The following is a 144,179-nucleotide window of genomic DNA, read 5'->3' on the forward strand; positions in this document are numbered from 1 at the left end:
AGGGGGGAGGAGAGAGACAGCACCGGGAGACCGAGCACGGGGACAGATCCCGTACTCCAGATTCCACAGGATGTCACCCCCACCACCCATGCACACATATGTCATCCATCATAACAGAAAGTACACCCCATCTAGATACCGATATATCAATTTGTATGTTCCCCACCCCGAGAACATCCTATAGGGGATCTATCATGTGGATATTTATACTGGCAAAATCATCAAAATAAATGCAATAAAAATAATAATAATAAAAGTAAAGAAAAGAAGTAATTAAATAAAAATAAAAAATACAAAAATATAATAAATATAAAGGAATCAATATAAATATTGAACAAATCAGACATAGTAGATGAGAAATAATAAATAATAATAAAATAAATAATAACAAACTATAAAGTATAATGAAGTAGTATATAAATATATAGACATATATAGGTACACATACAAACTGTGAAAAAATAATAAATAAATAATACATAATAAATCTTTGCCATATCAGATGTTCAGCTTTCCTAGATCCCCATATATAATACCATGAGCAGAAAATTCCTGGATCACACCATGAAGGATATTCTCAAATATAGTCCCATACAACCTAATGGTGGCACATCCATGTACGCATAATCCTCTTAACTCCAATGTTTAAAAGTCCATCATAGAGTTTGTAGTCCAACATCCCTCGCCGTCTTGTCTGGGTCCAGCAAAATACCACCTCCGGAAGACAACACTCACTAAACCAAATCACCCAGTGACAGAAAGAGAGGCGACCAGCAATAAGGTGAAAAAAACCTAATCAATACAAGGAAAGAGGTAAAAATCATTATATACATACTTAAAAAAGCCATTGTTGCATAAGGCCGCAAATACTAGAATATTCATATTGTGGTAGATGACTTGGGATTTAAAGGAAGGGGGAATAGCTAATATTCTCATTCAGACCCTTCGGCTGCAGTGTACCCAAGGTCCAAATCCAGCGAGACTCCATTTGAGCCAATCTTTGGCCCACCTTGCCTCCCCGTATGTTAGGCATCAAACAGTCAATACCCCTTACACGGACTACATATGCATCACAATTGTGTTGGATCTTAAAATGGCGAGGCAGAGTTTTCAGAGTAGATGTGTCCGTGTGGCCGGCCGCCGCAAGAATGCCCAACACGTGCTCACGGACACGCACCTTAAACTGACGTGTAGTCATCCCCACATAAATAAGTCCACATGGACATGTGGCAAAGTATATAACATATTTTGTAGTGCACGTAATGAATTTATTGATCTTGTACACTCTAGACCCGTCAGCTTTAAAGAACGTGTCACAGCGATCCACGTTCGGGCACGCGACACAACGTCCACAAGGGACACATCCACTCCTCTTCCTCTGGGTATCCAAAAATGAGACCACCTCCGACCCCTCATAGTGTGAGTGGACCAGGTGATCTCGTAGATTCCTTGACCGTCTGATGGTGATCGATGGTCTCTCTGGAATAAACCTAGAGATGATTTTATCAGCTCTCAGAATATGCCAAGATCTAGACAATATCTGTCTCATCCGAGAAAATTGGGAGTGATAATTAGTAATGAACCTCACTTTTTCTTTCTCTCTCCCTCCATTTTTATTATCTCTATTACCATAGATGAGATCATGCCTAGACGAGAATCTCGCTCTATTATAAGCCCTCTTAATTGTACGACGGCTGTATCCTCGCACAAGGAATCTCTCCTTAAGTTCAGAGGCCTGCCTTTCGAATTCAGTGTCTGTGGAGCAAATCCTACGGATACGGAGGAACTGTCCCACCGGCACCGATCTTATCATATGTACTGGGTGTGATGATGCAGCATGTAGCAACACATTGGTGGACGTGGGTTTCCGGAACAATGTGGTTTGTACACAATTTCTGTCATCTCTTCTTAATGACACATCCAAAAACTCCACCCGTTGTTCATTAGACTGATAGGTAAGATGTATATTAAATGTGTTACCATTTAATTGTTCCATAAATTTTTTAAGCCAAATAGAAGAACCCTGCCAGATCATGAAGATGTCGTCAATGTACCGCGTCCAAAAGAGGACACGACCCATCGACTCCTCACGATCTGACAGGCAGAGGTCCCTTTCCCACAGGCCCAGGAACAGGTTAGCATAGGCCGGCGCAAAGGCCGCGCCCATAGCTGTCCCCTGGGTCTGCAGAAAAAAGGACCCCTTAAATGTGAAGAAGTTATGATTAAGAGAAAACTCCAACAGCTCCAAGATCAAAAATCTTAGTGCATGGGGTATATCTGAGGTATCCAAGAAAAATTTAACCGCAGATAGACCATCTGCATGTCTAATATTGGTGTAGAGTGACTCCACATCCGCAGTCACTAAGGTAGTGTCATCCTCGATATATAATCCATCTACCTTTTTGAGAAGTTCCCCTGTGTCTTTAAGGAACGAGGGTAGACATTCCACCAGTGGCTGCAGATGGGAGTCAATCCACCTATTGACATGTTCCAAAAAATTCCCCCTACCCGAAACAATGGGACGTCCGGGGGGGACTTCAGCATTTTTGTGAATCTTGGGTAGGAGGTAGAAGGTGGGAACAGTTGGTTCTGCTACCAACAGAGCGGAAGCCAATTCTTTCGAGATGATTTCCTCAGCAACAGCTCTGCTGATAACAGTTTTCAATTCTGCCATGTATGAACTGAGAGGATTATATGTCAATTTTTTATAATGGGTTTTATTATTTAATTGACGATATGCTTCTCTCTCATATATTGGCTTAGGCCATATAACAATATTTCCACCTTTATCTGCAGGTTTAATAAGAACATCAGATAAGTTCTGCAATGCACTTAGCCTATCCCGTTCTTCCTTGGAAAGATTGTCGCGTGAGACATGGCGCGGGACCGCCATCAACTCATCCGCGACAATCCTTACAAAGAGATCCACATTGGGACATGCTGCAAGTGGTGGAAACTTCTTAGATTTAGGTCTAATGCACTCAGGAATCTTACCTCCTAGCGGGGTGTTATGCTCCGTGGCCAAATCTTCCAGTGTTCTCACCGCAGCCTGTTCCTCCTCTGTAGGGAAGAGATCATGGAGACCACCTTCAAAAAAGTGCCTTTTGAAGATCAGGGCCCGTGCAAATAAATGTAAGTCCTTAATCGCTGTAAATGCATCAAATTGAGCACTCGGAGCAAAGGATAAACCCCTGCTTAGAAGAGCCACATCTGACTTAGTTAGAATATGTTTACTCAGATTTATTACCTTAAAGTCATTCCTCTTATGGTCCGGTGATACATATTCCTGCCTTTTATATGGGTGGAAATTCGTTTCCCTCATTCTTTTGTTAGAAGTACCAGATCTTGTGACCATTGATGAAGAGGATGCCTCCGAGTGATCACTCAGTGATGTAGCTGATGTATTAGACAATTTGCGTATGTGACTAGGGCCCTGACCTCCTGGTCTACGCCACACATATACCCTCTTCTGATGGTAGTCTCTCATGTCTCTGTTGAACTTGGATACCTGTACATCCTGAATCTTTTTAACTGTGGAGTCCAAAGTTTTGTCAATTTGTATATTGTAATTAGAAAGTTTCTCTGCTGGGCAGTTGGATCTCAACTCCGTCTGTGCCGCATCTATTTGATTGTCCAGATCCACAATAAATTGTGAATTCAAGTCCACCAATAGTTGCATCAGCGTTAGCGAGCAATTAGTGCACGATTCTTCCAATCTAGACATAAATATATCATCTTCTACTGGAAATGTAGGGGTAATGCGTATTCGTAATCCTCGTGGAATCATTTGCCGAGTAATGTATTTTCCCAGAAAGGCCTTATTCCACCACAGTTTCGTTCTTTTAATAAGTAGTCTCTGTATGTATATAGATTTCTCATCCCATCCCTGCTCAGCTACCACTGGGCCATCAGTCACTGAACCCCCAAATGTCTGATCAATTTGTGAAAGCCATGACTTTTCTTTGGCCTTGTAGTCCATATTATCAGAAAGGAACAAACCTGTGCAAAACACAGTAACAAGACTATAATATACACCATTCATGAATAGATAGTAAGTATCACCATATATGTGTATAAATCCACAATTTCGGCATATATTCAATTTATTACTACCCTATTATGGACAACGTACGACTCCATCGCCAAGCATATACATAAGCAACCAGAAAAAAAGAAGACGACATAAGGAGTCCACATTACTATAGAAAAGTATATCACTATTTATTGGTAATAAAAGATCAGACATATAGAAAAATTCAGTGCAGCAACACTAATAGGCATTAAAATCCACAAACCCTCTCCGCATGTAAAGCCAATACATGACCCAAAGTATAGATATCCTACTATATCATGTCCATACCGTCGCCACACATAAAAAATATGTAGTTTCGAAATGGAATATGTATATCTATGGAAATGTGAAATGCCCTCACCGTCCCGTTAGACATATATATGTGTTTCACATCACCTGCATCACATCAAATAACCCAATGACTATCCAGAGTATCCGATCAATATTTGCAGAGTATAGCCTGTGTATAGCCCCGTATGGATATATATATAATATCACCTCATCATCCAACTCATATTGGGCATATATATCCCATCACCTATATCTTATAGGGGATATACAGAGCAATTTGATGTCATCATCAGATACATACCAGTATCTCAGTTTATGCACACCGTATGCCGAGGGCAGACAAATTTGTCCGGGTCCTTGTAGCAGCAGCACACGCAGAGTAGGGGCGCCCCGATGCGCGTTTCGGTGGTTCCCTTCGTCAGCCAATTAATGGCTGTACGATGTCAACAATCAGATAAAATACAAACATATAAGTAGCCCGGAAATCAAAGTAAAAAGAGAGACATGGAGGAGTTATAGTGGGAATGCACAGGCATGTTACCAAAGAGTTGAATTGTAATTCTAAGTAAACCACAAATGCGTAAGTATTAGTGATAAGCGAGCATGCTCATCACTGCTCGGTACTAGCCCGAGCATCACCCTGCTCGACATGCTCGGCGAGTATTTCCGGGTTGCTCGGGCGGGAGCTCGGGTCCCCTCCCTGCATGTTTGATGCTCTTTAGAGAGCCAATTAACATGCAGGGATTGCCTGCCACTCACTGTAATGCCATAGCCATGTTGGTTGTGACATTACAGTGATTGGCTGGCTGTATAGTGTCATCAGGTCTATATAAGACCTAGTGACCCTATAATCGTCACAGTCTAACCCGAAAACAGGCAGAGTAGGGAGAGTTGCTGCTTAGTGAGGGATAGAAATGGTGGTTGTTTTAGTGAGGTAGTCCACAGCTATATATACATCTAAACTAACAGTCCTTCTGAGGACTAATCCAGCAGTATATATTACTAGTGATAGCAGGAGTTAGGCAGGCAGGGTTTGTGGACAGTGTATACAGCACAATAGGGTCCATTGCATGTTCTGTCTGCTGCTGTTACAGATATTCATAACCTTACATATATATATTTTTTGCTCTTAATCCTGATTATTTGCTTAAAAAGCAATACAGTACTCAATTTTTCTGCTCCATTTGCTGGTTAGCAGAATACAGGCAGATTTTTTTGATTTTATTCACCGCTGCACCTACAGCCAGGCATGGTCGTGTGTGACAATGGCCGGAACCTGGTGGTGACTCTGAAGTTAGGCAACCTCACACACGTACCATGCCTGGCTCATGTGTTCAATCTAGTGGTTCAGCGGTTTCTTAAAACCTACCCGGATCTGCCTGAGCTGCTTGTCAAAGTAGGCCGCGTGTGTGCCCATTTTCAAAACCCACCTACAGCTTCTGCCGCCCTCGCCGTGTTTCAACAGCGTTTGCAGCTTCCAGTTCACCGACTGGTGTGCGATGTCACCACACGTTGGAACTCAACGTTGCAGATGTTGGAAAGGATTTGTGAGCAGCAGATGGAAGTTGTTGAGTACCAGCTTCAACACGCCCGTCGGCATTCAGGTCAGCCTCCACACGTAAGAACTGAGGAGTGGGCATGGATGTCAGACATCTGTGTCATCCTCGAAAACTTTGAGGGCTCCACCAAGATTTTGAGCAGCGTAGATGTCATAATTAGCGTCACCATTCCACTTCTCTGTCTTCTGAAATGTTCGCTGCTCACAAAGAGGAGGCATTGCATGCGCAGCCCAATGCGATGGAGCATGGAACCTTACAGGGTGATGCCACACAGCCTAACCTCGTCTCATCCCAACACGGATTGGATGCTAATGAGTAGGAACAGGAGCTGGTTTCCTGCGCTACAGACGGTAATACCCACACCACATTCATACGGTCTGTTCAGCGTGGATGGCGTAAGGAAAGGGAGAATGAGGATTAGGAGAAGAGCATGGACAGTTATTCTCTTGGTCAGTACAGGGAAGACTTGGCTGTTGGCAGTCTGGCACACATGGCTGACTTTATGTTCCTCTGTCTTTCCCGTGACCCTCGCGTTGTACGCATTTTGAACGACAATAATTACTTGTTGGTCACACTTCTAGACCCATGCTACAAGTGAACTTTCTATCTCTCCTTCCCGTGGCGGAGAGGTCTAGTAAAATGTTGCAGCACCAGCAGGCCCTTGTTGCGGAATTATTAAAAAAATTCCCTTCTGAAAATGCTGCGGCAGAGGTCACAGTTCCTTGGACAACCAAGGAGCACAGGCAAGGGAGACACAAATACGATGCAGCAGAGGCAGGGGAACACTGTCAAAGGTGTGGGACAGTTTTCTCAGACACTCTCAGCGCCCAGGCCATGATGCGTGTGGTATTCTGACAAGGGAGGAAAAGTTTTGGAAGATGCTGAAGGAGTACCTTGCCGACCGTACCAACATCCTCCGTGATTCCTCTGTGCCTTATAATTTATAATTTTTGGGTATCCGTGGCAAGAACTGTCTCTCTTCGCCTGCCTGCCATGCCGCTAGCGTTTTGTCAGAACAGGTTTTTAGTGCCACCGGGGGCATTATAACTGATAGGCGCATCTGCCTGTTAACTGAAAATGCTGACAGGTTGACTCTTATAAAAATGAACAAGGGCTGGATTGGGCCAGACTTCTCAACACCACCGGATGATAGCAGTGGAATATAAAGTCAAATCAAGTGGCTTTTTTGGGGGGGTCTATTTCCATGCACCTCTTCACACTCAGACATGGGTATATGCCTCCTTATTTTTTCTGTTTTCTGTTGTCCTCCTCCTTCTCCTCATCCTCCACTACCATATCACCAAGGTGACCGTGATGCAACATACACATAATTTTTTTTAAGGGTGTTTATGATGCCCGTAGGAAATTTTTTAGAGGCCTACTGTAGCGCTGGCGTCCCTGCCCTCTGCTAGGCAGGGACGCTGCTCCCCTCACCGCTCTGTTCCGTGCCCGGCGTCCTCTCCCCGCTCTGCTGTCAGCGCGCGCTCCTTCCCGGCGTCCTCCTCCCGCTCTGCTCTCAGCGCGCGCTCCTTCCCGGCCCCTGTGCTTAGGGCGCGCGCGCGCTCCCCTCCTCTTAAAGGGGCCGCGCGCGCCGTCCTAAGGAGTCCCCGGCCAATGGCCGGAGGACTTCATCATATATAAGGCACCTCCTCCAAAATGGAGGTGCCCGAGCAATGTTGTTTGCACCAGTGTCTCACCTGTGCTTCAGCCCTCAGGTCCCGTGGCCAGTTACCTGCCAGTTTCCTGCCAGTTTCCTGCTAGTTACCTGCCTGATTCCTGCCTGAATACTTGTTACCTGCCTGCCTGCCTGAGGTCCGACGGTCTGCCTTACAACTCCGGTCAGTCTGTCTAAGGACCAACTTGTCCGCTCACCTGGGAGCGCACATCAGCTACCTGACTGCTTGCCTGAGGTCCGACGGTCTGCCTTACAACTCCGGTCAGTCTGTCTATGGACCAGCTTGCCCGCTCACCTGGGAGCGCTTCTCCGCTACCTGCCTGCTTGCCAGCCCGGAGGCTCCGTTGTCACGTGCTGTGACCACCAGCTATCTCAGAGACTCTTGCCCGCTCACCTAGGAGCGCTTCTCCGTTACCTACCTGCCTGCCAGCCCGGAGGTTCCGCCGTCACGTGCCGTGACCACCTGCTATTCCAGAGACTCTCGCTTGCTCACCTGGGAGCACACATCTACCATCTGCCTGCTAGCCTACCCGGAGGTTCAGCCATCACAGGTCGTACCTACCCTTTACCCAGAGACTGCCCTGATCACTTGCCGTAACTCCCTGTCCGTTCACCCAGAGACTCCCACCCGCTCCCGTACAAGGGCCGCTCCCTTGTATAGTAGCTCAGAGGTTCCGCCTCCCGGACCCGTTACAGTTTGCTCGGGCCATGGAACCCGGTGGCACCCAAGCTCCCTCGCTCTCGGACCTCTGTCTTGAACTGTCCCGTCAGAGGTCCCAACAGGAGGCCATCCTGGGTCACCTGCGGAATGTTAATACTCGCCTGAACACTCTGTTTGATCCACCAACAACCTCCGCCAGTGCCATATCTTGCAAACCGGCAGCCCCGCTGCCCACTAATACTATGGTATCCTACCCCGGACCCCGGCTCTCTGCACCTCCTCGCTTCGGAGGCGACCCCGTCCAGGCTCGGGGCTTCATAAATCAGTGCACCCTGCACTTTGAACTTTTGTCCCATCAGTTTAATTCCGACCGGGCCAAAATTGCCTTTATCATGTCCCATCTCACCGGGGAGGCCCTGGCCTGGCTAAATCCTCTATGGGAGAGAGGAGATCCCCTGGTGTCCAACTTGCCTGCTTTTCTCTCGGCTTTCCGGAAAGTCTTCGACGAACCCGGACGGAAGACCTCATCCGCATCCTCTCTGCTACGCCTCCGTCAGGAGGGTCTCACCGTGGGCCAATATGCCATACGGTTCCGCACCCTTGCCTCGGAGCTGGCCTGGGATAACGACGCTCTGGTATCCGTCTTCTGGGAGGGTCTGTCCGGTCGTATTAAAGATGAACTTGCTGGTCGGGACATTCCTACCTCTCTCGATGATCTAATAACCCTTGCCACCCGGATTGACCTACGGTTCCAGGAGCGTGCCAAAGAGGTCACCCGTGAGAGAGGGATTCCACGTTTAGCTCCTACTTTCCAGAAACCCGTCATTCCCTCCATCTCTCCCCAGGTACACTCTCCTGAGCCTATGCAGGTCGACCAGACCAAGATGGTCAAAACCCGTCAGGACTCACGCCGTGCCGAGGGGAGCTGCTTCTACTGTGGCAGTAAGGAGCACCGGATCCGTGCCTGCCCGGAGAGGTCGGGAAACGCCTGTGTCTAGGTTCGCTCAGAGAGGTCCACCTAGACAAGAATAAATCCTCTCCATCCCTGCTGTTGTCAGTTTCGATCATCTACGGGGAGAACCGTTATTTCGAACTAGCCCAACTTGACTCTGGAGCAGCCGGGAACCTTATTTCACAGTCCCTGGTTGAGAAATACCGCATCCCCACCAAACCTCTGGCTGTACCCTTGTCTGTCGCTGCCGTGGGTGGGGACCTCTTACCTCGCCCCATTCAACTCATCACCGAATCCATTACCCTGCAGGTGGGAATGCTGCATTCTGAAAGTATCTCCTTTCATGTTCTGCCTGGACTCTCTCACGCCCTCTTGCTAGGTCTGCCCTGGCTCCAGAAACATGCACCCGTGCTAGACTGGCAAACCGGAGAGGTCCTTCGCTGGGGACAAGACTGTCATAAAACCTGCCTGGTTCCCGTCCATCCCGTCCGTCCCTCTCCTACCCCAGCTAATCTACCTGGACTTCCGATTCCTTATTGGTCTTATGCAGATGTCTTTAATAAAAAGGAGGCAGAGACATTACCACCACATAGACCATACGACTGTCCCATCGATCTGCTACCCGGTACTACTCCTCCCCGTGGGCGTATCTATCCTTTATCCGCTGCTGAGACCCGGTCTATGTCCGAATATATTGAGGAGAATCTGGCCAGAGGATTCATCCGGAAATCTACCTCCCCGGCGGGAGCAGGCTTCTTTTTCGTCAAAAAGAAGGACGGCTCTCTCCGTCCCTGTATAGACTATAGAGGCCTAAACCTGATCACGGTGAAGAATAAGTACCCCCTTCCGCTCATTCCAGAATTATTTGATCGCCTGAGGGGGGCTAGGATCTTCACCAAACTGGACCTTCGTGGGGCGTACAACCTGGTTCGTATTCGTCAGGGGGATGAATGGAAGACGGCATTCAACACCCGGGACGGCCACTATGAATACCTGGTAATGCCCTTTGGTCTCTGTAACGCTCCTGCCGTCTTTCAAGAGTTGGTCAATGACATCTTCCGGGACCTTCTCTACTCCTGCGTAGTAGTGTACCTGGACGACATCTTGGTCTTCTCTCCGGATCTCCAGACTCACCGGAGGGACGTTCGTCAGGTCCTGCTCAGGCTAAGGCAGAACCATCTCTACGCTAAATTTGAGAAGTGCCTCTTTGAGCAGACCTCGCTTCCGTTTCTGGGCTACATTATCTCTCAGACCGGCCTACAAATGGATCCTGAGAAACTGTCTGCCATCGAGAAATGGCCCCGACCGGAGGGGTTGAAGGCCATTCAGCGATTCCTGGGCTTCGCCAACTACTACCGCCTCTTCATACCACACTTCTCTTCCCGGACGGCTCCAATTTCTGCGCTCACCCGTAAAGGTACTAATCCCAAAGAGTGGCCACCCGAAGCAGAGGAGGCCTTTCTTTCCCTTAAACAGGCCTTCTCTTCCGCCTCGGTGCTGCATCGCCCAGATGGCAACAAACAGTTCTTCCTGGAAGTTGACGCCTCCTCCTCTGGAGCCGGAGCGGTACTTACTCAAAAATCATCTTCCGGGAGGATGGTAACTTGTGGCTTCTTCTCTAAACTCTTCTCCTCCTCTGAGCGCAACTATTCCATAGGAGACCGAGAGTTATTGGCCATCAAACTGGCATTGGAGGAGTGGCGTTACCTGCTCGAGGGGGCTCTTCACCCGGTAATAATTTACACTGACCACAAGAACTTGGCTTACCTCCAGCATGCCCAGAGACTTAACCCGCGACAAGCCCGGTGGTCCTTGTTTTTTGCTCGTTTTGATTTTGTCCTTCATTTTCGCCCGGCTGACAAAAACGTCAAGGCGGACGCCTTGTCTCGGTCCTTTCTGGTGTCTGATCTCGAGGAGGATACGAAACATATCATCGATCCCGCCAGAGTAATGCAGGTGGCTCCCGTGAGTCTAAATCGTCTTCCTCCTGGTAAGACGTTCGTACCAGTACCTGATCGGGAGAAGATCCTACACTGGGGTCATTCGTCTAAACTAGCTGGCCACGCCGGTCAGAAAAAGACCCTCCAGCTTATTACCCGGCACTACTGGTGGCCTAACCTGCACAAGGATGTAATAGACTTTGTTTCTGCCTGTGTGTCCTGCGCCCGCAACAAAGTTCCGAGACACCTGCCGGCCGGCCGCCTCCTACCTCTGCCAGTACCTGCTGCCCCCTGGCAGCATATAGCGATGGACTTCATTACTGATCTACCCGTCTCTGCCGGTTGTACGGTCATTTGGGTGGTCGCTGACCGCTTCTCCAAGATGGCTCACTTCATTCCACTGCCAGGTCTTCCGTCTGCACCCGAGCTGGCTAAAGACTTTATCCGCCACATCTTCCGTCTTCATGGCCTGCCCCGTCACATCGTGTCGGATCGTGGGGTACAGTTCACTTCCCGTTTCTGGAGAGCCACTTGTAAATTGCTGGACGTCACCCTGGACTTCTCCTCCGCTTACCACCCACAGTCTAATGGTCAAGTGGAGCGGATCAATCAGAACCTGACCAGTTACCTTCGGCACTTCGTTAATGCCCACCATTCTGACTGGGTGGATCTCCTGCCATGGGCCGAATTCTCGTACAACAATCACGAGAGCGAGTCTTCCTCCAAATCCCCGTTTTTTGTAGTCTACGGTCAGCATCCTCGGATCCCGTTTCCCGTCTCCACCTCGGCGGACAATCCGGCTGCGGAATCTCTTGTTAACAAATTTTCCTCCATATGGGAGAGTACCCGGTCCGCACTCCTTCTGTCTTCCGAGCGTATGAAAAGACACGCTGACAAAAAACGTCTGGACCCTCCTCAATTCCGCCCTGGGGATAAAGTCTGGCTCTCGTCCAAATATGTCCGGCTCAAGATCCCTTCCTATAAGTTAGGGCCTCGGTTCATCGGCCCACTGGAGGTCATCAGTCAGATCAACCCGGTGGCCTATAAATTGAAACTCCCGGCCAACTTACGGATCCCTAACTCCTTCCATGTATCTCTCCTCAAACCTGTGGTGCTTAACTCTTTTTCCAAGTCTACAGGTACGCCTCCTGCTCCGGTTTCTGCTGAGGACGAGTTTGAGGTAGAGAACATTCTTGCCACCAAAAGGGTAAGAGGAAAGACCTTTTTTCTAGTAGATTGGAAGGGGTTTGGTCCTGAGGAGAGAACGTGGGAGCCCCGGGAGAACATCCATGCCCCTCTCATCCTAGCTAAATTTCTGTCTGGCCTAAAAAAGGGGGGGCCTAAAGGGGGGGGTACTGTAGCGCTGGCGTCCCTGCCCTCTGCTAGGCAGGGACGCTGCTCCCCTCACCGCTCTGTTCCGTGCCCGGCGTCCTCTCCCCGCTCTGCTGTAAGCGCGCTCCTTCCCGGCGTCCTCCTCCCGCTCTGCTCTCAGCGCGCGCTCCTTCCCGGCCCCTGTGCTTAGGGCGCGCGCGCGCGCGCTCCCCTCCTCTTAAAGGGGCCGCGCGCGCCGTCCTAAGGAGTCCCCGGCCAATGGCCGGAGGACTTCATCATATATAAGGCACCTCCTCCAAAATGGAGGTGCCCGAGCAATGTTGTTTGCACCAGTGTCTCACCTGTGCTTCAGCCCTCAGGTCCCGTGGCCAGTTACCTGCCAGTTTCCTGCCAGTTTCCTGCTAGTTACCTGCCTGATTCCTGCCTGAATACTTGTTACCTGCCTGCCTGCCTGAGGTCCGACGGTCTGCCTTACAACTCCGGTCAGTCTGTCTAAGGACCAACTTGTCCGCTCACCTGGGAGCGCACATCAGCTACCTGCCTGCTTGCCTGAGGTCCGACGGTCTGCCTTACAACTCCGGTCAGTCTGTCTATGGACCAGCTTGCCCGCTCACCTGGGAGCGCTTCTCCGCTACCTGCCTGCTTGCCAGCCCGGAGGCTCCGTTGTCACGTGCTGTGACCACCAGCTATCTCAGAGACTCTTGCCCGCTCACCTAGGAGCGCTTCCCCGTTACCTACCTGCCTGCCAGCCCGGAGGTTCCGCCGTCACGTGCCGTGACCACCTGCTATTCCAGAGACTCTCGCTTGCTCACCTGGGAGCACACATCTACCATCTGCCTGCTAGCCTACCCGGAGGTTCAGCCATCACAGGTCGTACCTACCCTTTACCCAGAGACTGCCCTGATCACTTGCCGTAACTCCCTGTCCGTTCACCCAGAGACTGCCACCCGCTCCCGTACAAGGGCCGCCCCCTTGTATAGTAGCTCAGAGGTTCCGCCTCCCGGACCCGTTACACCTACCTCTAATATTCTGTATGTTGTGCAGTATGTTCTGTTCATGTATACCCCCCAGGGTTAAATGTTTTTCAGCCCATGCACTTAGTGCACAGGCGTTACCAGTATAGGAGACCCATTCCTTATCAATGGTAACATTTTTTTTAATGAGGACCTCCTCTACGCCTCTTCAAAGGGGTATTGGAGTGTGTCCAATTTTTTTCCAGCCCTTGCAGTCACTGCATTGGCATTACTAGTATAGGAGACCCACTCCTTTATAATGGGAATATTTTTTTTTTTACTGAGGCACTCTTCTATGTCTCTTCAAAGGGGTATTGGAGTGCGTCCTAATTTTTGGCAGCCCTTACAGTTACTGCATATGCTATAACAGTGTAGGAGACCCACTCCCTAATAATGGGATTTTTTTTTTTAAATCAGTCCCTCTATGTGTCTTCAAAGGTGTATTGGGGTTTTTCCAAAATTTGGGCAGGCTTTACAGTTACTGCATAGGCTATACCAGTATAGGAGACCTGCTCCTTAATAATGGGAAATATTTTTTTTTAACTCAGGCCCTGTGTGTCTTCAAAGGTGTATTGGGGTTTTTCAAAATTTTGGGCAGGCCTTACAGTCACTGCATATGGTATAACAGTATAGGAGACCCGCTCCTTAACCCCTTTACCCCCGAAGGTGGTTTGCACGTTAAAGAAATTGTCCATTACTTTGACATTGATGCCCTATCCGTAGGATAGGGCATCAATGTATGATCAGTTCCGGCAGCAGTGGTCGCCGGCTGGAAAGTCCTTACCTGCGGGGCCTGGCCGTCAAGTTGTAGTGGCCGCCGCTTGTAACTGCACATCCGCCTCCCATTCAATCAAGTACTGCCCGCTACTTGAGTTTGCATCGGGTACTCGGGTATGCACCATGTATCGCGGGTGCTCGAGTGACACGCTCAAGCCCCCACCTCGAATGTTTCACGATTGTTAGACACCCAAGAAAAAACATGCGGGGATTGCCTGTGCATGGCAGGCAATCCCCGAAAGTTTTTTTTGGCTGTATAACAACCGCGAAACATATGGGGTGGAGACTCGAGCATGTCACTCGAGCACCCGCGATACACTCAGTGCATACACAAGCACCCGATGCAAGCTCAAATAGCAAGCACTTGCGCTCAACACTAGTCGCCATATTGTCATCATTTTTTTTCTTTGCTTTTGAAATAATCCCAACCCCAACACAACCCTAACCCCAACCCTAACAGAACCCTAGCACAACCCTAACCCTAACGCAACCCTAACCCTAGCACAACCCTAACCCTAGCACAACCCTAACTCTAGCACAACGCTAACCCTAGAGTTTATTTTTTACGCCGTTCCTCGTGCGGTATAAGTGATTAGACGACTTTATTCTTCGGGTCGGTGTGATTAGAGCGACACCAGATTCATATTGGGTTTTTATGTTTGGCAGCTGTCACATACTAAAAGACACTTTTTTTTTTTTTGCAAAGACTAGTTTTTGCAATCATTCTTCCATATTTCGGGCCAACAGAGTCATGTAAGGCCTTGTTTTTTGCGGAACAAGTTGACGTTTTTATTGGTATCATTTTTGGGCAAATTACATTTTTTGATCGCTTTCTATTCCGATTTTTGGGAGGTAGAATAAAGAAAAAACAGCAATTGTTTTTTTATGCCATTCCGCGTTTGGTAAAATTGATAAGGCAGCGTTATTCTTCGGGTCAGTACGTTTAAAGCGGTACCACATTCACATAGTTTTTTATGTTTTGGTGCTTTTACACAATATTTTATAGAAAAAAAATGTTTTGCATCGCTTTATTCTGAGAGCTAACTCTTTATTTTTCGGCTAATGGAGCTGTATGGTGGCTTGATTTTTGCGGGACAAGATGACGTTTTCAGCGGTAACATTTTTATTTACATTTGTCTTTTTGATCGCGTTCTATTCTATTTTTTGTTTGGCGGTATGATGATAAAGCATAGTTTTTTGCTTAGTTTTTTTTTTTTTTTTACCGTGTTCACTAAAGGGGTTAACTAGTGGAACAGTTTTATAGATCAGGTCGTTCTGGACGCGAAATACCAAATATGTGTACTTTTATTGTTTTTTTTTTTTTTTTTCATAATAATATTTATTTATGGGTACAGTATATTTTTATTTTTTTGGATTATTTTTTTTTATATTTTTACAATATTTTTTTTTCACTTTCCTACACTGTTTTTTACTTTTACACTTTGTCCCACTATGGAACTTTCATTTTTTGCAGGCTGATCGCTTGCACAGCATAAGGATGCAGCAGTATCCTTATGCTATGCAGGCTGTCAGCCCCTGCATACACAAGTTAGGTAGAACGTGCACTGAGCACGATCTTCCTAACTTGCTGATGCCTGGTGACCCGGATGTCGTCATGATGACATCGGGTCACCATGGCAACGATTCAGATCCAGCACACACAACGTGGAACCCCAGATACAAGGTAAGAGGGGAGCGCTTACCTCCCCTTGCTCCCATAATGCTGCGATTGACTTTGATCGCAGCATTTCGAGGGTTAATGTGTCAAGAGCAGTGCGGGACCGCTCCTGGCACATAGTACCGGGTGTCAGCTGTGAGAATCAGCTAACACCTGGTGGCGATCGCCCCGCACAGCTTGTGCGCGGGCGCGATCACATTGTGCGTAATAGTTCGTACCTGGTCCATAAGGCCCACACAGGGCACAGGGACGTACTATTACTGACAATGTTAGAAAGGGGTTAATAATGGGAAATTATTTTTTTAAAATCAGGCCCTCTATACTATATCTCTTCAAAGGTGTATTGGTGTTTTTCTAAATTTTGGGCAGGCCTTACAGTCACTGCATGTTCATTACCACTATAGGAGACCCGCTCCGTAATAATGGGAACAACAAAGCATAGCCAGCTGATGGCCCTGTAACAATAGTGAGGGCCGACTGCTGGCACTTTAACAATTGTAAGGACCGCCTGATGGCCCTATAAAAATAAGCTTTGTGACTTTCAAAGTCTCTCCTTCATAAATGAAACAGGATGTATCTGATCATGTCTAACATACCACATGGGTAGATAAGGTAGTAAAATGTTAAAATGACATTTACCGGTGAAGGTATTTTTCACTGTTGAAAGCAATGCCAAAGTGCAAAAATGCATCAAAAACAGTACGTGTGAACATAGGTCAAGGTGTGGAGGAGCATTTTTTTGGGGGGTTATTTATTTTGCTTTATATGCAAGTCATTACCCTGGAAAGAATGTTCCTTAACATTTTTCCCAGGAAAATCCATTTTGGTTTAATTTTTGTGTGTTTTATTGTGGGTCTGTAAAAGTGGCGTAATGCTCTGACAACATTGTTCACAGCAGTGACCTGGAAGTCAGGGGTCTTCCACATGCTGTTCCCATGTCATTTGAGCATTGTTCCCATCGATTAGGGCAATTTTTAGGCCCCCTGCAGACCTCTGGGGGAGAGGTGGGGGGGGCGCCGGAAAAATGCTTGCTTTTCCCATAGACTTACATTGGGCTCATTGCTCGGGTCGAGCACCCGAGCATTACGATTTGCTCGACCCGAGCATTTTAGTGCTCGCTCATCACTAGTAAGTATATATAATATATGTAAGAACTCTAGATAAAGTGCTGCAGTGCAGAAAGGTGTCTCTGTGCAGGGATGATAGACAGGTGTCTTGAGTTAAGATAGATTCGGTCTCTACTGTGTGTTATGCTATTATATGCTGTCCATATAAGTATACAATCTTATTCAATGAATATAGCATGTACTTGTGTGAGGGTCAGCCAAGTTTCTACCAGGATGCGCCCACCCCGATGCGCGTTTTGGCGTCAGCCTTCATCCTGGTAGCAACTTGGCTGACCCTCACACAGGTACACGTTATATTCATTGAATAAGATTGTATACTTTTGTAACATCCCTGGCGGCGTGCTGGCATGGCTTACCATCCCTCACCATGCAAGACCGCCAACTTACCTATCAGTCCAGGCTGCACACCATGCTCCATTACTTGCTGTGTGCATGTCTCTTGTCTGATTGCTTAGGGCGGTGGCGCTGTTACTTCCTGATTCTTAAAGTTACTGTGTGTTCTGTGCAACTGAGTTGCCAGGTCCTGTCCTGTATCTTGTCTGTTTCAGCCACCCTGGAGGCTGAGTACCCAGGCCCGTTACCTGTATCTGTGACTTCTAGTCCTTCCGCCACCCTGCCACTCTGGGGGCTGAGTACCCAGGCCCGTTACCTGTATCTGTGACTTTTAGTCCTTCCGCCACCCTGCCACTCTGGGGGCTGAGTACCCAGGCACGTTACCTGTATCTGTGACTTCTAGTCATTCCGCCACCCTGGGGGCAGTATGCCCAGGCTCATTCCTGTATCTCGTTCCAGAGTCAGGTCCTGTCTGAACTGTGTCCTAGCCTGTTACCTGTTTCTCTCTGTCTGATCCTTCCCTTTTCCTGCAGTGTCTGAAACAGTACTTAACTCCTACTCGTTGTCTCTGTACTTCTGTTTGTGAGTTTTGTGTCCACTTGCTACTTCATTGCAAGTACCTTGTGTGTATCTGGTTCTGCTTGTCCCGTTTCCCTGCCTCCGTATCTACCTCCTGTGTTCTAGCTAACTTCCTGTGCTTCCCAGTCTGTTCCATGTGAACAGAGTCCTGTCCTGTCTGCTCGCACCTGCGGCTCTGCTCTGCTTGTCCTCCGCACCTGTGGCTCTGCTCCGCTTTTCCTCCGCACTTGTGGCTCTGCTTCGCTCTGCTTGTCCTTCGCACCTGCGGCTCTGCTCCGCTCTGCTCTGCTTGTCCTCTGCACCTGCGGCTCTGCTCCGCTCTGCTCCGCTTGTCCTCCGCACCTGCGGCTCTGCTCCACTCTGCTCTGCTCCGCTTGTCCTCTGCACCTGTGGCTCTGCTCCGCTTGTCTTCCACACCTGCAGCTCTGCTCCGCTCTGCTCTGCTCCGCTTGTCCTCCGCACCTGCGGCTCTGCTCCGCTTGTCCTCCGCACTTGTGGCTCTGCTCCGCTCTGCTCTGCTTGTCCTCTGCACCTGCGGCTCTGCTCCGCTCTGCTCCACTTGTCCTCTGCACCTGCGGCTCTGCTCCGCTTGTCCTCCTCACCTGCGGCTCTGCTCTAATCTGCTCTGCTCCGCTGGTCTTCCACACCTGCGGTTCTGCTCCTGTATCCCAGTCTGTACTGGTCCCTATCTAGCCTGTTTTCCTACCTGCCATTACCCGCCTGTCTGCATACCAACCGTGCCTGCCAGTACCCGCCAGTCTGCATACCAGCCAGACCTGCCCGTTCCTGCATTCCCCGGTGTGAGTCAACAGCTGTGACTGGGGTCTGACCTGGAGTAGCATCTGGGCCACCTCCCACGTCCCTCCTCTGACCACGCAGTCGATTAAGTCGCCGTGTGTTCGTGGTCGGATCTGGCGAGGCCCCTAGTCACGCCCATCCAGGCACTCCTCAGTTTGTGGCCCAGTGGGACCACTAACCATGCTCACGCTAGTCAGTCCGGGCGTGAGCGTAACAACTTTCAGGCTGATACCGAAACGCGCGTTCGGGGTGGGCGCATCCTGATAGCCTTTGTGTTCTGTAGTCTGTAAGATGGCTGCCGGACATGTCCTTGAGGAGAGATATGTATCACTGAGGTTGGTAGCTTCAGTGATGTAAAACTTGGACAGCATGCTCCAGAAAACATAGTGCTGAGAGGGTTAATTGGGCGTATCAGGGCCAGATTTTACGAGCTGTCATAAGAGACGGGTGGGATTGGCTGCTCACATATCCCCTCCCCCAGATGTGTGTATAAAATGGAGACCGAGTTTCTCATTCAGTGTCTGTGGCTGGAGGTGTGGAGACCTCCAGCGTGTTTGTGCTAAAGGACACTGACTGTGAGTGGGCAAACCTGCCATATTGTATGGACTGTTTATTTTCTGTTTTGTTACACTGTGCCGGACAGTATCTTTTGTTTACTTCTAAAAGTGCGGTTTATGCAGGCATAATAAACCTGCCTTGGACGTTTTTTAAAGAAAAAGTATCCTGTGTCTACCTCTAACCCGGCTGAGTGAGCACCAAACCCTACAGGTCATAAGGCGTTTGAAAGGAGCTCAGAAAAAGACAGATATAAGTTAGAATCTCTCCCATTGACTGTAAGGGATCATTCAAACATCTGTGCAAATCGGTACAATCACGGGCCGCAATATATGGACTGGCCATAGGTATCCCGAGCGGAGCATGACAGATTCATATATTTCTATGAAACTATCGGGAGAGCAGCGACCAGTCCATGCCTTGCAATCTGTGCTTGGACCGATTTGCACAAACGTCTGAATGAGCCCTTTCACCCATTTTTTGCTTATAGACTGTACATTCCTGACCATATTAGCAGGAATGTTCATAAAAACGTTTTTTTTTCTTCATTCCGTTTTAGAGATAGAGTTCCAAAATTGTTGGACTGGCACTTAATGTGTTCATTTTCTTATTCTTCATTCAGCTGTGTGAGTGTGTACATTCATCCCACTATGATGCTGCCTCTCCCCTTACCGCCGCGGCCCTGGTCCGGCATCTTCCGCTCCTCCGTCCTGCTCCCACGCCGTGTCTGCCCCGGGTGCGCGCACCACGTGCAGATCCCCAGGCACTGTTCTTAGGGCACGCGCGTTCCCTGTTTCTTAAAGGGGCCGCGCTCGCCGTCCTAAAATGTCCCCAGCCAATGGCCGGAGGACATCTGCTATATAAGGCACCGCCTCCAAAATAGAGGTGCCTGTGCAATGTTGTAGTTTGTTTTTCTAACACACTCTCCAGCCCGGAGGTCCCAGTGCTTGCCCGCCAGCCTGTCTATCAGCCGTGCCCGCCAGCCTGTCTATCAGCTGAGCTTGTACGTCTTCGGCTGTCAATCCCGTGGGGGTCTCCTGCTCTCTCAAGGTCAGTCCCAGAGTTGCACCTGGTCTACCTTCCCGGTCCCTCCTTGGCTCACGGAGTCAACTAAGCCGCCATGTAGCCAGGGTCGGTCCGGGTAGGCTCTTAGTTATGCCCCTCTGGTCCCTCCTTGTACCATGGCACAGTGGTTCCACCATCCGGATCCATAACAGTTTGCAAAGGCCATGTAATCCGGTGGCTCCCAGGCTCCCTCGCTCTCAGACCTGTACCAAGAGGTCTCCCACCAGAGATCTCAACAGGACAGGATACAATCCTGTCCTATCTGCGGACTGTAAACTCCCGCTTGGATGCACTGTCTGTCCTGGCTGTGTTCGCCTCTAACCAAGCGGCATCCGCTCCGGCAGCACCTCTACCCAGTGGCAGAGTGACATCCAGCTTTGGACCCCGTCTCTCTGCCCCTCCACGCTTTGGCGGAGATCCCGCTCTATGTCGGGGCTTCATCAACCAGTGCATGCTGCAGTTTTGAGCTCCTGGTTCATCCTTTCACTTTCGACCGGGCTAAAGTGGCATTCGTCATGTCTCACCTCACCGAAGAGGCGTTGGCGTGGCTCAATTCCCTATGGGAGAGAGGGGATCTGGTGTCCAACCTCCAGACTTTCTTTGTGGCCTTCCGGAGGGTTTTCGATGAGCCCGGCCGCACATCCTTGACTGCCTCCTCTTCTTCGTCTACGCCAAGGGAACCTCACGGTGGGCCAGTACGTTGTGTGTTTCCGCACCCTTGCATCTGAACTTGCCTGGAACTATGAGTCTCTGGTGTCTACCTTTTGGGAAAGTCTTTCAGGGCGAATCAAGTTTGAACTAGCCGGTCGTGACATACCCACCTCTCTGGATGACCTGGTGTCTTTGGCCACACGGATCGACATCAGGTTCCAGGAACGGTCTAAGGAGGTGATCCTTGAGAGGAAATCTCCTTGCCTTGCACCAACCTTCCAAAGGCCTGTCTCTCCACAAGCCCCTGCCTCGGCATCCATCCCTGAATCTATGCAGGTAGACCAGGTAAAGATGGTCAAGTCTCGCTAGGAGGCCCGCCACGCTGAGGGAAGATGCTTTTACTGTGGCAATTCAGAGCATCTAATCCGCTCTTGTCCATAAAGACCGGGAAACTCCAGTGCCTAGGATCGCTTGGAGAGGTCGTCCTGGGCAAAAATCCTTCCTCTCCATCCCTGACTCTGTCTGTATCGATAACCTGTGGTAAGATACATTTTTTCGAGACTGCCTATCTGGATTCCGGTGCCACTGGGAATCTTATTCAACAGGCCATTGTGGAGCAGTATCAGATCCCCATTCAACGTCTTTCGGATCCGTTGGCGGTTTCTTTAGTGGATGGGAGGCCCCTTTCCGAGTGCATCATGTTTGTCACCAAGCCCGTAGTTCTCCAGATTGGTATGCTACAGATGGAGAAAATCTCCCTCTACGTGCTGTCCGGCCTCTCTCATGCTTTGCTGCTTGGACTGCCTTAGATTCAGAGACATGAGTCAGTTTTGAATTGGAGTTTGGGAGAGGTGCTTCGCTGGGGCCAGGAGTGCCACAAGACCTGCTTGGTTCCTGTCCATCCTGCTCGACCTCCGTCCACTCCAGATAATTTGCCCGGCTTGCCAGCACCCTACTGGTCATATGCTGACGTCTTTGACGAGAAGGAGGCTAGAACACTTCCTCCTCATAGGCCGTATAACTGTCCTATCGATCTCATTCCTGGTGCCCCACCATCCCGAGGTCGAATTTACCCCCTGTCTTTGGCCGAGATCCGTGCCATGTCCGAATACATCGATAACAATCTTGGTAGGGGATTTATTCAGAAATCCACTTCTCCGGCTGGAGCAGGATTCTTTTTCGTCAAGAAGAAGGATGGCTCTCTTCGCCCTTGTATTGACTATAGGGGTCTAAATCAGATTACCATCAAAAACAAGTATCTTCTTCCTCTCATCTCCGAGTTGTTTGATCGCCTCAAGGGCGCCAAGGTCTTTACTAAGCTCGATCTCCGTGGCGCATACAATCTGATCCGGATTCGCCAAGGTGACAAGTGGAAGACCGCATTCAACACTCGGGATGGCCACTATGAGTACCAAGTACCCTTCGGACTCTGCAGCGCACCAGCAGTCTTCCAGGAATTGGTTAATGTCATCTTCCGAGAAGTTCTATATTCATGCATGGTAGTGTACATGGACGATATCCTGGTGTTCTCTTCGGATCTTCCCTCACATCGAAGAGACGTTCGACAGGTATTGCAGATGCTCAGGAGGAATCGTGTGTATTCCAAATTCGAGAAATGTGTTTTCAAACAGACATCCCTTCCCTTCTTGGGGTACACAATCTCGGAGACCGGGCTCATGATGGATCCCGAGAAGGTGTCTGCTGTCCTAAAGTGGCCCCGACCCGAGAGATTGAAGACTATACAGCGGTTTCTGGGATTCGCTAATTATTATCGCCTGTTCATTCCTCATTTTTCCTCCCGGACTGCTTGCATCTCCGCCCTGACCTGCAAAGGGGTCAATCCCAAGGAATGGACTCCAGAGGTGGAAGAAGCCTTCGTGTCCTTGAAACAAGCCTTCTCTGCTGCTCCGGTGCTTCATCGTCCTGACTGTAACAAGCAGTTCTTCCTGGAGGTTAATGCCTCTTCCTCAGGGGCCGGGGCAGTTCTCACCCCAAAATCCTCGTCTGGACGAATGGTGACCTGCGGCTTCTTTTCCAAGCTCTTCTCGCCCTCTTTGCCCGCTTCAATTTCATTCTCCACTTCCGGCCGGGAGATAAGAATATCAAGGCAGACGCGCTCTCCAGATTGTTTCTGTCGACTGACCAAGAGGTGGAGCCTCAACACATCATTGAGTCCTCCAAAATAATTACTGTTGCTCCGTTTGATCTGTCTCATCTCCCCCCTGGTAAAACTTTCGTGGTGCTCCAGATAGGAAGAGGGTCCTACTCTGGGGTCATTCGTCTAAACTGGCAAGCCACGCCGGACAGAGGAAAACGTTCCTGCTTATTTCACGACATTATTGGTGGCCGACCCTATGCAAGGATGTTGCGGATTTCGTCTCTGCCTGCTGTTCCTGCGCCCGAAACAAGACTCCTAGGCAACTTCCGACTGGTTGATTGCTTCCTTTACCCGTGCCTTCCGCTCCGTGGCAGCATATCACGATTGATTTCATCATGGATCTTCCTGTATCGGCCGGGTATACTGTCATTTGGGTGGTTGCTGACCGCTTCTCCAAGATGGCTCACTTCATTCCTCTACTTGGTCTACCCTCTGCGCCAGAGCTTGCTAAAGTATTCTTTCTGCACATCTTCCGTCTCCACAGCCTACCTCTTCATATTGTCTCGGATAGAGGGGTCCAGTTTACTTCACGCTTCTGGAGAGCCATGTGCAAGCTGCTAAATGTTGCATTAGACTTCTCTTCGGCGTATCATCCACAGTCTAATGGCCAGGTTGAGTGTATCAATCAGATCCTCACTAGGTTCCTTCGGCACTTAGTCAACGCTTACCATAGCAACTGGATGGAACTCCTGCCTTGGGCCAAACTTTCCTACAATATTCATGTGAGTGAATCCTCTGCCGAGTCTCCGTTTTTTGTGGTATACGGTCAGCATCCCAATATTCCGTTTCCTGTTTCCACTTCTGTTGATAATCCCACCGCGGAGTCTCTTGTTAAAGACTTTTCTGTGATCTGGGAGGACAGAAAGTCTTCATTGCTACAGTCCTCTGAGCAGATGAAGAGACATGCAGACAAGAGACGTCTGGATCCGCCGGTACTTCGTCCAGGGGACAAGGTTTGGTTATCATCCAAGTATGTTCACCTCAAGATACCTTCATACAAGTTAGGTCCGTGGTTCATCGGTCCTTTCGAAATTTTGAGTTGAATCAATCCGGTGGGGTACAAGTTGAAACTCCCTGCCTCGTTACGGATCTCCAATTCCTTTCATGTGTCTCTCCTCAAGCCTGTCATCCTCAATTCCTTCTCTGACGATTCAGGTACCACTCTTGCTTCAGTCTCCGCTGAGGACTTTTTTGAGGTAGAGAACATTCTGGCTACCAAGAGGGTAAGAGGAAAGACTTTCTTTCTTGTGGATTGGAAGGAGTTTGGTTCTGAGGAGAGATCCTGGGAGCCCAAGGAGAACATTCATGCTCCCCTTCTTCTGAAAAAATTTCTTACGGGCTTGAAGAAGAGAGGGCGTAAAGGGGGGTACTGTAGTGTCGGCATCTCTGCCTTCTGCCTGGCAGAGACGCCACTCCCCTTACCACCGCGGCCCTGGTCTGCCATCTTCCGGTCCTCCCTCCTGCTCCCGCCGTGCCTGCCTGCGCACCACGCACAGATCCCCAGGCACTGTTCTTAGGGCACACTCGCGCCCCCTGTTTCTTAAAGGGGCCGCTCGCGCCGTCCTAAAATGTCCCCGGCCAATGCTATATAAGGCACCTCCTCCAAAATGGAGGTGCATGTGCAATATTGTAGTTTGTTTTTCTAACACTCTCTCCAGCCCTCAGGTCCCAGTGCTTGCCCACCAGCCTGTCTATCAACCGTGCCCGCCTGCCTATCAGCCGAGCCTGTCCGTCTTCCTGCACTAACTGCCTGCCTACCAGCCGTGCTCATCTGCCCTTGGGGGTCGCCTGCTCTCTCAAGGTCAGTCCCAGAGTGGCACCTGGTCCACCTTCCCGGTCCCTCCTTGGCTCACGGAGTCGACTAAGCCGCCGTGTAGCCAGGGTCAGTCCGGGTAGGCTCTTAGTTACGCCCCTCTGGTCCCTCCTTGTACCACGGCACAGTGGTTCCACCATCCGGATCCGTAACACCTATTGGTAAAAAGCACACAAAAACAGAGAACCAAGAGTCCATGCTAGTATATAAAAGAATTAAAACTCAAGATAAAAACATAATAAGCAAATACCCTGCAGTAATTAAACAGCAATTATTGCATGAAAATAACATAGGGTGCTTAGTTAATATAATTTTGATCAAAAAAATGCAAAAACCATCCCACCATGCCAAGGTGACCCTATTCGGGACGATCCTAACCTCTAATATTAAAGCCTTACCATTTATCAAGTGACATGTGCGTGGATAAGGGCAGAGAAGGACTGAAACCCGGCTAGTGGACACACAGCCATGGGGAACTACATGAATGTAATGTCCAGCTAAAAAAAAAAGCAAACCTGAAGAGATGAACTGGAATATACCGTGTTTTTCGGACAATAAGTGGAGCGAGTCATTCTCCCCGACTCCTCGGTGTGAACGGTTACAGCGGGGGACATCTTCAGACAGGTGAGTATAAGGATTTTTTTTATTTTATTCTTATTTTTACACTAGGAGACGGCAGCAGGAGATTACTACTCTCGACATTGTCCCCTGCTGGTGCTGATCGCAGCACAAGCATGGGACAATGATGAGAGCAGTGGTCAGCACCTGGCGCATGGGAACAGCGCTAACTGTACTCTGATTGCCAGGCGCCGGTACGTGTCACACTGATGACAAATGGACATCATTTGTGTGTCATCAGTGTGGGACGTTTTGCGGCCCGTGCAGCGGGTAAAAAACGGACATGTCAGCGTGTTTTGCCCACGGACACATGGTCCGTGGAAACAAGCTGAGATGTGTACATCATTTGAATGGGTCTACGTATGTCAGTGTCTCCAGTATGTGTGGAAACGGACACCACAGGTACTGGAAACACTGACGTGTGAAAGAGCCCATAGTCTGCACAACCCCTTTATCATAAAAAAATATATACTTGCCTCACTTGTGACTGCAGTCTGTGTAACCAGACTTCTCTGACATAGTCTTGTCCAAAGTGACCAGTTGAGTAAAAGTATCACATTGTCGCAAAATATCACCGGTCTTTTTTTACCAGGTCACAGCGATGGCAGTCGAAATGTTGACATATTGACCATACTATTAGCGATTGGCTGCTGTGATTCGCTTTGCAGCACTTTGGATAATTATTCATAAACTAGCAGAAGACCCCTGTACTGTCAGGGCGGAGAGCAACAGGGGATTTAAAAGGGGAGTGTGTAACTATGTAGCATTTTTAACAACCTGCAGCTGATTTTGAAAATGTTCAAATCCCTTTAAGCTTAGTGTCCTACCTGCCATTGAGATATACTACGCACTGCCACAAGATCCTGATCAAAGAGGGCCTTGCACTGATTGCCTTTCCAACTTCCCAAAACTGTCATAGCTGTTCTTTCAGCAGCCACTAGAGGGAGCTTACTGCATACTTTTTACAGTATCCATTAGAGCAGACTTGTCAGCAGGATATTCCATCCCTAACTAAGGTTTATGAATGTGAAGCCATTTTAATGACTTTTACATTCATACCTTTCTAGTAGAATTTCATTGGTGCATTTTTGAGAAATCTATTTTTGAAGTTTTATTCTCAAGTGCATCAGGTGGGCACTCCACTCACCAGTTTGTACTTTGATGCTGGCCTCCAGTCGTTGCTTGACGGATCACTCTTTCCGCAAGTGCCTTCATTGCCTGGGTTTGTTTCATCAGAATGTGCAGCGGCTGCGCAGCGAGCTCCTGATGACATCGTAACATCAATGTACCAGCTCCTGCAACGTCATTGCGAGCTCACTGTGCAGGCGCCATAATTGCAACGAACCCGGGCAGCCCCGTTCTGAATGCAGTGGCAGTATACATGTTGACCTCTGCTCCATTAATTTGTCTACCTTGTCTATTCCTATCCTATAGAAAGGGGATAACCTTTTTTGTGGGCGTAATAACCCTTTAAAGGAATTCTCCCATCAGAACAATACCTTTAGAACACATTAACGTCATCGACTTTAGTTCTAGCAGTCTCAGATCACAAAGATTGTTAATTTCAATAACTGATTTGCAATACTACATTTCCTGACATTTAAGGCATCTTACTCCTGCATAAGTAATATACATTTAGTAGAAAAGAAGGCCCTTCATTGACTGGGTTTAAAGGGCTGAGCAATAGCAAATAGTAATAATCCACTGTGTAGGTGCAGCTACTTGTCTTGGTGGAGTTCTGTGTAATAGAGCAGTATGCAGTAGTCAAAAAATATATAGAACTAATATGAGATAGAGACATTGCACTCACCAAGCTACAAATTTCTTCCTTTATTAATCCATAGATAAAATCCGTGTAAAAGGGCTTAGAAGCTGTTTTGCGTGATACCCTGACACATGATCCAGTACCTTTGACTGTGGCTTAAGTGTATAGCCGTTTATTTAAGGCCTCATTCAGATATCCGTGTTTAAACATATATGTGTAAGAATGGTACCAGTGTCATCAGTGTTCTGCATCAGTGTGTCATCCGTGTGTCCGTATTTACCATCAGTATGTCATCAGTGTTTTTCACGGATGGATAAAGAAATAAATAAATTCCAACGCTTATTCTATACTTTGCAGTGTTAAACACGAACAGCACATTGATGGCACACGGATGCCATCCGTCTGCTCTACATGTTTTTCACAGATCCATAGACTTGTATTGGCCTTTGTTATACGTGCTGCCAGAAAAAAACGTACTGTATTTTTCAGACTATAAGACACACTTTTTCCCCCAAAATTTGGGAGGAAAATGGGGGTGCATCTTATAATCCGAATGTAGCTTACCGTGGGGCGGTGAAATGGGGTCACAGGAGGCAGGAGCAGGGTAGCCGCTGTAGGAAGGCAGCGATGGCAGGAGTGGGGCAATACTTCGGGCCCTGGGCTAGGAGAAGGGGGTGTCCCGGCAGTGCAAGGCAGGAGCGGAGTACTTGTTGCACACATTGACCTCGCGGTGGGCTTCAGGAAAACGGCACCAGTTGTTGGTGCATGCCCAGATTTAGATCTCGGCTCAATGACAAGCTGAGATCTCAATCTGAACATGCACCGCCTCCATCGCCATTTTACGGAAGGGAGATTTATGTGCGCAGTGGGGACTCCGCTCCTGCTTCACACCACTGGCATCCCCTTCTAGCCCAGGGCCTGGAGCATTGCCAAACTCCTGCCACTGCTGACTTCCTGCAGCAGTTAACCTGCTCCTGCCTCCTGTGACCCCGCTCCAACACTGCTGCACACCTGGGAAAGCTACATTCGGACTGTAAGACGCATTTGTGACCCCTGACATGCCTGATCTTGATAATAGTTTAAAAAATTTTTTTCCTATTTTCCTCCACTAAACTTGGGGTGTGTCTTATGGTCCGGTGCGTCTTATAGTCAGAAAAATACGGTACATGTTTCTGTGTGTCTTGCACGGACACATGGTCAGTAAAAAACATGGACATGTGAATAGCACCATAGATTATAATGGGTACATGCTCTATCCATGAAAAAACGGATACAACACATACGTGCAACACGAACTTGTGAATGAGGCCTAAAAGCTTTTTCACACGTCAGTATTTGGCAAGTATTTTTCATCAGTGTTTGAATGCCAAAACCAGGAGTGGAATTTACATAGAAAAACTATAATTGAAAGATTAACACCTGTTCTTTGTTTTGAAGACACACCTGGTTTTCACATTCAAATACTAATCAAAAATACTGATGTGTGAATAAAGACTTATATGGTCAGGTACAGTCTATGGATTTTTTTTAATTTTTTGAATCATGCGGATTACATATGAATTTGGTTACCAAATTATCAACCATCTTGACGTATACATTTTTGTTGAAAAAGGTAGACTAAGGGTTTCCGTAAACCTATTGCCACCAATTCACTACTTCTCTTTCAAAGTTATCATCCGTCACATGTAATACGAGCAGTCCCTTATGGCCAATTTTAGAGGTTGTGTTGGATTAACATTATGAATGAGGACTTTGAGTTCCAAGTTAATTAATTCAAATTGCAGGATTAAATGTAGAGGTTATCCCCCGGTAATTGAAGATGCTTATATGAAAACAAAACAGCAACGACATGGGGATTTACTGTATTAAAACAACTCGAACAAAAAAAGATGAAGACAAACAGTTTGTTCTTTTTTTTGAATATAGTCCTATGGCAGATGATTTGCGTAAAACTATACATTGACGTTGGCATGTTATAGAAAGTGACTCTGAGTTAAATAAAGGTGCTGTTGAAAAACCAATGATGTCATTTAGGTGCACCAGAAATTTGTGGGACAAACTTGTCCACTGTAGCTTTAACACAAATTGTGAATCGTTGCTAGAACGTTCAATACCGACTGGTAATCAGGTGGCTCCTACGCTTTGTGCGATTTTGCTTTAAATCTATATACTAATTAGACTGCAAGTGCATTGGGGGTGTGAGGGTGTATTTTCAGAGCCTCATCCCTCTTTAACACTCCCCGCCAGCCACTTCTTTCCTTTGCCTGATTGACATCTCTCATCCACATTTAATCAATCCTTCTGGCCATTTAAAATCTTGTGCTTCCCTTGTCACTGCTTGGCTCTGCGCAAGCACAGAAGAATAACGGTGCATTTGCCCACAGATGGGGACCTAATGCGCATATGCAAGTCCAAGCAGTGACTGAGGACTCATAAAATTTCAGAAAGCTAAAGGACGGGTGAGGCTTTGCAAGTGCATCCATGTGCCTGATTAGCATTTGGATTCAAGTATGAATTCTTTGCAATTTTAGCAATTTTACATTGGATGTCTGCAAAAGAGGTATTTTGTTAATTACTGAAGACCTATACAGGCATAGAACTGGTTCCATAATAAAAAAAAAATTTGATAATTGGTTCTCTTTAGTGTATGGAACACTCCTGAAAAAGCGCTCAGTTGACATTAAAAAATAATTAACATATGTGCATAATTTTGTCTTTGAGTAAGAACTGTAAGGGAACAGAGCGCAAAAATACATAGGATGATACCCTATTAAGAAGACAATAGAGATCAAGAAATATGCTCACCTGAACGAGTTGAAGAAGAGACCTGAGTTGTCTCGAAAGCTTGCTATGTTTACCATCTTTTCAGTTAGCCATTAAAAGGTATCAACCACTGAGGACTCTCAGATTCCAATACTGAACGAGTTGTGTAAGGCACAATTCTTGTAAAAACATGATGTCAGCTGATGCTGCCCCGTGGCCGGGAAATTAAATCCACCAGGATATTTGACCAGATAGGACTATTCACGGTGTTGGGCTGTGCTGCCAAAATAAAGATCCTTTTGCCAAATGTAGATTAAGCGTTTTTTATTCCACTTAATTCATTTCAATGCTGTACTAGCATTTTTTTCAAGTGTAAAAAACAATTATACAGCAGACATTGTGACAGGGGGGTTAAAAAGCCAGAAATGGGCTCCAAGGATAACTGAAAGTTCCAAGGGTAACTAAAAGTTCTGTCTTTAACTTCTCATAACCTCTTCAGGCTTCGTAAGCCATGCAGTGGGCAAAAGAAGTGACCTGAACCTCCACTTGGAAACCATCATTATTTTATATATAAGATGAAAAAGACAAACAAAAGAAAACGCTGCTGGTTTCCTGAAAGGTCTTCTGCTTCAAAATGTGGGTATGCCGGCGTCTATAAAACACCATGTGTACATATCCTTAATGGAACTTTGTCAGCACAGGATGACTGTTCAAACTAAGTACAGGCGCTTGGTGCTTCATGGTAGGGCCAATCATTTATCTACACCTTCCCATCTGCTTTTTTTTCCCATCTATCAATCCACCCCCTTCTTTGATTCTTTGATTGACATCTCTGCCTTGATAGAGCTAGAGAAGGGTGGGAACAGATGGAAAACAAGCAGGTGAGAAGGAGTAGAGAAATGTTTGGCCTTGCCATGTTGCACACGTGCCTGTCCTTGGTTTGAACAGTCATTCTATGCTGACAGAGTCCCTTTAACCCCCGAAGTCACACCAGCATATGGCATCCAATGCAAGAGCATCGGATGCGATATGCTAATGACCCTCGGCTCCTGCTCTGCTGTGACCGTGAGCCGAATGTCATGCTACTGTGCTGCGATTCTCTCGCATGACAGGATCGGAGCACAGCTGAGGAGGGGACGGAGAAAGTAATTTCTCCATCTCCTCCATGGCCTGACTCTGGGATGACATGTGAGTGCAGTCTGATGTTTCACACGCAGCCATAAACTTGTATGGGTGCGAGTGAAACGAGTCTCGCTGCAAATCAAAGCATGCTGCGATTGTGCTCTCATGCCGAATCGGCATGAGAAAATAATCGCTGATCTGAGCTGCCCCATAGAATAACACTGGGCGGAGAGCTATGCAATGTTTTATCGCATAGCACTCGGCCGTGTTGTACGATAGTGTGACCCCGGCGTAAGAGTTTGTCTCCGATGAGACAAGCCTTCTAGGCTACATTCCCACTATGAGTTTTTAGTGAGTTTTTTTAGGCTGCATATTTTAGAAAAAATGCAAGTAACTTATTTAACTTAAGGAGTGCAGAAAATATGCAACGTGAAAAATATTACCAAAAGCTCACCGTGGGAACCTAACCTTAAAGTCTGAAATCACACATGCAGGTTTTGGTGCCAATTTTGATTACCGGAAATATTTTTACACTTATCACAGTAGTGCAGTGATTGCAGATGCTGGGAAATCAATATTCACAGAAGTGACTAGAAACTACACAGTGCTTTTTCTGGCTGCACAAATCTTTAGATAAGCAACATAATTGACTCATTTTGTACTTATTCTTATCGTTATGCAGAGTTTAGGAAACAAAAAAAGCCCAGCCACCATTTGGTGTATCTGATGAGGCTCCAGAAAACAAAAAGCTCAGCACCCCTGCAATAGTGGATAAATAGATACAAAGGCAGGATATACAGTAGTTGGTATGTGGCTACATAAATCTACATCCAAAACGCCCCTAAAAATGTCATATGTGAGTTCAGCCAAATGAGGACAATGATAGAAGAAAGTCATGACAACCAAAAGTGGTAAATGCTTCTGTGAATAGAGAATTGTTGACCTTACATTGTGAGCACTGAAAGAAAGATCGTATCTTACTACAACCAGTTTTGTGTGAAGCAAATATAGAGTGCAAGAGAGAAGTGAGGTAGAACATTGTGTTCCCTGTGGCGCTTAGACAACTGTCAGACTAATTTTGAAAGTAAAACTAAAAATCCATTGTGTATTGTGGGATCGTGGAATGAGTAGTTTTAATTGTGAGCCGGTTGCTTCAGGAAAGTCCCAAAGTTGTGTCCAAAAATAACATTTATGAATAATGCGGTGCTCCTAAATAGTAGTCATGTTTTGTCTTAATAACACATCATGCTGAAGCTTATTTTTTTATTTTGATTCGCATACAAGATGCTTTATACATTCCATGGTTCACATTCCATACATTCCATTGCACAATCCAGGTCACATAAAGGCACAAAATATTGAGCGGTGAAAAAATATTTAAGAAAAATGAAAACATATACAAACATAATCAGCAGACTGTCATTCATGTTGCTTCCCTCTTCAGCCTTATATGGTAATTGGTATTTACTTACAGAGGTTCTCCCATGATAAAAGTACATTTAAATCAAAAATTTGGGAGGAAAGTAGGGGTGTGTCTTATAGTCTGAATGTAGCTTACTCTGGGGGGAGGGAGGGGGCGGCAGTGGAGCGAGGTCACAGGAGGCAAAGTCGCCGCTCAATGACGAGCCGAGACTTAAATCTGCGCATGCTCTAGCACCATTTTCCTGAAACCCACCGCCGGGAGATCAATGTGCACAGCGGGGACTCCGCTCCTGCCTCGCACTGAGAGGAAAGTAGGGGTGTGTCTTATAGTCTGAATGTAGCTTACTCTGGGGGGAGGGAGGGGGCGGCAGTGGAGCGAGGTCACAGGAGGCAAGGTCGCCGCTCAATGACGAGCCGAGACTTAAATCTGCGCATGCTCTAGCACCATTTTACTGAAGTCCACTGCTGGGAGATCAATGGCTACTGCCTTGCACCGCCGGGACAACCCCTCTTCCCAACCCAGGGCCCACAGCATAGCCCCACTCCTGCCACTGCAGGCTTCCTGCATTGGGGACCCTGCTCCTGCCTCCTGTGACCCGCTCCACTGCTGCTGCCCCCCAGTAAGCTAAATTCGGAATATAAGACGGACCCCCATTTTCACATTAAAAAATATTTTTTTCCTATTTTCCTCCTCTAAATTTGGGGTGCGTCTTATAGTCTGGAAAATACGGTATACAAACAACATAGCAGTGGCTTGCAGCTGCTGCTTTCTATGAGGTAAAACATCACCTTGCCTGTTTTATCACATGATCAAGTGTTTCTACTGCGTTTCCAGTTCCCTGAGCTCATCATAAGTCAAGTCAGTCGCCTGTGATCGCTGAGATCATATTTCACTGACTTGATTTATGATGAATTCAGAGTGCTGGAGACGGACCAGAAATACTCGCTCATGTGATAAAACAGGCAGGGAAATGTTTTACCCCACAGAAAGAAATAGCTGTGATCCCATACTGTGCTATATGTATACTCTCTTTTGCTTCCTCCCCTGCCCAGGAGCTGTGGTATGATCAGACCATGTTCCTGTACGGTCAGACACAGCCATTACACAGTACACAGTAGGGCCACATTTATAAGATTATCTCAGCACATCCAATTGTGTGAATTATTATTCCAATATCAGTCAATTAAAATGTACTTTATTTGTGGGACAACCCCTTTAACCCTTTGCTCAATGCTGTGATTCTTGCTCTATATGGTGAAGGCTAATCCCTGCCTGTATACACTATAACTGGTTAGCGTTATGAGCCAGAAATTACAGCCACTCGGTAAAAGCAGCTCCCCCACTGGCTCTCTGGCAAATTTTAGTCATCCATGTGTTATAAGTACAGCCATTCAGTTGAAATGTAATCCTACATTTCTCCTGCTGGCTTTCCCTCTGACCTTGTCTTCTCCTTGTCTAGGAGCCAAACTCGCAGCCATTAATTAGCTGAGGGTGGCTGCATTCTGAAAAGGGCTATCTGTGATAAGACAACCTGGTTTACAAATTTGGAGGTCCAAAGTCTGTGTTCATCATTACTTTAGAGATTATACTATTGGGATCCAATATATTTGCTTTCTGTAGGTGATGGAAACAATATACATGTATTAGGCACTGAAAATGTAATAAAAGCTACCACACTTTTAAAATTCAAATTATTATTATTATTGTCACAAAGTGCTACACTTATGGGTTAGATCATTGTCACAAAGTGCTACACTTATGGGTTAGACATACAATATCCATGTGCAGAATTTACAGAATAAATATCCGAGGAAAACAGGTCCAGAAAATAGAAAGCCTGGCACATGAATAGAAGAACACCGCCGGGTGGAAGCACAAACATTAACACAGTGATAAATACTTAAAGGGGTTGTCTGGCACTCAACTATTGATGACCTATCTATGGAGCAGGTAGTCAAAATGAGATCAATGGGGTCCAACACTCCCTCGATCAGCTGATTTATGTTTCGGCAGTGGACATATTTAAAGGAACGCTATCATTAGAAAATGATCTATTGATTAAATTATGTTTTTGTGTTAAATGTATTTTTTGGGCAATACAATCTATATTACAAATAAAAATATAAATCTTGCAATTTTCACACTGGGTACTGGGGCTTTTGTAAAATCTAACTTCCTTCATGTATGCAATGACTAAGGACGTAACTGTCTGAAACGCGTATGCGATTACTCTATGTCTGGAGTTTTTTATGGATTTGCAATAAAGAAGAATTTTTTTATGAGGACCCAGTGCTGGATGTACCTTCCTTTTCTCTTCATTGTTCCTTGATATACTACAAGACGTCCGTGCAGAGGAGATCCTCAGTCCATGGGTCAGCTGAATACCAGGTTAACGCAAGGTTTCCTATGACTTTCATATTACAATCTATATTACAAATAAAACTATAAATCTTGCAATTTTCACACTGGGTACTGGGGCTTTTGTAAAATCTAACTTCCTTTTATTTTAGGGAACAACACATGTACATGATCCATAAAGGTCAGATCTTGACACAATCTTTTGTATTGAAGCATCTAATGAGCGGGTGCATGGTCATTGTGAATGGATGCGAGCAGGGTCAGCAGTGACATCGTCTATTGTGATTGGTGGATCCTGTGTTATCAGATGTGTATAGAGGTTACCTGTCATTGTAATTCTGTCTCTACTGATAATAAAACTCCTGTAAACTTTCCTGAAAGGATGAGTTTTTCACGTTTTATCTAAAAAACCCTAGTGGTCACTATTTTTTTATTTCTTTTTAATAAAGATCATGATCTGAAGAAAAAAAAACACAGTACCAATTTTTTTTTTTTAAATTGCATTTAACATGAAAATCTGATGTAAACAACAGGTCATTTTCTGATAGCTTCCCTTCCAGCAAAGTATGGAACGAAACATAGCAGCTCCATGCATTGTTTAGTAGCTGCTGCCTAATACAGCACTTTTCTATTCACTTTAATGGGAAATAGTTTGATAATGCATTCTAAGATCTCTGTAAGATGATATGACAGGAGGCAGCATTAGTAACCATTTCTAAGATGCGCTTACAAATTGAAGTAAAGGTGCCTTCACACGCTTTGATAATGCATACGATTTAACTAATGCGATCCTTTGCGTACAAGTGTCTCAGCATTTAAAAATGTGTGCACCGATGCTTTAAATAAGGGGTGCACAATCCTTTTGGGTTTGAGGGCCACGTTGTCAGATAGAACCAACCCCATGGGCCGTAGTACTACCTTCTGAGAAATTTACTGAATAATGAAAGTAAATGGCATAAATATATAATAGGTCCTGGATCCATGTATAGGGCTCCCACCAATCAGGAAAGTAGAGGTTTCCTTCTCATGGGTTTGTAGTCCAGAACGCAGGAGATCATGCATTCAGATCACTACATGGTAGGATTTGCCAGACCCTGAACCATTCGAGTGTTTCCCATCTCTAAGGGAATATAGGCGCACTCATATATGGCATTTCTTCACCTCATCTGCTTCTTTCTGCTCTATAGGAGTCAGGTCTCCCCCACACAGCACACCATAATAACCTGTCACTACAGTGCTACGTACAACTGGTCTAGTCCAAGACATGGAAAATACATGTAACCAGACAGTACACAGATGGTTGAGGGCCATACTGAAGGGTATCACAGGCCACAGGTTGTGCACCTCTGCTTTAAATAGCTATAATCCTTATCTCCATATTCAATGAAAATCTTGATCATAAGATCTACGAATTGCTGTAATGCGATTACTCAATGGTCTGGCAATTAAACAATCCACCCATATTTTGGTTTCCCGCCTCTGTGCTGTGTTACTACAATTACAATTTAATCACTATATAGAGGAAATATACTCAGTTCAACTCTTTTTAGAACTTGTGGCAAATTCACACACACAAACAAAAAATGGTCATAATGTGAACATTATTTAAACTTGTAAAGCCACTCAAGGTAAGGGTCTCCACATTCCCACAAACTGTGGGCACACGTGTCGGAGTGTCATATGCTTATAAAGGCACCTTGACCAGTTTTACCCCTCCAAAATAACTCTAAAGATTCCCATACACCAAAAAGGACAGCAATCTTTCCTGACCCATTAATGTTAATCTTGGGCAAGCTTACGTGTGGTTTATAATTGTCAGATCAGAGTAAGCTGCTACAAGATACTTCTTGCGACTTATCTCCAGAGGAATCAGAATGGATCAGGCGCAGGGGCGGACAATTCATTGGTTCAACCTGTGCGGCTGCACAGGGGCCTAGGAGGTAAGGGAGCCCATTTATACTTCCAAAGCCGGTGCAATTTTGCATTTTTAGTAAGCTCTTGGGCTGCAAAGGGCCCATATATTGTTCTTGCACAGGGGCCCTTTTATGTCTGTGTCCGCCAGTGGTCAGGCATTTATATTGAGTAGAGGAGGGTGGGGTTGAGGAGGCGTCCATACAAATTAGATGGTTTGCCGATCCCACCAAAATAGCTGGATTTGGCCAGCTTTAAACTTATGTGTGTATGAGCTCTTAAATCCTGCACAAATTCACTTAAAAGAGGGGCTTTGAAACCTTAGCATATGGTACATAGTACACACGCAGTCACTATCTTCTATCTGTTATGGCATATTATAGATACGCTAATATCCTGGGCTTCCATTAATTACATTCTTCAATTAATTCACAGCAAATAATCCCGTTGGTCATGTAAAATTTTCAGAATATATATCCAGCTTAATTGTACTGTGTAATACATAGCTTTGAACATAATTTGTAACAGTTCTGTGTGCCAGATAAAGAATGGATTCCAGGGTGGTGAGGCAAACAGGACGAGATTTTACATCAGTCTCACTTAGTGTTTTTATGCTTGTGTTTTTGTGCCACACCATAAGGAACATGAGCTGCTATAGTTCCCATCTCTTGGGCTCCTTCTATGTGGAACATCTGATCATCAAAGAATATATGGGGGCGTATTTTCTCCAGCATAGGTCCTTTTGGAGCTCCAGCCAAAAACAGAGCTTCATCAGTTTCAAGGCCCCAGCTACGTAAGGTTTTTAGGGCTCGTGCCCCAGAACTGGCTGCACTACGAGCAGTAACTAAGTATGTGCGTATTGGGCAGTTCATTCTCATTCCCTTTTGATAAAATTTCTTCTGTAATTTTCCTAGAGCTTCCAAGAAACCCTTTAATGGACCCTGAGGATGAAAGATAATGAATGAAGTTAATCAATAACTTTATAAAAAATAGTATCAACAAGATATTTACAAAGTTATCTGACATGGGATTTACTAACAAAAACAAAGGTCCCAATTAATCAGCTGCACCTTTTTTGTCACTTTTCTTTTCTGACTTGTGGTATTCATTTTTTGCACCAAATTCTTCAAATTACACTTGTAGTTTATTAATTTTGTTCAAAATAAAAATGCTATTTTATTTCCTTTTCCCCAAAATTCGCACTTTCGCAAAACATTGTAAAAATATATAAAATCATTCCGGAGGAGAGGGTGAGGGAGGACTGGAGTATATTTTGTGCAATATTTTACTACTAAGACATCTGGAAAAGATACATTGATATAAAAGTCAGAAAATAAACTAAACAACAAAAAACAACTTTAAAAAAGGCACAAATTGCTTGATGAATTTGTTGCAAATCAAAAAGTTACTCTGAAAGGTATTCACAACAAAAAACTGGCAAATTTGTAAAGATGAATCGGCCCAAAATATGTAACTGATGAGGAGCTGGAGAAAAAGAAAGTGCTACTGTCAGCAGGGTCAATATTGTTCATGACTACCAAGCTAGATCTTTTTCATACTGAGACCTTGGGGCACATTTACAAAAGCGGTTACAAAAAGTTTCTTTTGGAATCGATAGAGTTGAAAATGGCATATGTGCATCTCGTTGATTAAAGGCTCTGGCTGACACTTCATGCGTGTTTTTATTTGGGACAGCCGTTCTCAGTGAGGGAATGTGATCTTTTTTGGCCTGACCAGTCATACATTGTAAAATGCTTTTTTGAACCTTCTTCCACTGCCAAGGTCAGTACTTACACCACATTTACTAATAACTATGCAATGTTTTTGTGAATTTCATCCTCATTTGCCATTTTTTACAAATTTGCAGAGAAAGAAGCAGTCAAAATCTCACTCTGTATTGTATTTCTCTTGTATGTGCTGAATGATTAACATTCTTGTCTGAATTATCATTCCTACTTACAAGGTGATGATAGTCTAGTTATCGTCCACTTGTGCTCCAGTAACTAGAGCTGAATCAGTTGTTCTGTGTTAATGAGAACATTCAGTTTAATGCTCATCATAGAATTGTATTCTTTGATGGAGAGTGAATTGAGTACCAATAGACCCATGTATTATCCTTCATATTTCTCTATGCTCGTATTAACCTTCATAGTTGGCCAAAACTGAGAGACTGAAAATGCAACATTTACTACTGTAAGTTGTACTTCAGTTGACCATATGGTACTTGCATTTTTATGTCTGTATTTCATGGCACAAGTTCCAAACCAATTTGTGACCCTAACAATCTTATAAGTTTATATGAGGCTGTTAGAGTCAATGGACAAAATATGACCACTCTGTAGTTGTGCGAATTAGCTCTAAGGGCCACGGCCCCACTATCAGTATTTGGTCAGTATTCGGTCAGTATTTTTTCTCAGGAGTGGGTGATAAATGCAGAAGTGGTGACTTGTTTCTATTATACCTTTTCTCTGATTGTTCCTCACCTGGTTTTGGCTCCCACTCCTGAGAAAAAATACTGACCAAATACTGATAGTGGGGCTGTGGCCTATCTGTCTCAGTTTGGTGCAAATGTAAATCTAAAGTTATAATGTGTAAAATAAATAAATAAAATTATACTGAAGTAAAATTCTAAAAAAGAAACAAAACCGGCTACAGCCTGGACAACTCAAAGTGTTAGTCTTGCCTGATAACCCAAATATGTAACAAGAAAAAGACCAAACAAGAAAACCCAAAATGTTATATCTTGTAAAATAGTAGGTGATAGGTAGTAGATTGGTGGGGTTGTAGTCCCCGTTTAAATAGAGCTGAATGCATGCAGGAATGATCTGAATGGAACCGCTGGAAATAGCTGAGCGCTGTACTTGACTACTTCCACCTGTCCTAGAGAATTAGAATGGACACATGTGGCTAAATCTGATGAGAGCTGGATGTACAAAATGTTTTTTTAATATTCGGCAGGAAAACTTTCAAAAAGTATTATGCAGCAATCCTGACATTGATTTATAAAACAATAATATATGTTCAATAATATGTAAGAAGTAAAAAAGGATCATCTTTATTTATTTAGCACCCTAGCACTTTACAAAGTGTGCAGCTTGAATTGGGAAATCTGGTCACAGATCCTCTTTAAAGTGAATGCTCACCCTCGAATATTATTTCTAAAAATGAAAAAAGTTAAAGGTTCATTCTGATACATTTCTTATAAGGATTGTCCAGCAGTAGAAAAGATAAGGTTTTTTTTTCCCACGAACACTGCAATACTTGTCAGTGAACAGGAGTCCTTTTTCCGTGAGAAAATAACTATTCAGCAACAAGCATTGATTGACAATATAGCTTGTCAATCATCCATCTTTACCCTTCCATTTACATGCTGAAATCTGGCTATACAAATTGTACAGTATTTTCATTCTTGGCAGCACACCTATTCACACACAGGAATGTTTTCCTGACCAACAAGAATTTTAGGCCTTCATTAAAGATGTGATCAACTAACTAAGGTGCATTTAGTCATTTGTTGATTAATCGCTAGCATAATTACATAAGGCAATGATTAGTAACAAATGGTCTTCTATAAATTTGTACTGATAACTATCGGCCATGGAAAAGGATCCTAAAGAGTACTGGCCATGCCTTGGAATAGTGGCTGCAGAGCTGAATAAAACGTGGATTTTATTTTTTAATTTCTCATCTCCATTGTAGAGATATTAGCTTAAAAGGTTTAGATTCTAATTGTTGCTAAGGCCAAGGGGGAGTTCAAAGACACTCTTCTCTAGGGGAGTTTTTTTTACCCTACATATCATTGACTGATTTTAAGCAGGTGACGTTATGCAAGGGGAAAAAGGAGACTCCCCAAAAGAATGTCAGGCTTTTTCTGTGCGATATGGTAAAACATTTATTGACACAGAACTGCTCTCCTCACTGATCTGACTGCTAGCATCTACTGTGATTAAAAGCAGGGAAGGGGAGTGCAGTAGAGTTGTGTGTCATTACATACACTTCATGTAGCTCTCATTTTATAACAGCCAGTGTAGGGGTTGGGGAAGTAGAGCAGAGCTGACAGTGCCGTGATATAAGAGCTGCAGATGCAAACATGTTTGTTATGACAAACAGCTCTGCCCTACTCTTTCCATCCCATACCGTTTGCCATGAAATCAGAGGTGCAAGAGGTGTTTGAAATAACACACAGTTTTGCTCTACTCCCCTTCTCTCTTGTAATCACAGTAGGTGTCAACACTGAGATCAGTGAGGAGAGCAGGGCTGTGTGACATGACATGTCTCCCACAGAGAAAGCTGGGTCTGACATTCTCTGGGGTCGTGTTATTTTTTTCTCCTGCATGATGGCTCCTGCTTATGATAGGTCAACATCATTCAGGGAAAAAAGTTAATGTCCCCTTGGTCATAGCGAAAATTAGAATCTAAACTTTATAAGCTAATATAGCTTAGCTTAATACAGCTCACAACAGGGATGAGAAACGTAAAAATAAAATGTATATTTTATTCATTTTGCAGCCACTATTATATGATGAGACCAATTTTAACATGCTAAACTGGTAAAAGGTTCTCCTTAAACCAATTTTGTTTATTTAAAGGGTAAATACCCATGGTGGGTCTGTGTATGTTTAAAGGTTAGAGGAGAATATAATTGTATTGAGTGTTGGCAATAATTAATAACTCTGATGGATAGTACGATGCACAATAAAATCACATGAATATAAAACACCTAAACTATACCTGTGCCAGTGGCTTGTTCTCATAAGCCTTCTCGTGCTCAAAAAATTTATCCAAGCCATGCTCTTTCACAATTTGTTCTGACTCATCAGAAAATAGAACAGCATCTCCATCAAATGCCACTCGCAGCTGGTCCTCATTTATAGACACATTGTGACTTGGGTTGAAAATTGTTGCAGCAGCAATACCTGGAAGCGTAAAATGTATAAATTTAGCTCACATAAAAAAAATCATGAAATTATTAAAAGTCATGTTTTCCATTGCTGACAATGTGTGAGAGCTATAACTGTGGTATACATAGGATATACTGAACTAGATGTTTTACTGAACTGTAAGAGCATCAACCTGTTTGAGATTTATAGAACTGAATATGTGCAAAATGTATTGACTATAAAAAGGTATATATAACATACAGTGGATTTTCTCAAAATTATTAACTTCTTTAGAACCTCCCCCCTATTCAGACCAGGTTTCCTTTGACAGATTTTCACTTCCACTATATATTATTCATACAGTCTATCTTTTTTTGAAGAAACTACTCCTTTTGAAGACAATTTTTCAATGTAGTTTTAGCTTGTCATCTTATAGAAGTGTTGATAATAGCTCCTGGGACTCTTTGGAAAAATGGCTGTACTACTGCTTCCACAATGGATCCATTCTGTACTGCAAGGGAAATTGGACTTCACATGCCAAACTTAAGATGTTAAACCGTGTCCACACAAACCGTTCACAAGGCATTTACACGACATTGAGCTACGAGCCAGACGTCCTGCTACTAGTGTTCTATTTACATCATGCCAATGCTCTCAAACACTATTGTAGTGCAGAACTAGACGACAATGCAAGAAGAAATGGACATCTATCCTCTTCACTGATGAGTCTTACTTTTATTTTGGACACAATGATGCTCATACTCGATACTGAATAATTTGAGATGATTTCAAATTGTTTCCATTTTTATTAACATTTGCATATTATTATTTTCATGTCTATCAATCCGGTAATTTGTAGAATTCCAGGACTTTTCCTTCTTAGTGTTGCAATATCAATGTTCAGCATGTATTTTAGGGGTTCATTCATATTGTCCAGAGTCATTTAATTAGTGTACAGGCTTAAACTAATATCATTTGTGGCCTAGGGAAGTCAAATGGTTAAGTGAGTATTGAACAAGAAAATGGGTTGTCCGGGTCTAGAAGAAAAAAATGTCTGCTTTCTAGAACTAGTGCTACATTTGTCCATGGGATGTGTCTAGTGTAGCATTTTGTCCCTATTCAAATTAAAGCGTACCTGTCAGCAGGATTGTGCTCAGTAAACTACATACAATGTCAGGTGGGCGCCATTATACTGATTAAATTTATACCTTTGTTGATTAAATCCATCCTGTGGTTCTTGTGTAATCTTTACTTTCATTTCTGAGATAATGAGATGCTTGTGCTTCGGGGCGGCCTTTGGGGAGGTACTTTATCTGGGGCTCTGCCTATGTATTCATATGTTCAGCTTCTGACCTGTCACTGTGCCTTCAGTGACCTGCCCCCTATTTTAAATACTGCCTGTGTAATCGTGGTACACATCAAGAAGTTTGCCTGCAGCAAAACAGCCCCGCTGCCGTGCATGCGCAGTAGCATCTCTTGGTTGCCGAGAGATGCTACTACGCAAGCGCGGACGGCAGCGCCATATTGCTGCAGGCAAATTTCTTTTTCCTGCAGCAAAGTGGCACCTCTAGCAGCAATTGTGCAGTAGCATCTATCGGCAAACAAGACATGCTGCTGCACATGCGCGGGCGGGCCGTTTTGCTGCAGGCAAATTTCTTGATGTGTACCACAATTATACATGCAGTATTTAAAATAGGAGGCAGGTCACTGAAGGCACAGTGACCTGTCAGAAGCTGTACATATGAATACATAAGCAGAGCACCAGATAAAGTTCCTCCCCAAAGGCCGCCCCGAAGCACAAGCATCTCATTATCTCAGAAATGAAAGTAAAGATTACACAAGAACCACAGGATGGATTTAATCAACAAAGGTTTAATCAGTGTAATGGTGCCCACCTGACAGTGTATGTGGTTTACTGAGAACAATCCTGCTGACAGGTGTGCTTTAATGGGTTAAGCTGCAATACTAGACATAATGAAAAAAATGAACTGGAGTATAAGATGGTATACATGCAACGTGTAGGAGCATGTTCACACTGGCCATTAAACAGTCAAAACCTAAGATAGAAACAAAGTGAACATATACCCTGCTATATGTAAGTCATTTTGTTTATATCTTAGGTTTTGTCTGTTTAGTGGCCAGTGTGAACATGCTCCTACACATTGCATGTATACCATCTTATACTCCAGTTCATTTTTTTCGGTTTTGCTTTAGGCTTTTGCACTCGGTGCATGCAAGGACGTGGCCGCCCTTTATTTGAGCTGGGCATTACGTTTATGTAGCTTCCCATTGCTGGGTGTCCATAGTTGGGCCCCGGTCCCCCTTACTTACACTGAGGTAATTTATAACACATGGTAAGGTTTAAATACTAGAAGTTAGGACCGTCCCGACTGGGTACACCTTGGCGCTGGTGGGATGACTTTTACACTTTTTTTCTATCAAAAACAGTGTTTACTAAGTACCCTATGTTATTTATAAGCACTATTGCTTTTTACTTACTTATAGCAAGGTACAGTGCTGGCCAAAAGTATTGGCACCCCTGCAGTTCTGTCAGATAATACTCAGTTTTTTCCTGAAAATGATTGCAATCACAAATTCTTTGGTATTATTCTCTTCATTTAATTTGCTTGCAAGGAAAAGACACAAAAGAGAATGAGGCAAAAATCAAATCATTGATCATTTCACACAAATCTCCAAAAAAGGGCCGGACAAAAGTATTGGCACCCTCAGCCTAATACTTGGTTGCACAACCTTTAGCCAAAATTACTGCGAACAACAGCTTCTGGTAACCATCAATGAGTTTCTTACAATGCTCTGCTGGAATTGTAGACCATTCTTCTTTGGCAAACTGCTCCAGGTCCCTGATATTTGAAGGGTGCCTTCTCCAAACTGCCATTTTGAGATCTCTCCACAGGTGTTCTATGGGATTCAGGTCTGGATTCATTGCTGGCCACCTTAGAAGTCTCCAGTGCTTTCTCTCAAATCATTTTATAGTGCTTTTGGAAGTGTCTTTTGGGTCATTGTCCTGCTGGAAGATCCATGACCTCTGAGGGAGACCCAACTTTCTCACACTGGGCCCTACATTATGCTGCAAAATTTGTTGGTAGTCTTCAGACTTCATAATGCCATGCACACGGTCAAGCAGTCCAGTGTCAGAGGCAGCAAAGCAACCCCAAAACATCAGGGAACCTCCGCCATGTTTGACTGCAGGAACCGTGTTCTTTTCTTTGAATGCCTCTTTTTTTTCCCTGTACACTCTATGTTGATGCTTTTTCCTAAAAAGCTCTACTTTTGTCTCATCTGACCAGAGAACATTCTTCCAAAACGTTTTAGGCCTTCTCAGGTAAGTTTTGGCAAACTCCAGCCTGGCTTTTTTATGTCTCTGGGTAAGAAGTGGGGTCTTCCTGGATATCCTACCATACAGTCCCTTTTAATTCAGACGCCGACAGATAGTACGGGTTGACACTGTTGTACCCTCGGACTGCAGGGCAGCTTGAACTTGTTTGGATGTTAGTCAAGGTTCTTTATCCACCATCCGCACAATCTTGCGTTGAAATCTCTCGTCAATTTTTCTTTCCGTCCACATCTAGGGAGGTTAGCCACAGTGCCATGGGCTTTAAACTTCTTGATGACACTGCGCACGGAAGACACAGGAACATTCAGGTCTTTGGAGATGGACTTGTAGCTTTGAGATTGCTCATGCTTCCTCACAATTTGGTTTCTCAAGTCCTCAGACAGTTCTTTGGTCTTCTTTCTTTTCTCCATGCTCAATGTGGTACACACAAGGACACAGGACAGAGGTTGAGTCAACTTTAATCCATGTTAACTGGCTGCAAGTGTGATTTAGTTGTTGCCAACACCTGTTAGGTGCCACAGGTAAGTTACAGATGCTGTTAATTACACGAATTAGAGAAGCATCACATGATTTTTCAAAGGGTGCCAATACTTTTGTCCACCCCCTTTTTTAGGTTTGGTGAGGAATTATATCCAATTTGGCTTTAGGATAATTCTTTTTGTGTTTTTTTCACTGAAGACAAATTAAATGAAGAGAATAATACCAAAGAATTTGTGATTGCAATCATTTTCAGGAAGAAACTGAGTATTATCTTACAGAATTGCAGGGGTGCCAATACTTTTGGCCAGCACTGTATATGTTCATTTTGTTTTTATCTTATCTTTTGAATACTATACATATACAAGTGTGTAACTTTATTTCTCTATAAAATCAAACAAACAAAAAACATGTAACTTCCCTGGTTTTCAAGGGTATATACTTGTTATGTATTGGCTAATCTAGTTTGACAACCAAAATATTTTAAAATCTCTGGCGGTCAGGGGTAACAAATAGGTTCCAGTTTTTTAGAATACTAAATATAAATTGAAAATTGAAATGTAGTTGATACCTAACTTTTAGGCTAAGTGCCCACGATGCAGAAATGCCGCATATTTTTTCTGCATCTCCCTGGCAGGAAAAACGCATGCGGATTTTATATGCGTTTTTCCCGCCAGGTAGAAGCGTTTGTCAAGCGTTTTTGCATGCATTTCTGCATGGGGGTTATTAAGCGCTTTTCCAAGCAATTTTAGCCAAGAGCTCAAACTGCAGCGTGCACTGGTTGATGAAGCCCGGACATAGAGCGGGATCACCGCCAAAGCATGGAGGGGCCGATAGTCGGGGTGCAAAACTGGGTGCCACACCGCTACTGAGTTGAGGTGCCGCCGAAGCGGGTGCTGCTTGGTTAGAGGCGACCACATCCGGGGTGAACAATGCATCCAAGCGGAACTTTACAGTCCATAGGTAGGACAGGATTATATCCTGTTGAGATCTCTGGCGGGAGACCTCTTGGTACAGGTCTGAGAGCGAGGGAGCCTGGGAGCCACCAGATTCCATGGCTTGTGCAAACTGTTACGGGTCCGGATGGTGGAACCACTGTGCCGTGGTACAAGTAGAGACCAGAGGGGAGTAACTAAGTGCCTACCCAGACCAACCCTGGCTACAGGGTGACTTAGTCGACTCCGTGAACCAAGAAGGGACCGGGAAGGTGAACCAGGTGCCACTCTGGGACCGACCTCGTGTGAGAGCAGGTGACTCCCACGGGGCTGATAGCCGAAGAGGACTGGGACGACAGATGGTCTGACAGATGTGCACAGCTGGTAGGTGGATGGACGGCGCTGATTGACTGACAAGCTCGGCTGGCAGGCTGACACGGCTGATAGACAGGTTGGCGGGCAGCACTGGGACCTGAGGGCTGGAGAGAGTGTTAGCACACAAACTACAACATTGCACAGGCACCTCCATTGGCCGGGGACATTTTAAGATGGCGCGCGCGGCCCCTCTAAGAGGCAGGGCGCGGGCGACCGCGCGCGCCCTAAGCACAGTGCCTGGGAACCATGACATTGCCACCACCATGTTTCACTGTAGGAATTTGGTACCTTACATCATTACATTTTTCAATTGGGCGTTATATATAGTGCTTGCCATCACTACCAAACAAATTGAACTTGGATTCATCCGACCACAACACCTTAGACCAATCTGTCTCTTTCCATTGGCTGTGTTCTTTGGCAAATTCAAGTTGGACCTTCCGATTCTTTGTAGAGATGAAAGGCTTCTTGACTGGAACTCATGCATTCAACCATCGCACCACATTGGGGCGACTCACTTTGACCCCATATTCTTCGTTCATTTCGTGCGAAATTTGTACAGCACTTTTATGGACATCAGATACTGACTTTTTCTTAATAAAGTGATCAACTCCGGAGTAGGTTTTCCGTGGTCTTCCACTTCTAGGTTTGTCAGCTGTTCCATAACCTTCTTTTTCTTTCTTTAATATACGTGACAATTGACTCTGAAAACAGTTGAATTCCATAACTACGATATATACTCGAGTATAAGCCGACTTTTCAGCCCATTTTTAAGGCTGAAAAAGCCCCCCTCGGCTTATACTCGGGTATATACTTTATTGTATATACATTCCGGTGGTGGACAGTAGTGGGGGGGGTGTTGCAGTGGCGGAGGAGCGGAGGACACACAGTAGCCTCTGCTGAAGCTACAACGTGTGCCCGCTGCTAAAGGGAAATTAATATTCACCCTTCTCCACGCCCATGGGAGTGGAGAGGAGTGAATTTTAATTTCTTTAATAGAGTGCGCACAGTGTCAGCAGCGTTACAGCTACTGCTGCGGCTCAGTGATCCTCTGTGACCGCTACTAAAGAGAATGCATATTAACTCTTCTCCATGCCCATGGAAGCTGCGGAGCTGCTGACACTTTGCACACGCTATTAAAGAACCGGGATATTCATTCCTCTCCATTACCATAGTCCCGGCATGGAGAGGAGTGAATATCCCCGCAGCTCGCCTCGGCAAATGACGTCATGCGATGCTAAGTTGCGGAGGTGAGCTGCTGGCAGAACAGGAGCAGAGCTGGAGTAGAGGGAAGGGAGGTGTGTATTAGTGTTTATTTTTTTTTTAATGTGTGCAGTGATGGGGGGCCATGCATACCAGGATATGGGGTCATGCATACCAGGATTGGGATGAAGGGTGCCATGCATACCAGGATAGGGATGAGGGGTGCCATGCATACCAGGATTGGGATGAGGGGTGCCATGCATACCAGGATTGGTGATGATGGGGCCATGCATAGCAGGTTTGATGATGTGGTGGCCATGCATACCAGGATTGGGGATGAGGTGGCCATGCATACCAGGACTGGGGATGAGGGGTGCCAAGCATACCAGGATTGGGATGAGGGGTGCCAAACATACCAGGATTGGGGATGAGGGGGCCATGCATACCAGGATTGGTGATGACTTGGCAATACTTACCAGGATTGGTGATGACTTGGCAATACTTACCAGGATTGGGGATGAGGGGGCAATACTTACCAGGATTGAGGATGAGGGGGCCATGCATACCAGGATTGAGGATGAGGGGGCCATGCATACCAGGGTTGAGGATGAGGGAGCCATGCATACCAGGATTGGGGATGAGGGGGCCATACATACCAGAATTGGGGAGGAGTGGGCAATACTTACCAGGATGGGGAAATTTACCAGTAGCTGCTGCATTTCCCACCCTAGGCTTATACTCTTTTTTGGCTTTTGCCTGACTTCACTCTCAGAATAATAAGCTTCCTGATATCTTGTGATACATTTGTTTTTTTCTTTGCAATGTTTTAACCTAAAAACACACACATAAAAAATGTAGGCAAAATTCGACTACCCATGAAAAAATATGCAAAATATTTGGCCCAGCAAATGTTGAAAACTAACACATAAAAGGATAAAACAATGTCAAACACAATTTTCTTCCTTATACCTGAAAAATATTTGCTTCGGGTTTATTAAAATCACCAGGAAAATGTTGTGACAACAACCAGACAGAAGTAATCACACTTTTAAAAAAATGCTAAACTTTTGGTTGCTACTGTATCTTTCGATCCTGTGATTTCCATAATTCCACGACTTTTCCTTGTTGGTGTTGTAATTTTAATGTTGAGGAATGTGTATTTATAGATCAGATGCATAGTATGTTATGTATGGGAATAGGTACTTTATTAAAAACACACAACTGATGTTTTACTTACCTTCTTCTATAGCCTCCTGTACTTTTTGAGCATCAGACGAGAGATATAGGTTTGTGTGATATGCTTTCAGATAGCCAATAGGGCTGTTACCACCAGTCATACAGAATCTCTCAATAAACAGGTCTGAAAAAAGAGGCGCATTCAGTAAGTGACTGACATATGGTACTTTTTTAAAAAAACATCTTTTAAACTATAACAGCACCTCACATCTTATTTCTTCTGCTAAAGATAATGTTTCACCAACTTTTTACATGCTAAACTGGCCACATCGTGATGTAGTGGCTTAAGATCTGAAAAAATACATGTTTTTTATTTTTTTATTTCTCTTTTCCATAGCTAACATATTATGGTCAATAAAAAACAACAATATAATGATAGACAAAAGTAGAAAAAAAAAACATTTAAAATACACAAAAGTGTAAATAACTTCTAGTGTCTGACCATGATATAATCAGACATACTCCTCACAGGAAAGCACGCAGTTTGGATATATGCTTCAACCTGTACAGTAAATGGTCTAACACTAAGTCTAAATGTAGCAACTTGTGCAATTCCAGTTGTGAATAAAATCTCAGGGCCAGATTCATCATTTCTGGGGTGAGGGGAGGTGTTTGTCTTGTCTCGTGGTATTCACTGATGTTTTTGCACCAAATTCTTCAAAACGAAGCATGTAATTCATAGATTTTGCGTAAAATCAAAACTGCTCTTTATTGTTTTCTTTACCCTGTTTTGCGGCTTTTAAACGCAAAAAGTCGCATGTTCCGCTAAAATTATGCAAAATTTGCAAATAAGATTCCAGACATAGATAAAATTACACTGGAAAAAAAGTGACTTTTGAAGAAGTTGCAATTGATGAATCAGCTGAAAACATCTTTAAAGGGGTTGTCCGGTCCAAAACGATAAGTCTGCAGACTTATGAATCCCAGAGAACCATAGACAGAAAAAATACCCAATAAAAATTAACTTTTAATAATTATCCTTAAAAGTGTACTCTATAGTACAAGTGAGAAAAAACTACACATATATCTCAAAAACAGGATACCATGTAAGGAGAATATAATATGAAATTGGCAATTAATTCAGACAAACTTACCCTGGATAGCACCTAATAAGATTGCTCTCCCTACCTAACAGCGGAGTGTTTTTCACCCTAAGGTTCAGATGGTGTCCCCGCTCCTCAGAGGCTGTCCCTCTCCTTTCCCTAGGTATCCCTACACAGTCAAAAGATGCCACACACATACATATAAATGGACCAATTGTAGACTATTCATGTCATAATTGACATGCTCAATATAAAAAATTACAACAATACCATATCAGTGGGGAGTGGGCAAAAATAGATATAGTTGCACAAATAGAAGGTTTTTGATTTACAGTAGCCCACTAATATAAATAGATAGACATGTGTACCAGTCAGAGCAAGTCCGAAAAAAATATTAAGAATATTTTCATCCCCAGTCAAACTAGGATTCAAGCAATGCCATAAATGATATCAATTAGTTGGCCTTTAGTACAATGACTAAATGTAGTCAATCCACAATACAAAATTTCCCAAAGCTATAATAGCAATATTCCAGACATCAATATTATAAGATTCCTCAGACTGGTGTAAAGTCATCCGCAAATAAGGTTATAATTAATCCCTTTGTCCCAACCCACTGGAATAGGTAAAAATGTGTACTAGTCAGACCAAATAAGAAATAGTAATACACTTATCTTAATCTCTAGTCCATCTGAGATTCACACAGTGCCTTGAGTGGTGTCCATTAGATGTCCTTTTTTATATACATAACTGAATATAGTCAATCCACAATTCAGAACTCCCCAAAATAGTAACAGCACTCCAGGCATCAATTTTCAAGGTCCCTCAGACTGGTGTAAAATCATCAGCAGTAAAGTTATTCCTTAGGATTAGTCCCTTCGTCCCTACGCGTTTCACCCCCTCCTCAATGTGGGGCTCATCAGGGGACAAGAAATATTAGAGGAGATGAGCCATAATAGATGCCCGCATAATAGCTCCTTGTATACCGGAGTCCAACCGCATGTTCAATGGTGGGATTCATCCCTATATATCTGTGGAATGCCATGTGCCACGAGATTAATTTCACCTGTGATCAATCCCAGCGTTACCCTGACTACGAGACGCAAGCTTTAAGAAACTAGCGTACCACCGTGTTTAACATCACTTCCGGTCCCAACGTAATACGTCATTTCCGATTGCGTAGCCCAGGGTATTAGCTAAGGGATCGTACGAAGAATGCGTAAGCAAAGTACGTATCCTCCCGCTTTTTACGTCACTTCCTGGAACCACCAGGTGGAACGCAGACTGCGTTTCACTATCTGCATGGAGGATACCGCTACTCTCAGTTCAACGGGAACATGCAAGAGACAATCACTACCACAAAACAATAGACCCGGAAAATCACAAGATGAGCTGAATATTCCACCATAATTAAAAAGATGTGCATCCATCCCCAAAGAAAAGGGGGGGGAATAGGTAGCATATTATCCACTTATGTGTGAGTAACTAAGCCAGTATTACAGTCCACCAGTATGGTGAATACACACACCGGGACTATCTGTAGATATATAAAAAAGGCTGATCAGGATTTTTATCCGTAAGGCTAATTGAAACAACAGTAAGGCTATACAAAGCTAGAAAAGCTTAACTGTTCATTAATACCCCCGGGATTCAGAGATTCGAGCCAGAAAATCCATCTGGACTCCCGCTGCAGAATTCTTTTATCCCAGTTTCCCTGTCGCACTGAGGGACTCACCACTTCAATAGAACGAAATGTAATAGAATTTAAATCACCTCCATGGTGTGTATTGACGTGTTTCGCTAGAGGAGTATCTCGCTTGTTTCGGATGTCACCTAAGTGTTCACCAATACGTACTTTAAATTGTCTTCTGGTTTTTCCCACATAGTCTTTTGGGCAAGTACATACATAGACGACACCTATTGTTTTACAATTAGCAAAATGTTTGTTCCTATAGGTGCGTCCAGTTACAGAGCTCACAAATGTATCTGAGATGGAGACATAACGACAATAAGTGCACTGTCCACATCTAAAAGTACCAGTAGACCTCCTATCCAACCAGGTCCCCTCCTTCTTGGGGGGCACAAAGTGACTATGTACTAGGTGATCTTTGACAGATCTGCCTCTCCTAAAGGTGACAGAGGGATAGTCATTTGGAAACATCCGGATCTGTCCTCAAGATACCCCAATATTTTCTCAGGATTGTCATAATCCTAGGATGTTGATCATCATATGTTCCAATTAGCCTAGTAAGGGAGGTCTGTTCGGGCCTGGAGTGAGACACCAGTAATTTAGATCTATCCTGTTTAAAGGCATGATTAAATGCTCTATTGATCACCCTTGTTGGATAGTCCCGATCAGAAAAACGGTCCTTAAGGTCCCTAGCCTTATGAAAATAGTCAGAGGTAGAGGAGCAATTTCTCCTTAATCTTAAGAACTGGCCTTTAGGGATCCCTTGTTTCAAAGGAACCGGATGATAACTATCCCATTTTAATAGGCTATTTGCTGCTGATGGTTTTCTAAAGATAGATGATCTCAATGAGCCAGATTCATCAATTGATATTATAACATCCAAAAAGGCAATCTTTTTACCTCCTATCTCATAAGTAAATTTAAGGCCCAAATCATTTTCATTGAGGCGCTGTATGAACCCAATGAAGGACTCCTCATCTCCAGTCCAGAGGACGAGGATGTCGTCAATGTATCGGCCCCAAAATTGAATGTGGGGGCCCCCGACGACATCCTCGTCCCCAAAGACTATGTTGTCCTCCCACCAGCCAAGGAGCAAATTAGCATAAGTGGGGGCACAGGGGTTCCCCATCGCTGTGCCCCTAAGCTGGTGGTAGAATCTCCCATGAAAAAGAAAAAAATTATGCGTAAGAACATAATCAAGCAACCGAAGAATGAATTCGTTGTGTGGGATCAAGCGGTTTCCCCTTGTTTTCAAAAAGGACTCCACTGCCATCAGACCAGCCATATGGTGGATAATAGAATACAATGCCTCCACGTCTATGGAAACCAAAATAGTACCAGGATCAACTGTAATGTCATCCAATTTTGTTAATAAATCTGTTGTGTCTCTCAGATAGGATGGGAGAGCTGTAACAAAAGATCTAAGCATCTGATCAAGATAGATGCTTGAGTTTTGACTCAATGCATCCACACCTGAAACTATTGGCCTCCCTTTCAATGGTGGATAGCCCTTATGAACCTTAGGAAGGGCATAAAAAGTTGCAATCACAGGAAATTTTGGAAGCAGAAAATTCAGTTCACTCAATGAAATCAGATTATTTTGTCTAGCTTGTTGCAGAATGTCAGATAAGGTCCTCATAAAAGCAGATGTAGGATCACCCTGTAATACCTGATATGTCATGGTATCTGAAAGAATATTCATACACATAGAAACATATTGATCACAATCTAGAAGCACTATGTTCCCTCCCTTATCGGAGGGTTTTATGATAAGGGAAGTGTCACCACTCAAATCCTGTAATGCTCTCCGTTCATCAAATGTAAAATTGGGGTTCACCCTCTGTGCCCTTGGATTTATTCTCCTGATTTCCTCCGTGACTAACGACGAAAAAATATCTATACTACCAATATCTCCTACAGGTGGCATTTTACTACTTTTAGGTTTTAAATCCGAGAAAGGGCCCTCTCCCAATCCACGAGTGCCCTCGTTTTCAAGTTCAGCTAAGAGATGAACATCCTGGAGATCCTCCATTGAGATGCCCAATTGTAAACATTTATTTTTGTCATTGAGTGCAAAAAACTTTCTCCATCTCAACTTCCTCAAGAATAGGTGAATATCTTTAACCCACGAAAAAGGGTCAAAGCAAGTCATTGGTACAAAGGACAGTCCTGTCCCTAAGACCCTTCGTTCAGTCTCTGTAAGAGTGTGTGAGGACAAATTTATCACATTCCTATCATTACCTGCATGTAATCGATGTGGTATTATCTTATTGGCTAACGATTGTAATTCACCATTCTTTCCCGCAAATGGTAGCGTGCTTCCCTGTTCTCTAAAAAAGAGGGAGTTGAAGTAGAGGATAATCCCATAGATAGTGATGTGGAGAAAGATGGACCCTGGCCTGAATAACCTCGATTTTGCCATCTTCTACCAAACCCTCTCCTTCCTTGCCCCCTAGATCTACTAGACAGTCTAGGGGTTACCTTCGAAGTACGTTCAGTATCAGAGGACTCCAGATCAGAGGAGGAGATGTCCGTCGTTGGGCCACCCTTACTATTTAGGGCAGGATATGCTCGTTTTTCCCTAAAATCAGTCAAATCTCTAGTGAATCGTTTATGTTTTCTATATTCCTTAGGATTAGTCCCTTCGTCCCTACGCGTTTCACCCCCTCCTCAATGTGGGGCTCATCAGGGGACAAGAAATATTAGAGGAGATGAGCCATAATAGATGCCCGCATAATAGCTCCTTGTATACCGGAGTCCAAACGCGTAGGGACGAAGGGACTAATCCTAAGGAATAACTTTACTGCTGATGATTTTACACCAGTCTGAGGGACCTTGAAAATTGATGCCTGGAGTGCTGTTACTATTTTGGGGAGTTCTGAATTGTGGATTGACTATATTCAGTTATGTATATAAAAAAGGACATCTAATGGACACCACTCAAGGCACTGTGTGAATCTCAGATGGACTAGAGATTAAGATAAGTGTATTACTATTTCTTATTTGGTCTGACTAGTACACATTTTTACCTATTCCAGTGGGTTGGGACAAAGGGATTAATTATAACCTTATTTGCGGATGACTTTACACCAGTCTGAGGAATCTTATAATATTGATGTCTGGAATATTGCTATTATAGCTTTGGGAAATTTTGTATTGTGGATTGACTACATTTAGTCATTGTACTAAAGGCCAACTAATTGATATCATTTATGGCATTGCTTGAATCCTAGTTTGACTGGGGATGAAAATATTCTTAATATTTTTTTCGGACTTGCTCTGACTGGTACACATGTCTATCTATTTATATTAGTGGGCTACTGTAAATCAAAAACCTTCTATTTGTGCAACTATATCTATTTTTGCCCACTCCCCACTGATATGGTATTGTTGTAATTTTTTATATTGAGCATGTCAATTATGACATGAATAGTCTACAATTGGTCCATTTATATGTATGTGTGTGGCATCTTTTGACTGTGTAGGGATACCTAGGGAAAGGAGAGGGACAGCCTCCGAGGAGCGGGGACACCATCTGAACCTTAGGGTGAAAAACACTCCGCTGTTAGGTAGGGAGAGCAATCTTATTAGGTGCTATCCAGGGTAAGTTTGTCTGAATTAATTGCTAATTTCATATTATATTCTCCTTACATGGTATCCTGTTTTTGAGATATATGTGTAGTTTTTTCTCACTTGTACTATAGAGTACACTTTTAAGGATAATTATTAAAAGTTAATTTTTATTGGGTATTTTTTCTGTCTATGGTTCTCTGGTAAATATATATACCCTATTACCAATTTAGTTTGGTGAATATTTTTCTGGTTTTTCTTGAGACTTATGAATCCCCCCAGCGCAAGCACTGTGCACTGCGGAGATTCACCGGTTTCTGAGCCGACCCACAGGTACGTATGCGTCATGCATAGTCGCAGCTAGAACTCGACTAGTGGGTGTGGCCTCGCTCAGTACAAGTGTATGGAGCATCGCTGCGCCAACGAGTCGGGCTCTGGCCAGGAGTATGTATAACGCATACGTACCAGTTAATCCCCGAAGCGCACAGTGAATACGCTGGGGGGATTCATAAGTCTGCAATCACATAGAGTGACTGCAGACTTATCATTTTGGTCCGGACAACCCCTTTAATCCCCATACACTACCAACAATGACGGATATATATATATAAAAAAAAAAAAAAAAAAACATAGGCAAACACATAAAAGAGACTTGAAAAAAGGTACAAATTAAAAGAAGAATTAGGTGCAAATGAAAAACAGGCAAAAAACACAAAAAAATAGACAAAAATAAAGCGCAGATGCAATAATGAATAGTACTTTCTCAGTAAAAAAAAAATTAAATATATAGTACAAAATAAAACAATTAAGATAAATAAAGTAGGCACCAAAAAAAAGAAAAGGGGAAACATGGAGAGATAAAAGTAAGGTCTATGTTGCTAGCACGAAAGACCACGTGTAGGGAACACTCTCCACAGGTTTTGCCTGCCTAACCGGCTTCCTCAGGGGTTGTATTGTGACCTGTGACATTGCGACTGTCACATAATATCATAAACGCTTGAATTTTTGGACACAGATTGTAAATCACTTGTGATTTTGATCCATAGATTTAGATGTAATGCTTCCTATCTCTATTTTCCCTTTTTTTACAGCCAAATCACAGTTCTTAAATAGTCACAAGACTGGAAGTAACAGACAAATTGCACAACACACTTGTGTGACCAAATACTGTGTAGCTGTGGTTATTTTGATCCTGTAATCGCCTATTTAACATAATAAGTGTAATAACAGTGAGCAGTATAAAATGGTATCAAAGGGATATTCCTATCTAGAACATTTATACCTTAAATATATTGTGGATGTGGATCCCACCAATGGTTCCTGTATCCATGTGGCCTCGTCAAGTGCTGCTTTCAGTGCAGTTGATTGAAATTCCCATACAATGAAAGGGTATTCCGACCACCTCAGCACTGACAGCAATGCACACCAGGGCCCATTTCTTGAAATAGATGCAGGTTCAATTGGTGGGACCCCCATCTACTAAACGGTTTTGACACATTTATTGAACATGCCATAAATGTATGAAATGGGAATACCTCTTTACATGTATAAGATATGATAATATTGATAATGTCTTGCAAGTTATATTATGAATTAGGCCAAAGAATTTCATCTTAATTATAAGAACCAATTACATCAATCCAGATAAAGTTCTAAGAGTAACACATTACTGCTAAAGAATACTTATTGTGGATAATAATTAGTGATGAGCGAGCATGCTCGCTACTGCTCGGTGCTCGCCTGAGCATCTCACTGCTCGAGATGCTCAGCGCTCGCCGAGTATTTCCGGGTTGCTTGGGCGGGAACTCGGGTCCCCTCCCTGCATGTTTGGCGCTCTTTAGAGAGCCAATGAACATGCAGGGATTGCCTGCCATGCACTGTAATGCCGTAGCCATGTTGGTTGTGGACATTACAGTGATTGACTGGCAGCACAGCGTCATCAGGTCTATATCAGACCTGGCGCCTCCATGCTCGTCACAGTCACTCCGGATCAGACAGTGTAGGGAGAGCTGCTGCTGCGTCAGGGAGAGATTTGATTCTGTATTAGGTAGTGTAGGGAGAAAAAACGTACATTACACATATCCATCTTAACAAACAGTCCTTCTGAGGACTAATCCATCTGCAGAGATATCAGGCAGGCAGGGTGTACAGGCAGGCAGTGTATATAGCAGACTGCAGTGCATATAGCACAAGAGGCTCCATTCCAATTCTGCCTTCTGCTGCTGTTAGATATTTCTATACAAAGGCCCAGGTCTCAGGGGCCAGGAATACTTTTCTTTGGATCTTAATCCTCATTATTTGCTTAAAAAGCAATCCAGAGAACACCGTTTTTTCTGCGCCATTTGCTTGTTGGCACTGCAGAATACAGCCAGGTCCTTTCCATATTAGAGCGCTAGAAATCCAGCTATTTAAAACTGTGTTTTCTCCGTCAAACGGATCACATATACGTTGTGAGAAAATACTGCCATTTCTGGCCTCCATTAAAAATTTCCTTTAGTGTGTCATTGAAGCAATTCACAGCAATTTGCTGTTCAAACTACTTACCTACAGGCCAGGTATTTAAAATTCTGTTTTCTCCATCACACGGATCACATATAAGTTCGCTCCAAACTCAGTCATTTGTAGTGAGCGTGGAAGATACTGTCCTCCATTTAAAATTGGCAAGGCACGTGGCAAGAGACGGGGAACTGAACGTGATGGTAATGGTGCATGCAGAGGCCAAGAGCAAGGCCGTGGGCAAGCCGAAATTGTGCCACAACAAACACCCACATCTTCTCGCCTCACCTTCCTGTCCTAATTTCTAGGGGACCTCAGCACACCACTATTGAACCCAAAGCAGTGTCAAAAGGTTGTTGGTTGGCTAGCGGATAATGCTTCCAGTCACTTAGCCACCACCACCACCACCCTGTCTTCCACACAGTCAAGTCTCAGTAGCCGTGAGTCTGGACCGCATATTCCTCACCCTGCCGAGTACCCAGAGACAACTGATCCCACACTTGGACACTCTGAAGAGCTGTTCACTTTTCCATTTATAGATTCGGGCCTCTCGCCCGGTCCACTTGAAGCGGGGCAAGAGGAGATTGCGTGTAGTGATGCCCAAATATTTGAGCAGCCACAGTCACACGAAGGCGACGGTGGGAAAGTGTCACAAGAGGTGGACGATGATGAGACACAATTGCCAGGAAGTCAGGAGGAGGACCAGGGTGCGGAAGTGGAAGACGAGGTGGTGGATGATATAGTAACTGACCCAACCTGGCAGGAGGACATGCAGAGCGAGGACAGCAGCACACAGGGGGAGGGAGGCAGAGCACCCCAACAGGCAGGAAGAAGCAGTGTGGTGGCCGCAGACACAAGGCAGGCAACCGTTCCCCGTAACACCAACACAAAGAAAGTTGCCAGTACAACTGTTAGGTCTTCCCGAGTCTGGTTGTTTTTTAAAGACTCTGCCGATAACGCCAAAAAGGCCATTTGCACCACTTGCCAGGCCAGCATCAGAAGGGGTGGCAAAACGACCAGCCTGACCACCACCAGCATGATCAGGCACATGGCAGCAAAGCACCCGACTTTGTGGACCAGACCCCAGAGTCCAGGAACAGTGTCTGCGGGTGGCACCATTGCTTCTTCCGCTGTTGTGCATGCAAGCCAAACCCCTGTCCATGGTGCATGCGAAGATGCCTCCTGCCCTGCACCTGTCGTTGCACACTCTCAAGTAGCAGCATCGGGAAGCATGTCCATGTCCTTGTCCCAGCACAGCGTTCAGTTGTCCATACCCCAGTCCTTGGAACGCAAGCGCAAATATGAAGCCAACGCTCCACAGGCCACACTACTAAATTCTCACATTTCATGACTGCTTGCGCTCAAAATGTTGCCTTTTAGGCTCGTGGAGATGGAAGCATTCCGCAACCTGATGGCGGCGGCCATCCCTCGGTACTCGGTCCCCAGCCGCCACTATTTCTCCCGTTGTGCCGTCCCCGCATTACACAAGCACGTGTCCCACAACATTAGCCGTGCTCTCAACAATGCAGTTACCGGTAAAGTCCACCTAACCACGGACACGTGGACAAGTGCTTGTGGGCAGGGACGGTACATCCCACTGACGGCACACTGGGTTAACATAGTGGAAGCCGGGACCCAGTCAGACCTTGGGACGGAACACGTCCTCCCGACGCCAAGGATTGCGGGCCCTAGGTCAATCAGGGTAGCCCCCACCATCTACAGTTCCTGCACCTCATCCTCCTCCTCCTCTTCAGCCTCCATCTCCAAAATGACCACATCAGTCACAAGCTGGAAGCACTGCAGCACTGCCTCAGCCAAGCGGCAACTGGCTGTGCTGAAGCTAATATGCTTAGGTGAAAAACCGCACAATGCTGAAGAGTTGTGGACAGCTCTGAAAGAGCAGGCAGATATGTGGCTCACAGCCAGGCATGGTCGTGTGTGACAATAGCCGGAACCTGGTGGCGGCTCTGAGGCGAGGCAAGCTCACACACGTACCATGCCTGGCCCATGTGCTTAACCTCGTGGTTCAGCGGTTTCTCAAATCCTACCCGGAGCTGCCGGATCTGCTTGTTAAAGTACGCCGCCTGTGTGCCCAATTTAGAAAGTCAGCTACAGCTTCCGCCGCCCTTGCAGTGTTTCAGCAGCGTTTGCAGCTTCCGGCTCACAGACTGGTGTGTGATGTCCCCACGCGTTGGAACTCTACACTGCAGATGTTGGGAAGGATTTGTGAGCAGAAGAGGGCAGTTGTTGAGTACCAGCATCAACAAGGCCGTTGGTATTCTGTTCAGACTCCACACATAAGACCTCAGGAGTGGACATGGATGTCAGACATGTACCATCCTCCAAAACTTTGAGGACTCCACCAAGATGGTGAGCGGCGATGACGCCATAATTAGCGTCACCATCCCGCTTCTCTGTCTTCTGAAACGCTCTCTGCTCACAATCAAAGAGGATGCATTGCAGGTGGAGCACGATGAGATGGAGCAAGGAACCATACAGGGTGATTACACACAGCCAAGCCCCATCTCATCCCAACGTGGATTGGGTAACAATGAGGAAGAGGAGGAGGAGGAAGGACAGGAGGAGGAAGGACAGGAGCTAGTTTCATGCACTATAGACGGTACTACTTGCACAGTTGTCATACCGTTGTCTTACCGTCTGTTCAGCGTGGATGGCCAGAGGACAGAGAGGAGGAAGAGGAGAGCATGGTCAGTCATCCTCTTGGTGAAGACATGGAAGTCTTGCCTGTTAGTAGTCTGGCACGCATGGCTGAGTTTATGTTACGCTGCCTTTCCCATGACCCTCGCGTTCTCAAAAATTTGGGTGACAGTCATTACTGGTTGGTGACACTTCTAGACCAACGCTACAAGGAGAACTTTATATCTCTTATTCCTGAGGCGGACAGGTGTACAAAAATGGGGCAGTACCAGAAGGCCCTTGTTGCGGAACTATTAAAAAAATTCCCATCTGAAAATGCTGGCAGCAGAGGGCACACTTCGTTGGACAACCAAGGAGTACAACTTCAATCCAGCAGAGGCAGGGGAACACTGTCAAAGTTCTGGGAGAGTTTTCTCAGACCCTCCCATCGCACAGGCCCTGAGGCGCGGGGTACTCTCACAAGGAGTGCAAAGTTTGGGAAGATGCTGAGGGAGTGCCTTGCCGACCATACCAACGTCCTCCGTGATTCCGCTGTGCCTTATAATTATTGGATATCCAAGCTGGATACGTGGAATGAACTGGCTCTCTATACCTTGGAGGTCCTGGACTACCCTGCCGCCAGCGTTTTATCAGAGCGGGTTTTTAGTGCTGCTGGTGGAATTATAACTGATAAGCGCATCTGCCTGTCAACTAAAAATGCTGACAGGCTGACTCTTATAAAATGAATAAGGGCTGGATTGGGCCAGACTTCTTCAACACCACCGAATGATAGCAGTGTAACATAAACTCAAATCCAGTGTCTTTTCTTGGGAGGTGTATTCCCATGGGTATATGCTTCCTGATATTGGCTATTTGCTCTTGTCCTCCTCCTTCTCCTCATCCTCCACCACCATATCACCAGGGTAACCGTGGTCCGTGATGCAACACCCACATAATTTTTTTAAAGGGTGTTTATGATGCCCGTAAAAAAATTTTTTTATACAGTATGTTTATGTATACCCCCTAGGGGTAAATGTTTGTCAGCCCATAAACTTAGAGCATGGGCATTACAAGTATAGGAGGCCCGCTCCTTTCTAATGGGAACATTTTTTTATGAGGCCCTCCTCCACGACTCTTCCTAGGGTCATTGAAGTGCCTCCAAATTTTTGGCAGCTCTTGCATTCACTGCATAGGCCAACACTATGGGAGACTCTTTTCTTTCTAATGGGAATTTGTCGTTACTGTGGCCCTGCTCTATGTGTCTTTAAATTCTTAGTGGGGTTTTTCCTAAAATTGGTCAGCCGTTGGAGTCACTGCATACCCTATAGCTGTATAGCAGACTCTCTCCTTTCTAATGGGAATATAGTAACTTAGTAACATAGTTTTTAAGGTTGAAGGAAGACTAAGTCCATCTAGTTCAAACCATAGCCTAACATGTTGATCCAGAGGAAGGCAAAAAAAAAAAACATGTGGCAAACACTAAGCTCCACATTGGGGAAAAAAATTCCTTCCTGACTCCATACGACAATCAGACTAGTTCCCTGGATCAACGCCCTATCAAGGAATCTAGTATATATAACCTGTAATATTATACTTTTCAAGAAAGGCATCCATGCCCTTCTTAAATTTTAATAGTGAATCACTCATTACAACATCATGCGGCAGAGAGTTCCATAGTCTCACTGCTCTTACAGTAAAGAATCCCCGTCTGTGATTATGATTAAACCTTCTTTCCTCCAGACGTAGAAGATGCCCCCTTGTCCCCGTCTCTGGCCTCAGAGTAAAAAGATCAGTAGAAAGGTCTTTGTACTGTCCCCTCATATACTTGAACATAGGAATAAGATCACCCCTAAGCCTTCGTTTTTCCACAGTAAATAACCCCAAGTGTAATAACCTGTCTTGGTATTGCAGACCCCCCAGTCCTCTAATAACCTTGGTCGCTCTTCTCTGCACCTGCTCTAGTTCAGCTATGTCTTGCTTATACACCGGAGACCAGAACTGTACACAGTATTCTAAGTGTGGTCGCACTAGTGACTTGTATAGAGGTAAAATTATGTTCTCATCATGAGCATCTATGCCTCTTTTAGTGCATCCCATTACTTTATTTGCCTTTACAGCAGCTGCCTGACACTGGCCACTAAACGTGAGCTTGTCGTCCACCAATACACCCAGGTCTTTTTCAGTTACAGTTTTGCCCAGTGTTTTACAATTAAGCATATAATTATACATTTTATTTCCTCTGCCCAATTGCATTACCTTACATTTATCCCCATTAAAGCTCATTTCCCATTTATCAGCCCAAGCTTCTAGTTTACATAGATCCTCCTGTAATATAAAATTGTCCTCCTCTGTATTGATTACCCGGCAGAGTTTAGTGTCATCTGCAAATATTGAAATATTACTCTGTATGCCCCCTACAAGGTCATTAATAAATAAGTTAAAAAGAAGGGGGCCCAATACTGACCCCTGTGGTACCCCACTGTTAACTGAGACCCAGTCTGAGTGTTTTCCATTAATAACCACCCTTTGTTTCCTATCACTGAGCCAATTCTTAACCCACATACATATATTTTCCCCTATCCCTATTGTTCTCATTTTATGTATCAACCTTTTGTGTGGAACCGTATCAAAAGCTTTTGAAAAGTCCATATACACAACATCCACTGCATTTCCTTGGTCCAGTCCAGAACTTGCCTCCTCATAAAAACTGATCAGATTAGTTTGACAGGAACGGTCCCTCGTAAACCCATGTTGATATTGGATCATGAGGTTATTCTTCTTCAGATACTCTAGTATAGCATCTCTTAGGAAACCCTCCAGGATTTTACCCACAGTAGAGGTTAAGCTTACTGGTCTATAATTTCCAAGTTCAGTTTTTGTCCCCTTTTTGAATATTGGCACCACATTTGCAATACGCCAGTCCTGTGGTACAGACCCTGTTATTATGGAATCTTTAAAGATTAAAAATAATTGTCTATCTATGACGTTACTTAATTCCTGCAGTACTCGCGGGTGTATCCCATCCGGGCCCGGGGATTTGTCAATTTTAGTGATTTTTAGATGCCGCTGTACTTCCTGCTGGGTTAAGCAAGTGACATTTAATGGAGAATTTTTGTTATCACTAATCATGTTTTCTGTCATGCGATTTTCTTGTGTAAATACGGTTGAAAAAAATCATTTAGCATATTGGCTTTTTCCTCATCCTCATCCACCATTTCACCCAGACTATTTTTAAGGGGGCCAGCAATATCATTTTTTAGTTTTTTTACTATTTATGTAGTTAAAGAATATTTTGGGGTTATTTTTACTTTCTTTGGCAATGATTCTCTCTGCCTCAATCTTTGCTGCCTTGATTTGGTTTTTACAGAATTTATTTAATTTTCTATATTTATTTAATGCCTCATCACTACCTACTTGCTTTAGTTCTCTAAATGCTTTCTTTTTGTCACTTATTGCGCCCCTTACAGCTCTATTTAGCCATAGTGGTTTCCTACTATTTCTAGCTTGTTTATTCCCATAGGGTATATATTGCGCACAGCTCCTATTCAGGATGCTAATAAATGTCTCCCATTTGCTTTGTGTAGCTTTATGTCTCAGGATATTGTCCCAGTTTATTGCACTAAGATCATCTCTCAACCGTTGGAAATTTGCCTTCCTGAAGTTTAGTGTCCTTGTAACCCCTCTACTACACATCTTATTAAAGGTTACATGAAAACGTATTATTTTGTGATCACTATTACCCAATTGACCCCCAACTCGTATATTTGATATGCGGTCTGGCCTATTCGTTAATATTAGGTATAGCAGTGCCCCCCTTCTTGTTGGATCCTGAACCAGTTGTGAAAGGTAATTGTCTCTCATAGTTGTCAAAAACGTATTACCTTTGCTTGAACAACGGTTTCTGTCCCCCAATGTATTTCAGGGTAGTTGAAGTCCCCCATAATAATGACTTCTCCTTGAGTCGCTGCTTCATCTATTTTCTTTACGAGGATATTCTCCGCTGCTTCCATTATTTTTGGAGACTTATAACAAACCCCTATCAATAATTTATTATTTTTTCCCCCTCCCCTTATCTCCACCCACAGGGACTCTACATTTCCATTAGATTCACATATATCCTCCCGCACACACACACCTCCCCCCTCACTTGTTTGTACGGTCATTTCTGAACAGACTATAGCCCTGTAAACTAACTGCCCAGTCATGGCTCTCGTTCAGCCACGTCTCAGATATCCCCACCATGTCATAATTATTTTCAAACAAAATTAATTCTAATTCCCCAATTTTGTTGGTGAGGCTTCTGGCATTAGTGTACTTGCATTTCATGTATCTCTCTGTACCTCTATTCCTTCTTACTTTATTGACTGTTCTAACCCCACCCCCAATTTCTTTATTTGTGCCCAGGTCACTATCTGCACTATCTTCCCCACCTATAAAATGAATACCCTCCCCCCCAATCCCTAGTTTAAACACTCCTTGTTACCCTCGCGCCCGGACTGACTGGCGTGAGCGTGATTAGTGATCCCACAGTACCATGAACCGAGGAGTGCCTGGAGGGGCGTAACTAAGTATCAACCCGATCCGACCAAGGTCGCACGGCGGCTCAGTCAACTCCGTGAACCAGGGAGGAACCGAGCAGAGGGATCGGGTGCTACTCCAGGTCAGACCCCGGTCACAGCTGTTGACCCACACCGGGGAATGCAGGAATAGGCAGGTTAAACTGGCATATTGCCTGGTGGGAACTGGCAGGCACGGCTGGTATGCAGACAGGTGGATATTGACAAGCACGGCTGGTATGCAGACAGGTGGGCACTGACAGGCACGGCTGGCATGCAGACAGGTGGACACAGGGAGGCACGGCTGGCATGCAGACAGGCGGGTACTGGCAAGTAGGAACGTAGGCAGGATAGGGACCAGTACAGACTGGGATACAGGAACAGAGCCACAGGTGCGGTAGACAAGCAGAGTGGAGCAAAACCCGCAGATGCGGTGAACAAGCAAAGCAGAGCAAAACCCGCAGATGCGGTGAACAAGCAAAGCAGAGCAAAACCCGCAGATGCGGTGAACAAGCAAAGCAGAGCAAAACCCGCAGATGCGGTGAACAAGCAAAGCAGAGCAAAACCGCAGATGCGGTGAACAAGCAAAGCGGAGCAAAACCTGCAGATGCGGTGAACAAGCAAAGCAGAGCAAAACTCGCAGATGCGGTGAACGAGCAAAGCAGAGCAAAAAACGCAGATGCGGTGAACAAGCTAAGCAGAGCAAAACCGCAGATGCGGTGAACAAGCAAAGCGGAGCAAAACCCGCAGATGCGATGAACAAGCAAAGCAGAGCAAAACCACAGATGCGGTGAACAAGCAAAGCAGAGCAAAACCGCAGATGCGGTGAACTAGCAAAGCAGAGCAAAACCCACAGATGCGGTGAACAAGCAAAGCAGAGCAAAACCGCAGGTGCGGTGAGCAAGCAGAGCTAAGCAAAACCCGCAGATGCGGTAGACAGGACAGGGCTCTGTTCACATGGAACAGACTGAGAACACAAGAAGATAGCTGGAACACAGGAGTTAGATACAGAGGCAGGGAAACAGAATGAGCAGAACCAGACACACACAAGGTACTTGCAATGAAGTAGCGAGTGGACACAAAACTCACAAACAGAAGTACAGAGACAACGAGTTGGAGTTAGGTGCTGGTTCAGATACTGCAGGAAAAAGGGAAGATACAGACATAGAGACAAACAAGTAACGGACTAGAACACTGTTCAGACAGGGCCTGAACCAGGAACAAGATACAGGAACGAGCCTGGGAACTCAGCCTCCAGGGTGGCAAAAACTGACTAGAAGTCACAGGTATAGGTAGCGGCCATGGGTACTCAGCCCCCAGGGTGGCAGAACAGACTAGAGTCAGGACAGGACCTGGCAACTCAGTTGCAAAAGACAAACTGAGTGAAAGTGTTGCTCAGGCACCTCCTACTGGGTGGAGGGGGTTTAAGTATCCAGTGACTCACAGCAATAGGCTGGGGACGCATTAGGACTGTGCACACAGTAGCTATAAGAAACAAGCAGAAAGCCGCGCCAACGCCCTAAGCAATCAGACAAGAGACATGGACACAGCAGGTACTGGAGCAAAGAGTGCAGCATGGACTGACAGGTAAGATTGCGGTCTTGCATGGTGGGAGGTGGTGCACCATGCAAGCATGCCACCAGGGATGTTACACTCCTCCAACCTTCTAGCCATTTTCTCCCCCAGCACAGCTGCACCCTCCCCATTAAGGTGCAGCCGGTCCCTAGCGTAGAGTCTGTAGCCAACTGAGAAGTCGGCCCAGTTCTCCAGGAACCCAAATCCCTCCTTCCTACACCAGTTCTTGAGCCACTTATTTATCTCCCTAATCTCCCGTTGCCTCTCTGTCGTGGCACGTGGTACCGGTAGTATTTCAGAGAATACCACCTTGGAGGTCCTTGCTTTCAGCTTGCAGCCTAATTCCCTGAAATCATCTTTAAGGACCTTCCACCTACCTCTAACTTTGTCATTTGTGCCAATGTGCACCATGACCGCTGGGTCCTCACCAGCCCCTCCCAATAATCTGTCAACCCGATCAGCGATGTGCCGGACTCGAGCGCCAGGTAGGCAGCACACTGTTCGACGATCCCTGTCTTTGTGACAGATTGCCCTATCTGTTCCCCTAATAATTGAGTCCCCCACTACCAGCACCGGCCTGGCCTTCCCTGCTCTCCTGTTTCCCTCCTTACTGGAGCTGACACTCCTCCGGCTTTCAGGGGACATGACTTGCTGCAGCAGTGCTACCCCTGTACCGTCACCTCCCTCATCTGCCAACTTTGCAAACTTATTGGGGTGTGCCAGATCAGGACTAGCCTCCCTGGCTCTCTTCCCTCTACCCACCCTTCTAACTGTCACCCAGCTAGCTGCCTCACTGTCCTGCAGCTCCCTACTACCACCCTCCCCCACATCTACCCCAGTGAGCAGCTGCTCAGTGAGCAGCAGACTCCTTTCCATATTGTCTATGGATCTCAGTGTTGCCAGCTGCTCATTTAGATCCAGTACCTGGGCTTCCAAGTGCACAACGTGCACACATCTCGCGCAGCAGTATGCAACCCCAACCGTCTGTTCAAGGATTGCATACATGTGGCAAGATGTACACTGGATAGCATTGCCAATAATGGAGCTCATTTTCTAATGGGGATTGCACTAGACCGAAATGTTAAGTAAAAAGAAATGTAAAGAATTAATAAAATACAGACAGCAATTCAGTCCAAATTCCTCCCTTCCAAACTCCCTGAATCCAAAGTCACTGAAAAACAAGTCACACACTTACTTTCGTTTGCACTTACGCTCCGGTCACACTCGCTAAGGAAGAAGATTTAAAGAGGTTTTTTTTGTTTTTCCCTTTTGCAGGAATGCACCCTACAGCTCAATGCACTTCCAAAGGTCTGGATGCCCCAACCAGCTGCCCCTTATAAACCCTTAATTATGACCCCTCCCCCTTAATTAACCCCTTGTGAGTATAGCTACACCTCAGGATTTTAGTGCAATGTAGTTAACCCTTAAATACACAGGTAGTAAACTAAGAAAGTGTAAAACTGTAGTGAGAAAATTAGTTTTATTGGGCTTTTTAAAACCTAACAGGTAGAAAAGCACTCAGCAGGTCACAATTCAGCAACTCACCGCAATTCACACAGGTATTTTCTGCAGGATTCCCAAATACCTCTTCACTGAAAAACAAGTCACACACTTACTTTCATTTGCACTTACGCTCCGTTCACACTCAGCTCGTTCACACTCGCTAAGGAAGAAGATTTAAAGAGATTTTTTTTCCCTTCTGCAGCAATGCACCCAACAGCTCAATGCACTTCCAAACATGTCGTACTTGTTACTGTGGCCCTGCTCTGTGTGTCTTTAAATTCTTAGTGGGGTTTTTCCTAAAATTGGTCAGCTGTTGGACTCACAGCATACCCTATAACTGTATAGCAGACCCCCTCCTTTCTAATGGGAACATGTCGTACCTTGTTACTGTGGCCCTGCTCTGTGTGTCTTTAAATTCTTAGTGGGGTTTTTCCTAAAATTGGTCAGCCGTTGGACTCACTGCATACCCTATAACTGTATAGCAGACCCTCTCCTTTCTAATGGGAACATGTCGTACTTGTTACTGTGGCCCTGCTCTGTGTGTCTTTAAATTCTTAGTGGGGTTTTTCCTAAAATTGGTCAGCCATTGGACTCACTGCATACCCTATAACTGTATAGCAGACCCTCTCCTTTCTAATGGGAACATGTCGTACCTTGTTACTGTGGCCCTGCTCTGTGTGTCTTTAAATTCTTAGTGGGGTTTTTCCTAAAATTGGTCAGCCGTTGGACTCACTGCATACCCTATAACTGTATAGCAGACCCTCTCCTTTCTAATGGGAACATGTCATATCTTGTTACTGTGGCCCTGCTCTGTGTGTCTTTAAATTCTTAGTGGGTTTTTCCTAAAATTGGTCAGCCTTTGGACTCACAGCATACCCTATAACTGTATAGCAGACTCTCTCCTTTCTAATGGGAATTTGTCGTTACTGTGGCCCTACTCTATGTGTCTTTAAATTCTTAGTGGGGTTTTTCCTAAAATTGGTCAGCCGTTGGATTCACTGCATACCCTATAACTGTATAGCAGACCCTCTCCTTTCTAATGGGAACATGTCGTACCTTGTTACTGTGGCCCTGCTCTGTGTGTCTTTAAATTCTTAGTGGGGTTTTTCCTAAAATTGGTCAGCCGCTGTACTCACTGCACACCCTATAACTGTATAGCAGACCCTCTCCTTTCTAATGGGAACATGTCGTACCTTGTTACTGTGGCCCTGCTCTGTGTGTCTTTAAATTCTTAGTGGGGTTTTTCCTAAAATTGGTCAGCCATTGGACTCACGGCATACCCTATAACTGTATAGCAGACCCTCTCCTTTCTAATGGGAACATGTCATACCTTGTTACTGTGTCCCTGCTCTGTGTCTTTAAATTCTTAGTGGGGTTTTTCCCGAATTTTTGACAGCCTTTGCAGTCACTGGATACGCCATAACAGTATAGGAGACCCACTTGTTAATAATGGGAACAACAAAGCATAGCCGGCTGATGGCTCTCTAACAGTAGCTAGGGCCGGACTGCTGGCCTTCTAAGAATAGTAAGGGCCGTCTGATGTCCCTATAAAAATAGGCTCTATGACTTTCAGAGTCCCTCCATCATAAATAAAACAGGATGTGTCTGATGATGTGTCACACACCACATTGCCAGATAAGGTTGTAAAATGTTAAAATGATATTTTCCGGTGAATGCATTTTTCTTAAAAAATAACGTAAAAAAAACAAAACAACAGGATCTTTCTTTAGTATAAAAAACAGCGTCACCAATTTAACTTCAATGTAATCACATTGTTCAGCTCATGCACCTCCTCCTCCATCTCCGAAATGACCTCATCAGTCACAAGCTGACAGCACTGCAGCACAGCCTTGGCCAAGCGGCAACAGACTGTGCTGAAGATAACATGCTTAATTGACAAACCGCCGAGCGCTGCAGAGTTGTTGAAAGCTGTAACACAGCAGCCTGATCTGTGGCTCTCACCGCTGAACATACAGCCAGGCATGGTCTTGTGTGACAATGGGCTGAACCTGGTGACGGAGAAATGACAGCCGGGGTAGATACGGTTTCCCTCTATGCCAGTCCTTTCACCGAGCTAAAGAATATGGCTGTGGTGAAATACAACTCCCACTGAGAAGCTGTTTCAGATTGAAAAACATTGTGCCCACCAGAGGATTTGATTCTGAGGGCTCACCTTTCTCCCCCGCTCAAGAGCCCCATAGCAGCTGCAAAGTTAGCTCTATCATGAACTCTCCTGAGGTAGAAGCCAAGGCACACCAGGGGATTCTCTGGTGGGACCATCCAACCCTGCCAAGAAGCAGTCCTGGCTAAGAAAAGTGTGTGGGAAGGTTCCCGGACACTCTATGGCTGCTTTTTTACTGAGGAGGAAACACAAGTGACTCGCCCCCTGGGCCGTGGGGTACCCAGAACCGGGCTTTCTGGTGTACGGTGCTGATGGGGGTAGTAGTGGCAACCCGATTCCGTGGCTCAGGGTGGTCAGACCAAATGGCGGCAGTCTATTTATCAGTGTTTTGAATGTCCGACTACGCCACCCGTGGATTGCGGTCAGGGATAACTGCCGCTGCGAGGCAGACCGCTGAGGCTGGTGTTGGTGTGCAGCACAGGGATAGGATAACTCCCCACGGGAAGAGTGTAGCCTCAGGGCAATGTAGGTGGATGCTGGGGGTGATGGTGCAGGCGCAGCAAACATCACACTGAGTCCAATGGTGCAGTCCAGGGTTTTTACTCACAGTTGTTATCCGAGTCACTTCTGTCAGCAATGACAGCCCAAGCCGTGCTGCGTCCACCAGGTGAGGAGCTCGGTCAACCACCAGGCAATTCAGGAGTATGGCACAGGACCCCCTTCTGTCCTTTCTCTGGCCTCCCGTGCCCCACCAGTGACCAAACCTCTGTCCAGCTACCGCGGACCGTGTCGGGCAAGCGTTGGCCTCCGCTTCCCGCTATCCTATATGGTGCCTTCCTAGCAGGTTTGGCGGGGGGTCGCACCAATAGATGATCACGACCTCCGGTTCTTGGCTGAGGGATAATTTACCTCCACCAACTTGGGAATCTGGTACCCTTCCACAGCCTGACCCTTCACCCGATATAACGCAGGCTTGCAACGGTTGCTGTCCGTTCTGCTCTCTTAGGGTCCCTTCTGCCTTCTTGTTTCTGGAGCCTTTCTACTCCTCTGTCTCTTCTCCTTCCTTCCTTCTCCTTCTCCTCTTCTCCTCTCTGGCCCCGGCCTTCTCTCTAGGCCTGCCTCGTGGAGCTGAGCTCAGGCTGAGCCTCGGCTCCCTGTCAGCTCTCTCTCTCTCCCTGACTGACTGAACTGAACTTTACTCTAAAGATGGCTCCCACCTTTTATCTGCTTCTCTGTGTCTGAGCTCAGGTGACCTGCACCCAATGAGCTCCTTACTATGCTCCAGAAACCGTCCCCTTCTGCTCCTAAATCACTGGGTTCTCTCCCCCCTCCCCACTCCAGCCAGGGACATGGTCAGTTGTGCCTGCATAAAATGGGAGCACCGTCGAGCTGTCCCCCGGAAATGGGGTGAGTGTGTGCATGCAGCTAACTGAGCCCTGGTCCACGCTCCATCCTTACCTGGGAGTGGAATATCACACCTCTGGTTGAGGTGCAATACCCCTGTAGCAACCGAACCCTCGGGGCGCTACATTCCCCCCTGGTAAACCACAGCACGTCCTCGGGCTGGAAAAGAGTAAAAACAATTGATTTACAAGACATGCAAAATTAAAGGTTTTTTTGTTTGTTTTTTTAACATTACTGGCACACATTTTCTCTTTCAGCAATATTATAAAACATTTTTCTTATAATCATTCTTCATGTAAAACTTTTATTAACTGGTCACAGCGCGCTTTGCGACCAGGTGTCCATCTTTCTATTAAGTGCAAACTCATGAACACAAACACGAGGGACCCATTCGTAAACCCTCAACGTAGGCCCTGGAGTGGCTGCAGGGCATAGCTGATCCAGCTGCTGGACCTCATCTTCGGCCACCTCTAACGGGTTTTCGTTCTGAGGTCAGTTGTTGTAGTTTCTTATAAAACCAGTAGGGGGCACTTTAAGAAGTGCAAATATATACAAAGTTGACCGCTCCCAGTCCTCGGCCAGATAGTTCACTAAGTTGGCTGCTCCCAGTCCTCAGCCGGCTTTAACTGACCCGATACCGGGTAACTCTATGTAACAATCTCTTTACCCTGATGGGTAACTATATACATTTGTACTCTGCCGCTCCTCAGTAGCGGTGTCCTCCTTGCGCACCTTCTTCCTCCTCATAATATTCTCCAGACCCGTCCGGGTCCTCTGGGTAGCAATGCTCCTGGTACTGTTCCTCCTCCACCCTCTGGACGTTGACAGCATACCACCCTTTTAGGCCTCGATGTCGGGTGTATATTACCCGATCTCCCGGGAACAACTCCCGCTTCGGGTGACCCACTGGCAGGTGACCCTCCACATCCCTCCTGTCGACATGGAGGTCTGTGGCTGTGGCAGAGTCCCGGATAAACCCCCACCCTTTCTCCTGGTGGAACTTCACCACGGACCCAGCTGTTTTAAGACCGCGTGCTGCATGGGGGCTTCGACGAGTCCGCGTCTTCTCCTCCGCGCTCCGGGCCTGCAGCTGCTCCCTCTTCCGGCGCCGTGCCCGCTCCTCTCTCGCAAGTTGCTCACAAATCTCCCGCCTGCGGAATGCAGCCGTCCGTGTCTCCTGTGCAAACCCCATCACATCCTCCCCAGTTTGGTCCCATCCTACCTGGACCTCTTCCTCCGGGAGCTGAGAGACGGCGACTGGCTGTGGGAGGGGCAAGAGCGGAGCAAGCGGGGCCTTGATCTCTGCGGACAGGTTTTTCCGCTGACTGGGGTGAACCCATCCCTCGGGTGCAGGGACCGGCTCTCCATCGGGTCCGGCGAGCTGGCTGTACAGGTCAGTCCCAAGGGGTGGTGGCTTCGGGAGCGGGGGCGCACGCGGCTGGGGGGCGCCTGGGAAGATCAGGCCTTGCGACCGGGCCTGGACTGGGCCACTTCCGACTGCACCCGGGGTCAGGGGTCACGACGTGGGGCGTGGTTCAGCGGTGGTGTTCGCGGCTTGGGGCCTACGTACCGGTGGCGGGAGCGTGGAAGCTGCAGCGGCTCCCGGGGTTTCTGGCTCTGCAGCGGGATCCAGGGGTAAGCCTTCGGTGTCAGGACCCGGGGCAGGGGTGTCTTCCTTACCTGCCTCCGTGGCAGCACTGTTCTCGGCCTCCGGTCTCCTCTCTCTGTCCTCGGGGGCAGGCGCACTGCTGGGTGCTGGCAGCGTCTCTTGCTGCCGGGTCGCGACCCGCCGGGCCATCTCCTCCCTCCAACCGGCAATGACTTCCCTCTGCGCCCGGACCATCCTCCGGTCCAACTCCTCCAGCGCTGTCCGCAAGAACTCAGGGTCTCCTGCGGGGAGCTGAGCCATCAGCTCCATGAGGCTGTACGGGGTCGCCTCGGCCTGCAGCAGGCCGCTTGCCAGGGTGCTGGAGTTGATGCTCCTCTCCATCTCCGGGTGTGGTCTGGCGAGACAGATCCAAACCACACCCTGCCCCTCGGTTTTCTTCTCTTTCCGCCCCTGTTGGGGGTGGTCCTGGGGCAATCTGCTGACAATCACTCTCAGGGGCAGCCCCCCCACCTTGATGGACATCTCTACAGCCGCACTCATGGCTGTTGGGGGTGGGCTCCTTCTTTGGCGCCATTCTCTGACCTGGCCCAAGATGGGAGGTGGCTTCCTGTTACCTTTTGGCGCGCACATTATGGCGTCCGTTCTGCCGGGGCGGGCGCCATTTTCAATACAGTGAAACAGTCTCTTTTCAGGCACGCAATACCCGTTTGTGGCGGGTTGGTCACAATCCTGCCGACTATGCCAAAGCTGACTCGCCCCCTGGGCCGTGGGGTACCCGGAACCGGGCTTTCTGGTGTACGGTGCTGATGGGGGTAGTAGTGGCAACCCGATCCCGTGGCTCAGGGTGGTCAGACCAAATGGCGGCTGTCTATTTATCAGTATTTTGAATGTCCGACTACGCCACCCGTGGATTGCGGTCAGGGATAACTGCCGCTGCGAGGCAGACCGCTGAGGCTGGTGTTGGTGTGCAGCACAGGGATAGGATAACTCCCCACGGGAAGAGTGTAGCCTCAGGGCAGTGTATGGATGCTGAGGGTGATGGTGCAGGCGCAGGAAAGATCACACTGAGTCCAATGGTGCAGTCCAGGGTTTTTACTCACAGTTGTTATCCGAGTCACTTCTGTCAGCAATGACTGCCCAAGCCGTGCTGTGTCCACCAGGTGAGGAGCTCGGTCAACCTCCAGGCAATTCAGGAGTATGGCACAGGACCCCCTTCTGTCCTTTCTCTGGCCTCCCGTGCCCCACCAGTGACCAAACTTCTGTCCAGCTACCGCGGACCGTGTCGGGCAAGCGTTGGCCTCCGCTTCCCACTATCCTATATGGTGCCTTCCTAGCAGGTTTGGCGGGGGGTCGCACCAATAGATGATCACGACCTCCGGTTCTTGGCTGAGGGATAATTTACCTCCACCAACTTGGGGATCCGGTACCCTTCCACAGCCTGACCCTTCACCCGATATAACGCGGGCTTGCAACGGTTGCTGTCCGTTCTGCTCTCTTAGGGTCCCTTCTGCCTTCTTGTTTCTGGAGCCTTTCTACTCCTCTGTCTCTTCTTCTTTCTTCTTTCTTCCTTCTCCTTCTCCTCTTCTCCTCTCTGGCCCCGGCCTTCTCTCTAGGCCTGCCTCGTGGAGCTGAGCTCAGGCTGAGCCTCGGCTCCCTGTCAGCTTTCTCTCTCTCCCCTGACTGACTGAACTGAACTTTACTCTAAAGATGGCTCCCACCTTTTATCTGCTTCTCTGTGTCTGAGCTCAGGTGACCTGCACCCAATGAGCTCCTTACTATGCTCCAGAAACCGTCCCCTTCTGCTCCTACATCACTGGGTTCTCTTCCCCCTCCCCACTCAAGCCAGGGACATGGTCATTTGTGCCTGCATAAAATGGGAGCACCGTCGAGCTGTCCCCCAAAAATGGGGTGAGTGTGTGTATGCAGCTAACTGAGCCCTGGTCCACACTCCATCCTTACCTGGGAGTGGAATATCACACCTCTGGTTGAGGTGCAATACCCCTGTAGCAACCGAACCCTCGGGGCGCTACACACGCAAACACGGTGAGAACATACAAAGTCCTTGCAGATGTTGTCCTTGCTGGGATTTGAACCCAGGATCCCAGCGCTGCAAGGCTTCAGTGCTAACCACTGATCCAATGTGCTGCCGTTCACCCTCTAATATCTAACAGGCTGGAGAAACTTGCACCTACTGCCACTCTATCTTCAGCTCCTTTGTGAGAAAATGTATTTGGGCAGCCACTCAGTCTACCAAATAAAATTCCTGAGAAGGAAATTGGGGATGGCTTCGCTACTGGTACTGGGGGCAGTGCTAATACCATGGCGTCGCACTATAGTTTGCTGGAAATATTCCAGGCTGGTAGGAGGCAAGCAAATTCCCACAGAAAAGTACCAGCAGTAATGTTCAGGCCACATTTCAAGTGCAAGGAGCTTTAGAGGACTTCCTGGGAGAAATGATACGCAGGGTAGATACGGTTTCCCTCTATGCCAGTCCTTTCACCGAGCTAAATACAACTCTCAGCAAAAAAAGTTGTGGACGGACTCCGTACCGTCCCTGGCCACATTCACCTGTCCACGTGTTTGTGGTTAGGCGGTCTTTCCCAGTGAGTGCACTGGGGAGGGCACGGGTAATGTTGTGGGACCCGTGCTTTTGGAAGGTGGAGGTGATACCGGGAAATATAGTGGCGGCTGGGGACTGAGTATGGACACCCGGCCGCCGCCGGCATGAGATTGTGAAAAGCTTCCGCCTCCACGAGCTTAAAAGGCCATATTTCAAGTGCAAAAAGCTGCCCAGAAATCTGGCAGTTTAGTGTTGCGGCCTGTGGGTGGGTGGGTGGCTGGCTGCATACTTGCACTTGCATTCCAAGTAACAGAAAACTAAGCAGATGGTGTGGCCTCTATCATCATCATGGCCTCATCTTCGTACTATGAACTCTCCTGAAGTAGAAGCCAGGGTCCGCCAGAGGAGTCTCCGATTCTCTGGTGGACCCGTCCAACCCTGCCAGAAAGCAGCCCTGGCTAATAAAGGGGAGGGGGGGAGGTTCCCGGACACTCTATGGCTGCTTTTTTACTGAGGAGGAAACGCACGCAAACACGGGGAGAACATACAAAGTCCTTGCAGATGTTGTCCTTGCTGGGATTTGAAACCAGGATCCCAGCGATGCAAGGCTTCAGTGCTAACCACTGATCCAATGTGCTGCCGTTCACCCTCTAATATCTAACAGGCTGGAGAAACTTGCAACTACTGCCACTCTATCTTCAGCTCCTTTGTGAGAAAATGTATTTGGGCAGCCACTCAGTCTACCAAATAAAATTCCTGAGAAGGAAATTGGGGATGGCTTCGCTACTGGTACTGGGGGCAGTGCTAATACCATGGCGTCATGCTATAGTTTGCTGGAAATATTCCAGGCTGGTAGGAGGCAAGCAAATTCCCACAGAAAAGTACCAGCAGTAATGTTCAGGCCACATTTCAAGTGCAAGCAGCTTTAGAGGACTTCCTGGGAGAAATGACACGCAGGGTAGATACGGTTTCCCTCTATGCCAGTCCTTTCACCGACCTAAATACAACTCTCAGCAAAAAAAGTTGTGGACTGGCTCCGTACCGTCCCTGGCCACATTCACCTGTCCACGTGTTTGTGGTTAGGCGGTCCTTCCCAGGAAGTGCACTGGGGAGGGCATGGGTAATGTTGTGGGAGCCGTGCTTTTGGAAGGTGGAGGCGATACCGGGAAATATAGTGGCGGCTGGGGACTGAGTATAGACACCCGGCCGCTGCCGGCATGAGGTTGTGAAAAGCTTCCGCCTCCACGAGCTTAAAAGGCCATATTTCAAGTGCAAAAAGCTGCCCAGAAATCTGGCAGTTTAGTGTTGCGGCCTGTGGGTGGGTGGCTGCCTGGCTGCATACTTCCACTTGCATTCCAAGTAACAGAAAACTAAGCAGATGGTGGCCTCTATCATCATCATGGCCTCACCTTGGCACTATGAACTTTACTGAAGGAGAAGCCTGGGCCCGCCGGAGGAGTCTCCGGTTCTCTGGTGGGCCCATCCAACTCTGCCGAAAAGCACCCCTGGCTAAGAAAAGTGTGGGGGAAGGTTCCCGGACACTCTATGGCTGCTTATTTAATGTGGATCGGCCATGCTTATGCATGTTATTTCTCAAACCGCATTACAGATCAGGCCATTGTCCAACTCTGTATTTAAGAAATTAAATGCACAAAGAAAGATGTGTGTGTGTCAAAGCATCACCGACAAGTGCGAGTTGTTGTTGGACTGGCTGCCATTGCTTCTGCAACAAGCTCAATTACAGGACCTCCTGGGAGAAATGACAGCCGGGGTAGATACGGTTTCCCTCTATGCCAGTCCTTTCACCGAGCTAAATACAGCTCTTAGCAAAAAAAGTTGTGGACTGGCTCCGTACCGTCCCTGGCCACATTCACCTGTCCACGTGTTTGTGGTTAGGCGGTCCTTCCCAGGAAGTGCACTGGGGAGGGCACGGGTAATGTTGTGGGACCCGTGCTTGTGGAAGGCGGAGGCGATACCGGAAAATATAGTGGCGGCTGGGGACCGAGTATGGACACCCGGCCGCCGCCTGCATGAGGTTGTGAAAAGCTTTCGCCTCCACGAGCTTAAAAGGCCACATTTCAAGTGCAAGCAGCTGTCAAAAATTTGGCAGTATAGTATTGCAGCCTGTGGGTGGGTGGCTGCCTGCATACTTGCGTTTGCATTCCAAGGAATGGGGTAGGGACAACTGAACTCTGCAGTGGGACAAGGACGTGGACGGTGATTGTTGCAAGTCTGCAACGACAGGTGCATGGCGGGAGGCATCTTCGCATGTGCCAAGGATCACTTATGATGGGCACACTTTTAGGCAGTGACCTGGGAGTCTGAGATGCTTCCAGAGGTCTTCCCCATTCTGTTCCCATGTCTTTTCAGCACTGTATGCATGTGTCTGATGATGTGTTACACACCACATGGCCAGATAAGGTTGTAAAATGTTAAAATGACACCTGAGTATTCCAATTTGCTCGACCCGAGCAACGAGTACCCGAGCATTTTAGTGCTCGCTCATCACTAATAATAACATAAACTCATCTGCTTATGTAGGCTCCGACCATAAATAAATCCAAGAAAAACAAAAAACAGAGAGAATGGCCAAAAGGCCAAACTGAGTGTAAATTTCACACAGCGTATCTCAAATACCAGTCAAATATCAACAAATGAAAAACAGCTACATCAGCAGCAGAACGGCACAGCTCCAAATTGTAACCATGTGTGCATTCACAAATACAATACATAGTACCTTTAAACGTTACCATGCCAAATCTGAAAATAAATCCCTTGACTTTTCTATACAGCCGAGGTTGGCGCTTAGCTAATTTCTAATTGGATTAATATTTATTATTTAGTAGGGATTGTGCTGGTTCCCGCGAGCCTATAAATTGGACGTCTGATATCCGATTTTAAACAGAATAGCACCCGGGCAGCACACTGACCCTTGTTAGTCAATAGGGCTGTTCAGATGACCATTTTTTCTCATAGAACGAGTGTCTGTGTAAAAAAAATGCAAATTGCGTCTTCAGAGAGGGAGAGGACTAGAACTCTAGTGCCACCTATTAGAAGTAGTAATGGCGTATAAGTCTCCTCATTCTGACATGCTAGGTTTGGCTTATCAGTCTCCACAAGGAGAAATGTTACCACTTAGATCCCAGTCTTAAACCTCTCACCTAGCCAAATCATAACTCGTACTTTGCTCTGACGATAGGCAATACCCCAAAACACTGTCTCTACAAATTGAGATTCTGGTTGGCCTTTTTCCCAAGTCGTATGGCAAGGCTCAGTAAAGGGTCGATATTGACTTTTAGGATTGCTACTTCCAATAGGTGGCACTAGAGTTCAAGTCCTCTGATTCTCTGAAGAGGCAATTTGCATATTTAATTTCCCAAGGGAGCATACATGGGGTATAAGTTTCCTCACTCTGACATGCCAGTCCTGCCTTGTGACTCTCCACAAGGAGAAACGTTACCCCTTAGATCCCCAAATAAAATGCAGCATGCAATACTTTGGTTCGATTTACGGACCAGAATTGAATAGTACCTGTAAATGGTTGGCAGCTCCTGCACTAGCCCAATAATCAACAAGTACAAGGAGCTGTACTCGAGGCTAGTCACATATGCAATTTGTGGACATGACTGCCACAAGTTTTCGTATATCAGATTATGACCTTGGATGACGCAGACGTAGTGTGGCGTAAAAAAACATAGCAGCTTGCAGACATTGTGTTTTTTTAAATAGTTGTTAAATGGGTTCATGGTTTTGCAAGTGGACAGCTGGTTCACCTGTAAAACCATGCAATCATTACAATCTGCTACTTTGTTTTGTAGGTGAAACAATTAAAAATGCTACAGCAGCTCCATCTGGCCTTACCTAAGTACTCTATTTTAATAGAGTCCCCGCTCCTCCTTCTCACCTTCACTGCTCGAGCATACACATTGCCCCCTAAAGTCAAATTATATTGGACTGAAAGAAGCAGCAGATACTTAAATGTATAAGTGTTTAAACTACCATAAATAAAATGTAATGCAAGTCATTATTGTAGTATTAGTTATTACATAACTAAAATCATCATGTTAACAAAAATCAAAGATGGGTTACACATAATTATTGTTCATAGATTGTAATAAAGCTTATATATTCAGGGCTCCTCTGGTGATAAATATACAGGGGATATTAGTATAGTAAAGAGCTTCCTGAATAGTACATAGGGGTGCATGTGAAGAGGACTACGATCCATATGTAGCTCAAGTAATGATTATATATTCTAGCTATCTTGTGAATTTTCTGTGCCTGGTTTGATGTCAGACATGATCCATATGTAGTCATTTACTACTTATCTACCATTGTGGCACATATATCCTTGTATTCCTTGCATCTTTTGTATGGGACTTTATAATTGTAAGAACTTAGCACCTATAGTACTATGTATGTGTCCTCATGGATTATATTATTTGTATCACTTTGCATGTATGCAGGGGCATACATAAAATCACAGGGCCCCATAGCAGTCTTAATTTGGCCTCCCCCAAATAAAAAAAATTAAAACATTCATCGGGGTAACAAAAAAGCATATCTCACAACTTTGCAGCCCTTACAAAGTAGTTTTGCTCCTATTGAAGCCTCTTAGTGTTCCCCTGCTCTAACTGCCCATATAAAGTGTGATGCCAACAAAAGTAACCCCCAAACACTGTATGATACCCCTACAGTGAAGTCCCCCACAGTACGCTCCACATGTACAGTATGATGACCTCACAGTACCTCCTGCAAAGTATGATACGCCAACAATTCCCCCACACAATATAATGAATCCAAAGTAATCACAATACAGTATGCTGGCCCCCACTGTCCTCCCCTACACAGTATGATGGCCCTAACACAGTTCTGCCACACAGTATCATGCCCCCACATCCCTCCACACAATATTATGGCCACCATACAGCCCTCCATTTAGTAAAATGGCCCTCCATACAGAATAATGGCTCACACGCAGCCTTCCATGCAGTATAATGGTCCCCACAGAACCCACAACACAGTATAATGGCCTCCACACAGCCCTCCTTACTATGAAATGGCCCCTACACTGTATAATGGCCCCTACAGCCCCCACATAGTACAACAGCTTCTACTCAATATAACGGCCCCCATGCAGCCCTCCATACAGTATAATGACCCCCACTAGCCCTCCAAACAGTATAATGGCCTGTACATAGCCCTCCAAACTGTATAATGGTCCCCACACAGCTCACCAAATAGTATAAAGGTCCCAACATAGGCCTCCAAACAGTATAATGGCTTCCCATCTAGCCCCACAAAAAGTATAATGTCCCCTACATAGCCCTCCAAACAGTATAATCTCCCCCACATAATTGTATTAAATGTAGAAATGTGAAAACACATTTAACATTTTTATTATCATCACAAAACATAGTGCATTTTCGTACATATTTTAATGTGTGTAACGTCTTACAGTTTTGAACCCCATTTTGTGGCACTGCAGCATTAAACTCCTTTTTTCACAGTCCACCCTGAATACCATATGTACTATAATTTTTTTCTTCTGATTCCATAGCCTTTAGCCTTAGGAGACGCTTGTCTCTCTGCTATGTATATTTTACCATTTAAGGCAATTTCTCTGCTTTATATCCTCCTCATGCCCATTTCAGGAAAATTAATTGTATGCTTAAAAGACAATATTTGTTTCAAGTCGTTGAAATCAATATACAACATTTCTATGGGTTTTAAACCTCTCACTACACTAGTACAGTTCTTGATATGACCTATAATAGTACTGTATCATGTGTTACAGTTTGATATTGGAGACGGGGGCTATATTTGCACCCCTATACTGCAGCTAGGGCCCCAACATCAACACCCCGGGACACTTATCCCATATATGAATTTCGTACATAATAAACTCTAAGGATATGTGCACACGTTAAGTATTTGGTGCAAAAATTTCTGCACCATTTCTGCATCTCTTGGATGGAAAAACGCTGCACAAAATAAGTGTGTTTTTGCCATGTTTTTACGTATTTTTGATGCGTTTTTGGTGCAGATTTTTCTCCACTCATTAGTATGGGTGAAATCTGCAGCAAAAACGCTGAGAATTGACATGCTGAAAATTAAAATCTGCAAGTCAAAAATAAGCAACGTGTGCATGAGACTTCAGGATTCTCATTCACTTTGCTGGAATCAGGAAACCCTTCAGGTATTGTGACAAATCTGCGCAGAAAAAAACGTGACAAATCTGCAACTTGTGCACAGGCCCTTAGGCAAGTTACTGTACATGCTAAACAATCCAATTATCAGTTAATAAATTATGTCAAGTGTAATAAACTCTCTGCTGTACCTGCATTATATACTGCATGCTCTATTAGATTAGGCCAATCCAATGCAACAAATATACATATTTATCTAATTGTCACCATTAAGAATAAAATTAATGTATCACTTTTTTTTTGTTCATTTGTGAAAATGGGTAACATGATAATATAGAGTTTGCTGTTATTATTCTAATAGCCAGCATGGAGGCTCAATGAATACCACTGTTGTCTTGTGTCTTTGGGGTCTTGGATTCAATACCCACAAAGTACAAAGATTGTGAACCTCAATCACAACAGTGCTAATCATTTCTGTAAAGTGCTGGGGAATTAATAGGGAGTAAAATGAATATGTCATTATATGCCAGCTTGAACTCTTTAGGTTTGCTAAGGTTCTGTTTTTATTGGCCACGTTCACACTATCAGTATTTGGTCAGTTTTTCACCTCAGTATCTGTAAGACAAAACCAGGTGAGGAACAATCAGAGGAAAAGTATAATAGAAACACGTCACCACTTCCGTATTTATCACCCACTCCTGGTTTTGGCTTAGAAATACTGAGGTAAAAAACTCACAAAATACTCATCGTGTGCACGTGGCCTTACTAAACAGAAATTATTAGCCCTACACTAGATGATGTTATTGGCTGTTGGCTTCAAAGAAAGTGCCATATCTGCTTGGTAGCAATGTAGCAATTATGGACTTACCGTAATGGTTTATGGTGTTAATGAGTCTTACGCCCACTTGTGCATGGTTGTTGGTCATGAGGACTATATCAAACAGATCCTCACTGTCTGGGTATAACTCACGTAGCTGAGTGTTAACAGCTTCCAGGGCCTGGAATGGGAAAAGGACAAAAAGAGATTAATGTTTAGAAGTGATAAAGAAAAGACACAAATAGAGGTTCATAGGAGACACTAGGGAAAATCCTATGCCTGTGTATTACGCCTGTTAACTGAGTGTATATTCACCCTACTGCCTCGTCACCCATATCAGGAAGTTTCAAGTTCCTGTCACATAGAAAGTGATAAACTGCAAACAGTGTTTTCGAGTGCACATCCGTGATATCCTTTGAAAGAACATTCCTTTGGTTCAATCCAACAAAATTAAATACTTTCACTGTACAAAAATCTTTTTGGATTCAAAATGTAATTTTCCCAGATTAAAGGATTATTCCCATTGTCATGGATATTGTTGGGTTGTGCTTGTAAAAAAAGCACTTTTGCAATTTACTGCTTATTAAAATTTGCAACCGTTCTTAAGATATAAACGCTTTTCCGTTGTTTATAGCTCATTGCTTAGGAGACCAACCACCACTACTGTCTATCTTGTAAGTATTGCGCTGATGCTGGCCAGGAGTTGAAGGTAACAACGGACTCCAGTAATCCCGGATAACTTCCAAACAGTGCTCACAAGCTGAACAGAAAAGAGCCTGTATGCACTGCGCATGTTCTTCTGATTAGCAGTGGTGTTACTATATCAAAACGGCTGAAAATTTCAATAAGCAATAAATTGTTAAATTCCTTGTACTATCTGACAGTACCCATTTATTGAAATTGGAATAACTCTTTAAACCCTTCCCGTTCGATTTCACTAAATAACAAGGTTTTTGTCTCTTCAATGAATTTGGGTGTTCTATATAGAATTCATGGTCCTGATTTCAGAGGTGAAATCAGAATTTCTGTATCACGTAAGGTTTTTGAGTTATGACGTGAAACGTACTATTTATTGCAAATATGTTAAAACAGCTACTTGAAAATTTTTCTGTCACAGCAAATTTTCAATTTTTCCACCTAACTCGTTTGAAAAATGTTATTGCAGTGTAAATATGTAATATACAGTACAGACCAAAAGTTTGGACACACCTTCTCATTTAAAGATTTTTCTGTATTTTCATGACTTTGAAAATTGTACATTCACACTAAAGGCATCAAAACTATGAATTAATACATGTAGAATTATATACTTAACAAAAAAGTGTGAAACAACTGAAAATATGTATTATATTCTAGGTTCTTCAAAGTAGCCACCTTTTGCTTTGATGACTGCTTTGCACACTCTTGGCATTCTCTTGATGAGCTACAAGAGGTAGTCACCGGAAATGGTTTTCACTTCACAGGTGTGCCCTGTCAGGTTTGATAAGTGGGATTTCTTGCTTTATAAATGGGGTTGGGACCATCAGTTGTGTTGTGCAGAAGTCTGGTGGATACACAGCTGATAGTCCTACTGAATAGACTGTTAGAATTTGTATTATGGCAAGAAAAAAGCAGCTAAGTAAAGAAAAACGAGTGGCCATCATTACTTTAAGAAATGAAGGTCAGTCAGTCCGAAAAATTGGGCAAACTTTGAAAGTGTCCCCAAGTGCAGTTGCAAAAACCATCAAGCGCTACAAAGAAACTGGCTCACATGAGGACCGCCCCAGGAAAGGAAGACCAAGAGTCACCTCTGCTTCTGAGGATAAGTTTATCCGAGTCACCAGCCTCAGAAATCACAGGTTAACAGCAGCTCAGATTAGAGACCAGGTCAATGCCTCACAGAGTTCTAGCAGCAGACACATCTCTACAACAACTGTTAAGAGGAGACCTTGTGAAGCAGGCCTTCATGGTAAAATAGCTGCTAGGAAACCACAGCTAAGGACAGGCAACAAGCAGAAGAGACTTGTTTGGGCTAAAGAACACAAGGAATGGACATTAGACCAGTGGAAATCTGTGCTTTGGTCTGATGAGTCCAAATTTGAGATCTTTGGTTCCAACCACCGTGTCTTTGTACGACGCAGAAAATGTGAACGGATGGACTCTACATGCCTGGTTCCTACGGTGAAGCATGGAGAAGGATGTGTGATGGTGTGGGGGTGCTTTGCTGGTGACACTGTTGGGGATTTATTCAAAATTGAAGGCATACTGAACCAGCATGGCTACCACAGCATCTTGCAGCGGCATGCTATTCCATCCGGTTTGCGTTTAGTTGGACCATCATTTATTTTTCAACAGGACAATGACCCCAAACACACCTCCAGGCTGTGTAAGGGCTATTTGACCAAGAGAGAGAGTGATGAGGTGCTACGCCAGATGACCTGGCCTCCACAGTCACCAGACCTGAACCCAATCGAGATGGTTTGGGGTGAGCTGGACCGCAGAGTGAAGGCAAAAGGGCCAACAAGTGCTAAGCATCTCTGGGAACTCCTTCAAGTTTGTTGAAAGACCATTTCCGGTGACTACCTCTTGAAGCTCATCAAGAGAATGCCAAGAGTGTGCAAAGCAGTCATCAAAGCAAAAGGAGGCTACTTTGAAGAACCTAGAATATAAGACATATTTTCAGTTGTTTCACACTTTTTTGTTAAGTATATAATTCCACATGTGTTAATTCATAGTTTTGATGCCTTCAGTGTGAATGTACAATTTTCATAGTCATGAAAATACAGAAAAATCTTTAAATGAGAAGGTGTGTCCAAACTTTTGGTCTGTACTGTACATGTACAGTATATAGTACAAATTAAATAAAGAAACCTTGTCTGGACATGTAACAGACATGCCCAGACTGTTCTATAATCGTGGCATATTGCCATAGATATGACATCATTATATATGCGCCGTCAGCTGTAGCCGGTCGAATTTCGAGTTCATGAACATTACCGTTTCCGCGATCAATCCTCATTGCAATTGCTTGATATATATCTCTAGTATTTTGTAATAAATCGACTCTGAAATGTCTTGTCAGTGTCATAATAGCTGTGACTCTTTTTGTTACATTTGCGGTGAGTACACTCTGAAAAGTCAGAGAAGAAACATAAGTCCATTCATCAAGAAAGCATATGTTATGAACTATATTTTGGTTGTGCAATTGGGGACCAAGAAAAGTCCTGGGCACCTCATATATGTTGCACTTCTTGCTCTGCCAATCTACGACTCTGGATAACCAGACCGCGATCTTCAATGCCGTTTGCTGTCCTAATGATATGGAGGGAGCAGAGGGATCACGTTAGTGATTGTTAGTTCTGTATTACAAATGTGTCTGGGTTTTCAGCAAAGACTAAGAAATTCATAGACTATCCTAACATTCCATCAGCCATGCGACCAGTACCTCATGATGTTAGTCTCCCAGTTCCAAAGCCACCTGAAGTATGGACACTAGGGGAAAATGACGACGAAGCAACAATTTTTGCCTGTTGGGTTATGCCCATGAGCAGAGTTTTCTCTTGGTGACGGTCTCTGGCCACCAGGTGTATGTCTAGACCTAAACATTGTATGTGGGTAACCAGATCCATGAAAGAGGATTTGAACGTTTGGAGAATTTTTCTACTGAACTACAATGGCCATACCTTTAAGTTAAGTTTATGGGGCGCACGTTTGTTCATATCAACAGTCTGTTATAGTACAGTGATGGCGCATGTTCCAGTTGTAACAAATTAAAATTATTGAATAAATGGCTGTGCAACCACAAAATCAGAACAAAAAAATAAAGTGACACTGCAAAAATTAGATCAAGAATCAAGTCTCTAGCAGATTGTATAACCTATCTGCTAGAGACTTGACTCTTAATCTAATTTTTGAACTGTCACTTTATTTTTTTTGTTTCTTCTTATTTGATACATCCAGTGATATACAATATATTCAAGGTCTTTAGTTTCCAGATAGCATATTTATATGACTCATAGAGAAATCAGCACTATATTTGTAGCACCGTCTGGGTTATGTTCCAGCTGCATTAAACAGCTGGCACCTTACTCTAGTGGTCAGGATTACAGATAATGTGCCATGTATTTTTTTAGTTGCCTGCTTTTCTCTCCTTAGAGATTGTGTCTTTCACTGCACAGGTTAGGTGCAGCATGGTTAGTGTGCAGTCGCCACTGTTCTACATCAAGTGCATCACTGGCATCCTGCAGACTAAGGGCTCATTTGGACATATGATATCAGCATATGAGTGCTATCTGTGGTTTTCACAATGCAGCAGGGTACAGCAAGCAGTGATAGAAATTATTGGGCGTAGCAGTGGGAGTTGTAGACACAATCCGCAGGAGATTAATAAGAACAGTCTGGGTAGGACAGTTCAGGAACTGGAGACTGGAACTAGACTACTGCTAGACACAATATTCAAGCAATGAGTGAATGTCCCATGTGGCTTTAAATAAGCCCAAACAGGAAACAAAATGGCTTTCACATGTTTAATATCGGCCATATTGGAAAGGCGCGATTGCAGAAACACAATAACAGACTCCAGTGGTGAGTGTTATTGCAACATAATTTTGCAAAGTGAATAATAGCAGCCACTATTGGTCAATCCATAGAAGGGCAACAGAATCCTGACAATCTGACTGGGGAACCGCAGAAAGCGTATTATAACCTCACTCTTCAGGATGCTAAGGAGTATGGCAAGCTGAAGGCAGAGATTTTGGCAGGTGCAAACTTCTCCAGTCTCAGATATTTCATCCCCTGCACCTGGTAGAAAAATGGCTGCAGCCTGAGACTTGTACACCAGCACAGATGGTGGAGAGAGTCATAATGGACCGGTTCATTCACTCGGTGCCGAGGTCGATTCAGTGCTGGGTTGCCCAGAGAGATCCCCAGAATGCCGATAACCTGGTGGGCCTGGTGGAGAGGTACCTGGTGGTTGAAAACTTGCTGGATAGTCAAGGGGGTTTTAAATCACTGTACTCGGTTTCCCCAAGGGGAACTAAATCCTCACTTGTGTGGCGTGCAAAGTCCCAGCTAAGCTGCTGCCGAGGGATCAGTGCCATATTGGTGTCTGCTGGAGGTGTCATGCCCATGGTCTTATAGCCGCCCGTAGTCTCTTGGAGCTGATGGACTGCAGCATAGGCCAACACTGCTCCTATTTCGCCCCCACCCTGCCTACAGTGGCATCCCTCATCCTGGCGAGTGGCCTCAGTCCTGCTAAGTGACTGTAAATGAGATGCAAGTAACTGGACTTTTAGACTCTGGGATTTTGGTGACCCTTGTAAGGGCCACACTTCCGCATCAGGTGTATCCATGGGGAAGCTAAGAACTATTCTGTGGCCTGAGTCAATGTAAGCACGTACTATGGAACTATGGAAATGAAGTAGGCGTCATCAAGGACTTGTTGCACCCCGTGATTATTGGACAGTACTTTACCTTGATTTGGGACTTGTGGGGGAAAGCAGTGTCGCCTGGTAGCTCAGCCAACAACCAGCTCAGACGTAACTGACATCTGGAGGAAGTGAGAACTGTGGCTACTCTCTCACTTCTTCTGGATGTCTGATTTGTCTGCAGGAGGGGACAGTGAAGTGGCTGCTGATTGGCCACAGTGATCATGTGACATAACAGTTTTAAAGCAAATCCCAGGATAGCAAGTGCCGACACCACTGAAATTGTACCGGTAGTGGGTATAGGTGTTATTATTTTAATTGAGGGAAACATAATGATTGAGAAGAGGTTGTCAAAGTAGAAGACAACCAATTTAAGTTTAACAAACTTAGTTGTGCTGCTGTACTGAGACTTTTTATTGTTCTTGCATATCCTATCTGCTCACCTTTCTTTGAAGTTTTTACAATGACATGTCATACATGACAGCTGCAAACAATCTAAGCCATTACAAGTGATAATAAGTCACTGTATGACGTCAGGTGAGTAAAATAATGATGCAGGATGGTGTTGCCACAGTTGCTCACGGTTGTAGTGTTTTTTGTCTTATTTAAATGCTGGGAAGTCAGAAAAAAAATCTCTGTTGTGGATATGTTGTGTAGGTTTCACCTCTGCTTTCTTCAGATTTGTTAAAGAAATTTTAAGCAGCAAATCCCATACACGTGGACATACCATAAACTGACAACTTCTTTGTGACTTACCTTAACAAAGGGAAATGCTGCTCCTGGTTTAAATGGCTCATTCTCATGCTCCAGTTGGTATTTAACATACTCTTCTAATCCCTGTTCCTCAAAAACTTTCTCTTCTTCTTCCATTCGAAAAAGTGCACGTGAAGAAACAGCAATGGTGATTGCATTGTGTGGTTTTGGCTGAAAGTAGAAAAAGCAAATTAAATCCATTAATAATCAGTCATAACAGGATCTTGCTTTACACATGGGATTTTGGTGTGTTGATTAACTGTCTTCTCTAAACGCATTATGACTTAGAAACATCAATTTAGCATTCCACTAGAAGAAATCTCCACTTTTATGAAAATCTCTTTTGCTGCTAATTTGGAATATTAGAAAATATATGCACTAGTTCATGGTGCTTATGTCCTGTGGCTTAAATTATATATGGGAACTCTATTGATCCCTATACAGTGCTCAGCATAAATAAATACACCCCCTTTGAAACGTAAGATTTTAATCAGTATCTCACTGAACACAAGAACAATTTTCAAAATTTTTACAAGTCTGTGTTTCAAAGAACATTGTTTAACCCATAACATGAAAATAAGGTTAATAAATAACTTGCATTACAAAATCTTCAGTTTTACTCAAATTAGTTAATGCAAAAATGAATGCACTCCACATCAAAAACTACTATATCTTCTATTTTGTATGACCTCTATGATTTTTAAGGTCAGCACCAAGTCTTCTAGGTATGGAATGAACAAGTTGGTGACATATTACAACTAGTGTTGAGCGATACCTTCCGATATCAGGAAATATCGGATCGGATTGGATCGGGCCGATACCCAAAAAGTATCGGATATCGCCGATTCCGATACCGGAAACCAATGCAAGTCAATGGGACACAAATATCGGAATGAAAATAAACCCTTTCTTTCCTTATAGGTTAATTCTACATGAAGGAAAACAACTAACAATAATGTAGAATGTATTGGGGGAGGTGGTTGCCCAAATCGATGGGAACAGTGCTCACAGTGAAACATGAAAAGCCGTCAATTCAGCAGCGGCATACACCGGTACCCGACAATTTATAACAGAAAGAATAGAGCTTCACACATAGATTAGATAGATAGAAACATGTCAGTTACATATATATGAAGTACAGTGATAGTGTTGATTACTGTACTTGTCATTTAGTGTTAAAATAAAGGATTTATTAAAAAAAAAATTGGCGTGGGGTTCCCCCTAAGTTTAGTCTCTAGCGGAGGTTAAGCAGACGGCTGGGGCAGATGTTTGAAGCCTGGGAAGGGGGTAATACCCACAGAGCTTCCCAGACTACTAATATCAGCCCCCAGCTGAATACCTAGCCTTTACTAGCTATTAAAATGGGGGACCCCCCAAAAAATGACGTGGGGTCCCCCCTATTTTAATAGCTAGCAAAGGCTAGGCAGACAGCTGGGGGCTGATATTAATAGCCCAGGAAGGGTGCCATGAATATTGGCCCCCTCCCAGGCTAGAAACACCAGCCGTCAGCCGTCCCAGAAATGGCGCATCCATAGGATGTGCCAATTCTGGCACTTAGCCTCGCTCTTCTCACTGCCCTGTAGCGGTGGCAGTGGGGTAATAGGGTTGGGGTTGATGTCAGCTTATAATGCCAGCTGACATCAAGCCCAGGTTAGTAATGGAGAGGCGTCTATAAGACACCCCCATTACTAACCCCATAGTCAAAGTTAAAAAAAACACAAACACCCAGAATAAAATCCTTTAATTGAAATAAACACACAATTCTTTATTGTTCTAAATTAAACCATACTTACCGTCACGCCTATTCCAGCTGAAGCCAACAATCTCCTGCAATAAAAATAAAATAATAAAGCAACATCATCCTTACCTTCCCATGGTTCCCAGGACAGCTTCAGCTCTGCTACATCGAGATGACAGGCTGGACCGCAGCAGAACGCTGCCATCCAGCCTGTCATCCCGCAGACACTGAGAAGCGCAGGCATGCTTGCGCTCCTCAGTGTCTGGCTGTGACGGCATCCAGAATTTCCTGAAATAATTGAAAAAAAATTGACGTGGGGCTTCGCACTATATTTGTGTCCAGCCAGGTACAGCAGGCAGGAACGGGCTGCCCCCAACCACCAGCTGCCTATTTGTACCTGGTTGGACACAACAATATAGGGAAGCCCTTTTTTTCTTTATTATTTCATGAATTTCATGAAATAATTAAAAAAAAAAATACGTGGGGCTTCTCATTATTTTTGTGTCCAGCCAGGTACAACTAGGCAGCTGGGGGATGGAATCTGCAGCGCAGGGAGGCCCAAGCTTTCTGGGCCCCCCCCCCGCTGCAAATTGCAGTCCGCAGCCACCCCGGAAAATGGCGCGTTCATAGAAGCTGGATGATGTACCTGGCTGGCATACAAAAATATGGCAAAGCCCACGTCAAAATTTTTGGGAAAAATTAATTAAAAAATAAATAATAATTTAGGGATTGCATCTTTATTAACGCCTCAAATGTCATTTAGTGTTAAAATAAAGGATTTATTTAAAAAAAAATTGGCGTGGGATCCCCCATAATTTTAGTCTCTAGCGGAGGTTAAGCAGACGGCTGGGGCAGATGTGTGAAGCCTGGGAAGGGGGTAATACCCACGGAGCTTCCCAGACTACTAATATCAGCCCCCAGCTGAATACCTAGCCTTTACTAGCTATTAAAATGGGGGACCCCCCCAAAAAATGATGTGGGGTCCCCCCTATTTTAATAGCTAGCAAAGGCTAGGCAGACAGCTGGGGGCTGATATTAATAGCCCAGGAAGAGTGCCATGAATATTGGCCCCCTCCCAGGCTAGAAACACCAGCCGTCAGCCGCCCCAGAAATGGCGCATCCATAGGATGCTCCAATTCTGGCACTTAGGCTCGCTCTTCCACGCTGCCCTGGTGCGGTGGCAGGGGGTAATAGTGGTGGGGTTCATGTCAGCGCCAGCTGCCATGAAGCCCAGGTTAGTAATGATGGGCGTCTATAAGACACCCCCATTAGTAACCTACAAAGTGTTAAAAAGAAAAAACACACTACACCCAGAAAAAAATAATTTATTTGAAATAAAACACACCATTTTATTTAATTCTTAGTTTACTAAAAAAAAAATAGTTACCTGTCCACGTTCCTGCGCTGATCTCCCATGCACAGCTGTCACATCTGGAGATGGTGACAGCTGTGCACAGCTGCTGTAAGCTCACGCTGCCGGGAACACGTCCGCTCCCGGCAGCGAAAGCCACTGACTGAGGTCACGGGAGTGCATTCAGGCAGCGCAGCTCCGGAGACCTCCTTTACGGCACTGCTGTACCGTGGGAATTTCTCACGGTACAGCAGGGCCGTAAAGCAGCTAACCGGAGCAGCGCTGCCTGAACTCCGGCGAACCCGCTTATGCAATGACGGGGACTCTTTACGGCCCCACCATTCTAGCGGCGGCAGCGGTTCAGAGCGGTCACATTCTATGTGGCTGCTCTAAACTGGAGATCATCGTGGGACACTCGTGGACTACTACGGAGGGGTAAGGATAAGGTTGTGGTTTATTATTTTATATTTTATTACAGGAGATCGATGGCTTCGGGGAATTAGGTGTCTAGGTGAGTATAGGTGGAGTTTTTTATTTTTTACTTTATTTTAGGTGGCAATCGGCGGGGACAGGTAATGTATAAACTAATTTATTGTAGGTAACTACTGGCCACCAATGAAATGTATTTAAAATTTATTGGGGACACAGTAGGGCAATTTAAATAGCAGGATCAGGCTGATGGGAACTACTGCTTCCATCGAGCTGATCCTGCTGGCACGAGTGGACGGGGGACAGACATAGGCCGATGGGAGCAGTAGTGTCACATCGGCCTATGTCTGCCTGCACGCACACACCCCCAGACATCGCACAGACACCACACACACCCGCACACACTCGCAGACATCGCACAGACACCGCGCACACCCGCAGACATCGCACAGACACCGCGCACACCCGCACACACTCGCAGACATCGCACAGACACCGCACACACCCGCAGACATCGCACAGACACCGCGCACACACTAATCATGATGGGTCTGGGAGGTGAGGCTGACCTGTGCGGCCGTGGGAAAGTTCATGTGAGTTCATGCAGTCAAGCATGAACTCACATGAACCCTCTGAGGGCACCGCGGCTACTTCAAATGAACAGCTGATCGGCATCACCTGATACCTCAGCTGTTCATTTGAAAAAAACGGCAGGAAAGCGCAGCACAGAACGGGAAAGCCGGCGGTGAAGTCTTTTCACTGCCGGCTTCCCCGCCCGAGTCCTTCACTCCCCGCTCCTTGGTGCTGTACTCCCCGCCCGGTCCTAACTTACGATCGGGATGGGAGGTGGCGAGGGGAGCGGAGGATCGGGGTGGGAGGCTGCGGGGAAGCAGTATGGGGCTGTGTGATTGTTTAAAAGCCGGCGGCTTTTTACCGCCCGCCGGCTTTTAAACAATCAGGAGAATTCTCCCACGCTGGGATGGCATTCTGATGACAGGCTGGATCGCAGCTGAGCGCTGCCATCCAGCTTGTCATCCTTCAGAGACAATGCAGAGCGCAGGCATTATAGGAACTTCCAATTCCGGTATTCGATATTGTAAAAGTATCGGAATTAAGTATCGGAATTCCGATACCGCGAATATCGGCCGATACCCGATATTTCAGTATCGGAATGCTCAACACTAATTACAACATCTTTTTCCATTGCTACAGAATGACCTCTTTTAGAGCCTGGATGCCCGATGGAGAGTCATGCTCAACTTGTCTCTTCAGAATCCCTCATAGGTATTTGATTGGGTTCAGAATCAGATCAGGAGACATACTTGGTCACTCAATCGCTTTCATCCTGTTCTTCATCAGAAATGCAACATATATTTGTTTTGGATCAGTGTCATGATGCAAGTGCACATTTACCAAGGGCACGGAGTGACGGTAGCATCTTTTCCTTTAACATAGAGCAGTACATTTGTGAATTTATGATATCATCAATGACATGTAGCTCCTTGACACCAGCAGCACTCATGCAGCCCCATAAAGACACTATCACCACCAGGTTTCACTGTAGGCACCAAGCATTTTTCTAAATACATTTTTCTAAATGCATGGTGCCCATGCCCATTCAGTACAACTGAACGTTTTGTAATGACTTTTATATTATTAACCTTGCTTTCATATTATGGGTTAAAAAATGTTCTATAAGTCTCAGTCTTGTCAAAGTTTTGGAAATTGTTCTTGTATATAGTGAGATATTGATTAAAATCTTACTTTTCAAAAGGGGTGTACTCATTTATGCTGAGCACTGTACATCAACAATGTTCTATAGTCTAAAAATATTACTAAGCAAGAAATTAGATCTTATATAGTTTTGCCAATTACTAAAAAGTAGTCACAAGAGATGTGCAGTCTCATCTTAGACTCTGCATTTTGGTCAGTAACAGAAAACTCCTCATCCTACACTACATAATAGCATTTTTTATTAATTCTTATTTTCTGTACTCATTTGATAACTACCATTGGTCACAATGATCATTAGCCAATGTGGCTAATGATTCTTTTCATCTTGTCAAAAGGAAGAGATGCGACATGTATTTGCTATTATCAGTGACCAAAACCCCATTGTTGTCAAATAAATAGGTACATGTAAGTGGATCATAAAGGTTTGGGGTAAGCTGAGGATTTAAAGATGCCCTCCTATAGATGACTGACTGATCAATAGATCAAAATAATGGACTGAATAATTTAGAAGCCTAAATTGGAAAAGTCCCTGGAACTGTGGCCCATAGGATGCAATAATTCACTTAAAAGACGATCATACAAAAGGGATTACACACACTTCACATTTTCCCTTTTAAGCATGCACATGTCTATTCTTGCATGAGCCTTCTGACTGATAAACATCTCATCACAAGGACTTTTGGGATATTTTTTTTAACAATCTGAGGCACCTTATGACCACAATTCCTTAATCTCTGTAACACCCAGGTCCTACCTCTGGGGGTCAGTGTCAAAGGGGTTGTCCAATCCAGCTGTTAGTTTCTCTAGTGGCCACTGTGTATAAACTCTATTGAGTAAAGCTGCAAAGAACAGCTCCTATTCAAGAGAACAGCCCCCACTACACATTGAAGGGAGTTGAGCATCTGTCATGACAGATAACAGCTGGTTGGTGGGGGTGCCGAGTGTTGGACCCTCACCAAACTCATATTGCTGACCTGTGGATAAGTCATCAATATGCTGTGACTGGACAATGGCTTTAAAAAAAGGAGCATTTGACTTTAAATGGAACTTGTCAAGTAATAAATTCTGTCTGAACCATGGACTGCATGAATCATTGCAGATGTGCATGTTTTTCTCTGAAACGTTGCAGCATTTTGGAGAAAATATGATTTCAGAAGGAGGTGAGGATGAGATATCTAGTCATATTTCCCTGCAAGGCTTAGGTAGACTGAAAGGTCTCTTCTTATACACAAAAACATAGATGCCTGCAATGAGGGAGCCTTCCATTGATTCATGTTGCGCATGGTTCAGGCAACAAGAATTCCTTTAACCTGAGTGAATGCCGTGATCGCAGTCAGCCTGCACAAACGGTGAACGCCGTGATCACAGTCAGCCTGCACAAATGGTGAATGCCGTGATCACAGTCAGCCTGCACAAATGGTGAATGCCGTGATCGCAGTCAGCCTGCACAAATGGAGAATGCCGTGATCACAGTCAGCCTGCACAAACGGTGAACGCTATGATCTTAGTCAGCCTGCACAAACGGTGAGCGCCGCCATTGCAGTCAGCTTGCACAAAGGGTGAACGCTATGATCTTAGTCAGCTTGCACAAATGGTGAATGCCATCATCGCAGTCAGCCTGCACAAACGGTAAACACAGTGACCGCAGTCAGCCAGCACAAACAGTGAACCCCGTGATCACAGTCAGCCTGCACAAACGGTAAACACAGTGATCGCTGTCAGCCAGCATAAACAGTGAACGCCGTGATCGCAGTCAGCCTGCACAAACGGTGACCGTCGTGATCGCAGTCAGCCAGCATAAACGGCGAACGCAGTTATCGCAGTCAGCCTGCACAAAGGGTGAACGCAGTTATCACAGTCAGTCTGCACAAATGGTGAACTTTGTTAACATAGTCAACGCAAAAAGGTGAACACAGTCAGCCTGCACAAACGGTAAACACAGTGATCGCAGTCAGCCAGCACAAACAGTGAACACCGTGATCGCAGTCAGCTTGCACAAACGGTGAACGTCGTGATCGCAGTAAGCCAGCATAAATGGCGAACGCAGTTATCGCAGTCAGCCTGCACAAAGGGTGAACGTCGTTAACATAGTCAGCCAGAACAAAAAGGTGAACGCAGTCAGCCTGCACAAACGGTAAACACAGTGATCGCAGTCAGCCAGCACAAACAGTGAACACAGTGATCACAGTCAGCCTGCACGAACGGTAAACACAGTGATCGCAGTCAGCCAGCACAAACAGTGAACGCCATGATCACAGTCAGCCTGCACAAACGGTGAACGTCATGATCGCAGTCAGCCTGCACAAACGGTGAATGCAGTTATCGCAGTCAGCCTGCACAAAGGGTGAACGCAGTTATCACAGTCAGTCTGCACAAATGGTGAATGCCGTTAACATAGTCAACCAGCACAAAAAGGTGAACGCAGTCAGCCAGCATTTTTTTGTGGCTCCATCTTTGAATCAGGGCAGACGCAGCCAGTACTTGGCATAGGGAGCAGTCCATCTTGGACTCTGAGGTCTGGGACAGATCTTTTAGCCATACTACCCAGGGACAGCTCTCTTAGCCATACTACCCAGAAACAGCTCTTAGCCCCACTGTCCATGGACAGCGATCTTATAGCCCATGGCCAGTCCACACATTGCAGTCCATGCTCGTACCGTGTTGCACGAACATCTGCATGAGCCCTTACAATTTCGATTGGCCATTTGAAGGCAACCATAATGCTGATATGGCCCTCGGTGAAAATGAGTTTGACATCCCTGGTCTATGGGTATAACAATGTATGTCAAGTTGGCAAGTATGAACGCACTGTTACTAGGCTTCTTGCTGCATTTTTGATAAATCAGATCTATCTGTTACTTCAAAGGTGGGTGGGATAGACAGATGTCATGATTATGGAGGACTACATTGTTGTAGGTTTGCTAGTCCTCTCAATGATAATCTTCTAATGCAACAGTATTTTAGCAAAAGTACAGCAAGCTGCTCAGTAAGTGACCCAGCACTGAAACAGTCTATCTGCTCCTACTTTATGCTGCTCTCAGATGAGGTAGCAAAAAAGTAGTGAAAAGTCATTTAGTTGGCCATATACTTAAGGTAGCTATATTTTTGGATTCCCCCACTCAGAACACACTCACACACAAATGTGACTGATCATCTGAGTGTTCATGTGTTTTCAATGAGGCAGCTCAATGGGACAACTCTGGCAGCAGGTTATCTCGCATGGGGAGAAAAGGATCAAACATTTAACTACAAATTGCCCTATCCTTCTCTCCCCAACCATCATCTGGAGAGCTAGGAGGACCCATATACATGAAATGGTTCACCAGTCCCACTGATATTCACATGATCGCCATGTGCTGACATTAATCTACAGGGGTCTTTACACTTGTCCATGTTCTGTATTTGGTATTGTAAGTCAATGCCTTGACTTGTAATAGCAGTAATAGCAAATATAGTTTAGAGAAGTGATCATGTGATCAGTTTTGGTCCTAGTAGTCAGACCTGTACCATTTATTGGTATCTGCCACCTGTCAAGAAAGTAAAGGTGCATCTCACTAAATTAGAATATCATCAAAAAGTAAATTTATTTCAATTCTTCAATACAAAAAGTGAAACTCATATATTATAAACAGAGTGATCTATTTCAAGTGTTTACGTCTGTTAATGTTGATGATTATGGCTTACAGACAATGAAAACACAAAAGTCATTATCTCAGTAAATTAGAATACTTTATAACAACAGCTTGAAAAATGATTTTAATATCCGTAATGTTAGCCTACGGAAATGTATGTTCAGTAAATGCACTCAATACTTGGTCGGGGCTCCTTTTGCATCAATTACGGCATCAATGAAGCGTGGCATGGAGGCGATGAGCCTGTGGCACTGCTGAGGTGTTATCAAAATCCAGGTTGCTTTGATAGCAGCCTTCAGCTCATCTGCATTGTTGGGTCTGGTACCTCTCATCTTCCTCTTGACAATACCCCATAGATTCTCTATGGGGTTAAGGTCAGGCGAGTTTGCTGGCCAATTAAGCACAATGATACTGTTGTTTTTAAACCAGGTATTGGTACTTTTGGCAGTGTGGACAGGTGCCAAGTCCTGCTGGAGAATGAAATTTCCATCTCCAAAAAGCTTGTCGGCAGAGGGAAGCATGAAGTGCTCTAAAATTTCCTGGTAAACGGCTGCGCTGACTTTGGTCCTGATAAAACACAGTGGAACTAAACCAGCCGATGACATGGCTCCCCAAACCATCACTCATTGTGGAAACTAGACACTAGACCTCAAGCAGCTTGGATTGTGTGCCTCTCCACTCTTCCTCCAGACTCTGGGACCTTGATTTCCATATGAAAATTGGAACTCTGAGACCTTGTGGAGTGTGTCAATGACTGCCTGCTGGACATGTGTCAAGTCGGCAGTCTTCCCCATGATTGTGGAGCCTACTGAAACAGACTAAGGGACCTTTTTAAATGCTTAGGAAGCCTTTGCAGGTGTTTTTTGTTAATTAATAACGATAGTAGGTTTCCTAAAGGAGAAAAACCGTGGAGCTATCTAAGCGTAGTAAGATTTGATCAATTAAAAGGGTGAGTATCTATAGGAAACTGCTCACCTGATGCGGTTGTGCAAACAGAGGCACAACTCCCGCTTGTAGTATGGATGAATTTGCAAAAGACTGCAGCCGACCTGGTGAGGTAGGATTGAATCCTGAGACCGGAGTATCCCACAAAGAGGATGCCAAAAAGGAAGAACCAGGTGATGGCGCTGTCTTTGCCACCAAGTGAGATCAAGGTGCAGGAACTTCAGGTTGCTCGTAAGTAAAATATATTTTTTTTTATTATTCACACTAATATAAAACAATAAAACCTATATACACAACGCGTTTCGGCTGTTTGCAGCCTTCTTCAGGTGTCGCACCACGTTTGGCATCCTTTTGTTAATTATTGTAATTTACTGAGATAATGACTTTTGTGTTTTCATTGGCTGTAAGCCATAATCATCAACATTAACAGAAATAAACAATTGAAATAGATCACTCTGTTTGTAATGACTCTATATAATATATAAGTTTTACTTTTTGTATTGAAGAACTGAAATAAATTAACTTTTTAATAATATTCTAATTTAGTGAGATGCACCCGTATTCATCTGGGAAATCCTCTTTTTTATTACCGATTGTCCTTCTCACTATATCTGTTGCCCTACTCCTATTGCCATCAACTGTTTCTTGTTACAAGATGTCACATTTGGAATCATTACAATTAAGGCCATGTGGCTGGATAATGTCATTACTGGCCTAAGTAGACCATTGTGGCTGTTAATTATTATTAAGCACATTATTTTTAGCTTTCGATTGACTAACTGTATTATTGTGAAAAAGATCTAAACACAATCTATTTTTTTTTTCATTTGAATGGAAAACTACGGTAATTATTCCTTATATGTATTGCAGAGTACAGTAATTATCTTCCTATACATTGCTGGTTGCTACTGGCCATATTTTTTTTTAGTTCAATATTACTTATATACTAGGCTACAACATAGCACAAATATTCACTTCCAATAGCATAGGTCATTTGCAAATAAAGATTTTTGACTATCGGCAATGGTTATCAGGGGTCTGACTTTTAAAGGGTCGCTTTTTAAAAATGAAATATGCCAGAAATGGGCCAGAAGTGACCAGAAGGTACGGATAACTATTTACTATTTGTACTTAGATTCTCCTTCTCATTCACACTTAACATTCATTATGCTTACATATGCCCTTACTGTTTTTGCCCCACTAATCCTCACTCTCCTTCGCTATCCCCAAACCCCAGCACCCTCTAACCAAATAATCATCTCTCCTTCCCTCTTACCTCCCCGCCTGACGTCATCTACAGACCTGCTCCTCAACCTCAGATCTATCCTACCAAAACATAACACAAGCCGAACACTCTCCTTCTCCCACCTGCTCTCCCTCTCTCTGCTTCTCCTCACTGCTGGCGACATATCTCCCAATCCTGGACCCCCACAGCTTGCACCTTCCACCAATTCCCTCACCTATCGCATCAAACCAACACAAACTACCGCAACCTTTCTTACGCAAAACTGGTCCCCCTGATGCCCACCCCCCTGCTCCCTCTCTCTGGAGCACTCTGGAATGCCCGCTCTGTCTGCAACAAGCTCCATTTTGTCCACGACTTCTTTACCTTTCGTCATCTCTCCTTCCTGGGCATCACAGAGACATGGCTGACACCCTCCGACACTGCCTCCCCTGCTACACTGTGTTACAGTGGCTTACACTTCACCCACACTCCTCGCCCTGGTAACAGACATGGTGGAGGAGTGGGTCTTCTCCTTTGTAACAACTGCACCTTTAGCGCTGCTCCTCCTCTACCCTCTCTTATTCGCCCTTCTTTTGAAGTCCACTCTGTCCGCATCTACTCTCCCTCCAACCTCCAAGTGGCTGTCATATACCGACCTCCAGGCTCGGTCACTGCCTTTATTGACCAATTCTCCACCTGGCTTCTTTACTTTCTCTCTGCTGACATTCCCACAATCATCATGAGTGATTTCAACATCCCCACTGACACTCGCCAGTCAGCAGCATCCAAACTCCTGTCGCTTACTTCATCCTTTGGACTTACTCAGTGGTCCTCCTCAGCCACCCACTCAGACGGACACACACTAGACCTCATCTTCACCCGACTCTGCTCCCTATCTAACCTCACAACCTCCCCCCTACCCCTATCTGACCACATCTACTCACTTTCTCATCCCTGTCCTCCTCACCTGTCACCCATGTCCAGCAACTAGCACACCCCTGCAGAAACCTTGCACATCTAGACACTCACACACTCTCTGACTCTATTCTACCACTGACATCCATATCTTCACTTCATGACACAGACAGCGCCACTGCTTTCTACAATGCCACTCTCGCATCAGCTATTGACTCAGTCGCCCCCCTTATGCATGGCAGAGCGCGACGAGTCAACAGGCAACCCTGGCACAACAACCTCACTAAACAGCTTCGACAAGCGTCCAGGGTTGCGGAGCAGCGTTGGAAGAAAACACGTTCTCAAGATGACTTCACTGCATTCAAGCAAGCAACACTCGCATTCAAATCAGCACTCACCTCTGCTAAACAGGACTACTTCATAACCCTCATATCTTCCCTATCCTACAACCTCAAACAGCAATTCAACACTTAACTCTCTCCTCCGCCCTCCACTGCCCCCTCCGACCTCTGTCATCTCTGCTGAGGAGTATACAACACACTTCAAAAACAAGATTGACCAAACACGGCAAGTCTTTACTGTCCAACCACCACAACCCCTTTGTTTTCCACACCATTGCCCTACCCCGATAACCTTCCTTCCCAACATCACGGAAAGAGACCTTACTTGTCTCCTCTCCAAATCACACCTCACCACTTGTGCACTCGACCCCATTCCATCGCACCTCCTCCCCAACCTCACCCCCACATTCATCCCATCCCTAACCCATCTCTTCAACCTATCACTATCTTCTGATACCTTCCCCGCTGCCTTCAAACATGCCATAATCACGCCCATCCTCAAAAAGCCATCCCTTGACCCAACCACCTTGTCCAGCTATTGCCCCATATTGCTGCTCCCGTTTGTCTCCAAACTACTTGAGCAACACGTTTACGCTGAACTTTCCTCCCACTTCTCATCTAACTCTCTCTTCGACAACCGACAATCCGGCTTCTGCCCGACCATTCCACCGAAACTGCCTTTACCAAAATCACCAATGACTTACTTACAGCCAATTCTCTGTACTCCTTCTTCTTGACCTGTCCTCTGCTTTCGATACAGTTGACCACTGCCTCCTACGACAGATCCTCTCTACCTTTGGCATCAAAGACCTTGCCCTATCTTGGCTCTCCTCATACCTTTCTAACCGCACATTTAGCGTCTCCCACTCCCACACTACCTCCTCACCCCACCCCCTCTCTGTTGGAGTCCCTCAAGGCTTTGTCCTAGGACCCCTACTCTTCTCAATCTATACCCTTGGCCTGGGACAGCTCATAAAACCCCATGGCTTCCCATGCCATCTGTACGCTGATGACACCCATATCTACCTCTCTGATCCAGACGTCACATCTCTGTTGTCCAGAATCCCAGCATATCTAGCAACCATATCCTCCTTCTTCTCCTCCCGCTTCCTCAAGCTCAATGAGGACAAAAGTGAACTCATCATCTTTCCCCCATCTCGCATATCTTTCCCACCTGATCTTTCTATCACAATAAATGACATCACACTTTCCCCTGTACCGACAATCCGCTGCCTCGGAGTAACCCTTGACTCTGCCCTGTCCTTCAAACCCCACACCCAAGCTCTCGTCACCTCCTGTCGCCTCCAGCTCAAAAATATTTCCAGAATCCGTCCTTTCCTCAACCCTCAATCTACTAAACTGCTTGTTCATGCCCTCATCATCTCCCGCCTCGACTACTGCAAAATCCTCCTCTATGGCCTACCTGCTAGCACTCTCGCACCCCTCCAGTCCATCCTTAACTCTGCTGCGCGACTGGTCCATCTCTCGCCTCGCTACTCCTCTGCATCCCCTTTTGCAAATACCTTCACTGGCTCCCAATTGCCCAGCGTATCCAGTTCAAACTACTAACACTGACCTACAAAGCCATCCATAACCTCTCTCCTCCGTACATCTCTGAACTAATATCCCGATATATTCCCTCACGTAATCTCTGGTCCTCCCAAGACCTCCTTCTCTCCTCCACACTTATTCGTTCCTCATGCAATCATCTCCAAGATTTCTCCTGAATATCCCCCGCCCTATGGAATTCTGTGCCTCAACACATCCGATTATCCGCCACACTTGGATCCTTCAGACAGAAAATGAAAACCCAACTCTTCAAACAAGCTTACAGCCTGCCCATGCTGCGGAATTTTCCGCAGCGGATTTTCCTTGCGGAAAAATTCGCAGCATGTCCATTATTTGTGCATTTCTGCATGCGGATTTGAGGTCCCAATGCATTTGAAAAACGCAAGTCAAATCCACATGTAAAAACGCTGCAAAAACGAGTCAAAAACGCGTGTAAAATCCGCAAGCATTTTTACTGCCAAGAACATGCAGAAACGCTGCAGAAATTTTCTGCTTCATTTCTGCATCGTGAGCACATACCCTTAGCAGTGCTGCATGCATAATCTCAACAACACCGGAGCGAGTGCAAAACCTCAACCTACTGTCTCCTTCCCCATTCCTGTAGAATGTAAGCCCGCAAGGGCAGGGTCCTATTCCCTCCGTACCAGTCTATCATTGTTAGTTTGTTTACTGTAATGGATATCTGTATTTGGTATGTAACCCCTTCTTATGTACAGCATCAAGGAATCAATGGCGCTATATAAATAAATAATAATAATAATAATCAGTGGTGTAATTGGGGTCTGGCTTTAGAGGCACACCTAGGGAGGTGACGTTTTTAACTATATTTCCATCCTCAGGGGAGTATGTTATTTAGACACACGTTACAGCGGACATATTGTTTTTGCAACTGTTTTTTGTCAAAATCATCTTTCCATTTGCACCTTTTTTTAAGTCTATTTTATATGTTTTTGCCTAATTCATCATTTTTTGACTTTTGAAAAAGTCACAAAATTTGTCGCAAATATACTCAAGTTACCCTCTGCAGTGATTCTATTTACACCAGAATATATTGATACATTTTTACCACATTTTGGAAAACATGCAATTTTTTTTTGCTCTAACAAAAATACCATTTTTGACTTTATGCACAATTCATGAACCGTGTACTCCATATTGTTGAACTTGGAGCAAAAATTGTCAGCAAATAACATAATATATAAAGAAGAAAAGTGACTTAAATATATTGCAAATGATGAATTAGACCCAACGTCTTCATGCTGTGTTGGGCTCCACTAATTAAAAAACATGGGGAAAACAGGCACCCTCAAAAGTAAACAGCTGACAGCTCTCAGCCCACATTGTTCTAGGGGAATGAGATTGTAGAAGTGATACATTTTTGCATTGGTAGTTCAACTCGTCTTTAAGGAAACAAAAGTGCAACGTGTTATTTTAAAGAAGACACATTTAATTAAAAACATCTTTTAAAATTAATCAATTTTTTAAATAGGTCAATAGAGCAGACACAAACTTTCGTTGCCTGTTTTCTTACTTGTCAGCCTTGCTGTATAGATTGGACCAGGGTGAGAAGTGTTATTTGACTCTGAATCATTAGTTCTTTATTGTCAGTCTTTGGTCCTCAGAGGGAGAATGGGGATGTTGGACTCAATAAATTCCTGATTATTATATATATATGATGCGCCCAAGGGATGGGGACTCGGCGCCCGGGCCTTGCTGTTTGGCTTTGGGGAATGTCGCGGTGGCCGGCTCCCAGGGCCATACCCTGGGGTCACTCTTAAAAGCAAGGAAGGAATTGGGGGAAAAATGTGTAGGGGAAAGGAGAAATTGTTTGTGACGCCACCCGTGGTGTCTGGTGAAACTCACCATCTCTGCTACAGTCCTCTGAGGCCGGTGGTCAGGCAGCTTAGTTGGTGCGGCTCCCCACAGGTGGAGCAGGGCCTCAGGGCAGCGTAGGAGAAGGGATGCAGGACAGAGGGGACCCAGCTGGGTCAGAGGAAGAATAGGCACACTCACAACAGTTCACTTCAGTACCTTTACTGGTGGTGTTTCAGGCACAATCTAGTGCACTGTAGGGTGAAGGGTGCATTTCAGGACTCTCCCCAGTGAGCGGGTATGGGGCCTCCTGTTTCTTGCCTTTTCCTGATAAGTTTATGACCTGCCTGGAGCTAGGCCTAACTTGGTCTCTGTCTTGCACCTGCTGACCTGGTGGTAGGGCCTTCTGTTGGAGATCACACTCTCCGGTCTCTTGGGCCTCAGTGACTCCTGACCCTGGTATGACAGTCAGCTTTTGGTGTTCCTGGGGCATATAGTTCGCCAGGGGTTCCGGTTGTTTCTGCTGGGCCTTAGGGATCCCTGCAGACGCGGACCCGGTGTCCGGTAAATGGTTGTGGGGTGAGCTGATTAAGCTCCTCTGCCCCCTATGTAGCTCGCTTACTCCACTTGCCTTCGCCCGCGCTCGGGGCCCTCACTAGGCTTCACACTGGCAGTAGGCCTCGCTACTCTTCACCGCTCTTACGGCGCCAGCATGCCTTGGGCTCACTAACCTGAGCTCCCTGAGTCTGGGCTGGACTGACTTTCTCACTGGCTGCAGCAGACTTTAGACTGCATACTCCAGGCTGTAGATTCCAGACTGACTTTCTCACCGACTGAACTGCCTAGCTCCACCTTCCCTTTTTATATCCCTATCCGGGCTCCCTCTGTTGGTCTGAGGTGGAAGGTGGAGGTGTGTGAATGCTATGAGGGCCTCTTGTGGAGGAATCCGTCCATGCACCCCTCTAGGATCTGTGGCACCAATGCGCAGCAGGGCGCCACATATATTTTGTGTTTTACAGACTATTGGACATAACTTAGTATAAGATGAACCTCAGGCTCACATAGCAGAAAATAAGAAAAACATATATTTCCTATTAATTAAACCTTTTCTGGCAGTGTAAAGAAGTGAAGGGGTCAATATTACTAATATTAATGTATTATGGTTGAATACGGGTAATAGATCTATTGTTAGTATTACTCTGAATTATGTGTATTAAACACATATAGCTTTAGGTTGTGTGCCCACTATGCATTTTTCAAGCGTTTTTGATGCGGAATTTCCGCAGCGTAAACGCTTGCAAAACGTTTGGTAATCCGTGCCCCATGATCCCCAATGAAAATCTGCATGTTCTGTGCCCATGCTGCGGAATTTTCCGCAGCGGATTTTCCTTGCGGAAAAATTCGCAGCATGTCCATTATTTGTGCATTTCTGCATGCGGATTTGAGGTCCCAATGCATTTGAAAAACGCAAGTCAAATCCACATGTAAAAACGCTGCAAAAACGAGTCAAAAACGCGTGTAAAATCCGCAAGCGTTTTTACTGCCAAGAACATGCAGAAACGCTGCAGAAATTTTCTGCTTCATTTCTGCATCGTGAGCACATACCCTTAGCAGTGCTGCATGCATAATACATGTACAGTACAGACCGAAAGTTTGGACACACCTTCTCATTTAAAGGTTTTTCTGTATTTTCATGACTATGAAAATTGTACATTCACACTGAAGGCATCAAAACTATGAATTAACACATGTGGAATTATATACTTAACAAAAAAGTGTGAAACAACTGAAAATGTGTCTTATATTCTAGGTTCTTCAATGTAGCCACCTTTTGCTTTGATGGCTGCTTTGCACACTCTTGGCATTCTCTTGATAAGCTTCAAGAGGTAGTCACCGGAAATGTTTTTCACTTCACAGGTGTGCCCTGTCAGGTTTAATAAGTGGGATTTCTTGCCTTATAAATGGGGTTCGGCCCATCAGTTGTGTTGTGCAGAAGTCAGGTGGATACACAGCTGATATTCCTACTGAATGGACTGTTAGAATTTGTATTATGGCAAGAAAAAAGCAGCAAAGTAAAGAAAAACGAGTGGCCATCATTACTTTAAGAAATGAAGGTCAGTCAGTGCGGAAAATTGGGAAAACTTTGAAAGTGTCCCCAAGTGCAGTTGCAAAAACCATCAAGCGCTACAAAGAAACTGGCTCACTTGAGGACCGCCCCAGGAAAGGAAGACCAAGAGTCACCTCTGCTTCTGAGGATAAGTTTATCCGAGTCACCAGCCTCAGAAATCACAGGTTAACAGTAGCTCAGATTAGAGACCAGGTCAATGCCACACAGAGTTCTAGCAGCAGACACATCTCTTCAACAACTGTTAAGAGGAGACTTTGTGCAGCAGGCCTTCATGGTAAAATAGCTGCTAGGAAACCACTGCTAAGGACAGGCAACAAGCAGAAGAGACTTGTTTGGGCTAAAGAACACAAGGAATGGACATTAGACCAGTGGAAATCTGTGCTGTGGTCTGATGAGTCCAAATTTGAGATCTTTGATTCCAACCACCGTGTCTTTGTGCGACGCAGAAACGGTCAACGGATGGACTCTACATGCCTTGTTCCCACCGTGAAGCATGGAGGAGGAGGTGTGATGGTGTGGGGGTGCTCTGCTGTTGACTCTGTTGGGAATTTATTCAAAATTTAAGGCATACTGAACCAGCATGGCTACCACAGCATCTTGCAGCGGCATGATATTCCATCTGGTTTGCGTTTAGTTGGACCATCATTTATTTTTCACAAGGAAAATGACCCCAAACACACCTACAGGCTGTGTAAGGGCTATTTGACCAAGAAGGAGAGTGATAGGGTGCTACGCCAGATGACCTGACCTCCACAGTCACCAGACCTGAACCCAATCGAGATGGTTTGGGGTGAGCTGGACCGCAGACTGAAGGCAAAAGGGCCAACAAGTGTAAGCATCTCTGGGAACTCCTTCAAGATAGTTGGAAGACCATTTCCGGTGACTATCTCTTGAAGCTCATCAAGAGAATGCCAAGAGTGTGCAAAGCAGTCATCAAAGCAAAAGGTGGCTACTTTGAAGAACCTAGAATATAAGACATATTTTCAGTTGTTTCTCACTTTTTTGTTAAGTATATAAATCCACATATGTTAATTCATAGTTTTGATGCCTTCAGTGTGAATGTACAATTTTCATAGTCATGAAAATACAGAAAAATCTTTAAATGAGAAGGTGTGTCCAAACTTTTGGTCTGTACTGTACATTCAGCTCTGCTGTTTATACTACCACAGCTCTGCACTTTTGTGTTACATAAATACACATAAACATAATAATAATAAGAATTTTTATTTGTATAGTGCCGCCATATTCTGCAGCACTTTACAATTCAGAGGGGATATGTACAGACAATATCAGACATTACAGAGTAACACATAATTCAACAGATACCAAGAGGAATGAGGGTACTGCTCATAACCTTACAATTAGTGTTGAGCATTCCGATACTGAAATATCGGGTATCGGCCGATATTCACTGTATCGGAATTCCGATACTTAATTCCGATACTTTTATAATATCGAATACCGGAATCGGAAGTTCCCATAATGCCTGCGCTCTGCAGTGTCTCTGAAGGATGACAAGCTGGATGGCAGCGCTCAGCTGCGATCCAGCTTGTCATCAGAATGCCATCCCAGCGTGGGAGAATTCTCCTGATTGTTTAAAAGCCGGCGCGCGGTAAAAAGCCGCCGGCTTTTAAACAATCACGCAGCCCCATACTGCTTCCCCGCAGCCTCCCACCCCGATCCTCCGCTCCCCTCGCCACCTCCCATCCCGATCGTAAATTAGGACCGGGCGGGGAGCGCAGCACCAAGGAGCGAAGGACCCGGGCGGGGAAGCCGGCAGTGAAAAGACTTCACCGCCGGCTTTCCCGTTCTGTGCTGCGCTTTCCCGCCGGTTATTTCAAATGAACAGCTGAGGTATCAGGTGATGCCGATCAGCTGTTCATTTGAAGTAGCCGCGGTGCCCTCAGAGGGTTCATGTGAGTTCATGCTTGACTGCATGAACTCACATCAACTTTCCCACGGCCGCACAGGTCAGCCTCACCTCCCGGACCCGTCATGATTAGTGTGTGCGGGGTGTGTGTGTGTGCGGGGTGTGTGTGCGGGTGTGTGTGCGGGGTGTGTGTGTGTGCGGGTGTGTGTGCGGGGTGTGTGTGTGCGGGGTGTGTGTGTGCGGGTGTGTGTGCGGGTGTGTGTGCGGGTGTGTGTGCGGGTGTGTGTGCGGGCAGACATAGGCCGATGTGACACTACTACTCCCATCGGCCTATGTCTGTCCCCCGTCCACTCCTGCCAGCAGGATCAGCTCGATGGGAGCAGTAGTTCCCATCAGCCTGATCCTGCTATTTAAATTGCCCTACTGTGTCCCCAATAAATGTTAAATACATGTCATTGGTGGCCAGTGGTTACCTAAAAGAAATTAGTTCATACATTACCTGTCCCCGCCGATCGCCACCTAAAATAAAGTAAAAAATAAAAAACTACACCTATACTCACCAAGACACCTAATTCCCCGAAGCCATCGATCTCCTGTAATAAAATATAAAATAATAAACCACAACCTTATCCTTACCCCTCCGTAGTAGTCCACGAGTGTCCCACGAAGATCTCCAGTTCAGAGCAGCCACATAGAATGTGACCGCTCTGAACCGCTGCCGCCGCTAGAATGACGGGGCCGTAAGGGTTCACCGGAGTTCAGGCAGCGCTGCTCCGGTTAGCTCCTTTACGGCACTGCTGTATCGTGAGAAATTCCCACGGTACAGCACTGCCGTAAAGGAGGTCTCCGGAGCTGCGCTGCCTGAATGCACTCCGGTGACCTCAGTCAGTGGCTCCCGCTGCCGGGAGCGGACGTGTTCCCGGCAGCGTGAGCTTACAGCAGCCATGCACAGCTGTCACCATCTCCAGATGTGACAGCTGTGCATGGGAGATCAGCGCAGGAACGTGGACAGGTAACTATTTTTTTTTTAGTAAACTAAGAATTAAATAAAATGGTGTTTTATTTCAAATAAATTATTTTTTTCTGGGTGTAGTGTGTTTTTTCTTTTTAACACTTTGTAGGTTAGTAATGGGGGTGTCATATAGACGGCCATCATTACTAACCTGGGCTTCATGGCAGCTGGCGCTGACATGAACCCCACCACTATTACCCCCTGCCACCGCACCAGGGCAGCGTGGAAGAGCGAGGCTAAGTGCCAGAATTGGCGCATCCTATGGATGCGCCATTTCTGGGGCGGCTGACGGCTGGTGTTTCTAGCCTGGGAGGGGGCCAATATTCATGGCACCCTTCCTGAGCTATTAATATCAGCCCCCAGCTGTCTGCCTAGCCTTTGCTAGCTATTAAAATAGAGGGGACCCCACGTCATTTTTTTTTGGGGGGTCCCCCATTTTAATAGCTAGTAAAGGCTAGGTATTCAGCTGGGGGCTGATATTAGTAGCCTGGGAAGCTCCGTGGGTTTTACCCCCTTCCCAGGCTTCAAACATCTGCCCCAGCCGTCTGCTTAACCTCCGCTAGAGACTAAAATTATGGGGGATCCCACGCCATTTTTTTTTTAAATAAATCCTTTATTTTAACACTAAATGACATTTGAGGACTTAATAAAGATGCAGTCCCTAAATTATTATTTATTTTTTAATAAATTTTTCCCAAAACTTTTGACGTGGGCTTCGCCATATTTTTGTATGCCAGCCAGGTACAGCATCCAGCTTCTATGAACGCGCCATTTTCCGGGGCGGCCGCGGACTGCAATTTTCAGCGGGGGGGGGGAGGGCAAAAAGCTTGGGCCTCCCTGCGCTGCAGATTCCATCCCCCAGCTGCCTAGTTGTACCTGGCTGGACACAAAAATAGGGAGAAGCTCCACGTTTTTTTTTTTTTAATTATTTCATGAAATTCATGGAATAATTAAGAAAAAAAGGGCTTCCCTATATTGTTGTGTCCGGCTAGGTACAAATAGGCAGCTGGTGGTTGGGGGCAGCCCGTTCCTGCCTGCTGTACCTGGCTGGACACAAATATAGTGTGAAGCCCCACGTCAATTTTTTTTTAATTATTTCAGGAAATTCATGAAATAATTAAAAAAAAATTATGTGGGGCTTCGCCCTATAATTGTGTCCAGCCAGGTACAGCAGGCAGGAACGGGCTGCCCCCAACCACCAGCTGCCTATTTGTACCTAGCCGGACACAATAATATAGGGAAGCCCTTTTTTTCTTAATTATTCCATGAATTTCATGAAATAATTAAAAAAAAAAATGTGTGGCGCTTCGCCCTATTTTTGTGTCCAGCCAGGTACAACTAGGCAGCTGGGGGCTGGAATCTGCAGCGCAGGGAGACCCAAGCTTTCTGGGTCCCACCCGCTGCAAATTGCAGTCCGCAGCCGCCCCGGAAAATGGCGCGTTCATAGAAGCGCCATCTTCTGGCGCTGTACCCAACTCATCCAGGGCCCTGGTGCGGTGGCTCACTGGGTAATAAAGGGGTTAAGGCCAGCTTGGCATTATCAGCTGGCCCTAAGCCCGAAATTCATGGGGTCACGCCAATATTAGACATGACCGCCATGAATTTCTAGTAAAGTATTTAAAAAAAACACAAACACCCAGAAAAAAGTCCTTTAATTGAAATAAAGACACAATTCTTTATTGTTCTAAATTAAACCATACTTACCGCCACACCCATTCCAGCTGAAGCCAACGATCTCCTGCAATAAAAGTAAAATAATAAAGCAACCTCATCCTTACCTTTCCATGGTTCCCAGGACAGCTTCAGCTCTGCTACATCGAGATGACAGGCTGGACCGCAGCAGAACGCTGCCATCCAGCCTGTCATCCCGCGGACACTGAGAAGCGCAGGCATGCTTGCGCTCCTCAGTGTCTTTCTGTGACGTCATCCAGATGAGCCGAGGTCATGTCCAATGAACTCAGCTCACCTCATGCACGTCACTGACAGCGTGGGAAAATTCTCCTGCACTCAGCGCTTCAGCGTGAGAATTCTCCCACGCTGTCAGTGACGTGCATGAGGTGCGCCGAGTTCATGGGACATGACCTCACCTCATGCACGTCACTGACAGCGTGGGAAAATTCTCACGCTGAAGCGCTGAGTGCAGGAGAATTCTCCCACGCTGTCAGTGACGTACATGAGGTGAGCCGAGTTCATTGTCGGCTCATCTGGATGCCGTCACAGCCAGACACTGAGGAGTGGAAGTATGCCTGCGCTTCTCAGTGTCTGCGGGATGACAGGCTGGATGGCAGCGTTCTGCTGCGGTCCAGCCTGTCATCCCGATGTAGCAGAGCTGGAGCCGTCGTGGGAGCCATGGAAAGGTAAGGATGAGGTTGCTTTATTATTTTTCTTTTATTGCAGGAGATCGTTGGCTTCAGCTGGAATGGGCGTGATGGTAAGTATGGTTTAATTTAGAACAATAAAGAATTGTGTGTTTATTTCAATTAAAGGACTTTTTTCTGGGTGTTTGTGTTTTTTTTAAATACTTTACTAGAAATTCATGGTGGTCATGTCTAATATTGGCGTGACCCCATGAATTTCGGGCTTAGGGCCAGCTGATAATGCCAAGCTGGCCTTAACCCCTTTATTACCCAGTGAGCCACCGCATCAGGGCCCTGGATGAGTTGGGTACAGCGCCAGAAGATGGCGCTTCTATGAACGCGCCATTTTCCGGGGCGGCTGCGGACTGCAATTTGCAGCGGGTGGGGCCCAGAAAGCTTGGGCCTCCCTGCGCTGCAGATTCCAGCCCCCAGCTGCCTAGTTGTACCTGGCTGGACACAAAAATAGGGCGAAGCTCCACGTTTTTTTTTTTTTTAATTCATGAAATTCATGGAATAATTCAGAAAAAAAGGGCTTCCCTATATTGTTGTGTCCGGCTAGGTACAAATAGGCTGCTGGTGGTTGGGGGCAGCCCGTTCCTGCCTGCTGTACCTGACTGGACACAAATATAGGGCGAAGCCCCACATCAATTTTTTTAAATTATTTCATGAATTTCCTGAAATGATTTAAAAAAAATTGACGTGGGGCTTCGCACTATATTTGTGTCCAGCCAGGTACAGCAGGCAGGAACGGGCTGCCCCCAACCACCAGCTGCCTATTTGTACCTGGTTGGACACAACAATATAGGGAAGCCCTTTTTTTCTTAATTATTCCATGAATTTCATGAAATAATTAAAAAAAAAAAATACGTGAAGCTTCTCCCTATTTTTGTGTCCAGCCAGGTACAACTAGGCAGCTGGGGGATGGAATCTGCAGCGCAGGGAGGCCCAAGCTTTCTGCCCCCCCCCCTCCCCCCGCTGAAAATTGCAGTGCGCAGCCACCCCGGAAAATGGCGCGTTCATAGAAGCTGGATGCTGTACCTGGCTGGCATACAAAAATATGGCGAAGCCCACGTCAAAAGTTTTGGGAAAAATTAATTAAAAAATAAATAATAATTTAGGGACTGCATCTTTATTAACTCCTCAAATGTCATTTAGTGTTAAAATAAAGGACTTATTTTAAAAAAAATTGACGTGGGGCTTCGCCCTATATTTGTGTCCAGCCAGGTACAGCAGGCAGGAACAGGCTGCCCCCAACCACCAGCTGCCTATTTGTACCTGGCCGGACACAACAATATAGGGAAGCCCTTTTTTAAAAAAATTATTTCATGAAATAATTAAAAAAAAATTGACGTGGGGCTTCGCACTATATTTGTGTCCAGCCAGGTACAGCAGGCAGGAATGGGCTGCCCCCAACCACCAGCTGCCTATTTGTACCTGGTTGGACACAACAATATAGGGAAGCCCTTTTTTTCTTAATTATTCCATGAATTTCATGAAATAATTTTAAAAAAAAATGCGTGGGGCTTCGCCCTATTTTTGTGCCCAGCCAGATACAACTAGGCAGCTGGGGGCTGGAATCCGCAGCGCAGGGAGACCCAAGCTTTCTGGGCCACCCCCGCTGCAAATTGCAGTCCGCAGCCGCCCCAGAAAATGGCGCGTTCATAGAAGCGCCATCTTCTGGCGCTGTACCCAACTCATCCAGGGCCCTGGTGCGGTGGCTCACTGGGTAATAAAGGGGTTAAGGCCAGCTTGGCATTATCAGCTGGCCCTAAGCCCAAAATTCATGGGGTCACGCCAATATTAGACATGACCACCATGAATTTCTAGTAAAGTATTTAAAAAAACACAACACCCAGAAAAAAGTCCTTTAATTGAAATAAACACACAATTCTTTATTGTTCTAAATTAAACCATACTTACCACCACGCCCATTCCAGCTGAAGCCAACGATCTCCTGCAATAAAAGTAAAATAATAAAGCAACCTCATCCTTACCTTTCCATGGCTCCCACGACAGCTTCAGCTCTGCTACATCGAGATGACAGGCTGGACCGCAGCAGAACGCTGCCATCCATCCTGTCATCCCGCAGACACTGAGAAGCGCAGGCATACTTCCACTCCTCAGTGTCTGGCTGTGACGGCATCCAGATGAGCCGAGGTCATGTCCAATGAACTCCGCTCACTTCATGTACGTCACTGACAGCGTGGGAAAATTCTCCTGCACTCAGCACTTCAGCGTGAGAATTTTCCCACGCTGTCAGTGACGTGCATGAGGTGAGCTGAGTTCATTGGACATGACCTCACCTCATGTATGTCACTGACAGCGTGGGAGAATTCTCACGCTGAAGCGCTGAGTGCAGGAGAATTTTCCCACGCTGTCAGTGACGTGCATGAGGTGAGCTGAGTTCATTGGACATGAACTCGGCTCATCTGGATGACGTCACAGAGAGACACTGAGGAGCGCAAGCATGCCTGCGCTTCTCAGTGTCTGCGGGATGACAGGCTGGATGGCAGCTTTCTGCTGCGGTCCAGCCTGTCATCTCGATGTAGCAGAGCTGGAGCTGTCCTGGGAACCATCGAAAGGTAAGGATGAGGTTGCTTTATTATTTTTCTTTTATTGCAGGAGATCGTTGGCTTCAGCTGGAATGGGCGTGATGGTAAGTATGGTTTAATTTAGAACAATAAAGAATTGTGTCTTTATTTCAATTAAAGGACTTTACTCTGGGTGTTTGTGTTTTCTTTTAACTTTGACTATGGGGTTAGTAATGGGGGTGTCTTATAGACGCCTCTCCATTACTAACCTGGGCTTGATGTCAGCTGGCATTATAAGCTGACATCAACCCCAACCCTATTACCCCCTGCCACCGCACCAGGGCAGCGTGGAAGAGCGAGGCTAAGTGCCAGAATTGGCGCATCCTATGGATGCGCCATTTCTGGGGCGGCTGACGGCTGGTGTTTCTAGCCTGGGAGGGGGCCAATATTCATGGCACCCTTCCTGGGCTATTAATATCAGCCCCCAGCTGTCTGCCTAGCCTGTGCTAGCTATTAAATTAGGGGGGACCCCACGTCATTTTTTTGGGGGGGTCCCCCATTTTAATAGCTAGTAAAGGCTAGGTATTCAGCTGGGGGCTGATATTAGTAGCCTGGGAAGCTCCGTGGGTATTACCCCCTTCCCAGGCTTCAAACATTTGCCCCAGCTGTCTGCTTAACCTCCGCTAGAGCCTAAAATTAAGGGGAACCCCACGCCAATTTTTTTTTAAATAAATCCTTTATTTTAACACTAAATGACAAGTACAGTAATCAACACTGTCACTGTACTTCATATATATGTGACTGACATGTTTCTATCTATCTAATCTATGTGTGATTCTCTATTCCTTCTATTCTAAATTGTCGGGTACAGATGCTGAATTGCCGGCCGGCTTTCTTAAAGAGACGGTGCATGAAAACACTATTATTTTTTTAAATAAATCCTTTACACTAAATGACAAGTTCTGTAAGCAACACTGTCACTGTACTTCTTATATATGTGACTGACATGTTTCTATCTATCTAATCTATGTGTGAAGCTCTATTCTTTCTGTTGTAAATTGTCGGGTACCGGTGAATGCCGCTGATGAATTGCCGGCTTTTCATGTCATTCTACATTATTCTTAGTTGTTTTACTTCATGTAGAATTAACCTACAAGGAAAGAAAGGGTTTATTTTCATTCCGATATTTGTGTCCCATTGACTTGCATTGGTTTCCGGTATCGGAATCGGCGATATCCGATACTTTTTGGGTATCGGCCCGATCCAATCCGATACGATATTTCCTGATATCGGAAGGTATCGCTCAACACTACTTACAATCTATGAGGCAATAGGGAAGACACAAAAGAGAAATGGTAAAAAATGCTTGTATTGTAAGGTCCAGCCATCAGTAAAATAAATGGGGTATTTAAAGAATGCTGCATGAACCGGTCACCAGCCAGTATCGGTAGAGGTACAGATATAGAGAGCTATTAAGTGCATGAAGGTGTGTAAACAGATGATACGCGGAACCCAATTTTGAGGAAAATTTTGGAAGAGCAAAAAGGGAATAGTTAGATAAGTGTGGTGAGGCGATAGGCGAGTCTAAAAAATGCCTTTTTAGGACACGCTTAAAACTGTGGATATTGGGAAATAATCGAATTGTCCAGGGTAGTGCAATCTAGAGAATGGGCACAGCATGCAAGAAGTCTTGGAGACGGGAATGCGAGGTTCTAATTATTGAGGATGTTAGTCTTAGATCATTAGCAGAACTAAGGGCCAGGGTAGGGTGGTAGACTGAGACGTGGGAGGAGATGTAGGGTGGTCCAGTACTTTGAAGAACTTTGTGGGTGAGAGTGATAAGTTTATATTGTATTCTGGGGAACCAGTGCAATGACTGGCACAGGGTAGAGGCTTCGGTGTAGCGGTTGGGCAGAAATATGATCCCGGCTGTTGCAGTCACGATGGATTGGAAAGGGAAACATTTAGAAAGAGGAAGACCGATTAGTACAGAGTGGCAACAGTCCAAACAAGAATGAATAAAAGCATCAGTAAGAGTTTTTGCAGAGTCAGAGGCAGGGCTGTGGAGTTGGTAAGCCAAACTTTCGACTCCTCAATTTCCATAACACCAACTCCACGACTCTGACTCGCTCATACATGGCTCACGTTTAAGTGATACATTTACTGTAGAACAGATTAATCTCAGCTAAAAGTCTAGACCCTTAGATCAGGAATAGGACAGATATTTATAGGACATTTCAGAACTTTCCCAAATTCTTATGAAAAAATATTCCCCAAAAAGTGCATTGAACTACTGTACCCAATTTCTTATATATTTTAGGAGTTGGAGTCTGTCCATTTGATACCGACTCCAACTCCACCAAAATGGACACTGACTCCACAACTCCAGCTCCACAGCCCTGGTCAGAGGTAAGAAAAGGTCGAATTCTAGACATGTTTTTCAGGTGCAGTTGGCATGAGCAAGCAAGTGATTGGGTATAGGGAGTGAAGGAAAGATCTGAGTCAAATATAACCCCAAGACAGCGGGCAATCTGCTTGGGAGTTATGGTAGAACACGGAAATTGTGATATTGAGCTTAAGAAGGTTAGTGGAGGGAGGAAACAAAGAACAAAGGAGTTCAGTTTTTGACAGATTCAGTTTCTTATAGAGAGAAGACATAATATTAGAAACAGCGACAATCACTGGTATTTTTTAGTAATGCAGGGGAAGATGTGTATATTTGGGTGTCATCAGCAAGGAGATTGCATTGAAAACCGAAATTACTGATGGTTTATCCAATAGGGACGGGGAACATTTATAAGATTATCTCAGCACAGGGACATTTTATTTACACACATCCAATTGTGAAAGTTATTATTATTTCAAGATCTATTGATTAAAATGAACTTTTGTTCGTGGGACAACCCATTTAAAGGCAATCTGTCAGTAGGATCAACCCTCCTAAACCGTCTATATGGGATACCGGTCATAGAAAGTTGTATAAAATTATACCTTGATATCTGCGATCAGATGTTTATTCCAGAGAAATCCATGGTTTTCTTAAGCTATTACTATCTATGGGCCGGACATGGATCTCCCTGAGAATCTGCCTCCAGAGCTTATTTTCAATGTAAGGGGACGTCACCAGTGTGAGACATGTAGATCAGGAGAGTAGACTGTCAAGGTATTATTTCATTCCTCTTTCTCTGACCTGCGTGCTCATATAGACAGCTCAGGCAGGTTGATCCTACAGACATATTTCCATTGAGAGTGCCACGGTTGAGATTTCCAGAAGTCAGCTGCAGAGTGTATGGAAATCGGTCCATGACGGTTTTATTTCCCTGCAGCACAAGTGCAGGAAAAATAAGGCATTAGACAGTGTCGAGTCACATAAACAGGTAGCCGGTGTAATGCAGGGAAAAACAGATCTCTCAGGTTTAGAGAGCAAATGCCTTAAAAGGTGTATACAAATGGCTTTATAAACATGACAACCCCTCTAAGGTTTATCAACTGCCTGTATTGCTCTGTGATTTAGTGATTTTATAGTAATTTTTCAATGAATAGTTTTCTATGTACATGTATCAGGGGAGTGATGTTTCCAAGTGTCATGGCTCCCATTTCTCCTGCTCTGCTGCTTTTAATCTACATACTTAAGGTAGTAAAGATCAGAGGTTCCAGGTTGTGGATCAGGTACGCTTATAGAAAACATGGATCAACAGATAGTTGAATGGAATTGGTTGGTTTATTGTAGTTGCGTTCTTCTAATACAAAGTAGCCGGCGTTACATGCACCAGTATAGATGTGTATACATACATATACTCATGAACACAAGCTGCATTTCTATGTATATATAACTCCATGACCTTTTTTTCTTTTGCAATAGGGTCATAGGTTAGTGACCTTGGCTGGATTTCCTGACCACATCCGCTGCTAATCCCACAGTTGAAGGTCAGTCTTTGCACAATCACCTTCATGAGAACTAGGGACTCAGCCTCTGTCACTGTCCCCTGTCTCACTGCATTGACAACACATAAACCAGGATATCTCGCCTAGTAGAATTAACCCCATCCCTACTGACTAATGCAGACAAAAATAGACTAGGAAGAGAGTGACAGATGATAAGATGACGAGAGTATGACTGTGTCCGCGACATGTAGTCTACTTAGGCGGCTGAAGCGAACATGTTTCTCAATTGCTACATTATATTGCATTCTATTTACTTCAGCTGTAAAATAAATATTATCATTATTACGTCTTTACATAGCGTAGGACATACCGATTTTGGCTTCTTGGTTGGGGTTAAGTTTTCATAGAATGCTTTAGCTTCTGCCCATTTTTGCTTCTCTCCTGGGCTTTGAGCGGAGGCCTGGTTGCTCTTGGGTCCTCCCTCAGCTGCATCCCCAGGGCCAGGCAACATATTTTCAGTGCAGAATGCTGAGTCGGAAGACTTAGGTACTGCTAATGCCTGTGTGTGATGGAGAGGAGATGAGCAGCTTCGCACTAGCCTATGTGCCCTCCTTTCTAATTCTTACCCTCTGATTGCTCTATTTTCCCTTTCATCTCTCTCAGTAGGCGTAATGCTGGCCAGATTTTCTGCGAGATGACTGCTTATTTTCTTTCTGTTATCTTGTCATCCTCTTTGCTTGTCTTCATATGTGCCCAATCTCTCTGCCTCTCCCCTCACCAGTGACAGGTCTTTATAAGGCATCCCATAAGCCCCCTGTGTTCTCTGCTTCTGATTCCATGAAATGGAGAAGGGAGGGATAAATATATACTTAGTGTAACTCCCCACACCAGCTGAATGTTTCCTCCTCTCAGGCTTGAGCACTACAGCTTTTCTCATAGGCTGGTCAATCTGCCTGGGAAACCGAAATGAAAGGAAAGCTTGAGTCTCCAGAGGACAGAAGGATCCACCCTGAGCCTAGAAATAAATTGCTTGCATTTATTGCCGATTGTGCCATAACTCACAAACAGTTTACTTATCTTTTCACTAAGGTGTCTCAGTATTCATGTATCTTGTGCTAAACCTGCTAATGTTATGTTTCTGATCACTGCTTGCTGCGGTGTTACTGATACTTGCCTGCATTTTATCTGTACCTTACACTGGTTTTTAATTACCTTCTTATTTCATATAATTGAGTAAAAGTGTATATATTTTTTAAATTAAGTGTTTTCTATTAATTTTTATAAAGATTTTCACAAAGGTAAAAATAAAAAAAAAACAACAACAACCAGACAAACATTGGAGAAACACAGTTCTCCATCCCCCGCGACATTCTCTTTCCTGGCATCACGAACAGGATTCCGTGCCCGCTGCAACGACGGAGTGTTATGCCTGTTGCCACCGGGTACTGTGCGCCTTTAATCAAAAACTGTGTATTAAACTGTGGCGAAGATTGCTGCCATTGTTGGGCCGCCGAGCGGGAAGAAGGGCGTAACCGCGGGAAACTGAGAGGCGTACCTGCAAAAGCGCGCGAAGCCCCGTACACGCCCCACGCCTCGACGTCAAACCAGGAACCGCCAGGTCCTGGAAGGAGCGTCGCTGAACGGTCTGACATAGGACGCAAGTGACGCAAGGTCCTGAAGAAGACCGTCATCTGCGGAGCTGCGGCCTTCCGAAAGAAAAGAAGGTAGGCCACGGTTCGCTAGGGGGGCGCCAGAATGTCCGAGGAGCAGCACAACACCGGGATACCGGTTAACGGCCCTGATGTTCAACCCGCGCCCGACGCCGAGCAGGCCGAAGCAGCCGCTCCACCAGCAGCGCCTGTAACCCCTGTCATACCCATGGCCCTACCGTACATCCCTGGAGCGAAGTGGCTCCCCCAGTACAGCGGCAAACCAGATACCCTGTCTGGATTTAAACGGAAAATATGCGGTATTCTGGACATGTACTCTATGACAGGAAAGCAAAGAGCCGCTGTTGTATTAGGACAATTGACCGGTGCTGCGGAGCGAGAAGTAGAAACCTGGTCGGCCGCAGACCAGGAGTCAGTGTCCGCAATCTTTAAAAAGTTACAGACTGTCTTTGAGAATCGTACTGAGACAGACCTCCGGATGAGATTCTACAACTGCTCTCAGCAACCGGAGGACAGTGTTCGGGACTATGCCTGGCGTTTACAAGGGACCCTGCGAGCTCTGAAACAGGTTAGTCCAACCAGCATCAACGATGAAAATAAAATGCTGAAGGAAAAGTTTATCCGGGGACTGAGGTCCCAAGAGGAGAGCAGGACTGTGCATTGGTGGTCCCTGGATCATCCAGATGCCACCTTTGACACCCTTAAGGACATGGCTATAAAAGGACTGCAGCCCCTGGAAACAACTGCTATCCAATGTTACCAGGGTGGGGCCACCCCAGTGCCTGCAGCGTCCGCCTTTTCCCCAGTGGCTGCTGAAGCCAAGGTGCAAGCAACGTCCCCTAGTGAGCTGGACAGCCTGCGCTGTGAAATGCGTCAGTTGAGCAAAACCCTGACCACTGTACTGAGTGCCCTGCAGCTGAGGACGGAGCCCGAGGAGGAAGGAAGGATCCTGCTAGCCGACAGCCCTGAGGATGTCCCCTGGATGAGAAGGAGGAAGAGGACAACGCCACCCCCTGGGAGGATCAGCAACCAACGCCGTCCACCGAGGGATCCTGTCTGCCACCGCTGCCACAAGTCCGGCCACACCATCCAGAGCTGTCCTTTAAAAGAGAAAACCATGGGGCCGAGGGCCGACACCCAGGAGTAAATTCCCCAGGCCCATCAGACTGGTATAGCAGGTTCGTGGGAGGAAGACCTTTCCTGTCCATTGTGCTGGACGGCATGCCGACACATGCTCTGCTAGACACAGGATCTCAGGTAACCATCATGCCTGACGTCCTCTACAGAAGGTTCTGGTCGATGGACGATCTACGCCCGCCAGCTCCAAATCTTTCCGTTTATGCCTCAAATGGCCTCCCCCTTAACCTAGTCGGGGTTAAGGATGTGGCAGTAAAGGTGGGAAGAGTGGAACTGAAGGACCAGGGACTAATTGTAGTAGAGACTAATCCTGATGATACCAATTTGTATATGGTACTTGGCACTAATATTGTTGTTAACTGTTTGGGAGAAGTTGTGTTCTTGCTCCAACAGATAGCCGACACTGCCAGGCCAGGGCAGAGAAGGGCGCTGCAGAAGGAGATCCGAGCCCTGATGTACCAGCAGCAAGTAAAGCTATCCAGTGGTGAGATTGGTAATGTGCGGGTAACAGACCCCATACCCATTGTGATCCCCCCAATGAGTGAAATGCTTATCTGGTGTAGAGCAGCAATAGGTCTTAAAGGACAGAGCTATCAGGCGGTAGTAGATCCCCTTAGCTCAGAGCATAGACCTACACTCTTAACTGCCAGAGGGGTAGTGGATGTACGCAATGGGAGGGTGCCAGTCCGACTTCTCAATTATGGGGAAGATGAGGTCAGATTACCATGCTATGCCACTGTTGCCAAGTTACATGCTGTAAATAACAACTCCATTCACACGGCAGAGTCCTTAGCCTCACCAGATGAAGTGGAGGATAATGACCCTGCAACCCAGGTGGAGGACTGGTGTCAACAGCTCCATGTTGGGACAGACACCACTCCTGCCCATCAGAAGCAGGGTGTACACCGGGTGGTTCAGGAATACGCGCAAGTATTCAGTAAGCACCCACTTGACTTTGGGAGGATTAAGGGGGTTCAACACCATATCCCCACAGGTGATCATACACCCATCAAAGAACGTTACAGGCCTATACCACCAGCACACTACCAGAAGGTGAAGGAGATGTTGCACGACATGAAGAAGGTGGGGGTAGTAAGGGATAGTTGTAGTCCCCGGGCAGCTACCCTAGTTCTAGTCAGGAAAAAGGACGGAAGCATGAGAATGTGTGTAGATTACAGACAAGTAAATCGCATTACACATAAAGATGCATACCCTTTACCACGTATTGAAGAATCCCTGGCTGCCTTAAAGTCTGCAAATTACTTTTCCACCCTTGGCCTCACTAGTGGGTACTGGCAAGTAGCTGTGGCTGAGGAGGATCGGGAGAAGACGGCCTTCACCACCCCGATGGGACTCTGCGAGTTCAACAGTATGCCGTTCGGACTCTGCAACGCCCCCGGAATGTTCCAGAGATTGATTGAGTGCTGCCTGGGACACCGCAACTTCGAGACTGTGTTACTATACCTGGATGACGTGATAGTGTACTCCAAGACATATGAGGACCACTTGAAGCACCTGGCAGAGGTATTTGAGTCACTGTCCTGGTATGGGATGAAGCTGAAGCCCTCAAAGTGCCACCGGCTCAAGAGAAAGGTACAGTACCTGGGGCACATTGTTAGTCCAGAGGGAATAGCACCAGACCCGGAGAAGGTCACTGCCATCCAGAAGTGGCCAGAGCCAAAGAACCTCAAGGAGGTGCGTCAGTTCCTGGGACTAGTAGGATACTACCGGAGGTTTGTAAAAGACTACACTAAGAAAGCAGCCCCTCTGCAAGACCTCCTGGTAGGACAGTCCCCCAAAGGCAGAAATCCCCCGTTCCACTGGGGTAAGGAGCAAGCCGAGTCATTTCAGGAGATGAAGGAGATCCTGACAGGCGATGAGATCCTAGCCTACCCTGACTACAGCCAACCATTCCTGCTGTATACTGATGCTAGCAATGAAGGACTGGGAGCTGTCATAAGTCAGAAGCAGAATGGCCAGGAGAAAGTGATCGCATACGCAAGCAGGAAGCTCCGCCCGACTGAGAGGAACCCGGAGAACTATAGCAGCTTCAAGTTAGAGTTCCTGGCCTTGGTCTGGGCCATCACTGAAAGGTTCAAGCACTACCTAGCCTCCAGTAAGTCCACTGCCTTCACTGATAACAACCCCTTGACTCATCTTGAAACAGCCAAGCTAGGAGCCTTGGAGCAACGATGGATGGCTCGGCTGTCAAACTACCAATTCACAATTAAATACCGGGCGGGCTGCAAGAACGCCGATGCCCTGTCCAGGATGCCTCACCAGTCAGACACAGAAGAAGAAGTGGATGACCTGGAGGAGATTGAGCTACCTGCCTTTCACCGGAATGGGATGATCCACGAGCAACGAGCCTCCAGGAGGCAGTGTGGGAAGATGTTAAACCCTTTGCCTCACCACAGCTGGAAAGAGACCCAGGACAGTGACCCGGTTGTCAGCCGTATTAAGGAGCTGATATCCCAAGAAGGTTCCTCCCTGGAGAAGGAAGCGTCTCTCCAAGCCAAGCTGCTGTGGAACGAGAGAAGCCGGCTGTTTATCTACCGTGAGAAGCTGTGCCGGAGGTACGTCAATCCAAAAACCCATGAGATGGTATTGCAGATAGTGGTCCCCAAGACAGACATCCAAATGGTGTTGGGGGCCTACCACGATCAGGTGGGGCACTTTGGCTGGAAGAAGCTAGAGACCCTGCTGAAGTGTCGATTCTACTGGGTAGGAATGTGCAGCTCCATTAAGCGGTGGTGCCGAAACTGTGGACCCTGTAGCCTCAGAAGAAAAGACTACAGCAGCCAGAAGGCACCCCTGCAACCCATCAAGACGACTCGACCCCTGGTGATCGTGGTCCTGGACCATGTCAAGCTGTCACCCAGCAGGTCAGGGTACTCCTATGCCATGACGATGGTAGATCACTACTCCAGGTTCCTGGTGGTCGCCCCTGTCAAAGACCTGACGGCAGAGACAGCAGCAAAAACGTTCCAGGCGTATTTCTGTAGACCCCATGGATACCCTGAGCAGGTGCTGACGGACGAAGGCCCGGCCTTTGAGGCTGAGTTGTTCAAGGAGTTCTGCCATCTCTACGGGTGTAAGAAGATAAGAACTACACCGTACCACCCACAAACCAATGGTCTCTGTGAGAAGATGAACAACATCGTCATCGACCTGCTGAAGACCTTACCACTTGAGAGAAACCAGTGGCCAGACCTACTACCTGACCTGGTAGATCTGTACAATCACATACCTGTAAGTTCCACCAATTGCACTCCAGCATATCTCATACGAGCAAGACCAGGAAAGTTGCCCATGGATCTGGAGCTCGGTGTTGTAGAACCAGAAGCAGATGTGACCACTGAGGACTGGGACACGACCAGACAGGAGCAGTACAGAAGAGTACAAGCCTGTGTCGAAGACAGTCTCACTCGGGTGAGGGACAAGCAGGAAGCTCAAAACAACAAAAGTGCCCGAGCAGAACCCTTCACGCCTGGTGAAGTAGTGTTAAAAAGGGAGAGAAGAAACCATAAACTTGATGACCAGTGGGAGAGAGAACCCTACACTGTGTTACAGTCAAGATTTGATAACAGGAAGACCTGCCAAATTAGTAGAGACGGAGGAAGATCGACTGCAACAGTATCCAGGGACCATCTGAAGTTGTGTCCAGGTCTGCTAAAGCCCCAAGAAGAAGTGCCTCTCATTATCCCGGAGGAACCTAAAGAAGCAGTAATCCATACTGACTTAGGAGACTTCCCTGCAGATTGGCCCCAACTAGGAGGAGCAGTAATCATACCTGTAATCACCTTCTACCCACAGCAAGAAGAACCTGTAGGTGCCCCAGAAGAGCCTGCTCAAGAAGAGTTCCCGGGAGAAGGATCCCCAGCTGGAGCAGAGCAAGAAGGCCCAGCTAATGGCATACTTGCCAGTCCCGCAGAGAGGCCAAGGCAGTCTAACAGCCCCTCCACACCTAGTACTGACAGAATAGGAGGTAGTGCAAGTACTAGTGCCTCACGCATTCCAGTACCACGCAGGTCCACGCGTAGTACCAAAGGTCAGATCCCTGTCAGATACATTGAATAAAATAGCTAAATTTCTAACAAGTGTAGATAGTTACTCCTGGGGTATTGTATTGTATTATATTGAATTATATTATGTATTTTCTGGTATATGCATTTAACTTATATTTTTGCCTTCATTAATGGACAATTCAAGTGAAACGGACACTTCCCTTGTTACATAAAGAACTCTGTGGCTGAGGACTATGTGCAGCCCAAAAACTATTTATTGTAAATAATTGCACTCCCTGGAGTGCCCCTCTAGGTGACCTCGGAAGGAAAACCTGTCTGGAGTGGCTCTCTTGGAGGTCCAGCTCAGGATCTTCATGCCCTGCAGCCACCCCAGGGCCTACGTTGAGGGTTTGGGACAGGTCCCTCAAGCTACCAAGTACTCTGCCTTGTGAGATGGACATCCAGCCTGGGAACCTCACCGCAAGAGACTTGGATTCTGTGGGTTACTTATTAACTTGTATATATCTGTTTATGTTCATTTGCAACGTTTAAGAATGTGCCTCCCATAATGGGAAGAGTTAATGTTATTTTTCATGTTTATTCAAAATGTACTTCAGCCCGGGAGTGCTGAGCTTTGCTAGGGGGGAATGTGGCGCCCAGCTGCGCTTGGTACCACAGATCCTAGAAGGGTGCATGAACGGATTCCTCCACAAGCGGCCCTCACAGCATACACACACCTCCACCTTCCACCTCAGACCCCCAGAGGGAGCCCGTTAGGGATATAAATAGGGAAGGTGGAGCTAGGCAGCACAGTCTGTTGAGAGAGTTCCTGCAGTAGTTAAGCCTGAGTGAGGTCAGCCTGCAGTGGAGCACAGTCCAGACTCAGTTGTAGCTCAGAGTAGTGAGCTTTAGGTGTGCCGACGCCATAAGAGCGGTGAAGCGCGGCAAGCTGCCGCTAGTGTGTATAGCCTAGTGAGGGCCCCGAGCGAGGCCGAAGGCTAGAGGAGTGAGTAGCATTGGGGGCAGAGGAGCTGTACAAGCTCACCCCAGAAACATTTACCGGACACCGGGTCCGCATCTACAGGGCCGTATATCCCCCTGTAGAGACAACCGGAGACCCCTGGAAGACTTCAGGTCCCAGGATCACCCAAGAGCTGATACGTATCAGAGCCAGGAGTCACAGAGGCCCCGCAAGCTGGGAGCGTGTACTCCGAGAGAAGGCCCTACCACAAAGTCAGTCGGTGCAGGACAGCGACAAAGTTAGGCCTAGCTCCAGGCAGGTCAGAAACTTACTACACAAAGGCAAGAAACAGGAGGCCCTACACCTGCTCACTGGGGAGGATCCTGATATGCACCCTTCACCCTACAGTGCTTACCACCAGTAAAAGGTACTGAACTGACTATCGTGTCTGTCCCTGTTCTTGCTCTGACCCGGCTGGGTCCCATCTGTCCTGCATCCTTACATCCCCGCTGCCCTGAGGCCTAGCTCCACCTGTGGGGAGCTATACCACCCAAGCTGCCTTAACAAAGGCCTCAGTGGGCTGCCGCAGCGCTGGTGATCCTCACGAGACACCACGGGTGGCGTTACGAACTTTCATAAATTATCCACCCCCTTTTAAAAGAGAGGCCCAGGGTACGGGCCCGGGAGCCGACCACTGCGACATCCCCCCAAAGCTAACAACGAGGCCCGGGCTCCGAGTACTCCCCATCCCCTGGGCGCGACATTCTCTTTCCATGTGGCGCCCCTGAGGGTTCAGTCGCCACAGGAAAACTGCACCTCAGTTTGAGGTGTGGTATCTCCTCTTCCAGGTAAGGATGGAGCATTTCCCAGGACCCCACTTCACCACTCAACACTACATCACTCCTGTCCTGAAGGGGGCCTAAATGCACCAGGGTGCTGCCCCGGCCTGGGATAGAGGAGATGGGGGGAACCAAAGATAGGGGGAACCATGTAGTGGGTGAGGGTGGAGGACACACTTTTAGGTTACACTTATTCTTTCATATTTAATCTACGGCCATTTTGGGTTCATGGTCCTTTGATTGTGATCTTCATCGCTGATTGTGGCCTTCTGCTAGAACCTGCAGCCTATTGAAGATACACGGTCCTCGTTCTCTGGCCTTGAGACGAGGAGCGGGTCAGAGTTAACCACTGTCTCTACCCGGTCAAGGTCCCTACCTAAGAAGGCCTGGAGGGGAGCAGAGGAGAAAGGCTCCACAGGCAAAAGGATCCCAGGGGGATACTAACAGAGCGGCATACGCCACCTGTATTTCTTACTCTGGCCTAGTCAGAGGGATTCCTGCTGCAAGAGGGGTGACCGGCCCCCGATATCTGACTTTGTTACTTCACGTCTCAGTCAGAAAAGCCCGGAGGCTTAGTGGATCCCAGGAGGGATACGGACGGAGTGGCTTACGTCACCTGTACCTCTCTACCTGCGTTTATCCAGTGGGACCCGGGCTTACACCTTGTTCTAGCCACACAAACAGTCAGGAGGAGACTTAGTGGGAGACCTAGCCAAGGAGAGGAACACACACCAGAGGGGTCTCAACAGGTGCTCCTGATCTACCTGGAAAGTGCTGGACCCCCTTCCTGGTGGCCGCAGTACGCTGCGAGGAGCAGAGGAAAGCTTTGCGGCTAAAGTTCATCTGAATGTGAGTAAAAACCCTGGATGACTTCACACCCCGCTTCAGCCTGTTATTTCCTGCGCGGCACTGCACCCACCATCCTTCCTCACACTGCCCTGAGGCCTGCTCCACCTGCGGGGAGCCGTCCCATCTTAGCTGCCTGTAACACCGGCCTCAGTGGACTGAAGCAGCGCTGGTGCTCATCACCGGACACCGTAGGTGGCGTAGTCGGAAAATACCACTCAACCCTGAAAGCCCATTAAATCTTTTATGTGACCGACCTAGGCACGGACCGGGTCCGGGCCACAACTGCATCCCCGAGACACCTACACTGACCCGGTTCCGAGTAACCCCATTTCCCAGGTAGGGCTGTGAGCGTCACATAAAGTTTAGGTTACAATTTATAATAAGCCCAACTGAACATTACTGGAGATTTGTCATTGGGGGCGTGTATTTCTTCCCCTGTGTGAGGTTGACCAATCATAAGCAGGCAGCAACATACTGGGGAAAGAAGAACTTGCCCCTACAAAAGGTTAAAGCAGGTTTCTTTGTGTGAAACATGTAATGACAGACAGTCTGCTCTCCTCACTCACCTCAGTGCAGAGCTATGTGTGATTACAAAGTGCCAGGAGCAGAGCTCTATGTGATAACTCCTTTCAGCTTTTATCTCATTGCATAGGGGGAAGGTGATACTGCATTTTATTCAGCTCTCCAGCCACTATTTCAAGATGTGTCCAGTTTAAAGGACTCTGTCAGCACAGCATGATTGTTCAAACCAAGTACAGGCGCTCTGGGCATCATGGCGGGGCCAATCATTTAAATACACCTTCCCACCTGCTTGTTTTACATCTATCTCCTCCCTTCTCTGGGACTATGAAACCAGAACTGTCAAATAAAAATAAAGGGGGAGGGTGGAGATAAAGGGACAACAAGCAGGTGAAAAGGTGTATTTAAATGATTGGCTCCGCCATAAAGCACTGATCGATGGGACTTAGTTTGAACAATCATTCTGTGCTGACAGAGTCCCTTCAAAGGAAACCTGTCAGCAGGATTTTGCGAAGTAAACTACAGGCATTATCATGTTGGGGCAATTGCACTGATTAAAATGATATCTGAGGTGAAAAAATCCGTCTTGTGGTTCTTGTGTAAGCAGTGTTTGCAGTTTTGAGTTAATGAGATTCTTGTGCTTCGGTGCAGGACTGTAGGCAAGGTCATATTCTGGTGCTCTAGGCCAGATCAGCAAGAAAAGACCAGCCCACAGGCCTGCCCTGAAGCACAAGTATGTTTCTCATCATTGAGACAGCCCGACAGAGACACAGAGAGAGAGACAGCGAGCCAGAGAGAGGCAGCCAGAGAGAGAGAGGCAGCCAGAGAGAGACAGAAGGAGAAAGAGAGAAAGCCAGAGAGAGACAGCCAGCCAGAGAAAGACAAACAGAGAGAGACAGACATAGAGAGAGACAGAGAGACTCTGGTAGGCTGTCTCTCTCTGGCTGTCTGTCTTTCTCCCTCTCTGGCTGGCTGTCTCCCTCTCTGGCTGGCTCACTCTCTCTGGCTGGCTGCCTCCCTCTCTGGCTCTGTCTCTCTCTGTCTTTCTCTCTCTCCGTGTGTCTCTCTTTCTCAATGATGACGGACATACTTGTGCTTCAAGGCGGGACTGTGGGCAGGTCTTTTGTTGCTGATCTTGGCTAGAGCACCAAGGATAAGACCCTGCCTACAGTCCTGCCCCAAAGCATGAGAATCTCACTAATTCAAAACTGCAAACACTGCTTACACAAGAATCATTTTAATCAGTGCAACATCCCCAACATGACAATGCCTGTAGTTTACTTAGCAAAATCCTGCTGACAGGTTTCCTTTAACAAGCTCAATTTAGTGAAAGGTTGTCTTTAAATACTGTAGTCTGTGAGGTGGGCCTCCCATGGAATGGACTTGTTGTTCTGACACATCTACGAATGCCTGATCAGATGACATCTGGAGAACTCTTGAACTCTTTCTCATGTTCTTAAAACAATAAAAAAACAAATATTCGGCACCTCTGAACAGATTAAAACAAGTGTGAGCATGGCGGTAACGTCATGAGCTGGCACACTGAAGTCATCTGCCGGCTACAGAACAGGGTCATTATACCAAAATGGGGTCCAGGATTGGGGTGCATTATACCAGAAAGGGGCGCAGATGGGGGTCATTATACCAGGAAGGGGCCCAGGATGGGGGTCATTATACCAGTTTGGGGTCCAGGATGGAGATCTTTATACCAGGAAGGGGGACATTGTTATAGGATGGGGGACATTATACCAGAAGGGGGGGCCATGATGGGGGGACATTATATCAGTATTGGGGACATTGTTACAGTAAGGAGACAGGACGGGGGACATCCTTACAAGAAGGGAGAAGACTAGAGACATTATTACAGAAAGAGGCCAGGGCGGGGGAGATTATTACAGGAAGGTGCCATGATGGGGACATTATTACACGAATGTCTTTATAGGATCTAAAATGCTACAAAGGCTCGTACATCTGACCAACATTGAGATGGGGGCTCAGGTCCAAAATTTGCAATTGGGGCCCATGAGACACTAGCTATGCCACTGTTAAGAGACGCATCCTCCTGACAATATACTGTAAAATAACTTATTAACTAGCTTCTTTCAGAGCCCCATTAGTCATGTCTGGTGCTCACATGTCCATTGCTGGTACTTTTAGCAAAGGATAGGGGTCAGCACAGCCATTCCAACCAATCTGCAGCTATATAGCCCCATATTCAGCAAGCCAAGTCAACCAGATCAGCTAGTCTTTGCATCTATGACCCCTGGACTCCTAGGAACCTGTCAACGGTTCCCTGTTTGTTCTTCCTTGGAACAGTTTTGGTAGGTGCCAACCACAGCATGTTAAAAACAACCCAGACTAACTAGTAGTATTAGAAATGCTCTGATTCAATTCGACCATTGTTAAAAGGGTTGTCCAGTACTTTTAAAAATATGCCAATGTGTGTTAATGATAAATAGGAGCTTCTTCCTAATTACCTCCTGGTGCTGTTTCTGCCTGTGAGCGGCGCTATCGGTTAACCCCCAGAAGAAGGCACAGCGCTGAAACGCGCGTAGGGGTGATGGTACCTGGACTGACACACATATAGATACACATGTGAGTAATATTATATCTTTACTGGTTTCTGACTGCTAAACCAGGGTCGGTGCCAACACTAATCGAGGCTGATGCAGCAAGTTGTCAGCTATAGTGTACAGGTGACACTTACAGGATTGTCACCTATTGGGAACATTAGTCTCCTATATCGCAAGTCAGTAAAAAGATGTCTAGTGGTCACTAAGGGGTTAACTCTCTTTGTAGTTCCTTTGCAGTCAACATCCTCACAATCTTCATCCAATTGTATTTCCTCTTTCACAATGTTAGTCCAAAAAGTCAATATGGGTGGAATCCCATATATATGTGAGTCTTATGTTAAATTCATTGATGTTCAAAAAAGTAATAAAGTTATGGAGCTCAGTCTCGGAACCCTGCCAGATGATAAAAATATCATCTTTGTATCTGTACCAGCACTGCGCATGGGTAGCGGCACACGCGCCATCCCCAAAAATCTCCCTCTCCCAATAGCCGAGAAAGAGATTAGCATACGATGGCGCGCACGCTGCGCCCATCGCAGTGCCACGTTTCTGAAGGAAAAAACGATCTTTAAATGTAAAGAAATTGTGAGTGAGTATAAATTCAAGTAATTCCAGGACCAGTGCACGGAGAGAGACATCCAGACTGCTGGTCTCGAGAAAGAACTCCACCGCACGTAATCCATCTGTTTGACCAATGCTGGTGTATAATGATTCGATGTCAACAGCCACCAACAAACTACCCGAGTCGAGATACACGCCATCAATTTTCCTGAGGACGTCTCCAGTGTCCCTGACATAGGAGGGCAGCGTCTCCACAAGTGGATGCAGATAGTACTCAATAAATTTACAAATGGGGTCTCACAGCCCTCCAATGCCAGAGACAATGGGACGTCCTGGTGGATCCAAAAGATTTTTGTGGACCTTGGGGAGCAGATAAAACGTGGGGATTACCGGATGTTTAGTACAAAGGCCATCGAAGACTTTTTTGGGGATGATACACTGTTCATGTGCTCGCTCTAAGATGTCAAAAAGGTCGGCTCTGAAGGATGTCAGGGGATTGTCAGGTAAAGTACTGTAGGAAGCGCGGTCCCTGAGGAGTTTGAAGGCTTCCTTCTCATACTTCGTGACCGGCCAGATCACAACATTTCCCCCATTGTCCGCGGGTTTAAAGACCACATCTTTAAATGATTGTAATTCATTAAGAGCTTTTCTCTGTTCAGTCGTAAGATTGTGGTACTTAGGTCCCCCGGACAATGCCCTAAGGTCCCTACTGACCAATTTGTTAAATATCTCCACCTGTGGGCAGAGGGAAAAGGGGGGGAAGGTTGAAGACCTGGCCAGGACAGAACACGGGAAAGTACCTGTTTGAGTTGAGGTGCCTTTTCCCTCCAACTCCTCCAGAGCTGACAGAGCTTCTCTCTCCAGGGTCGTGTCCAGGTTCATGTCAGGCGTTGATTTCATGTGTAATTTACGTAGAGTCACTTTTCTAAGGAATAGCTGTAAGTCCTTCAGTACTGTGAAAAAATTATAGCCATTAGTCGGAACAAAAGTCAGGCCCAAAGAAAGGACCTCTCTCTGACTATCAGAAAGGGCGTGTGTGGACAAATTAATTACCTCTAGATTATTTGATTTAGATTTTTTCTCCAGAGAGTAAGGGGGTGTCAATTTGCGTTTAGGATAGGTTTTGCCCCTTAATTGTCCATACTGTTTGTCGCTCGTGGGTTTAGTGCCACCAACATTAGGTTGGTTGTTTCTAGGGGTCTCTTCATCCATAGAGGATAGTGATAAAACCGAATTCCACCGATTGCCCTGTATTTGTCTATTGGGGCCCTTTTTCCTTCTCCACCTATAGACCCGCTTAAGATTGAAGTCAGAGAGGTCCCTCTGGTATTTTTTGGTTTTAGTGGTCACTATTTCCTTCTCCCATTTAAGAAAGTCAGAATCCAAACCAGTTATTAAATTTATTCCATGCCTCGGGAGTCAGTTTAATAGATAGAATACCCTGAAGACGACTGATCTCTGTCTCAATAGTCTGTAAGGAAGACTCATTAGATTTAATCAGAAGCTCCATGTAGCCCTTGGAGCATGTAGAAGATAGATTTTCCCACTGCGTCTTCAACGTATCATCATCAAAATTATATGCTGGAAACACCTGGACACGTAGACCCCTGGGGATCAATCCCCTGGTAACATAGCGTTCAAGAAATGCTTTGCTCCACCAAAGGCGGATTTTTTTATTATGAAGAGTTCTCAATTCATCAAGTAGGTCCTCATTCTCCTTTGTGTTTAAAACCACAGTGGTTTCCTCCCCGAAGACCTTATTAAGTTGCGTGAGCCAAATCTGCTCACGTGTTTTGTGATCCATCTGTTCGGATCCACACGCTGTGAAAAGACACAGTATTAGCCAATGATAGAAAATGAACCGAACACCATGGCACAATATCATAGTCAATAAACAGGATACTCCTCAATCGAACATTAAGCCTAGAAAAATTGGAGTAGAACACCCTACAAATCAAATATAGGACAATATTGATGTATTTAAAAAGACTTTTATTTGATAGAAAAATTAAAAATATGTGTAACAATTAAAAAGGGGGTCATACAGGGTAGGAGTGCACACAAAGCAGATACGGCAATTTATTAGTGGGTCCCCCGGGAAAAGAGGTAAATCATCCTTTCAATAAATTAATAGTTCATAGATCAGATAAAATAGCATGTATACATAATGCACACAGCTATAGAACATGTATAAAGGCTCAAGGATCTGAGTGAGAGAAGTATTGCCAGGTATAGAGGGTAACCAGTACTCAGAAGGGAAGGTCATGTGACCAAGACGGGAGAAAAAATCAAGGTCAGGGACTCACCCATGGGGACTAAAGTAACCACACCGCCGTGCTGCAGCCCCGACGCGCGTTTCGCGTGGCTTCCTCGGGGGGCTGTGGTTGTGGACAGGGTAGGCGCCATTAAATACCCTCCTGGGGAGATCGCTGATTAGTGCAGCGCATGCGGAGCGGCGGCGTCCCCCCGCACCGCGTCACGTTCGGCCAGTTTCCCGGGGGATCGCGGGCAGGGACGCACTGCGGTGACGTCACTACCCACAATCCCCACGTACAGAAGCCCGACGGGACGCGGCCAGAAGAGGACGGCACTGCCCATGCGCGGCTCAGCGGCGGCCATGACAAGTGAGGGCAAGGATGGGGGCAAGAATATTTCTATGTACAGAAGGTACAAATTGCCATGGTAAAGAAAGTACAAAAAAGTACAGATGAAGTAATTGCCCCATTTATACAACAGGAACAGTAATGCCACCATAAGTGCGTATGGAAAAAAGGTAAAGTATACATATTGATGGAAATAATGAATGACGGGTCAGACAGGAACGGCACTGCACATACACAGCTCAATAGTAGCCATGGCAGGTAAAGGAAAAGGAGGAAAGCAAACATATTTATATGTATAAAACGGTACATAAATTGCCATGGTAAAGACAAATAGAGAAAACATGAAAGTAAAACAATTGCCCCATTACTATATCAGAGATAACAATGTTATAATAACAACATATTTATCAAGGGGCAAGGTATACATATAAATAGAAATGGTAGGTAGCCATCCATCAGATCATTAAGAATTGTTTGCAGTGCTGAATGTTCATAATAGTTATAGCTGCCCGTCCCATATACGTCCAAAAGTCCTATATATGGCATAGAGGTGTAGACAATGGCGCCTGAGTGCAAAAATAGTGGAGAAAAGGAGAAAGAAAAATTAAACAATGAAAAAAAGGATAAAAACCCACATTAAAAACAAAGGAGATGAGAACCTACAAAAATGAAGAAAAGCTGTTGTGCTCATTAAGATCACCAGGGGTCACTGTGTCTAGCGTTGCAAACCAGCGGCACTCCAGCTGCGCCAAAGTACGTTTGTAGTTACCTCCCCTGGTACCCAAATGCACCATATCAATGCCTATAAATCTGAGGAGTGAAGGATCGCAATTGTGGCGCAGTCTGAAGTGCCGCGGGACAGTCTTAAGTGCTGATACGTCCAAAATATCCCTTGCAGCCACCACGTCCCTAACGTGTTCCCTAACACGAACCCGGAATTCACGGGACGTGAGTCCCACGTAGTTCAAATTGCATGGACAAGTGGCCAAGTAGACAACATGCGTACAGCTGCAAGAGATATGGTGAGTAATTTTAAATTCCCTGCCCTGAATGGCAGAGAATGACTTAGCGCGGACAATGTTTCGACAGGCCATGCACGATCCACAGGGATAGCATCCCCATCGCGATTTAGTCACCCCAAAAGTGGTGGGAGTGGGGGCGACATAATGGCTCCTGACCAATGAGTCTTTCAAACTTTTCCCCCTTCGGGCCGTCATCAATGGTCTGTCAGGCAAGATTTTACTAAGTGCTGGCTCCGTTTTAAGGATAGGCCAATGCTTGCTGAGAATCCCTCGAATAGTCTGCCAGTGGCTGTTATACGTCGATATAAATCTAATCGGGGGATCTCTTTCATATGGTTTGCCAGCATTGGTCAGACTCAGGAGGAGATCCTGTGGAGTCCTTTTCGCCCGTCTATAGCCTGTCTTGATGCTACGTGCACTGTAGCCCCATTCCTAAAATCTTTGATGAAGGTCCTGAGACTGAGCCTCAAACGCCGCATCGGTGGAACAGATGCGTTTGGTTCTAAGTCCCATCGGGCTTCCGTACGTGGGGATTGTGGGTAGTGACGTCACCGCAGTGCGTCCCTGCCCGCGATCCCCAGGGAAACTGGCCGGACGTGACGCGGTGCGGGGGGACACCGCCGCTCCGCATGCTCTACACTAATCAGCGATCTCCCCAGGAGGGTATTTAATGGCGCCTACCCTGTCCACAGCCACAGCCCCCCGAGGAAGCAACGCGAAACGCGCGTCGGGGATGCAGCACGGCGGTGTGGTCACTTTAGTCCCCATGGGTGAGTCCCTGACCTTGATTTTTTCTCCCGTCTTGGTCACATGACCTTCCCTTCTGAGTACTGGTTACCCTCTATACCTGGCAATACTTCTCTCACTCAGGTCCTTGAGCCTTTATACATGTTCTATAGCTGTGTGCATTATGTATACATGCTATTTTATCTGCTCTATGAACTATTAATTTATTGAAGGGATGATTTACCTCTTTTCCCGGGGGACCCACTAATAAATTGCCGTATCTGCTTTGTGTGTACTCCTACCCTGTATGACCCCCTTTTTAATTGTTACACATATTTTTAATTTTTCTATCAAATAAAAGTGTTTTTAAATACATCAATATTGTTCTATATTTGATTTGTAGGGTGTTCTACTCCAATTTTTCTAGGCTTAATTCTTGTGATACAATGTGCTGGAAAAGAGTACCAGAGTGGTATATCCAGAACTATTCTGTGAACCTGCCAGAATGAAGTTGGTGTATCTGCATCTACAGGGCATTAGCAGCACAACCCTTTCTGAATGCAGACTAAAGTCTGATCTCTTAGGACACTGATGAGACCAGAGAGACTGGCCTGAGCCTTTAGGATGATATCGATATAAAAATCTAGGTACACACTCCATTTGTCGCCACTGTCTAGTCAATACACTAAAGAATTATACACCTGACAGTGGCCATAGTCTGGATTGGTACCTAAGCATCTGTCTACCATAGAGAGCCATTGCAAATAATGATATACCACAAAGTATACATTTTTTTGTGGTAGCACTGTGTATATGAGAGACCAATCCGCAGAGCTTTCCTATACAATGAAATGGTGCATTTCTGCTAGAAGAATACTTTTGGCGTTTGTCTATTGATGGCATTTGTGGGGATTCACTCGCTGTTAGGCAGCTGGTAGCGTTTATACTACTCACCAACAACAGATGTCGAGGAGGAGGATGTTAAACTATTCTACAATCAAGTTCAAGAAGAAATTGAGAAGACGCCAAAACAAGACTTACTCATGGGAGACTTGAATGCCAAAGTGGGCCACTGCAAACATAGAACCGTTGTTGGAAACTTTGGACTTGGTGAACGAAAGGAGGCTGGAGGAAGATTCATTGAATTCTGTACAACAAATCAACTGTCTATCATGAACACCTTCTTCCAAAATCACAATCAAATCACCGAATCTCTTTAAGAATCAGATTGACTACCTATGTTCGCAAAGATGGAGGTCGTCAATCATTACCGTAAAAACAAGGCCAATAGCTGACTGTGAACTGATCATGAACTTTTGACAGCAAAAATTAAAGTCAAGCTGCGCAAAAGGACTAGACAACAGGCTGTTTTAACTTTGATTTGACACAAACGAAACACGGCAACTCGGCATGTCTCAAAATAGAGCGAGGCGTCAGAAAAGGTTGCATCATGTCACCATTTCTCTTCAATTTATATGCAGAAACTATTTTCGGGAAGGCTAGACTTTCCGAAAAAGAAGAAAAAATTGCTGGACAAATCATCAACAATCTTAAATAAGCAGAAGATACAACAATTGATAGCAACACGCGTAGATGGAATGAAGGACTTATTATGTAGTATTAAAGTGCACCTGTCAGCAGGATTGTGCTCAGTAAACTACCTACACTGTCAGGTGGGTGACATTACACTGATTAATATGATACCTTGGTTGATGAAATCCGTCCTGTGGTTCTTGTGTAATTTTTACTTTCAGTTTGGAGATGATATGCTCGTGCTTCAGGGCGGTCTGTGGGGGGCGCTCTATCTGGTGCTCTGCTTACATTTTCATCTGTATGCTCTTATGACAGCTCACTGTGCCTTCACTGACCTGCCTCCTATTTTACCTAGCCCCGCACTACTGGATGCAGTATGTAAAATAGGAGGCAGGTCAGTGAACGATCAGTGAGCTGTCATAAGAGCATACAGATTTGAATTCTTACCAGGAACATGTCCGAGTGGTATTAGAAAGGTTGAGGGAGAATTATTTCTTTGCTAAATTAGAGAAATTTTTTTTTTTCTGTCAGGAAATTTCATTCCTGGGGTTTATTTTATCAGCTGAAGGATTTAAGATGGATCCTGCAAAGGTGCAGGCCTTAATTGATTGGGTTCAATCTCGTGACCTTAAACATTGCAATGTTTTCTTGGATTTTGTTACAGGTCCAGGTGGTGGAACCTCTGTGCTGCGGTGCAAGGAGGGACCCAGAGGGGTGTAACTAAGTATCAACTCGAACCGACCCTGGTCGGACCGCGGCTAACGACTCCTTGACCAGGGAGGACCAGGTGCTACTCTGGGGACGACCTTGTAAGAGAGCAGGTGGCTCCCACGGGTCAGATGGCTGGGACTGACCGGTATAGCGGATGGACAACAAGCAGGCAGAAGTCTCTGGGTAGCAGACGGGTGGTCACGGCAGGTGACAGCAGAGCAGGTAGAAGTCTCTTGGCTAGCAGGCAGGTGGTCACGGCAAGTGACAGCAGAGCGGGTAGTAGTCTCTTGGCTAGCAGGCAGGTGGTCACGGCAAGTGACAGCAGAGCGGGTAGAAGTCTCTTGGCTAGCAGGCGGGTAACAGACGAGTGCTCCCAGGTGAGCGGGCCAGCAGGCACGGCAGGTAGCAGACAGGTAACTGGCAGGTGCTTCCTGGTAAGCAGGCGGGCTTGCCCATAGACAGACTGGCGGGAACAACGGAAGGCAGACTGTCGGGCTGGAGAGTAGTCAGGCTGGCGGACTGGAACAGTAGTCAGGCTGGCAACTGGACCTGAGGGCTGAAGCAGAGGTAAGTATACATGTGCAACAACTATTGCTCGGGCACCTCCATTTTGGAGGAGGTGCCTTAAATATGGGAGGTCCTCCGGCAATTGGCCGGGGACTCCTTAGGATGGCGCGTGCAGCCCCTTTAAGAGACAGGGAGCGCGCGCACGCGTGCCCTAAGTACAGTGCCCGGGAAGCTGCGCGCTCCGGCCGCAGCAGGAAGAGGAGCGCAGGAGGACGCCGCGCGGGGAGCGGGGAGGTGAGAGGGACGGCGTCTCTGCCTGGCAGGGAGCAGAGACGCCGATGCTACAGTACCTCCCCTTTACGCCCCCTCTTTTTTAGGCCAGACAAAAAATTTTCCAGGAGAAGCGGGGCATGGATATTCTCCCTGGGTTCCCAAGTTCTCTCCTCTGGGCCAAACCACTTCCAATCCACCAGAAAAAAAGGTCTTCCCTCTTACCCTTTAGGTGGCCAGAATATTCTCTACCTCAAAAATGTCCTCAGCGGAAACCGGAGCGGGGGAAGAACCTGGATTATTAGAAAAAGAATTAAAGACAATGGGTTTGAGGAGAGAAACGTGGAAGGAGTTGGGAATCCGTAAGGTGGCTGGGAGTTTTAGCTTGTAGGCCACCGGATTGATCTGGTTAAGGACTTCAAAAGGACCGATGAACTGAGGACCCAACTTGTAGGAGGGTCTTTTGAGCCGCTCATGTTTGGAGGAGAGCCAAACCTTGTCTCCCGGACGGAATTGATGCGGATCCAGACGTCTTTTGTCAGCAAATCTCTTCATCCGCTCGGAGGATTGAAGAAGTGCGGACCTAGTACTCTTCCAAATGGTAGAAAATTCGCTGACCAGAGACTCCGCGGCAGGGTTGTCCACAGAAGCGGAGACGGGAAACGGAATCCGGGGATGTTGGTCAAAGACTATAAAAAACGGGGACTTGGAAGTGGATTCGCTCTCATGGTTGTTATAAGAGAATTCGGCCCAGGGTAGGAGGTCCACCCAATCAGTATGGTGGGCATTTACAAAGTGCCGGAGGTAGCTAGTAAGTATCTGGTTGATCCGCTCCACTTGACCATTGGACTGTGGATGGTAAGCGGAGGAGAAATCCAGGGTGACATCCATTTGCTTACAGGTAGCTCTCCAGAAGCGTGAGGTGAACTGAACCCCTCGATCCGACACGATGTGGAGGGGTAGGCCATGGAGACGAAAGATATGGAGGAAAAAGTCCTTCGCTAGCTGAGATGCAGACGGGAGACCAGGCAGAGGAATGAAGTGGGCCATTTTAGAAAGGCGGTCAGCGACCACCCAAATGACTGTACAACCGGCAGAGACGAACATCCCTCCAGTGTGTGGGAAGATCCAGAGAGAAGACCAAGATATCATCCAGGTATACCACCACGCAGGAGTAGAGAAGATCACGGAAGATGTCATTGACCAATTCTTGGAAGACGGCGGGAGCATTGCAGAGACCGAAGGGCATCACACGGTATTCATAGTGACCGTCACGGGTATTGAATGCCGTCTTCCACTCGTCTCCTTGACGGATATGGATCAAGTTATACGCTCCACGTAGATCCAGCTTGGAAAAGATCCTGGCGCCCTTAAGGCGATCAAACAACTCGGAGATGAGTGGCAGGGGGTATTTGTTTTTTACCGTAATCTGATTGAGTCCTCTATAATCAATAGAGGGGCGTAGCGAGTCATCCTTCTTCTTGACAAAGAAGAATCCGGCTCCAGCCGGAGAGGTAGACTTCCGGATGAATCCCCTAGCCAGATTCTAGCCAGATTCTCCTCAATGTATTCAGACATGGCCCGGGTCTCGGCCGCCGACAACGGGTAAATACGCCCATGGGGTGGAGTGGCGCCAGGTACCAGGTCGATCGGGCAATCATATGGCCTATGGGGTGGCAGTGTCTCTGCTTCCTGTTTACCGAAGACATCCGCATAGGACCAGTAAGGAGCAGGAAGACCGGGTAAATTAGCTGGGGTAGGTGGTGGACGAGCCGGGCGAACCAGAACCAGGCAGGTCCTATGGCAGTCCTGCCCCCACCGGAGTACTTCACCGGATTGCCAGTTCAGCACGGGTTCATGTATCTGGAGCCAGGGTAGACCTAGCAATAGGGAGTGAGAGAGTCCGGACAGCACATGGAAGGAGATCTTCTCAGTGTGCAACATTCCCACCTGCAGGGTTATGGGTTCAGTGACGAGCAGGATGGTCACCGGAAGGAGTCTTCCATCCACGGAGGCGACTGACAATGGTTCAGCCAAAGGTTTGGTGGGAATTCGGTATCTCTCCACCAAGGACTGGGAAATGAGGTTTCCAGCAGCTCCAGAATCCAGGTGAGCGGTTTCAAAATGACGGTTCTCTCCCCAAGAGATCGAGACAGACAAAGTCAGGGATGGAGAGGGCTTACTTTTGCCTAGGACGACCTCTCCGAGCGGTCCTAGACACAGGCGTTTCCTGGCTTCTCTGGGCAGGAACGGATGGAGTGCTCCTTACTGCCACAATAGAAACAGCTCCCCTCGGCTCGGCGTGACTCTTGGCGAGATTTGACCATCTTGGTCGATCTGCATAGGTTTGGGTGAGTGCGCCCGGGGAGTGACTGGTTGAGCGGCAGGTCCCTGGAAAGTAGGAGCAAGGCGGGAAAACTTTCTCTCCCGGGTAGTCTCTTTAGCACGTTCTTGAAACCGGATGTCAATCCGGGTAGCTAGTGACACCAGGTCATCCAGGGTGGTAGGAATGTCCCGACCGGCTAACTCGTCCTTAATCCGACCATAAAGACCCTCCCAGAAGATGGACACCAGGGCCTCGTTCTCCCAGGCAAGTTCAGAAGCGAGGGTACGGAACCGTATGGCATATTGGCCCATGGTGAGACTCTCTTGGCGGAGACGTAGCAGAGAGGAGGCAGAAGAGGTTCTCCATCCCGGTTCATTGAAGACTTTCGGGAAAGCAGCGAGGAAAGACGACAGGTCGGACACCAGGGGGTCCCCTCTCTCCCACAGGGGATTCAGCCATGCCAGTGCCTCCCCAGTGAGATGGGACTTGATGAAGGCCACTTTGGCCCGATCGGAGATGAACTGGTATGCCAAGAGTTCAAAGTGCAGGGTGCACTGGTTTATGAAACCCCGAGCTAAAGCGGGGTCGCCTGCAAAGCGTGGAGGTGCCAGGAGCCGAGGTCCATAGCCGGGTGCCATAATGGGACTGAATTGCGGTGCAACAGGGACAGGCGCCGCTGGGCCAGAGATAGACACAGACGAGTCAGACAATGCACCTAGACGAGAATTAACGGACCGTAGATAGGCCAGGACCGATTCCTACTGAGCTCTCTGACGTAAGACTTCCTGGTGCACATCGGAGATCTGGGGACCACCGGGTTCCATGGCCCGAGCAAACTGTTACAGGTCCGGGTGGTGGAACCTCTGTGCTGCGGTGCAAGGAGGGACCCAGAGGGGCGTAACTTAGTATCAACTCGAACCGACCCTGGTTGGACGGCGGCTAACGACTCCGTGACAAGGGAGGGTCCGAGCCGTGGGACCAGGTGCTACTCTGGGGACGACCTTGTAAGAGAGCAGGTGGCTCCCACGGGTCAGATGACTGGGACTGACCGGTATAGTGGATGGACAACAAGCAGGCAGAAGTCTCTGGGTAGCCGACGGGTGGTCACGGCAGGTGACAGCAGAGCAGGTAGAAGTCTCTTGGCTAGCAGGCAGGTGGTCACGGCAAGTGACAGCAGAGCGGGTAGTAGTCTCTTGGCTAGCAGGCAGGTGGTCACGGCAAGTGACAGCAGAGCGGGTAGAAGTCTCTTGGCTAGCAGGCGGGTAACAGACGAGTGCTCCCAGGTGAGCGGGCTAGCAAGCACGGCAGGTAGCAGACAGGTAACTGGCAGGTGCTTCCTGGTAAGCAGGCGGGCTTGCCAATAGACAGACTGGCGGGAACAACGGAAGGCAGACTGTCGGGCTGGAGAGTAGTCAGGCTGGCGGACTGGAACAGTAGTCAGGCTGGCAACTGGACCTGAGGGCTGAAGCAGAGGTAAGTATACATGTGCAACAACTATTGCTCGGGCACCTCCATTTTGGAGGAGGTGCCTTAAATATGGGAGGTCCTCCGGCAATTGGCCGGGGACTCCTTAGGACGGCGTGCGCAGCCCCTTTAAGAGAGAGGGAGCGCGCGCACGCGCGCCCTAAGTACAGTGCCCGGGAAGCTGCACGCGCCGGCCGCAGCAGGAAGAGGAGCGCAGGAGGACGCCGCGTGGGGAGCGGGGAGGTGAGAGGGACGGCGTCTCTGCCTGGCAGGGAGCAGAGACGCCGATGCTACAGATTTGCCAATTGTTACAGAAAATTCATTACAGGTTTTTCTCAGATTGCTAAACCTCTTACCTTACTGACCTCAAACGTAAAGGGGCAGATCTCAAGGTTTTGCCACTGAATGCTATTAGGGCTTTTAAAAAATTGAAAAAGTGTTGCATGTCTGCTCCTGTTCTAATTCAACCCGATCTCTGAGAGACATTCATTGTGGAGGCAAATGATTCAGAGGTCAGTGTAGGGGCTGAATTATCCCAGGGTTCCAATACTCTGACCATCTTGCATTTTTTTCTAGAAATTTTTTTTCTGCTGAAAGAAATTATAATGTTGGGAACTGTGAATTATTCGCTGCTAAATTTGCCTTTGACGAATGGAGGCATTTTTTGGAGGGAGGGATTCATCGAGTGGTCAGCTAAATGGTTTACCCCTAGACAGGCCAAATGATCCTTATTTTTCTCTGGACTCAATTCCTCTATCACATTCATGCCAGAGTCCAAGAATGTGAAGGCTGACGCATTGTAACACAGTCTTGATTTAGTTTCTCCTTCCTCCTTTCTTCGTCAGGGCTCAGGTTATAGTGATTTCTATGGTATCCTCAGAGTTGGAAGCGGAGATCCGTAAAGTCCAGTCGTTGGCCTCTTCCGCCACTCCAGGGTCCAAATTATTTGTACCTGTGTACCTAAGATTGTGTCTGTTGCAGGAGTTTCATGATTCCATCTTGAGCGGTCATTCTGGGGTCACAGCTATGCGGAAAACTATTGCTAGGCTCTTTTTGTGGCCGTCTATGTATAATGATATTAAAGATTT

The 144,179-nt window shown here is 46.0% G+C and overlaps 1 protein-coding gene across 3 annotated transcripts; it reads right to left on the minus strand.

Moving 5' to 3' along the window:
- Positions 1–32,546: 32,546 nt before the first annotated feature.
- On the minus strand, positions 32,547–119,755 carry NT5C1A (5'-nucleotidase, cytosolic IA). Of its 3 annotated transcripts, XM_073665608.1 has the most exons (7): positions 119,440–119,751; positions 119,184–119,372; positions 89,343–89,510; positions 83,233–83,362; positions 49,452–49,574; positions 41,721–41,905; positions 32,547–37,930 (listed from the first exon to the last, which is right to left on the minus strand). In XM_073665608.1, exons 2-7 carry the CDS (start codon positions 119,322–119,324, stop codon positions 37,586–37,588), a joined length of 1,092 nt encoding a protein of 363 aa, XP_073521709.1. In that variant the 5' UTR covers positions 119,325–119,372; positions 119,440–119,751; the 3' UTR covers positions 32,547–37,585. The 3 variants fall into 3 exon arrangements, with proteins under 3 accessions (XP_073521709.1, XP_073521710.1, XP_073521708.1); XM_073665609.1 differs by lacking the exon at positions 119,184–119,372 and having other exon boundaries at positions 119,440–119,755; XM_073665607.1 differs by having other exon boundaries at positions 119,184–119,750.
- Positions 119,756–144,179: the final 24,424 nt, after the last annotated feature.

The sequence above is a fragment of the Phyllobates terribilis genome, unplaced genomic scaffold (assembly GCF_046119375.1).
Source record: "Phyllobates terribilis strain yellow unplaced genomic scaffold, ASM4611937v1 Scaffold_2__4_contigs__length_985480577, whole genome shotgun sequence".
Classification (NCBI taxonomy): domain Eukaryota; kingdom Metazoa; phylum Chordata; class Amphibia; order Anura; family Dendrobatidae; genus Phyllobates; species Phyllobates terribilis.

Excerpts from the sequence above, each read along its gene's own strand:
- NT5C1A (XM_073665608.1), bottom strand. The coding sequence starts at position 119,324 with ATGTTGCCTGGCCCTGGGGATGCAGCTGAGGGAGGACCCAAGAGCAAC. Across the intron at positions 89,511-119,183 it reads CAACCAAGAAGCCAAAATCG|CCAAAACCACACAATGCAAT; the intron begins GTATGTCCTACG and ends TTCTACTTTCAG. Across the intron at positions 37,931-41,720 it reads AGAACAAGCCACTGGCACAG|GGTCCATTAAAGGGTTTCTT; the intron begins GTATAGTTTAGG and ends TTTCATCCTCAG.